At 40.6% G+C, this 132517-nt stretch overlaps 5 protein-coding genes and 1 pseudogene across 11 annotated transcripts in view; 3 read left to right on the top strand and 3 right to left on the bottom strand.

Moving 5' to 3' along the window:
* The first annotated feature begins 21820 nt into the window (after nt 1-21820).
* On the top strand, nt 21821-23759 carry LOC132430316 (macrophage-expressed gene 1 protein-like). Its single transcript, XM_060019706.1, has 3 exons — nt 21821-22414; nt 22525-22731; nt 22824-23759. The coding sequence occupies exons 1-3, from the start codon at nt 21821-21823 to the stop codon at nt 23757-23759; spliced, it is 1737 nt and encodes a 578-aa protein (XP_059875689.1).
* A 13178-nt stretch (nt 23760-36937) lies between these two features.
* CNTF (ciliary neurotrophic factor) lies at nt 36938-42747 on the bottom strand. The gene is made up of 2 exons (XM_060018955.1): nt 41456-42747; nt 36938-40202 (listed from the first exon to the last, which is right to left on the bottom strand). The coding sequence occupies exons 1-2, from the start codon at nt 41567-41569 to the stop codon at nt 39714-39716; spliced, it is 603 nt and encodes a 200-aa protein (XP_059874938.1). The 5' UTR covers nt 41570-42747; the 3' UTR covers nt 36938-39713.
* A 278-nt stretch (nt 42748-43025) lies between these two features.
* ZFP91 (ZFP91 zinc finger protein, atypical E3 ubiquitin ligase) lies at nt 43026-74435 on the bottom strand. 2 transcript variants are annotated; one of them, XM_060018947.1, is made up of 11 exons: nt 74000-74435; nt 68935-68963; nt 55109-55318; nt 54817-54853; nt 54343-54444; nt 53302-53436; nt 52469-52519; nt 51966-52044; nt 50520-50634; nt 48245-48344; nt 43026-47661 (listed from the first exon to the last, which is right to left on the bottom strand). In XM_060018947.1, the coding sequence occupies exons 1-11, from the start codon at nt 74341-74343 to the stop codon at nt 47151-47153; spliced, it is 1713 nt and encodes a 570-aa protein (XP_059874930.1). In that variant the 5' UTR covers nt 74344-74435; the 3' UTR covers nt 43026-47150. The 2 variants fall into 2 exon arrangements, with proteins under 2 accessions (XP_059874930.1, XP_059874929.1); XM_060018946.1 differs by having other exon boundaries at nt 43027-47661; nt 54343-54447; nt 74000-74434.
* Nucleotides 73465-116501, top strand: LPXN (leupaxin). 6 transcript variants are annotated; one of them, XM_060018949.1, is made up of 10 exons: nt 73717-73733; nt 75258-75324; nt 82885-83042; nt 88512-88558; nt 95674-95773; nt 99296-99463; nt 100388-100561; nt 100677-100758; nt 114791-114939; nt 115264-116501. In XM_060018949.1, the coding sequence occupies exons 2-10, from the start codon at nt 75309-75311 to the stop codon at nt 115531-115533; spliced, it is 1164 nt and encodes a 387-aa protein (XP_059874932.1). In that variant the 5' UTR covers nt 73717-73733; nt 75258-75308; the 3' UTR covers nt 115534-116501. The 6 variants fall into 6 exon arrangements, with proteins under 6 accessions (XP_059874931.1, XP_059874936.1, XP_059874932.1 ...); XM_060018948.1 differs by lacking the exon at nt 75258-75324 and having other exon boundaries at nt 73465-73733; XM_060018952.1 differs by lacking the exon at nt 88512-88558.
* Nucleotides 116502-123231: 6730 nt separating this feature from the next.
* LOC132430315 (mitochondrial calcium uniporter regulator 1 pseudogene) lies at nt 123232-123789 on the bottom strand (annotated as a pseudogene).
* A 2056-nt stretch (nt 123790-125845) lies between these two features.
* Nucleotides 125846-132517, top strand: part of LOC132430314 (olfactory receptor 5B21-like) — a 17031-nt gene continuing 10359 nt past the window's right edge. The window contains 1 exon segment of the mRNA XM_060019703.1: nt 125846-125872. Within this exon segment, the coding sequence (XP_059875686.1) occupies nt 125846-125872 (27 nt within the window).

Below are 132517 nucleotides of genomic sequence, written 5' to 3'. Positions count from 1 at the left end.
AGCAATCTACAGACTCAGTGCAATCCCTATCAAACTATCAATGGTATTCTTCACAGAATTAGAACAAAAAATCTTATAATTCGTATGGAAACACAAAAGACCCCGAATAGCCAAAGCAATCTTGAGAAAGAAAAACGGAGTTGGAGAAATCAGGCTCCCTGACTTCAGACTATACCACAAAGCTACAGTAATCAAGACAATATGGTACTGGCACAAAAACAGAAATACAGGCCAATGGTACAGGATAGAATGCCAAGAGATAAACCCATGCACATATGGGCACCTAATTTATGACAAAGGAGGCAAGAACATACAATGGAGAAAAAACAGCCTCTTCAATACGTGGTGCTGGGAAAACCAGACAGCTACATGTAAAAGAATGAAATTAGAACACTCCCTAACATCATACACAAAAATAAACTCAGAATGGATTAAAGACTTAAATTTAAGATCAGACACTATAAAACTTTTAAAGGAAAACATAGGAAAAACAAACACTCTTTGACATAAACCACAGCAAGAGCTTTTTTGACCCACCTCCTAGAGTAACAGAAATAAAAACAAAAATAAACAAGTGGAACTTAATTAAACTTAAAAGCTTTTGCACAGCAAAGGAAACCATAAACAAGACAAAAAGACAACCCTCAGAATGGGAGAAAATATTTGCAAATGAAACAACAAAGGATTAATCTCCAAAGTATACAAACAGCTCATGGAGCTCAATATCAAAAAAACGAACAATCCAGTTAAAAAATGGGCAGAAGACCTAAACAGATATTTCTCCAAAGAAGAGATACAGATGGCCAACACGCCCATGAAAAGATGCTCAACATCACTAATTATGAGATAAATGCAAATCAAAACAACAATGAGGTATCACCTCACACTGGTTAGAATGGGCATCATCAGAAAATTCATAAACAGCAAATGCTGGAGATGGTGTGGAGAAAAGGGAACCCTCTTGCACTGCTGGTGGGAATGTAAATTGATACAGCCACTAGGGAGAACAGTATGGAGGTTTCTTAAAAAACTAAAAATAGAATTACCATATGACCCAGCAATGCCACTACTGGTCATATACCCAGAAAAAACCATAATTCAAAAAGACACATGCACCCCAATGTTCACTGCAGCACTATTTACAATAGGCAGGTCATGGAAGCAACCTAAATGTCCATCAACAGAGGAATGGATAAAGATGTGGTACATATATACAGTGGAATATTATTCAGCCATAAAAAGGAATGAAATTGGGTCATTTGTAGAGATGTGGATGGACCTAGAGTCTGTTATACAGAGTGAAGTAAGTCAGAAAGAGAAAAACAAATATCATATAGTAATGCATATATGTAGAACCTAGAAAAATTGTACAGATGAACCTGTTTGCAAGGCAGAAATAGAGACACAGACGTAGAGAACAAATGTATGGACACGAAGGGGGGAAAGCAAGGGTAGGGGGGATGAATTGGGAGATTGGGATTGACATATATACACTAATATGTATAAAATAGATACTAATAAGAATCTGCTGTATGAAAAAAATAATAAAATTCAAAAAAAAAATTTTAAAAAGAAAATGAGGTAGTATACCCCCTACACACCCAACACACACCATCAACTACTGGATTATTTCTAAACAAATTCCATATATCCTAATATTTTACCTGGAAATATTTCATTATGTATCTCTAAAAGATGACTTTAAAAAAATATACTCAGTGCAATTAACATAGATAAAATAATTAACAATTTCTTTCTGTTGTAGAACATCTAGACAGCATTCAATTTCCCTACAAGCATCTCTTTATTGTTGATTTGTTTGAATAAAGATTCAAACAAGATCTGCCACTTTTTTTTTTTCTTTTTATCTCTGTTCAATATATGTGTTGAAAAAATGTTGGGTTGTGGGCTTCCCTGGTGGCACAGTGGTTGAGAGTCCGCCTGCCGATGCAGGGGACACGGGTTCGTGCCCCAGTCCGGGAAGATCCCACATGCCGCAGAGCGGCTGGGCCCGTGAGCCATGGCCGCTGAGCCTCCGTGTCCGGAGCCTGTGCTCTGCAACGGGAGAGGCCACAACAGTGAGAGGCCCGCGTACCGCAAAAAAAACCAAAACAAAACCCTGAGCTCCCTGAAAAGTTTCGGCAAAGCATTTTTAAAAGCCAGGTGAGGGGGGATCTCCCTGGTGGTCCAGTGGTTAGAATTCTGCACTTTCAGTGTTGAGGGCCTGGGTTCAATCCCTGATCAGGGAACTAAGATCCCACAAGCTGCCTGGTGTAGCCAAAAAGGAAAGGAAAAAAAAAAAAAAAAGCCAGGTGCAGTGGGCAGGGTGTGGTCACAGGGTGTGTGATCAGCTTGTGCACAGTTCCCTGACTGGCTGATAGTGAGGGAACAGGATGGTGTCCCAGGGGTTAACATTATCGGCCTTTAGGCCCCAGGAGGCCTGGACCTAGGTGTTCATGGTCATCACGTAGTTAACATCTTCCATTTGGAGGGGGGTTTTCACACCTGTAAAACAACTCAGGAAATGTGCATCAAATACTGTTATCTAGGTACTTCAGAGAGGAGCTAAAGCAGAGGATATGGGGGAAGGCCCCGTAGGGTCCTGCTCGGTTACACCATGACCACGAGAGCTACTAAAATAGTGTCATAACTTCCAGTACTTAGGTACACAATAGGCCTTCAATAAATACTTGAAGGCAGCTATAGGAATCAACTACATTTACATAGTTTAAATAACCTCTCTAACAACTAAATCAAGTGCTTTAACAGTCTGATTTTTCTTCACCAGTGGGCATTTCAAACAGCAAAGCCAACACCAGCAGTTTTGATATCAAAGGGAAAATTCCCTTATAATCAATTACACCTGAATATTAAATTTTTGCCAGTTAACAATCTAAATCGTCACCTCAAAATAATTTGCTCATGAAAAACATGATTCGTTTACAATTCTCAGGCCTCATAAGAGACCTCTGAGTTATAACCCTTGAAAACAGTAAGTTCTTTGTCAATATCAAATTGGCCATTTATTGGGGATTTTTCAGTGGGACCCCTTGGCAATCCCAATTCCCATTATCCTCCTCCTGCAATTCCACAAAACAATGCCCAAAATAGAATTCAGTGTCTGTAGCTACTGTATCTTGTCTTAATAATAATAATATGTATCTAATTCCACATGGGATGAGAGGAAATTTCAGGGAGCTCTCACGGCATAAGTGGCCTCATAGGCAAGTAGGTTTTGCAGACGTGCTGAGATGTGTGAAGAGAGGGCCAGACAGGATAGTAGCAGGAGCACAGAATCAGGAACTTAAGTGTAGGGCAGGCAGAAGGGACAGTGAGTGGCTGATTTCAGTGGAAGAATGGAGCTGAAGCGGCAGGAGAAGTTAGAGATAACATTGGATGGGTAAGACAGGCCCTTTAAACCCTCTCTTCAGATGTCTGAAATTTAGTATGCAGAGGATTGACGAATGTTAAGCAGAGGATGGAATTAACAGAACTTGCTTCAAGGCAATTGATTTCAGTGGCAAGGAGAAGGAAGCAAGGTAGACAAAGTCTAAAAAGGAGAATGACAGTGAGGTGCTTCTCATAGTATTTAAAGTCAGAGCTTCTCAAATGATGCCTTGATTGGGCTATAGGTAGATTTTTCACGCCACTGTGCAGAACAAATATAAATTTTCTGTGTCCATGATTTGAAAAACATTAGGAGTGACTGGATCTTAGCTCTTCCTGATGAGGATTTCACAGGGTGGGCCCTGGAGTCTGAACATTTTATGTTTCAGACTTAAAGTTGTGGGTAAGGGAATGAGTGAAACGTAAAATGAAAATGAACTTGTTTTTTAAAAGGAAGAAGCAATTATAAACATGATGTGCGAGGGATTGTTGAAAGAAAGAAAGTAAAAAAGGGAGAGAGAGAGGGAGAGAGGAAGGGAGGGGGAGGGAGGGAGGGAGGAAGAAAGAAAGAGGGAAAAGGAAAAAGAAAGAAAGAAAGAAAGAAAAGGAAAGAGAGGGAGAGAGGAAGGGAGGGGGAGGGAGGGAGGGAGGAAGAAAGAAAGGGAAAAGGAAAAAGAAAGAAAGAAAAGAAAGAAAGAAAGAAAGAAAGAAAAGGAAAGAAAGAAAGGAAAGAAAGAAAGAAAGAAAGAAAGAAAGAAAGAAAGAAAGAGAAAGAAAGAAAGAAAGAAGGAAGGGAAGGGAGGTGGGGGGAGGGAGGAAGAGAGGAAGAAAGACAGAAAGGGAAAAAAGGAAGAAAAAGGAGAAATGGGACAAGAAAATATCTGTTCCAATAACTAGAAAGTCTCACTGGCAACACTGAGGGGCCAGGGACTCAGGAGGGAAAGACAGAAATTCTCAGAAGTCTAAGCACTCCAAACACCTGAGAGAGTCAGACATGGACAAGTAAATCAGATTATACGAACTGAGAATTTATTATCTGTTTCTGCCTCTAAATTCCTGTGTGATTTTGGGCAACTTATCTACCTAACTGTTGCTCAGCTTCCAACTATGTAACATGGGGATCATAATAATCCCTCCCTCATATGGTTATTTTTCAGATTAAATTAAATAATCCACGTAAAGCACCTGGAACAGGCCTTGAGCATAATTTTTACGTAATAAATGTTGACCAGTATTATTTTCATTTTCTTGATCATTATTGTCCTGTAGAAACAAAATCACAGAGAGATAAATGTCCTGTGTCCAAACCTGCTTATCCATCTCTAGGAACGGTACAGCCTGAAAAGCCATTGGATGTAAATTCCCATTTCTCTTCCAGCTCTGCTTCCCGCTTCCCTGAATTAGTCCAGATGATACATTTTCTCACTATCCTACCATAGTCTCCCTGTCCTGCACCACTTCTTGGGAACTCAGTCCCTTTGCTTGATTTTCATACATTAAAAATTAAGGACACAAGAGCTTTTGGTGTATAGCAGACTTCCTGATATCTGAGGTAGCAAAGCAAACATCAAGTGGTTGACCAAGAGCCATCCCTTATCTAAATTTTTTTTTTAAGAAGTTGTTGGCAGTAGGAGTTTAGTAAATTAATTTATTTATTTTTGCTGTGTTGGGTCTTCGTTTCTGTGCGAGGGCTTTCTCTAGTTGTGGCAAGCGGGGGCCACTCTTTACCGCGGTGTGCGGGCCTCTCGCTATCGTGGCCTCTCTTGTTGCGGGGCACAGGCTCCAGACACACAGGTTCAGTAGTTGTGGCTCATGGGTCTAGTTGCTCCGCGGCATGTGGGATCCTCCCACACCAGGGCTCGAACCCGTGTCCCCTGCATTAGCAGGCAGATTCTCAACCACTGTGCCACCAGGGAAGCCCCCTTACCTAAGTTTTTAACAACCTGAGTACCTGTACATTTCACCCATCGGGATTCCTCTTTCCCATCTCATCTCTCTTCCACACTTTAACCCTTCTGGATCACCTAATAGAAATCCAAGTCCTTCTCTCTCTATTGTGCAGAGGAAGTTGGCTCTTGTGTGTCACTAACTCAAGTTAAGTCCCATCATTTTGCCTTTCCAGCAGCTATTAGGATACACAGCTTAAAAAAAAAAAGGATTTGCAGAGACATTGCAATTTCTCCTAAAAATTTCTCCTCTTTAGATAGCGATTGTAGTTTAAGAGGGAAATTTTTCCATCAGTTACACTTTTTTTTAATGTTCACATTTATTTCAAATGAAAAAAAAATTATTGCAGTACAGTTGATCTACAATATTGTATTAGTTTCAGGTGTACAACATAGCGATCCAAACTTTTTACAGATTATACTCCATTTAAAGTTGTTACAAAAGAAGAGCTACATTCCCTTGGCTGTACGGTACATCCTCGCAGCTTATTTATTTTATACACGGTAGTTTGTACCTCTTCATCCCCTACCTCTATTTTGCCCCTTCCCCCTTTCCCTCTCCCCACTGGTAACCACCAGTCTGTTCTCTATATCTGGGAGTCTGCTTCCGTTTTGTAATATCAGTTCCTTTGCTTTATTTTTCAGGTTCCACATGTAAGTGATATCATACAGTATTTGTCTTTCTCTATCTGACTTACTTCACGAAGCATAATACACTCCAGGTCCATCCATGTTGCTGTAAATGGCAAAATTTCATTCTTTTTATGGCTGAATATTATTCTACACCTGTTACACTTTTATTAAAGTTGTTGCCCTTATCTTATGTCACTACTACGCCATGAGCTCCTTGAGGTCAGCAAGCTGTGTCCCGTCCCTGTGGGTCTTGCTTCCTTTCCTGCAGCCCCACACCACCCGTAACCTAGCACACCCAGCAGAAACGTGCAAAGAGAAGGTGCTTAGCAACAAGTGACGGGGTGGTGGAGAGGAAAGAGCCTCATCCTCCAAAGCTCTCTGATACGTCTGCTGATTGAGGCACATATGGCGATTCAAGAAATAATTGGGGCCTTCCCTGGTGGCGCAGTGGTTGAGAGTCCACCTGCCGATGCAGGGGACACAGGTTCGTGCCCCGGTCCGGGAAGATCCCACATGCCACAGAGCGACTGGGCCTGTGAGCCATGGCCGCTGAGCTTGCGTGTCCGGAGCCTGTGCTCCGCAACGGGAGAGGCCACAGCAGTGAGAGGCCTGCGTACTGCAAAAATAAATAAATAAATAAAATAAAATAAAAAAAGAAATAATTGGTTCAGATGCTAACATTAAAAAAAAAAAAAAAGGTCATTTTGATAATCACATTCACAGTTCTCTTGAAATCTCAGATCTGGCCAAACGAGACCTTCTGCCCACAAGGCAACAATCAGAGCTCAATACGTTGCTGTCCCCTTGAGTGTGTCACATACTCTCCCGAATGCCATTGAGTGAAAGCCAGCCCGCCATACCCGCATCACTATTTACATCAGCTGCTTGTCACCAGGAGGAATGTGAATTGCCTCCACTCCTGCCCTGGAGGAAAATCTGACATGAGTCCAGTTGAAGTCTTCTAAATTTACCTGCCTTTTTTTTTTTTTTTTTTTTTAGTTTTCTGCCCCTGTCAGGTTTTCTCCTGGTCATGACATTTTTGCAATACATTATGCATTATTTTTTTATTATTTGCTCACTAGACAAGGTCAGTTTGCCCTTTCAGTTGCTCTTCTTTTGGAAATATCAGCCTAAAACAGAGCAAAGGGCAATTTTAGGTAAGCAAAAAAAAAAAGAGTTTATTTGGGAATAGCAGAGGAATTGCATTTCAGGACAAGCAACTATGGTTAAAACATAGACAAGTCCAGGGGCTTCCCTGGTGGCACAGTGGTTGAGAGTCCACCTGCGATGCAGGGGACACGGGTTCGTGACCCTGTCCAGGAGGATCCCACATGCCGCAGAGCGGCTGGGCCCGTGAGCCGTGGCCGATGAGCCTGCGCGTCCAGAGCCTGTGCTCCGCAACGGGAGAGGCCGCAGCAGTGAGAGGCCCGCGTACCGCAAAAACAAACAAACAAAAAACATAGACAAGTCCAGAGAATAAAAGAGGAGAGCATTCTTTTATAGAGGAAAGGAGAAAGTTGGGAGGGGTTGTTCTAAACAAAAATTCATTGGAGGACAATGAGAGTTCGAAGTGGCGGAGGATCTTATTGGTTGCAGACCAGGGGAGTCTGCGTTGCTGGGTAAGAGGAAATCTTCCTTCTTCCTGCTGAACTATGCAAGCTGTAATGAGTAGCATGTGCATGAAAGCCCTCCCTTCATGGCTTCCCAACTCCAATTTTGAGTTCCCCTTAACATATTCTCACACTAATGACATGCCAGGTCAACTACAGTGACAGCATAATGACTGCATTTCCTACCTGGAGCAATTAGCCCTAACCCAGACCTACTGAGTTTGTGGTTCAATTTTCAATGCACATTTTTCCAAGAGAACAGGTTGCAAAAATCAGGTCTTGGCAGTAAAGCATCATTTATTTATTCTGCATCAGTGTTAAACAAGGCTCAGCTCACCAGATTCTGCAGACTAAATGTGCACCAACGAAATGCCTTTTACCTGGAAAATAACTACAAAGGCTGGAAAGCTGGACGCATAGGCCTTATGCAGGTTACCCAAATCATACTTGGCCAAAAGAAAAGGGAGTCTTCATGTGTGGTAACCTGAGATTTTCAGGAGAAGTGGAGCGCGGGAGGTGCGGATGCAATCTCTACAGAGGCTGTGATGCTGTGAATCTTTGCATAGGTCAGACTCATGGTGTTGCAGTCATAATTTAGAAACGTGCAAATTTATGCTTAGTCCCTCATCTCCTCCTCCTCTCTTTATGCTTCTCCCTCAAGGATCTCAGGATCCTTATGTTGCCCAATCTGCTAAGCGTGTGCAAAGTTACAAATTCTTCCCCAAAACAGTCACATTCCCTCGGAATAGCTTATTTGGGGACTATGAAGGGGAACACGGTAAAAAGAAGATTCTCTCCTTTCAAATGCATGAGTAGTTAGTGGAAATAAGAGTAGTGAAATTACCAACAGAAGTGGAAAACTTCACCAGTAGAATCCTCCTTATCAATTTGGAGACCATCTTAATGGTCCCAGAGAACTCAGTGATGTTGCTGGAGCCCTGGACCATTACACGGGATGATTTTGAGTCTCCCTTCTCCCAGCTCTTCTCATTTCCTTAATGTTTCTTGGTCCTTTCTCTAGATTAATGTTTCAGCCAAAATGCTTGCCTTAGATGGTATCCAGATGCTGAGAACATTGGAGAAATCCCTGAGGGGAAAAAAACCCCTGAGTCCATGAAGGTAAAGATGGGAGCTTCTATGGGCAAGTATGAAGCTCAATCTCTATTGTGATACAGTCTGTGGGGGCCAGCATCCCCTGACTCATGCATGCCCTTTCACCTTAACCTCATAATATTCCTGGAAGGAGACACCAATATTCAAAGATTATGAATAGGGGGGCTGAGGCCTGGGAAGGATGAGCAAAGACTAGCAAATAGTAGAGCTGAGGTTGGCCTGACTCACATTTATCTGACCCTGAAACACTCCAGTCTTTCCCAGATAAGATTTCATGGCAGAGGTGATTTTTACAGGTTATCTCCTCAAATCAAACAAGCGTGCAAACTTACGTCCAAAGTTAGCTTTGATTATTCTCTCAGACATTAGGGAGGATATGCTGAGATGGTATTTGTTTGAATAGTGTGACAAATCATATCCCGGAATTTTCCAAACAACATACATATGGACATCAGCTACAGTCAGTATTCTGTGGACTAAGGGGGTCACTGGTGGAGACTTCAGAACCATTGGTTCTCATTTGCTCCTCATTCAATGCCTACTAATAGCCAGGTTCTGTGCCAAGCACTAAGGAGGTAGGCGGAGATAAGACACAGATAGGCTGTACCCTCCAGAGTCCTCTAGTCAGAGGGGACAGGGAGGGGCTTCCCTGGTGGTGGTGGTTAAGAAGCCGCCTGCCAATGCAGGGGGCACGGGTTCGAGCCCTGATCCAGGAAGATCCGACATGCCGCGGAGCATCTAAGCCTGTGCGCCACAACTACTGAGCCCACGCGCCTAGAGCCCATGCTCCACAACAAGAGAAGCCCGTGCACCGCATCGAAGAGTAGCCCCCGCTCACTGCAACTAGAGAAAGCCCGCGTGCAGCAACAAAGGCCCAACACAGCCAAAAATAAATAAATAAATTAATTAATTAAAAAGAAAAGAAGGGGACAGGGATAATAAGGAAGTAACAACACTTGTCCATCAACAGATGCATGAATAAAGAAAATGTGGGATGTATATACAATAAAATACTACTCAGCCATAAGAAAGAATGAAATATTGCCATTTGCAATGGACAGACTTGGAGGGCATTATGCTAAGTGAAATAAGTTAGACAGAGAAAGACAAATACTGTATGATATCACTTATATGTGAAATCTACAAATACAACAAACTAGTGGATACAACAAAAAGGAAACATACTCACAGATATGGAGAACAAACTAGTGGTTACCTACCACTGGGGAAAGGAAGTGCAGAGGGGCAAAACAGGGGAAAGGAATTAAGAGGTACAAACTATTATGTATAAAATAAGCTACAAGGATATATTGTACAATGCAGGGAATATAGCCAATGTATTATAACTACTCTAAATGGCATATAACCTTTAAAAACTGTGAATCACTATGTTATACACCAGTAGCTTATATAATATTGTACATCAACTATATCTCAGTATAAAAAGAAAAAGGAAATAACTATACAAATAACTATATAATTGTAACAAGAGCATGGGAGTATACATACAGGCGGCTAGGAGAACGTACAAGTGGCTCCTAATCTCCTCCAGCAGCTGGAGATCAGCACATCCTTTCCTGGGAAAGTTATTTTAAGCTGCCACCTGCAAGAGAAGTAGGGATTGCCTTTTAATTGGAGTGTTTAATATATTTACATATATTATAAGTTAATAATTATATATTAATTTAATAATTAATATATATTTAACTTGTATATATTATATATAATCCAATAATTAGATTAATCATTAAATTAATTTAATATATTAATATTAATACATTAAATATTTTAATATTTAATATAGTTACATGTCAGCATTCAAAATAAACAGAAATCAATGAAGGTATCAAACTTGAAGTCCCAGTGAGGTAGATTATTAAAGAATGCTAGAATTCACAAATTTATAGTAGATGAGAAGGACATTCCAAGGAATGTGAAGTTTTCAGGTAAAATTATACCTGTATCTATACCCATTTATCTATTTATCTGATTTATGATTTCTTTTAGACTTGTGCCCAAGATTCCTGAGGGAGCAAGGTGGGGAGACGGGGTGAGAGTGAAAAGTAAGGGAGCTGGCAGCAGAGACTCTCATGCTGCTATTAGTTTTCAAAATATCTGATCCTCACAAAATCCATGTGAGGTAGACAGGTGAGGTGATATTGTCCATCCCTACTGTACATATGTGGAAACTGAGAATCAGGGAAGTGAGGCAGCTCCTCCAATATCACACAGCTACTGGGTGAACTAAGACTTAAAGAATTAAGACTTTAAGTCAGCCTTTGGGGATCCAAAGTTCACTGCTCTTTCAACACAGTGGCTTATCCTGAGAATCTTGCTTCTCTTTCCTTCTCCTGTAGGTTTACAGTCCAACTTGGATGAGGTTATAAAAAATGTTGCCTTCACCAAATCAGTTAAGGGCAAGCATGCAGACCATCTTATTTTTGTGAATGCTGAGCTACTGCAGGAACTGTCTTCCTCTCTGCTATATTTAAAGAATTCACCTCCCAGCACTTCCAAACCCAAGGACTCATGAGTTGGATAATGAGCATACGCGGCCATTTCTTTACAGTTTAGGTGACTGTCCAATCTGGTTAGGAAAATAGAACATTTCTGTAAAGTACCTTCTGGTTTCCTACGGATTTGTACTTTAAAAAAATGAAAAATTTCCTAGGGGACATGCAGTCCCAATATTTATTGGGTGTTATATTCCTGGAAGAGCTTTGATACTTTAAAATTTCACAGGCATTATTTTTCAGATGATGAAAGCAAAGATTCTGAAGGAGATGGTATCTAAGCTGAGAAAAGAGGGGACATTTAAGAGTTGACCAGATCAAAAGGGGATGAAGAGTATTCCAAAAGAAGGAATCATATTTTTCACTTATTCATCCATTCAAGCAGCATTTATTGAGCACTTACTATGTGCTCAGGTGCTGGGGAAACAGTACTGAACAAGACAGGCAAAGGCTGTGTCACAATAATGCAGCTGCATTACAGGGAGGAGAGCTGTATACCACTGTGGTCCCTAAGTCTAAGTGGTGTTAGGAAAGACTTGAAGGATGAGTGGAAGCAAGCCAAGCAGAGAAAGATGGGGGAGAGAATGCTCTGAGCAAAGGTAATAGCAAGCAGTGTTCTAGGCCTGAAGCAAAACAGAGCTTAACATATGCACTGAACAGCAAGTACAGGATAACCTGGAGCACAGGTAGGAAGAAGGACATGGTGAGACATGAGGCTGACTAGCTAAGGAAGGAAAAAATTATATAAAGTCTTGTAAGTCATATCAAGGATGTCAGACTATGCTAAAGCTAATGGTTAATGAGAGGCTGTGGAAAGTTACTATGGAAGGTATATTAATCAAGATAGTCTGAATTATATTGCAGTGACAACTCCAAAATCTCAGTCCCTTAAAAAGACAAAGATGAGGGACTTCCCTGATGGTCCAGTGGTTAAGACTCCACGCTCCCAATGCAGGGGCCCAGGTTCGATCCCTGGTCAGCGAACTAGATCCCACATGCATGCCGCAGCTAAGAGTTCACATGCCGCAACTAAAAAATCCTGCATCCTGCAACTAAGACCCGGCACAGCCAAATAAATATATATTTAAAAAAAAAAAACAGACAAAGATGATTTCTCTCTTACTCTTGATCACTTTTGCAATTCAGATGGAGGCTCTATCCCACGTATCCCCATTCTGAAACCATTTCAAATGTAGCTGCCCACCATGGCAGAAGGGAAAATCAAAAGGATGGTATATTGTGCATTGATTCTTAGGGCTTTCTACCCAGAAGTGACACACATAATTTCTGCACTATTTATAACAGCCAAGACATGGAAGCAACCTAAATGTCCATGAACAGATGAACGGATAAAGAAGATGTGAGAGATATATATATATATATATATATATACACACACACACACACACACACACACATATACATGCCACTGTATTATACATGTATTCAATGGAATATTACTCAGCCATAAAAAAGAATGAAATAATGCCATTTGCAGCAACACGGATAGACCTAGAGATTATCATACTAAGTGAAGTATGTCAGACAAAGACAAATATTATATGATATCTCTTATATGTGAATTTATATAAGAGAATTTATATAAGAGATGTTTAAACGTTCATCCCTGGATGTTACTCGCTGCCTTGGTGAATGAATTTTGGCATTTTTGTGGGAATGAGAGGAGCCTAAGATTTATGAAGCACAGTATCCAGACCCTCCCCAACTTCTGTCTGCTGGGACCTGATGGGAATCCTGAGACCTGGACCCTGAAGGACCAAACTGAGAGCTGTGATGGAGATGCCATGCCTGAGTACCAAGAACCTTGTCCCGTATCTTCTACTCTCAGATCTAGGCTCTGAATAAACTGAGTTTTCCTATGTATGCCCGTGTGGACCACGACTTCCCAGTTATACAAAAGGTCAGCCAAAGCCTGAAATAGATGGCCATGCCCTGTACATGGCACCTGTGGAAGTGTGTGCCCTTGGAAATTTCTCCAGGAAAAGAAATGATGTCAAATAAAGACGTGGGGGGAGTTCCATGGTGGTCCAGTGGTTAGGACTTGGTGCTTTCACTGCTGTGGCTTGGGTTCGGTCACTGGTCGGGGAACTAAGATCCTGCAAGCCGCACGCCACAGCCAAAAAAATATAAAAAAGACCTGGGACTGTAGTTTAATGAATGGGTAAATAATGAAGACACTAAAGCTTCTTGCTTGCTTGTGTTTCTGGAGTGCCCAGTAGAGTGTTTTTCACATAGCTGTTGTTCAGTAAATGTTCTTTAATAAAAAAGGAAAAACGTATTTGATTAAAAGAAATATTTGCTTAATGTAATTTAAGAACCCTCTGAGCAGTTTGGATTCATGTAAAAGCAGTTTACGCAGAGTACACCGATTTCGTTGAACAAATAATATCTTGGGAACAAGACAGTGTGTGCACTGTACTTAAGCCAAGATGAGATTAAAACATCCCTGCAGGTGTAACCTGGACCCTGAGATTGAAATGTGAGATCATCAAGGAGACCAATTTCTACCATGCTTTCATGTACCACTCTAAATATTTTGAATGTGAATACTCTTTTCCTCCTTGAACCATTTCTTCTAAATGAATTCCCAGAATTCAGTGGAGATACTGAATCAAAGGCGGAGTATGAACAACGTCCTGGTTCTTATACGGATGGCCAGAATGCCCTCTGCGGGGATGGCCCGGTGAAACGTATCAGTTTTCCCGCTCCATCCTTCCGTGAACGCCACGTAGGTAGCACCAGGCTGTACAGTAAACACGTGTATGTGGGCGGCACAGGAAAGAATTGAAGGGAGACAGTGATGCCCCCGTTTACAAATACATGACATACCCTGACGTGTTGAATCAAGGAGAGGAGACGTGCAAAAATAGTTGCTCTGAAAAGTGGAAGGAAATTCTGACACATGTTACAGCGCGAATAAACCTTGAAGACATGAAGCTAAGTGAAATAAGCCAGTCACAAAAAGACAAACACTGTACGGTTCCACTTCTCTGAGGTATCTAGAGTAATCAAATTCATCCAGACAGAAAGTAGAAAGGTGTTGCCAGCGACTGGAGGGGAGGGGTGGGGGCGGGGGAATGGTGAGCTGTTTAATGAGTGCAGAGTTTCAGTTTTGCAAGAGGAAACATTCTGGAGATTGGTTACACAACACTGTGAATATAGTTAACACTACTGAACTATACAATTAGAAAAGGTAAGGTGGTAAATTTTATGTTACGTGTTTTTAACCGTAATTGAAGGAAAATAAAATTCATTATAGCTCATAAAAGAGCCTGCCAACCGATGTCTCTTGCTGTCTGCACTGCCCTCTGCTGGTCAACGATGCCCACGACGCAGGGAGGAACACTCCCGGCTTCCAGAATAAAATCAACTGCTCACCACTAGGGGGAGCCTTTTATTTTATTGCTACTTGGCTTTTAAAACTGGCAGAAGTATGCTCAGAGGGTAAAACCTCGATCGAAAGCCTGCACCATAAACCAAGAGGGTTGAAAGCCACCGCCATCCTTCACGTTTTTTCCCCTTACGCTTGCCCCTGTGGTTGTATGCCCACATCCTCTCAAAAGTTATTCCAGCCTCTATCAGATAAACCATAACCCGGTGACTTGAAAGATTAAAAGCTACGATTCCAGGAGAAGGGGGATGGGGAATAAATTAGGAGTTTGGGATTAAAATATACACAGTACTATATATAAAATAGATAACCAACAAGGACATACTGTATAGCACAGGGAACTATATTTAATATCTGTAACGACCTATAATGGAAAAGAATCTAAAAAAGAATATATATATAAAATGGAATCACTTTGCTGTACACCTGAAACTAACAAAAGATTGTAAACCAACTATATTTCAATGCAAAAAAAATTTTAATAATGAAAGTAATAAGATTAAAAAAAAATGTAAACGCTCTCAGGGGAATTTGCTGGTGGTCCAGTGGTTAGGGCTCCGCATCTTCACTGCAGGGGAACTAAGATCCCGCATGCCATGCGGCAGGGCAAAAAAAAAACCCCCAAAAACAAAAACCTCTCAGGATATCAGGATGTATCAGGATAGTGATTTTATCAGCGTAACGCACATTTGATCTACTGGCTTGCAGTGCACATCACAGATTGTTCTGACCCTTGGTGGAGTTTTCCCTAAATTGCTAGTCTCACCTAAAAAGGCCCATTGGCCGCAAAACAGGTTGAATTCATGGAATACTCTTCAGGAGGAGACCAGAAAAAAATCAAAGTTTCCACTCAGGAAGCTGAATGTGTTCCTTTCGACTCCAGCAGGGAACTAGGTGATTTCTGCTTCCCACTGTGGAAATGGGAAGGCAGTTGAGTGAGACAATGCAAAAAGCCCATAAAGGAGTGGTTTTTGAGATAAGGCTTGAAAGTTCATATTTGGTTGACTACTGCTGTGTAACTAGCCACCACAAAATTTACTGGCTTCAAACAATAATTCTTTATCATTCACTCTTCTGTGCTTTGACTGGGTTCAACCGGGCACTTTTTCCTTCCATGGGAGGTTGGCTGGGAGCTCCTACATAGCCTCCATGGAGACGGCACGAAGGCTGAGCTAAACCAGGACACTGGCAGAGCAGGCCGTGCATCTCTCCAAATAGTCACATGGTCTCTCCCTCTCTGTATGGCCTCTCCAGGAGAATAGCTGGATGGTTCAGGGCTCTCAGGAGTGCAGGTTTCCGGGTCTTACATTTAGGCCCTAGTGAGGACACAGCTAACTGTCTGCCACATTGAATTAGTTAAAATGAGTCACAGGGCCAGCCCAGATTCACTGTGGGATAGGACCTCACAGGGGCATGAATCCTGGGAGGGGTGGTTAATTGGGGACCATCACTGGAGACTGGTTACAATAACGGTGAGAAAAAGATGCTGAGATATAGAAGGATGAGCAGAGAGAAGAGCCTGGATAAAAGCACAAAGTATCTAAAGACACAAAAGAATGGGCTAAAGTGTATGGTTTGTAAAAAAGAGTCAGTGGACAATTGGTTTGTAAGTGAGGCAACAGTCAGACTACTGGGGACCTTGTACGTTAGGCTCAGCAATTTGGACTTCATTTTGTCCAGTAGTTCTCAAATCCAACTGTGCCATAGAATCTCCTGGGGTCCAGGGAATGCCAGCTCCCCAAATACCATCAAAAAATAATCAGCTGATGAGACAGGGAGGACTCCATCTCAGCAGAGGTTTGGCAGTGTCTCAGAGAGGGAAAGGCAAGGCTAGAATTAGTGAGAACTGGAAGTTTGGTTTACGGCAGGTCCCTCAATGGAGAGGGAGGGTTGTCTTGACTAGGACTGGGTAGAGATCACAACACAACAGTCTAAGGCAGGCAGCAAAAGCAAGACAAGGCAAAGGAGTTGTGCTTTCCTTGAGGCGTTGATGGATATTCTGAAAAGAATAATTAGGCCACTTGTCTAGGCAAGAATCACCTGGTATAGTAAAATTATGCTAATGAACAGATTGGAATACTAGGTTAACATGAAGAGTAAGCTCTGTGGAGTACAGGTAGTTTGTGTCTCAGAACTTTGTCAAAATACAGATTCTCAGAACTCATCTTCAGAAGTTCCTGTTCAGTGGAACCCAAGAACCTTTATGTTTAACAGGCTTCGTTGGGAATCAATGCTATAAGCTGACGGGTAGCAGGGCGGACTGTCCCCAAATATGCTGCTTTGGTATATTGCTTATTTCAAGCTAAAGGCATTTGGAAAACAGCAAATGCAGGAAGAGGCTTTCTCTGAACTTTCCTTATCTGTCTAAAGAGAAATCTTCCAAAAGGAACTCAATTGTCATAAACCCCCCTCCCCAGGAGCTCAGCATCCAGGGAAGATGTACTACTCAGCACAGGAGAGGAGACTACAGGTCAACACCAGAACCAGATGAACTTTATCACAATCACACCTCCCATCTGTCTTCTAAGGACCCATTCATCTTTCCTAAAAATCACTTGTTCTCCCTCAAGAGGCCTTTGTGGCCACCTCTTCTTTTCCTATTAAAAGGATATTTAAGCCTAAATTCTAAAGCCAACCTCTCTGAGCTATTCATTTCCCCCTGGGTGTCTCCCATGTATACATGAGGTAGACATATTATAAACCTGGTTTTCTCTGGTTAATCTGTCTTTTATTACAGGGGGTCTCAGTCAAGAACTCAGAGAGGTGGAGGGACATTATTTTTCCTGCTCTACAAAGCCGTGAAGCACTGTAGGTTAAGATACAACGACGGCATAAACAGGTTAATTCAGTGACGCTGGTCAGGGTTTTCTAGAGTCTGTATCCACTGCCAGCTTTCCTCATCTCTTCGATGATTCTGGATCTTCTCCAAGCTAAGCTGCAGAGAATACGTGTATCCATCACCAGGTGAGGCAGACCCGGGAAAAATCCACGAGGAAAAGTATCACAGGAAAGGCAGGGGTTGTGCAGGAAGCAAGGATTCCCAGGTGTCTTTGGAAGGAGGGGAGGAGTGGGGACTGGAAGTTTCTTTATCCTACAAGTCCCTTGGTCAGATGACTCTTAGGCGTCGATGGCAGAGTGAGGGTGGGTTTCCACACAGAGGCGACAGGAGTCACTTAGAAGTTTAACCCAGAGTCCCCATCAGCTTGAATTCAGGATGATTGAGTCCTTAAGACTGCAATTTAGGACCCCTGGGCTGCCCCTGACATTGAACACACCAGACTAAAAGTCCCCCAGACTTTTCAGCCTCTCTCGCCCTTAATCGGCATAATCTTGGTTAAATCACTGCGTTCCTCTCCTCCCCCTCACATTCACAGATGTTTACAGAAAAGAAGTTCAAGGAGATTAAGTCACTCATTGAAGATCCCAGAGCCACTAAGTGCCACGCTCTATCCCAAATCCAGTTCTGCCAATCTCCAGCTAACTTCCCCCTCTGCTTCTTTATCATTATTGCCTCTTTCCCTTTGACAGGCAGCATGATTTTTTTCAAGCAGCATGATTACTTGGTCCTTGTCCTTATTTGAAAAATATATACGCAGATAATGCTGCAGTTAATAATGTTGTGATTCTGTTGAAAGGAGTTTCTTCCTCTGTGTTGTTATTTAGGACCACTTTGCATCCTCCTTCATCCATTCATTCATTCATGTATTCCCTTCTCAAATAAGCGTCTAGAAACAAGTAGGGTGTGGAATGAGACTGAAATCAAACAGGACTCTGGAGCTCTCCTGGGTACAAAAGCCCCTCAATGTCTCCTGATTCTTGTTTGTAGGAAAAAAAATAAAAACAAGTTTTGAGTCTTCTAGGCCTTCCCCAAGTTCCAAAGAGCAGGCTCAGCAGTTAATAGGCTAATATAGTCACAAGACTCCTAGTTCCTCCTGAAAGGCTATAGATAACAATCTGATACACACCTCTCAGTTCTTCTACAGAAACTAAGATTCACCCACCCAGGTGGATGATAGTGACCACCTGCTGACCACAAGCATGTAGACCCCAGACTAGCTGGAACCAGAAGGTTGAGACTCCGGAGACATCACCCTGTTACTTCACCACCAACCAATCAGAAGAAAGTCACACAACGTGAAGCCCTCATTCCAAATTCCGCCTTTAATTCTTCCCCCAAGACTATTGGGGAGTTCAGGTCTTTTGAGCAGCTCGCTGCCCATTCTCCTTGTTTGGCATCCTGCAATAAACCTTCCTGCACTCCAAATTCCTCACTGGTGTCGGGCACACAAACTTGGTTTCGACCATAAGACCCCTACATGCAGGGGCCAATATTTAGCCAGTAACCCCAGGAAGGCCACTTGCAGCTAGTGTCCGTTCTGACTGGCTTCACCGGCAACTTGCAGGGTGTTAAATATTTGGACTGTTTTCTCTGCCTATCTGCCAGGGTAATTGCATGTGTGTCCCCTAGGACTCTCAACTGGAATTGGCACTGCCTCGGGCTGTGAAGCAGGGTGGGGCCTGGACCGAGCCTGGTTGTCAGGACACAGGGACTCAGATCTGGCCCTGCTACAGTCCTGGCGCACCACACGTTCCCTGGGAATCCATTTCTCCACAGTAAAATCAACATACGGCCTGGTACCACTTTCGCAGAAGAAAACAGTATGTGTCCATGAGCCTGGGTTCACACAAGGAGACATGTCTGGAAGGATATATGCCCACCTGATCACAGTGGTTATTTGTGGGGAATAGAACTGGGTGAAGGAGGACCTTTTCACTTTATCTAATCTCTTGACTCTTCATTTTCCATAACAATCATTTGTTGTGATTTTTAAAAGTGAATAGCTAGAAAAGTCCTAGTTGTTCCTGTTTTGCAGGAAGTCACACTTTTTATCCCTGGTCCCACGGGGGCCTTGACGTCTGACTCAAGGCTGTCCTGCCTGTGTGTTCCTTACGCTGCCTCTGAACAACCGGGGGATGTGAGGGCTGAGCACCGTTTGACCCTCTTAGTCCCCGTGTCTCGGCCAAGGCTGCCCAGGGCTGGTAACAAAACATCGTCACGATTTTCCTCGCCCTCCTCTTGCTGGCATCTGATCCACGTCAGCAAAGGCTTAGCCACCATTCAACCAAAGCATGCTTATCTTCTCTTGTATCCACTGCCATAAAACACCCACAAACCTGCCCAAGGTCCTGGGAAAGAGCTATCACCCAACGTGATACATTTCCAGTTGCTTTGAATTTATGACTTGAGGTGTTTGTTCCTAAGTCACAAGCGCGGAATGTGGGAAAGCAGTGTGATTACTTGTCCCTGTCATAGGAAGATACACTGGGGGGGGGGGGGAAGCTTTACTGCTTTCCCAGAGAACGGGAATTTGCTTCTCTAGCAAATTCTCCATCCTAAACTACCTTAGGATAAATAAATGACACTTTTTGATCAAAGAATTGCAAACATAGAGATCAGAGGGAACCACACGGTGGTAGAAAGAGCACTAGACTTTGGATTCAGACCAACTTGGGTGCGAATTCAGACCTTAAACAAGTCACTTAACCCATTTCACTGAATGAACACCCTATTTTGTGCCAGGCAACTTGCTGGGCATCTTACATCCAATAGCTCAAGCCTGAAGAGCTTTGTATTGCTTTCATCATGTAACAGAGGAGGGAAGTGGGACTCAGAGAAGAAAGCCACGCTAGTGGGAGGGCTCAGCTGCTGCGATGACGGAGCCCAGACTCCAGTTCAGATCTTGAGATGTCAAGGCCAGTACCTATTCTTCCAGAAATTACTGTCTCTCCCATACACGATGGGGAGAAAAGACCTCTGCCCCAACCACACCACTGCAAACAGGTGTAACCAGGAGTGATACCACAGGGTTCAGTGATCCCACATGCCCTTTCCAGGAGCCTTCTTTTTTTTTTTTTTTTTTTTTTTTTTTTGCGGTAAGCGGTCCTCTCACTGTTGTGGCCTCTCCCGTTGCGGAGCACAGGCTCCGGACGCGCAGGCTCAGCGGCCATGGCTCACGGGCCCAGCCACTTCGCGGCATGTGGGATCTTCCCGGACTGGGGCACGAACCCGTGTCCCCTGCAACGGCAGGCAGGCTCTCAACCAGTGCGCCACCAGGGAAACCCCCAGGAGCCTTCTTGAACCCCAAAAGCCCTAGGAGAGACAAAAATCAAGAAGACCCTGACACTGAATAGGAAGAAGAAGCCCTGAGCCCAGATCAGTGGATGGAAACTGTGCTTTGGCATCAGATGAACCTGGATTCGAATGCTGCCTCCCCTGGGTACCTAACTGTGACACTGGGTACTTTCCCTGACTTCTCTGGGCCTGTTTCCTAATGTGTAAAAAGAGACTGGTGAGATCTTAGAATGGGATTATAAAGCACCAGCTCAGGGTGTCATTTAGAGCAGCTGCTGATCGCGGGGGGACAGGGGCCCTAGAGAGCTCCAAGCAGATGGAAGAGGAGGAAAATTCTTGGGCCCTGGACTGTTTGTGAAGTGTGCTAAGCCCCCTTGAGAAGCTCTGTCCTACGCATATGTCAGGGCTGTGGAACACTGGCACAGCCATACTTGATTTTTTTTTTTTTTAGAGCTGCCCTGAACCTGCTCTAGTCCAGAAAGGGGCTCTTTTCTGTAATATCTGCTGAAGGCCCACAAAGAAATCAGCCTGGAGTGAATGTGACCTCCTAGACACAGTGCCCACAGGTCAACTGGGGAAAGGCCCCGTTTTCCTGGGCTACTTCCTCACCGAGGCTGAACTTGACACTTGGAATAATAGGACCCTAACTGCGTCCAGTGGCCAAGAGAGAGGTGGAGACTGAAATACCAGGTATTCAACAGATGAGGTTGGATTTCCTTCGCAGAGATGAATTCAAGAGGGCCTTCGGGCAATTCGCCACTCTAATTTACTCTTACCGGACCCAAAGCCTGGAATTAGCTTCACTCCCCTTGGTGCTTCTGATAGGAGACCTGCCTGCCATTCTTTCCTCTGAAGACTTCAGGAGAGGAACCTGGGAGGGGCTTGAGGTGGGCTGAGTCACTGCCTTGAGGCTTAATTAGCATCAGCTCCCAGGCTGAGAATTCCCCCTCTGCGACCCCAACCCTGGAGGAGCTAAGGCGCAGCAGGCTGCCCAGGCGAAGCTCTCCTCCAGCCATGGCCCTGTGCCTTACCTTGCGCCCTTGCTGGTCCTCCTCTTGGCCAGGTGCGGTGTGATGGGGGAACAGAGGGCGCCGGGCTTCCAAGGCTGCAGGCAGACCCTGAATGTGTCCGTGCTGGGGGCGCTGCCAGGAGGCGGCTGGGACAACCTGCGCAACGTCGAGCTGGGGCAGGTGCTCAGGAGAGACTATTTGCAGTGCCTCACCACCGAGGACGGCGAGTACCTCATCCCAGACCGCGTGCAGGTGGTCCCGCGGCGGGAGAGTATCGTGGAGACCCGCACGGAGCTCATCGACCACCGGGTCAACGACACTGACACCTGGGCCGCCTCCATCAACGCTGAGCTCTCCTTCCTCCCCGACCTCAATGGTAAGCTCTCCGTGGACTGCCGGAACGTCAGGAAGTACAGCCTGGAGTACCAGACGGTCACAATCAGGGTGCAGATCCGCCATGTTATCTACTCTGTGAAGGCCCCGGAGAACCCCGACTTCCAGCCCGACTTCCTGCGACATCTGCTGACCCTCAGCGACCATCTGGAGAACAACCAGACCCGGGAGGCCAAATACCTGGCGGAGATGCTTGTGCTTAGGTACGGCACGCACGTTCTCACCGACGTGGAGGCCGGGGCTGCCTTGGTGCAGGAATACCAGGTGAGGCGGGAGCTGGTGGACAGCGAAGCCCGAGACAAGATCAACATCACGTTCGCCGCCTCGGCCTTGTTCTTCCACGCGGTCAACGCTGGGGATGGGGTTTCCTGCAGGTGCAGAGCCGGCTTCTCCAGAACCTCGGGCGGAACCCGGTGGCCTCCAAGATGCACAGCCACGGTGGCGTGCCCTTCTACCCGGGCATCACCCTACCGAAGTGGCAGGAGGGCATCGGCAACCGGCTGGCGGCCATCGGTAGGTCGGGCCCGCCCCTGCCGGTGCTGCTCCAGCTGGAGACGCTGCCCGAGCTCCCAGAGGCCCGGGTGGCGGCCGCGCGTGCGCTGGGGGGCGGCCGCGCGTGCGCTGGGCCATCCACCGCTACTACGCGGTCAACACGCGTCCCGGATGCTTGAAGCTTGGGGCTCCCGTCTTCGACCCCCAGGCCAATGTGGACGATGGTTCTCGCGGAGGCCGCTGCCGCGCCAACTTCAGCTTCGGCGGTGTCTTCCAGGAATGCGAGGCCGTGTCCGGGCGGCGTGCCGATCACCTCTGCCGGGCCTATCACATCCCGAACCCGCTCACCGGCAAAGCCTCTTGCCCGGCCAACTACACGGCCTGCGCCCGGAGCGGCGGGCTGAAGACGTGGAGCGAGGCCGGTCCTGAGTGCCGGCAGCACTGCCGAAGGTGCCGGCTCTTCTTCCGATGCTGCTCGACGGTGTGCGCTATCCATGAGCATCGGAATGCCGTGCGCCTGGCTGCCTCCTGGTGCGCGCCCTCGGGGGCCTCCCTGCCCACCACTGCGGGCCTCCTCTTTGGAGGCCTGTATAGCCCAGGCAACCCAAACCCGCTCACTGGGTCCCAGGCTTGCCCCTCCCACTTCTACCCACTGACACTCTTTGGCGACCACAAGGTCTGTGTCAGTAGCGACTCAGAGCTGGGTACAGCCCAGGCAGTCCCCTTTGGGGGTTTCTTCAGCTGCCAGGCGGGCAACCCCTTGGCTGGCCTTGTGAAGGGCCAGAGCCCTGGGCTCATGAAGGAGGTGTTCTACCAGGACAGCCCCACGGATTTCCCCATGAAATGCCCAGCAGGGTACAGCCAACACCAGGCTTACCTCAGCCATGGCTGCCAAATCCTCTGCTGCCTCAGGGCTGGGGTCCTCTTGGACCAGCAGCAGGCAGCTGTTCGGATGCCCCCATTTATTCCCCATCCCCCGTTGCTCGACAGAAGCAGCACCCCCAGGCTGTCTGTCCTGGTTGACTCCAGTGGTCAGCGGGGCTGGGCGAGGCTGCAAGGCTCTGACCGCTGGCAGCGGCCAATATTAATGACCCATGCCTGTCTGCCAAGCTCTTGAGCCAGGCTGGCTGGGGACCCAGCGTGGGGGCCATTGTTGGCTTCTGGGTGGATGCCACGGTGGCCTTGGTGGCTCTTGCTCTGGGGGTAAGCTGTGGCTTCGGGTTCTATAAGAAAGGGGCTTACAGGAGACTGCAGGAAGCCATCCTGACAGAGGAACAGAGGGCCTATGGGGCCACAGAAACCACTGAGAGCCCAGCTCAGTCTGAATGCATACAGAACGACAAGAATTCTGTCTCGACTTTAACAAAACAGGACTGCTGCATCATTGCTAGTCAGAGCTCTAGCCCCTTCTGTTTCTTCTACTGCCTAGGTAAAAAGATGTAAGATACCTAATCATAGAACTGGCCCCACTTCCTGAAGTTACCAGGACTAAACTGTACTTCCTCAAGCCTGCCTTCAAATCACCTAGCCCAAGCTCAAGTCCTGTAGCAACCTCTCCCTAATGCCCTCTTGCTGAGAGGCGCCCCATTCTCCTTGGTGTGCTCCCATGTTGGGCGCCTCCCTTGTTGCAAGGAGCCAATAAACCCAACTTTGTTCAAATACAGCTCTATTCCTGGTGTTCTCTGCTGGAGGGGTGGGCGAACAGGGGAGACAGTATCAGCATTGACCCCAGGACATATTATGTAGCTTTGAAGTTAGAATTTTTTTTTTTTGTAACTGTTATAAAATTCATTCTGTCCATTTGTTTTCCCAGAATCATTGCCTTGAACCCAAAAAGTTTCCTCTTGGGCTTGGTTTAACTCAGAGGGTCTTTTTGTTTTTTGTTTTCCAAATAGGACCTGACCTACTTGTGGATGATGAAATGAATTAAGTTGTAATCAGCAAAATTTTTTTAATGACAGCAAAAAGTACATTGCATGAAACAGCTATAATAATTATTTTGTGAAATAGGTTAATCACATAAAATTGCCCATATCCAATATTTTTTTTTTTTTTTTGGCCACGCCACGCAGCTTGCGGGATCTTAGTTCCCCAACCAGGGATTGAACCCTCAGCAGTGAAAGCACGGAGTTGTAACCACTAACCACTGGACTGCCAGGGAATTCCCTCCAATCATTTTTGATTCACCAAAAAATGTCAGTTTTGTATGGTTTATATGGGATCACAATGTAAGATGTGATACAAACTATCAAGATATGATCACAGTCAAAACACTGGAAAGTCAAGGGAAAACTCTTCCACTCTTCCATTTCATTCTATGTTCCATGAAACTTAGCTTTGGAAAACTAGAGTCGTCACCCCCAATGGAAGAGTTTTCCCTTTGGAGATCCTGTTTCTCTCAAGTACACCAGAGTACATTTTCATTCTTTAACCCAAGACTGCAGTCTCTTGGGACCAGTGTTCAGTTTTGCAACGTTCCTAGAACACAAGCCTCATCGCAATTTAAGCCCAGAGTGTGGGTCAGTAGTTGTCACAAGGACAAACAGGGTGTCACATTAAACCCTAACCTTGGAACCACAGGGCATGCAGGACCTAACCCAAATGGGCCCCTCATGTGTGAATTTTAGAGCCAATTCCAAAGGTACCTGGAGAGACCCTAGGGAGCCGGCAAGTGTGGCCTCACGGGGTTGACAAGACCCATTTCCATGACCTGAGTGACCTAAGTGAGTCATTTTTCTTCTTGGTGTTTCATCTACTCTGGCTACAAATTGGAATATATCACGATCTTGATGAGATAGTGCAAACTCTGAGTCCTGAGAGGAAGAGGCAGTTGAAATCCAAATAACTCTAGATGTTTGAGATCATTTCTCCTACTGGTCTGATACGGGCACATTGGAGCCGACTGTGAGCTAAGAACTGACCGACTAGTGGCTCTCCTGAGCCTTCTCCGGACTCGTGGTCACTACCATTGGTAGAGACTTTTTCTGTTTTCCACAGAACTTAAGGTAGGTAAGTAGTTCTTATGCTATGGATGAGGAAACTGAGGCTCACAGAGGTTGACTTGCCCACAGTCATGTGACAAATAATAAGAATAATAATGGCTAGTGCCTACTACAGACTTAGAATTCATTCTGTGCAAAGATTACTTCATTTATTTCTTTGCTGAGCACAGTAGTAAAGCTATGGGCTTGGTCTGGGTCAAATATGGGCCTCTGGAAATCCCTTGTGCCTCAGTTTGGTCCTCTATAAAATGGGGTTAGCATGTTAAATTCCTAGGTCACTTGAGAAGATTAAATGAGCTAATGGATGCAAAGCACCTTGGAACAGCCTGGCCTTTCTAAATTTGAAATTGGTGACACTAACCCTTTGGGATCTTATTTGCCACTGCTTTAAGAGTGGGATACCAGAATCAAATCTGACAAACTGGGCTCAACTCCCAGCACAGCTGCTAACTAGCTCTGTGATTACGAGAAAATTGTCTCACCCCTCTGAGAACCAATCTCATCTATAAAGTGGGGATAATCATAAGACTGATGTCATACATTGTTGCAAGGATTAAATGAGACAATGCAAAGAAATACCTTGGTACAGTGCCTCACAGCTGGCATGTCACAGTGCGCTATCACAGTGTGCGGGCTGGGTACACAAAGTTGTATGACTGGGGCTCACAGTTGAGTGGGTAAGACACCCACAAAACATAAATTACCCATTGTAAAAATGTCATAGAGCTTCAAAGAAAGCATTATGGGAAAATGCATGAGGGTCGCAAATGCTAACTGGGAGGGCGCTAATAATGTTTCTAGCATGGGACGGGACTCTTGTCTCAGCCAGGTCCCTTTTCAGATTTGCTCAGTTCTGCTGGCCCAGGAGAATCCTTTCAACAGAAACCGAATGCCCATTTCTGATGGTCTCAGTTCATTTCCTGGAATAGCCCTCCAGGCTCTAAAAACTGAGCTCTCCGACTGATACGAGCAAGATGGAGATCAAGGCATAATAAAAGATTTTGATGTGGAATAAAGAAGAAAAGGGGCAAAATGAACCATCCTGTAAGTAGGGTGGCTATGCAAGTGCTCATCGAAATCTGGACCCTGTTGAGACAAAAAGAGGCACTATAAATAATTATATAGGACATGTCAATCAAAAGATACGTCGCTCCACTTTTATAGGTGACTGTTTGCCATTGGGCCCAGGCCCACTTTATCACCCTGATCTCCAGCTAGTCTCTCCCCATGATACACATTCCCTGTGCTGATTCCCACATCATGTCAATTCCTGGCTGATGAAATATATATATATATATATATATATATATATATATATATATATAATTTTTTTTTTTTTTTTTTTTTTTGCGGTACGCGGGCCTCTCACTGTTGTGGCCTCTCCCGTTGCGGAGCACAGGCTCCGGACGCGCAGGCCCAGTGGCCATGGCTCACGGGCCCAGCCGCTCCGTGGCATATGGGATCCTCCCGGAACGGGGCACGAACCCGTGTCCCCTGCATCAGCAGGCGGACTCTCAACCACTGCGCCACCAGGGAAGCCCCTGGCTGATGAAATCTTGCTCATCAATCAAGACTGGGTTCAAAGGTCACCTCCCTGAGAATACACAAGAATACATTTCTGTTCGCCCCCTCTCCCCCTACCCTCACATACTCCTTCAATTTCCGAGGAAGAATTTGTCTCTTACTCCTCCTAACCTCTTTAGCAGCATGTAACTACGATCCTGTCACTTTGCACGAGTTCTCCTTCCAACCCGCTCATGAGCTCTTTGAGTGGGAGAAAAGGAAGGTGTTGTGTTCATTGCAGTTATTTCCAGAGCTCAGCATCAGGCAGAACACCTGGTAGCTGCTCTACAAGTTTGCTGAATGAAAGAAAACCAGAAGAGATCTTGGGAGGCCCCAAGTGATTAGACCCAGCTATCAAATCCTTTTAGTTTATCTGCCCTTCTGGGATTCTTAACTGTATTATTTCATGATTGAACAAGTTTTTTTTGTTGTTTTTCGTCTTGAGTTTCTTTGGGTTTTGGTTTTTTTGGTTGCACCGCACAGCTTATGGGATTTTAGTTGCCCTGGGATCGAACCCGAGCCCTCGGCAATGAGATCGCAGAGTTCTAACCACTGGACCGCCAGGGAATTCTCATGAATGAACCAGTTTTAAGCCTCATTTTGCCCAGTCTAAGTGCTTGAATAAATACAAAGATAAATAAAACTCAGTTTTCACTGTCTCAAAATATTCTAGGCAAGTAGACAAAAAGTAAAAATAAAAAGGATGGGAGAGGGAGAGGTGGTGGCATGGGGTAACCACCACATCTCCAAGTTCCTTTTAGAGCTCTGAGTAACAGGGTGGACAGCCTGCTGAAATTCCATCCCAGCTGATGATAAAATGGGGGCTGATGGACAACTTGCTGTCACGGAGCTGCTCCTTGGATATCACACAATGTCCCCTCCTGGAACAGGCTTCTCTTGAGCAACTGGGTTGTTGCGATCTTACAGACACTGTAAGTCATATAAAACAAAGAGACCTTTCTCCTTATTTTGACTTCCAGAGAGCCTAGAGCCAAATTTTGGCCCCTTCTTCAACATTCTTGTTGCTAAACTCAACCTTAGTCCCAATTTTTCTGTACTTATATTCCCTCTTGATTAACTCATTTTTCAAAATTTTGTAAGATAGGCATTTACATAAAACACCGTGTATTATTTTTAAAAACTAAAGAAATGGATAACAGAACTGAGCAGTTGTGGAGGAAGATTCACGAGGGTGAACCTGGGAAACCTCTGAGCCCCAGCTTCCAAGCCCTCTCCTTATCCCAGTCGCAGTTTCACTACCTATAGCTTTAGCCTTGGTCCAAATCGTCCTGTGGTGTTTGTTCTCTGTACTTCATAGAGAGGGACTGTTGTAAAGCAGATAGTCTCTGGTTATCTCAAGGAGTTCCTGAAAATTTGACAATGAAAGCGAATTTTAAATTTAATTTTAAAACTATGGTGTTGTTTTTAAAACAGGTTGGAAGGGGACTTCCTAGGGGTCCAGTGGTTAAGACTCTGTGCTTCCACTGCAGGGGTCACGGGTTTGATCCCTGGTCAGGGAACTAAGATCCTGCATGCCATGAGGCAGCCAATAAATAAATAAATAAAATAAAACAGGTTGGAGGTGCAAATAAAAGTGGCTGTGTGTTTGTTGTAAAAAGAATGTTGCAGCATTGAAAGGCTGGGAATCACTAAGTTATAGGCAAAAAAATCAGCAAGGTTGGGGGCTCAAAAATCAGACTGGGGTTCAAGGAACCTCTGCTGAGCTTCATGGTTTGGAGAGTCCAGGATGGGGAGAGCTCAGGAGGTAAGGAAGAAAGAAGGGTTTTCTGTTCTTTCATTTAAATCATTCATTTATTCATTCTTAAGGGGCTCCTAAGAAGGATGACCCTTTACTAAGTGGGGAAGATAAAAAACACTGGAGGAAAAAATATAGGGGAAAAATCTCTGTGACTTGAGTTAGGCAAAGATTTTTAGATATGATACCAAAAGCACCATTCATAAAAGAACAAATTAATAAATTGGACTTTGAAGGAAACCAGAAAGTCATCCCAAAATATGCTCTTTGACATAAAAATGATTTTGAACTAAAGGCAATTAAGAAGCAGCAAATGCAGAAAAATCTCCCCCTTTTCTGCCTAAAAGCGGAATATAAATTCTATTTTTACTAAGACAGACTCTTATCAGCCCAGAGAAGGCACCAGGGGAACCTGCAAACAAACTTTACTCCATTAATTTTCCTCCCATATATTTATCTTCCCATAGTTCCCCCCCCCGCCCCCAGAAGCCTAAGCTTTCCTGTGTCGCGTCATTTCTCTACAAATTTATTATTCTTGTTGACGATGCTACATAAATTGGAATTCTGAGCCGCCATTTTGAGTTACTTCTGGTTCAGTTTTCTCCTGAGTGATGTACACTGTATGCTTTTTTAAAAAAAAAATTTATTTATTTAATTTATTTGGTTGTGCTGGGTCTTAGTTGCAGCAGGCGGGCTCCTTAGTTGTGGCATGCAAACTCTTAGTGGTGGCATGCGAAATCTTAGTTGCAGCATGCATGTGGGATCTAGTTCCCTGGTCGAACCCAGGCCTCCTGCACTGGGAGCGGGGAGTCTTAACCACTGTGCCAGCAGGGAAGTCCCCACTGCATACTTTAATAAACTGTTGTTTTTCCCTTTTTGTGAAGGGTCTCAGCTGAAAATCTAAGGTGGGTAGCGGTAAAGTTTTGCCTCCCTTGCAACTTCCTCAAAGTTAAAAACTGGGCTGAGAGGAGAAGGACCCAAAGCTCTGAAGCATAAAATTCATACAGATCTGGCGTCAGCAAACATGGCCAAAGCCTGGGACCTGTTTTTGTAAATAAAGTTTTATTGGAACACAGCCACACTCATTTGTTTACGTGTTTTCTATAACTGTTTCCATGCTGCAGTGGCAGAGTTGAATAGTTGCAACAGAGACCTCATAACACAAAAGTATAAAATACTTACTATCTGGTCCTTAAGAAATAGTTTGTTAACCCTTCATATAAAGCACAGACTGTCCAATGGATGCCAAGATGTACTGATCCCTTCAACACTACAGTAACTAATTGGGGACTGAGGTTGCCAGATTTACAGTCCTTATCATGGTCCACTTTCCTCCATCCTAGAGCACCCTTCTCCTAGAACCCAGATCCTCTCCAAGTTAGCAACATTATCATTTCTGTCAAAAAGGTTGGGAAACATCAATATAAACAGTGATCATTCTACTACACACCACCTTCCATTCCCTTCATCACTATATCTACCTGCCTCCCTCCTCTCATTCAGGTAACCTTTGATGAGCATTTACATGATGCCAGGGAAAACACAGCCCCTGGCTTCAAGGAGCCCACACTCCAGCAGAAGAGAGACATAGACATAAATAACCAATATGCAGGGTACTAAGTCGTATAATAGCTATGTAAAGAAAAAATGTATATTTTTTGTATATTCAAATACCTCAATTTGAATCCCAGCTCTGCCAATTCCCAGCTCTGCAACTTTGGGTGAGTCACTTAACCTTTCTGAACTTGAGTTCTCTTATCTGTAAAGTAGAAATGATTATGACCTTGAGTGTGATGGGCTGTTGTGAGGATTAAGTGAGCTGCTTTGTGCAGAGCACCTAGTTCAGTGTCAGAGCTCCATATTATTATTAGCAGCAGCAGTGGTCGTCATAGTAATCAGTAGTAGAAGCAACGGTGATAGTAGATGGCATACCAGGTGCAAGTCGCAGCAAAGACGAGAGGGCAGTGATACAGGTGTATAGATCAGGGATGTTTTCACAAAGCAAGTGATATGTGATCTGGATCCTGAAGCAAGAACAGGAGTTAGTCATGTGGAAAGGGAGGTAGGTGCACAGATAGAATAAAATGAATAAAATGAAACACTTTAGAGATGCAAATTTTCCCAAGACAGGAGATGTAGAATGGGGTGATTTCCTGATGTGCCTTAAGTCTAGTAAAGCTGTAGTGACCATCAGAATCAGATCTGCACTTGGATTTGGACAAGAGAACACTTTCAGTTCCCATTACGACTAAGGCAGAAGAACTGACCTGACCTTTGGTAATTTTTATTTTTCCTTTCCTTCCTTCTTGTCAAGGTTTCTTTTATGCTGACTTTTAAGAGGGTCATTGATCTAAAACCTTGAATGGTTCCTCACTGCCTATAGAATGAATCAAGATTCTTTAGCATGGGGTTCAAGACCCTTATTGTTGAGTCCCAACATTCCCAACCAGCTTCAATCTCAGTCACTCACCTCCCAACCCCTTCCTCCATGCTACCTGTGCTCCACATTCAACTCAACATATGTGAAAACCAGGCTTGCAACCTCCTGTTACCCCCAGTATCTGTTCCGCCTTCTGTGTGTCCTGCCTAATTTATTCACTCTCCTCCTAGTTGGGAGGGGGTGTTTTTGGGTTCCTCCCTCTTTCTAGGACTCACTATCCTTCTCCCCATCTTCCCATTCCAAACCTCTGTCATGATCTTCAGAGATTTTTCTCTTTCGTCCACTCCCACTGTCAGTTTTAATTCAGGTTTTCCATCATCTAGATAATATTTTGCTTCTAGTCTCGCCCCCATAAACCTATCTGTGCATAGTGGCTTGAGCGCTCATTTTAAAGATGTCAACCCTAACATGTCACTTTACAGCTTAAAAATTGTCAATGGTTTCCCTTTGCAGTGTTGATCCCTTTAGCCAAAGACCTCCAGGACAATACCTATAGTCAAACAAAGTTGAGTTTATTGGCTGGTTGCAATGGGCACCTCAAAGAAGAAGGGCTAGGAGGGATTTGAAGCTATAAGCTTTGGAGTTGGGTTAGTTAGTTTTGGGAAGGATTCAATGAGGCATAGTTTTGTTCTGGAGTTGGGTGCTGTCAGAAAGCAGGGCCGGTTCTATGACTGGTGTCTTGGTCATTTTTATCTAGGAGGAGCTGTTCTTTGTTATCTACGTGGAAATACTCTTCACACATTGACTTCTGTCAGAGTTGGCTGTAAACCTGTTGCCTGTGTTCAGCAGTTAGAAGAAAATCCTGTTCCCTTTCCTCACAGAATCTTATTAGTAGTGAGGGAGAAAAAAGGTAGCCTCTGATGTCCAGAATTGAAATGACGATCACAGCTGGTCTGCCATAGTGTTAGAAGTCAGCCTGGGGCTCACAGCCAGTGATCCTAAACACGTTAAACAACCCCATAGAATAGCGACCTCACACAGCTCCCTGAGACCATGATAAATGCAGCAAAACAAGGTCACTTTATAGTTTTATCTAATCACACACAAAAGCAAGGTCACTGGGCCACCGACAAAATACCCAGTCATGGACTAGAGCAAATTCCTTAGGCCCTCCCCCAAATCACCAGCCAAAGACTAAATCCTATATAAGTTCTTTCTAGAACTCTCTTGCTGAGAGAGAGTCTCCCACAGTGTGCGTGCTTCCTCACTGCAACAGGTGATAAACCCACCTGTTTAATTACAGGTGTGTTTCTCCTGGTCTTTGGCTGAGGGCCTTGGCACAGGCATGGTTCCCCTGCTCACCTGGTTTCAGCCATGTTAGCCGTCTTTCAGGCTAATGTGGCTTTGAGGGCAGAAAGCTCATTCCTGCCTCAGGGTTTGCACTTAACCGTTCTCTGGGACTTCCCTGGTGGCGCACTGGTTACGAATCCGCCTGCCACTGCAGGGGACACAGGTTCAAGCCCCAGTCCAGGAAGATCTCGCACACTGCGGAGCAACTAAGCCCGTGCGCCACAACTACTGACCTGCGTTCCAGAGACTGTGAGCCACAACTACTGAGCCCGTGCGCCACGACTACTGAAGCCCGTGCGCCTAGAGCCTGTGCTCCGCAACAAGAGAAGCCACTGCAATGAGAAGCCTGTGCACTGCAACAAAGAGTAGCCCCCGCTCACTGCAACTAGAGGAAGCCCACGCGCAGCAATGAAGACCCAGCCCAGCCAAAAATAAATAAATTAAAAACAAAAAACAGTCCCCTGTGATTGAAATACCTTCAGGTCTACTGGTGGCTGCCTCCTTGTCATCATTCAGATCTCAGCAGGAAATAACCACTTGAGAAAGGCCTTCATGGCTCCTACTCCCAGTAATTCTGTATCACTTTTTCGAGTTCCTATATCATTTTTAACACTTGGTTATATTATTGTGTGTTTCTGTCTTCCCCCACCAAAATACAGATTCTAAGAGATCAGGGACTGTGTCGTGTTCACCTCTATCTCCTAGTGCTTCTAACATTTCCACAAATAGCTGAAACATATCTTACCTTGAGCAAAAGAGCATCTTCTTAATGGGTCTCTCTGCTTCCAGTAGCTTTCACCTCTAATACAGCTCTGACTTAGCTGTCTGAATTCCTTTTCTGAAACAAAGGGTAGATGCTGGCATTATCCCTCTTCAAAAACCTTTCATAGATTCTTTCTTCAAGGCATCATCCCCTCACTCCTTGCACCTCATCTTCCACTGGGGCTCTTGGGGGAACATTCTGGAACATGCCACATGCCTTCCAGCAGCCAAATTTTGACAAGTGCTTCTGCTTCTACCTGAGATGTTCTTGCCCATCCCTCACCCCCCCCCCCTTATTTTTTCCTGAGGGCAAAATCCTAGTCATTTTTCAAAGCCTAGCTCCCAAAATGCCTCTTTTTTTTTTTTTTTTTTTTTTTTTTTTTTGCGGTACACGGGCGTCTCACTGTTGTGGCCTCTCCCGTTGCGGAGCACAGGCTCCAGACACGCAGGCTCAGCGGCCATGGCTTACGGGCCCAGCCGCTCCGTGGCATGTGGGATCTTCCCGGACCGGGGCACGAACCCGTGTCCCCTGCATCGGCAGGAGGACTCTCAACCACTGCGCCACCAGGAAAGCCCCCAAAGTGCCTCTTTTGAGAGGCTTCCTCCAATCCTTCCTTCCTCTGGGCTCCCCCAGCCCCTGTTTAGACTCTGGTATGACTAACCACACCCCGATTTCTGTCACAGTTGAGTGTGTACCTGTTGTCTTTCTCAGGAGACCATGAATGTTTCCAGGGCAGGGAAGCATCAGCTCTCTCTGTGCCCCTGTTTCTTCAGTTGTAACATAAAAATCTTTGTACCTACCTCATTGGGTTCTTGTGGGGAGTAAGTGAATGAATGCACATACAGCCATTAGATCGATGAATGGCTGAGTAAACACCATATAAATGTCTGCTACTATCATTAATATTCATTTCCGTATTCTTAGTGCTGGTCCAAAGTAGGTGTCATTATGCATTGTTCTTGAATTTGGTTGGAGTCTGGTAGAAGGCTTCTGAAAGATTTAGAGCTTTATTGCTTAGAACCAGGTTGGGAACTTTTATTGGTCTATTTAAGTTATTTATGTAACTCCCAACCCTCCTTCCACCCCAAGCTTTGGGGATAGGAACTAGGGATTGCTAAGTAAGAAAAGAGAAAATAGTCCTAAACCTTTCCTAGTGGTGTCGCCCAACGGTTGGTCTGACCTAAAGATGAGAAACCTGCCTCAGAAATTTATTTTTAAAATATTTCCCTGGGCCCTTTGTTCAAATGCTACCCACCTGGAAGAAATAACATATTTAACCGTTACCTACGAATGTGTCCCATTTTCCCCATAATATTAGGGGAGGGATGGGATACGGGACCACCAAATTATAGTAGAGATGGGGTCTGGGGAGGCAAAAGAAGTCTGGGTTATGAGCTGCTGTTCCCAGAGCTTTCAAAGGCTTGTTAGAAGGAAGGGTGCCAGAGAGCACTGGATGCAGAAGAGTGAAAGGATGCAAACAAAGAGAACTGAGGCTTCCTAAGATGATATTGGTCTAATGGAGAAGCAGGGAGGCCCAGTGGGGAATGCGCTGGACCAAATTATACTTGTAATTCTACTTTGCAGCCGGGACACCAGGGCACCTCTCTGGCTTCCTTGTGCAATGTGTTTAACGGTGAGATTGAACTAAATGAAGTTTGAGTTCCTTCTTGTGTTGAGGAGGGTGCTGGCCAATGGCGGGGTGACTCCGAGTCTGAATGCGTGCTTTAACACATCCTGGGCGGTGCCTTGGCTTGCGTGTTTCCTTGGTTCTTTACAGAGCCAGCCAGGCTTCACAAGTCTGATGCTTGTGAAAACCATCTTAGTGGATGTGGTGAACAGCCTGGTCTCACCGCTCCAGAGAGGTGGATGATTCCTGGAGGCTGTGCGTGAAACTGGGTCGGCCTCTAATGGCCAAAGGTCCATGGGCACAACAAACAGGGTGAAGTCTAGGCTGTGACCAGATGGATCCTGGGAAGCAACTGGTATTTCTAAGATAGTCTCTCCTCAGTCGAAAGTCTTCTGTTAATCCAAGCTATTTGAGGTATTAAGTATACTTGATGTTTGTATGTCATTTACAAGTATTTTCAGATTCTCAGATTTGTCTAAACCATGTAACAACCTGTGAAGTCATTTCCATTTCATAAATGAGGGAGCTCAGAAAAAGTGACTTGCCCCAAAGTTTGGAAACATAATAGGGTTTGTGACAGAGAGTGATTTTGTACAAGTCTGTGGCTGGCTTTATCCAAGAGTAGTGAATTACAGAGATGGAGAATGGATTTCAGTCTAAGATGCTAGCAGTCTCGACTGCTAGCTGTACCGTGGCAGCTGGCTATAGTGGAATGAGTCTTGGAGCCAGAACTCTCCAAATCTGTCATACACTAGAGGAGGGACCGTGGACAAGTTAACACTCATTCTCATTTCCCTTGTTTGTGAAAGAGGAGCAAATGACATAAGACAGGGTAGAGCTGTCTGACATAGTAAGTAAATGCAGTATTCCCTTTCATACGAGTTTGAACATGTGGATAAAAATACTCTTAGCCATGCTGTATATTTTCTCCTGTGTATTTTCCTCAACTTAGTTTCTGCCTTCAAACTGACTAGAAACAGGCTAGTAAGGATCCTTCTGTTTCAAAGGCTTGATTAGGGTTCAAATACTCGAAATTAAACTATATAAAAGGAAATATTTCTCATCTACAGGCTAGCTGATAAATGTAGGGGGAATCTCCGTTTCTGAGGCTGACTGGCCTTGGGAGTTGATGCCCGTGGCCTGGCACCATAGAGATTTACCTAGCACGCTTGAGTGAGCCTGGCCCTGGCTGGGAGGATTACATTTCAGCCAGTGTTGAAATCACTTGAAATTCCCCTTATTCATCCAGATACAGAAATAAAAGGAGCAACTCGTGGTCTTGCTGAGGCAAAATCTTTATTGTTAGCCATTACTGAATCCTTTATTCTTTCATTCTTGCATCTATCTGCCAAAAACAGACCCATCAAAGTAATCTATTATATAAAGAATCACATGCACATGGATTTTCTTATCTCACACCCCACAATCTCATCAAAAGATCAAATTATATGTTTACTCCATCTTTATCTGTAGACCTTAGAGCTCCATAGAAGCTTTTGAATGAAACAATGACATTTTTATCATTTTCACTTTTTAAATGTACCAACATTCAGAAGGTTCATTCTTGGGTCTGATGCTTGAAGCTGAGGTAGGATGAGGCAGGAGGACAAACTACCCTTTTAAAATGTCCTGGCCTAAACATTTTTGGTAACACACACACACACTCACACACAGATAAATCAATTCAAGTGATATCCAAAAACTTTTTTTTTTTCCTTTTCCTCTTCACCAATCCCTTTCTCATTCTGCTGGAGGCCCCTCTGCGTCCTGCATTTCTATTTTACTCAATAGGAGAAGTTGCTCAGCTACTTCATGAGGAGTTGAGGATTCACAAACAGAAGTCATTCTAAACAATTTGTCAGGTATGTCTCCCACAAATATTTACTTGTCCTCTCCCTCTCTGACCAGCGGTCACAACAGTGAGTCATCCATTGGGCTTTAATCCACAGCAGCATGAAATAACAGCAATTCCAGGACTATGACCTGACACTTTCCATTTTTATTAAAATTCTCACTTCCCTCAAAACCTGATTGTCTTAAAGTCAATTTTATTCCATGCTTGGACTTTCAGTTTGTGCTAATTTGCAAGTCTTTCCCAAATTATCCTTGTAAATCAATGCGTGAAGTATTTATCAATTCTCATACATACAATTCCTTGACAGATTCAGGAGAACTGAATCTCTCCCCATAGAGGAGACTTTTCTGGAGGGAGTGGGATAGAAGGAATCCCCTTTATGAAATAAGAGTTAGGGGATGGGAACTAAATTTATGCCTTTTAAGACCTTATTAATATATAGAGTTATATGTATATGGCCTATTGTCAGTCCCTTATTCAGTTTGCTTCATCCATTTTAGATGAGCGTGATGCAAAGTCTACAAACTCAGAGCCACACGTTTATGTCTTTGTTATTATGGCTAAGATCCCACATGCTGCAGAGCAACTAAGCCCGTGTGCCACAACCACTGAATCCCGCGCACCTAGAGCCCGTGCTCCGCGACAAGAGAAGCCACCGCAATGAGAAGCCCGCGCACCGCAACGAAGACACAACACAGCCAAAAATAAAATAAATATAATAAATTTATTAAAAAAAAAAGAAATTTGAGTCGCGCCTTTCTTCATTAAATAAAAAAGCCTAAAAGTACTATACAGATAAATCTAAGCGCTTCACATTAATAAGCAAGTATTTTACCAATCAAAATACTGCTCTTAAGCACAAGTAACAACTCAAACAAGGAAAAGCTCGAATGAACTAAGCCTCTATGCATTCACTGCAAAATTTTATACTATTACCAAAATTACAAACAAAACAAAACGATAAACTTCTAGTGGTAGTGGACCCAAATGTTTATTATTGTCTCATTTTCTTCTAACCAGGCAACTCTTCTCTATTTCTCCCCTCATGACTTTTCTCTTTGTTTGGTACTCAGCCAACCTCTGAGACACAACTGAACTCCTCCCTCCTCCAGGAAGCGATTTCTGGCCCTCACTGATCTCCTTCAGCTCCATACCGCTTAAACCCATCCTACGATTCAGGTCTACCAATAGTATTGATCTCCTGTATGCCTACCATTTCCACAGATGCATCCTGGGGAACAGGGCCGGACCTCCCCTGTATTGCCACCTTGCCTCACCCAGAGCCCTCTTAGAATATTGACTTCATGGAGTTTTGGACATAAACCCATGTAGGAAAGGACACAAGCTATGGCAGCTAGCCCCCTCTGACTCATGGTCCTTTTAAGAATATAGAAGCCTCAAATACGTGAACCAAATTGATTTGGGCCCCCCACCCAAGACCTTGAGTTTGAATTGATTGGTAGCGTGAAATAAATGATACACCTGAGAACTTCTGGATTCCCATTTGCACCACGAGTTCATAGGCCTGACTGTAAATGACCTTTTACATTAATGCCCACATTTACTAGTTGGTGCTTTTCATACTGTTTCTCTCAAGAACGTTAAATGCAGAACTGTGCCCTTTGTTCTGAAGCATGGAGGCTTTGCTCTGTATTGTTTCAGAATCACTGGCATTCCCACTGGGAACAGAGTGGGCCTCATCCTCTGCTCATGACTAAGTCCAGAGACTCTGTCTGGTGAAGGAGTTCTGTGACTTTTTAACCTGAGCAGTATTCTACCCATTGCCCATGAATGCCCGGGTTACAGTGCCTGTATCACTGCACTGCTGATTACAATAAATGTGAGGTAACCTGGTAAGCTGTCCCCAACCCCAAACTCAAGAACATTAGTGGATACTTGAAAGCAAGCTGTATGACTGCACACTCCCAGCTTCCAAAGTTCAAAAGTCTGGTGGACTAATCTTAAGATCTCCACTGCTCTCTTCTTTGCCAAATATGGGCAACAAATACTGCCTTTAACATTATCAGGACACAGCTGGGGGTTGCTTTTTCAGTGCTGGGGATAGATTACATGGATACATTTTCCAACTCTCTGCAGCAAAGAGGTGCAGTGATAGACGTTCATAATCAGGCCCTTAAAGTGAAGGGCACTAGGCTTTGGAATGAGAAAGATCTGGGTTCAAACTCAGGGTGCCATTGGCTAGATGGGTAACCTTGAACGAGTTATAAATTTCTGTGAGCCTGTTTTCTCATCTGCCAAATGGAAATAACACCACCTCCCTCAGCAGGGTTGTGAAAATTATGATATACATAAAACTCCTGACATATTGCTTCAATATAGTAGATACTCAATAAATGTTAGTTACTGTTTTTATTATCCAAGAGTTTGAATTGACTAGAGTCCATGACTTTTAATTCACTATTTCAGTCTTCTCAGAAGAGTCATCCGGGACTAAAGTTAAAAGTATATGGGAGGCTGTTAAATGCCTGTAAAGGTTATTTAGTGGGTAGGAAAGATCACAGCACTGAGGTGGAAGGATGTTGTCCCTGCCCCCACTCCCTTATGGCCCCAACACACACACACACACACACTCACACATCCCTCCCCCCCAGACTAAACCTGTAGGCCCTTTTGTCCATGTCTCCAACCCTAGCTGATGAAAATGCCTGTGGTTTTAAAGGTTTTCAAAACTAAGAATGGGAAAGTGAGGCCTCAGAAAACTATATATATTCCACTAGAGGAGAAAGCAAGTAAGAGAGAGAGAGAGGGGTAACGCTACATTTTCTTGTCCTTAGCAGTATAATGGCCCCCACGTCCTGGGATCCCAGTTTGACAAGATGAAAGGACTCGAAGGTCATGGACGGACCTCACTGTCCACTGTGAAAGCTCTTGCAGCACCTTTAGGCCCCACAGCTTCTTCTCAAAGAGACCACCATCTCCAACAATAAGGGGCATCCCATCAGCCTCACTGGAAGGGATCTTGTGTTCCAGGAGCACCATTAATTCTTCCAGCTGGTAAGCAAAGGCAGCGACTTGGAGGAGAATGGTATGTATTGCTTGATGGAAGTCATCTTCAGCTGGAGTAAAATGCACCCGTTGGTCTTCTAACATTCTGGCCAACATAACATGGAAGGTACGGTAAGCTTGGAGGTTCTCTTGGAGTCGCTCTGCCTCACTAAGCTCGCTCCACCGATCAGTGCTTGCCACTGGCACACCACGCACAGAGTCCAGATTCACGTTCTCGTTCAGACCTTGGTGCTTCACCTGGTCAAGGATACAGAAAAACTTCACATCTTCTGTAATCACTCCACCAGTCTCACTTAATCTCTAAATCTCATATAAAATCTTATTCACTTCCCTGGTCAAGGATCCAAATTGTAAAGAAAATAGAGAGTCTAGATGAGGAACTCTTCATCTGGGAACCTTGACGGACTTTAGGAAGAAGCTATCCTCCCAGAAACTATCCATACTGCTTTGACTACCTGTTCATTTCTCTTGGGAGAATGTACAGCTTCCACTAGGTTCCAAAGGTTGAAAACCACCCACTGACTGGTCTAGAATAATTTTTCCTTCCCACTTGACACTCCCTCCTGGCAACTGGAGTATTATAATCATACTGGAGTTTAAGTATTTTAAATATACCTGAAGACGATGGCCACACCTAAGCTCTAAAACATAGGCATCATAGAATTTTTCTAACAGCCTCTCCATTGCTCACTGTCGATGGTGAGGACAACCCTTTATTACAGGAGTCAATTGCAATTATTTTTCTAAAAATTGGTATTTCAAAGAATCTGATTTCTGACTGCTGGAGTTTTATGAAGATAAACCAATTCTCAGAGAACCTAAATTCCGAACTCTCCACGGGGGCCTGGAGTGTTTCCACGGCAGGCCTTAGATGAAGACCGAGGGGGATCTTCCTCTATCAGAAAACCTGAGATCCATGGTTAGCTCCCTAAGAATCGGACACTTCCCCAGGTCCCCAGTGATTCTTCTACGAGACTTTTTTGATAGTGTAGGTGACCTTTCTATTTAGACACAGGAACACTTTTGATTGTATAGGGTGGCTAATAATGTAATAGGAGAAACTGGTTGGTTTATACTGTTCTTCTCCCAATCCTATAAACCTAACTCCATCTTTCGTTTCTAAGCTCAAAAAATCAGAACAATGTACATGAAGAACCCAAGCTTAGAGGCCTCATGGTTAAGCTATTCTGGCAGAATTCAGACAGGTAATGAAATTAGGAACAGCCTCCAGGACATAAAGCCAATTCTACATAGAACCCCATGTATATTTTCTTATTCAAGGAACAACACGTCTCCTGAATAGCCTACAGAAAGTAAGGTTGTATGACTTTCCTTAAGGGAAGGGGCCATGTCAAACGACAGGTGCCCAATATATAAATGACTATATGATTAGGGCTTTTGTAACTGATAACGGGGCTGGAACATGATGGTAAAGGGCTGGATCAGAAGAGATGAAGTGAAAATAGACGACAGCAAAATAGGCAACTTACATAAGATTCCATAAGAGCAGTCAGGTCTGAACGGATCTTCCTTGCTAGCCAGACAGAGCGGCTACAGAGGTCCCGGCGGCGAGGGGTCAGCGGTGAATGCTCTGTGAAAGCCATCCCCTAACTCAACTGTCCCGGGAAACAAGTGAGCTGGGTTTGTTTCTGTCTATACTGGTCCAAATAAGAAATGTGACTCTCGGGCTAAATCCACTGGGCATTTCCCTACTAATGGAATTCGGCACCCACGCCCCCTGCCTGACTCAGAGGTGGCAGCAAATTCCTGGCTGTGGATTTCTGTGCCTGTGGAATCAAAGGCCCCTTTTCACTCAGCTTTCTGTCCTGCAGCGTCTGCCTCCAACTCTCTCCTCCACTCAGGGCCTAGTGTACTTGTTTTCATGTCATTGTTTTGCTTTTGCACTTGACAAGGTCATTATCACGCTGATCCTCATGACACCCCTGCCTGATGGAATCTATTTATATACACTTATAATCAGTTCATTTTACTATCACCCTCTCTGTGCTCCCCATGTCCTTTTCTTTCTTGGCCTGGTAAATTATTCAATAATATTAAGTTATTATTATTGATATAGCTGCCATTCATTAAGCATCTACCCTAGGCCAGACACTGCTAACAGCTTTAAAGCCTTTATTTGATCTTTAGAATAATTCTACAAGATAGTTTCCTCATTTTACATAAGAAATGGAGGCTTAAAGAAATTAAATAATGTGCACAAAATCTAATAACTAGGTTCAAAATTTAAATATAGGTCTTTGATTCTATAACTGTTCCTCCCACTGAGTTTCCAATATCATTCTCTAGGTAGTTCATATTTTGTTCCAAGACACAAAGTTTACATGAAATAGATCCTGTAAAACTACAGCATTTTTTCATTCCCATCCTTTTGCTGAGTATTTAAATTTACACTTGATTAAAAATCAGTTAAGGAAGCATCTGTAATCTCAATCATGGTGCCTTCCTTGTAGCTATAGGATGAGGAAGGTACTATTTTAGGCCTGTTCTCTTCCAAAGGACAGGAAACACCCAACCCTGACTTGGTAACATTTCTGAGGCAGTCTCACTTAAGTGACAACATGCTTTTCTTTTTCTTCCTTATCCCAGTCATACCACATTGCTTCTTAACAAAATAAGAGAATGAGCTGGACTGTGAAATGAAGGCAGAGTTTAAAAGCACTTGGAGAGTTGTTGTTCTATTGCATTTAACTCTGTAGGTTAGAGGATGACGCCAATTGGGTAAGAGTTACAAGCTTCATCCCCAAATGAATCAGTTTTCACTATTTTGTATCATGGACATTACCTCTAAATTGAAACACATGCCTTCTCAGGAGGAAATTTCCATACATAAACAATAATCGAGGGGGCTTCCCTGGTGGCACAGTGGTTGAGAGTCCGCCTGCTGATGCAGGGGACACGGGGTCGTGCCCTGGTCCGCGAAGATCCCACATGCCGCGGAGCGGCTGGGCCCGTGAGCCATTGCTGCTGAGCCTGCACGTCCGGAGCCTGTGCTCCGCAACGCGAGAGGCCACAGCAGTGAGAGGCCCGCGTACCACAAAAAAAAAAGAAAAAAAAAAAAAAAAAGCAATAATCGAGGGACATAGGGGAGAAAGAAATGAGGCTGGGGTGGTTGTCACAGTAGGCTTTTTAAGAAGGTAGGAGGATTCTACTTTTTTTTTTTTTTTAACTTTGTATGGACATTGAGTTTTGTGAAGAAGCACTGATATTAAATGCTATCAGGGTTTTGTCATTATCAGAGCAAAATTAACCCCACAGCTTCCTTAACGTTCTCTTTACTAGATTAAGAATCCACCTTTCCTAAGGTTGAAACATGGAAAGGATTTCCAACTTTGTCAAATGATCATAGGATCATATGGCATCTCAGCATTAGAAATCAAGAACTGAACTAAGTCAAAAGTTAACTACCTGATTCTCAACAAGAGCAAACAACAGTATCCGCATATTAAAACCTGCTCTGAGGGCACTTGTTTTTCTTATTTGGCAGCATCAATTATTTCACCCCAGGATAACTGCAACTCAGTACAACCAAGGAAGACCAGTTGCTTCCATGAAGACAACTTTTATTTTTCTTCTTTACATATTTATTTTGGATATGCCTTACCTAGATTAAGAGAAAACAAGGATTTGAAAAGCAGAGTATCCCTTTTATTATAATTTCTTTTTACATAACCTTTTCAACCTAGATTCAGGTAACTACCTGTCTCTCCCACCAAAGGAGAAGGGTCCTGCATATTACAACAGGCAAAAAAGGCTTCTAGGAAATAAAATATTTTAAATTGATTCATTACAATTTTTCAGTTTTCTTGAGTACACTGGAAAGTGGGAAAAAGACAGGAGGGAAAAATGGTGCTTCGAACAGCCGGACTGTAATAACTTTAGTTAGGTTTAGTACACTCTTTATATTTTTTTCTCCAAACAGGTTCTAAGGAAGTTCAAGTGCTCTATGTGAATGCTTTTCCATACCTCAATGTATCTATTTTTACTCCCAGTAATCTTGGCCAGTGTTTATCTAAATTCTCTGAAGCATATTAAGTCTCAATTTTACAAAATAACCCTGGGCAACCACAAACAAGGGGAAAGATGTATTTCTACAAGATGTATTTCTATATCTTGTAGAAATAATATTTGTATTAAGTACATTTTCAGAATTTAGAATTGCTAATTCAAGATGGAGAATATGCTGTGGGAAGAGTTATTAAAAAGGTAGCAGAATTTGATTAACAGTAGGAAATGTTGGGCTTCCCTGGTGGCTCAGTGGTTGAGGGTCCGTCTGCCGATGCAGGGGACACGGGTTCGTGCCCCGGTCCGGGAAGATCCCACGTGCCGCGGAGCGGCTGGGCCCATGAGCCATGGCCGCTGAGCCTGCGCGTCCGGAGCCTGTGCTCCGCAACGGGAGAGGCCACAACAGTGAGAGGGTCGCGTATCGCAAAAAAAAAAAAAAAAAAGAGTAGGAAATGTAGAATTTTAAGATTAAGAGTTCCTTAGAAGGACAATGAAGTAAACGTATGAGGAGCAGAATGGAAAAGGGAAAAGAATCTAGTATAAGATAGTTTACTTTAACCAACTCTTTACTTTGCTAGCACCCCTTTTCTCAAAAGGAAAAAATCTTAAGTCTGTGAAAAATATTTTAAAATTTATCGCAAACTGCTGTAATAATTTATTGAAACAAATTACAGGCAAATGAAGATGAGTAAAAAACAGAGAAAGGAGAAAGTTTCTGAGAACTAGCTAGCTGCTTTTGGTGGGGAGGAGTGTGATACAGGGAAGAATATATTTTCCCTCTATCTCATAAAGTTGTTTTTTTTTTTAAATGCAGTTTGCTTTTGTGTAGGTGGCTAAAACATCTGATGACTAACAACTGCAAATGTAATTTATGGAGACAAAGGATAAGATAAATGTGACGAAGACAAAAAGTAAAGTGGGGTATAGATGCTAGCTAGTGAAACAGTACAAAATGGACTTAATACGGGAGTGGAACAACTTTGTTTTAGACCCATCCAGTCAATCTTATAATATTTTCAAATTTACTCAACATACCAAAGTCATCTCCAAATCCTTACTGTGGGCAGCAAAGCATACTCTATATCCCTTCTAACCTTATTCCATTTGCTACCCTCACACTGAAGGGGATGGCAAATCTGCAACACTGAAAAGAAACAACAGTACATTTAAGACTGTTCACTGTAGGTGTTTCACTCCCTATTCCCTGGCATCCCAACCACTGACACTAGGTGGGTGTAAAGTAAGCCTCTTTCAGAGATGACGTTTTGTTACCCTTCTTCTTGGGGAAAAAAAAAAAATCAAAAGAGAAAACTGATAAACTTTGTAGTTTTAGTGTTTGTGAAAAACAAGCTGTTCCTTATTTTGTTCTCAGCAAAACTTCATTCTTTCCAACAGCCATCATACATTTCTGACAAACAATGAATAGGGCAAGCCTTTAATTCCAGTTTCTGAGGTACGTAGGAGAGACTGCCCTTCTAATTCTCTAAAAATGGGCCAAAATATGCTTTTGGTCTTCTGGAAGTTATGAAGTTGTACAAAACTGTCTTTCCCATGGACAGTAAGTAATCCACCCCATGAAAATCCCTACCTCGAGGGAAATGATAATTCCTACAACTTCAGGTGAAAACCAAAGCATTATACAGATTATTAACTTTGTTGAAGGTTTTCTTCTTCTGAAGTGTTATTAAAAGGGAAACAAAACAGAGCAATTTTCTTTTACTTACAACTGTATGACTCAGACTATTCCTTCACTGATGGCAGTGTCCTTCACTAATTGGGAGCTGGAATCAACCAATGATAAAGCAAAGCAAAGCCAAAGCCAAAGCCAAAGCCAAAGCAAGCAAGGGGCCAGAGCTGGGGTAACAGGGAGGTCTGTACAAAGAAATGATGGGGACAAAAAAGAAAATCAACAAATTCACAAGAGAAAACCTTTTATCTATAATTCAGACCCTGAACAACCTTCCTGACCCCCTCAAAATTCCTAAATCTCGATGCTCTAAAAACTCAGACCACTAATTACCACAAACCTAACATCCTTCCCTAAAGAGGTTTCCGGAAAAGCACTAGGCTACTGTAGTGATTTTGTTAGTGCTGAGGACCAGCTTTCCTTAAAGGCCACTAGAGAGCTATGATTTTAGAGGCTGGCTGTGCTTCTTCAACCCTATATCTTGCCTTCTACAAGTACCTCTTATGCAAAGGACCCCATGTCAGAATAATCTAATCTCTCCCAGCCCCACAAAATATAGCAACAAAGACAAAAAAAAAAAAGAGAAATCAGACTTTGTTAATAAATAAGGAATCTCAGGTTCCACAACACAAAAACACACATGTTCAAAGTGCAAATTTCTGCCACTAGTCTGGGACTTTTCTCACTGATATAGAACCCTGTCTTATGGTCAGAGAGACCATGTAGACAGTAGTTCCCTCCCTGTTGGGAGCCTGCTTGCAAAGCAAGTGAGCACCACTGAGAACCTTATGGAGGTGTTGGGAGGGGGACTGAGGAAGGTGGTGAGGTGAAGAGGCAGGAGGTGGTCCCCATGTATCCTTCCTTTCCTAAACCCAGGGGGAATAGAGGGAAAGGGGGTGAGAGATGTGTGCTGTTTTAACAGCTCACCCTGCTAAGGGGCCCTAAAGTGCCAAGTCAAGCTGCCAGCCTCCAGAGATTAGAAGTATATGATACTTTGAAGATAAATGTGCTGCAGGGGATAGAAGCCAGAACCATAGGGAAGCAGTAAAAGAGGAGAAGGGGTTTAGAGAATATTAATATATTATTAAGAGTTAAAAGCTGATCCAGAGCACATCAGAGTTACAGGCTGAAAAGGGGGATCTGCTGATGAGCAGGAAGTCTGCCTGGCTGGAACTGAGTATAAGAATAACCGTTACTTTAAGAGCTGCTGCTGCTTTTTCTTTGTCTAGCTTTCTGGTAAAGGCAACATCAATTTTATAAAGGGGACAACAGAGGGAGAAGAGGGGGTGTGTGTGTGTGCGCGTGTGTGTGTGCGCGTGTGTGTGCGCACGTGTGCTGTGATCCACAATGGAAAAAGCAGGCCCTTCAGTTATTTTACTAGATTTTAAATGCTTTAAATTTTTTTTTTTTTTTGTCCTTTTTGTCTTTTAAATACAAAGTCTTAGCTGTCCCAGTGCCCAAAGTCTTCCCTTCCTCTAAGGTCCAGTAGAGTCTGAATCTTCAATCAGAACCTCTGTGGTAGCACCGAGTATATCCGAGTTCATGACCAGCCCTTCAGTGCCCCCACTGCTGCCACTTCCCACAAAGATCTTCCCATCAGCCATCAGGCTCACCCGTTCTGTCCCACTACAATATGACTTTGACATCCCTTCAGCTTCTAGCAGAAGGCACTCTCCAGACGTGGAGTTTCCCAAGGGCTCAGGAAGAAGAGGAAGACCCTGACCGTCTGCAGGTTGTGTCAGGGACTCTGGATTAGTGCCCAAGATATCTGTGCTGGTGATGAGGGCGCCCGCATTGGCAGCCAGAGCTTCGGCAATCAGCACCTCAGGGTGGCTTTTTGCTTTGTGAGCCACTACGCTGTCCTTCTTCTCAAATTTTTTGCCACAGATATTGCAAGAAAACTGGTAGAAGGAGTCTGCATCATGCTTCTTCATGTGCCAATTAAGGGATGCCTTTTGCCGGCAAGTGAATCCACAGATCTCGCATCTAAGGAGAGTGAAAAACGAAATAGCTGATCAAATAGAGAAATAAAGAGACTCTAATTTAGCGTCAGGGTGAGAATTGAGAGGTTACGTTTATAAGCAACAGTCAGTAATATATACTTCTTGTGAAAGATTAGGAAAAGTTAATAGATAGAAAACTAATCTGATTTTTTCCCCTTTCTGTTTGTTTGAAAAAGAGGAAAACAAAAGAAAACATGACTAAGTAGCTCCCCTAATCAATACCCACTCTTTTTTTTTTTTTTTTTTTGCGGTACGCGGGCCTCTCACTGTTGTGGCCTCTCCCGTTGCGGAGCACAGGCTCCGGACGCACAGGCTCAGCGGCCATGGCTCACGGGCCCAGCCGCTCCGCGGCACGTGGGATCTTCCCAGACTGGGACACAAATCCGTGTCCCCCGCATCGGCAGGCGGCCTCTCAACCACTGCGCCACCAGGGAAGCCCAATACCCACTCTTTAATTTGGTAGAAGTAAAATAGCAGTGCCGGCTGAAATGTCTGTAAAGGGTCTAACCCTCAAGTGGGGTATATGCACTGAGACCCCAGATGTTCACCAGTAAACAAGTACTCACTGTAATGGCTTCTCGCCAGTGTGAATCATCCGGTGCACTGCCAGATTGTGGGAACTCTTGAAGGCTCGAGCACAGTATTCACAGATATAATCTCGTTGATCTGAGAAGAAAAATAATGTGGTTATTTAGTGTTCCATTTAGAATCCCTCTTAAGTATTTTTTCCTAGCTTACAACAAGCAGATGATCAGGCAGGTGAATTTAGAGGACAAGCAATACTGTTTTTAATATATAAGCACTTTGGATAAACAAAACTTATAATAATATCATTTTTATCTCTTCTTAGTCCATTCTTTCAGTAGCATACGAACCTATTTTAAAAAACAAAAATAAAAAACACAGCTAGACAGAAATATGAGAACTGGAATCCTAATCTCAATTTTACCAGTAATCCAGACCTTGGATAAATTGGTTAGCAAGTAAACAACTACATTTTACATAACTTTTATTCTTAAAACAGCTTTTTTCACAGACTGTGAAAGCTGAATGCTTACATATAAAGAATCTAGCGTTCAACAACAACAAAAGAAGTTGGCATTCCCTAAAGAAAAGTGACCCAAATATAAAGTGCTACTCATATCTTCTATTTCAGATTTTTTAAAAAGTTACCCAAGATAAACAATTTAAACTTCTCTCAAAAATTCTATGGGGCAAAGGAACACTGGACTTAATTTCTTATCAACTGGTTGGGGAGAAAGTGGACAAACAGATGCTCAACATACATTTGTTGAATAAATGGCCACTACCCATTTTCTATGCCTTTCACTTAAAAATTACTAGAAATAGTCGCAGTAAAAACACAAGGCTAAGTCAAAAGGCAAACAGCATCCAATTTAATCTTACATTCTATCCCAAACAGTTCTAAAACCAAGTGTGGGAGAAGAGTCAAGTTTTCCTCAAACTTGAATGTACTGAGGACTCACCTGGGGATCTTATTAGATGCAGACGCTGATTCAGTTGGTCTAAGGCAAGGCCTGAGATTCTCCATCTCTTAATGGAGCTAAAGTCTGGTCTATGTTCTACATAATGAGTGGTAGGGTCTAAAAATGCATACTTCTAACTCAGGGACAATTTCTTAGTATCTCTGAGGTCTTGTCCACTTTTCCAGCTCCACAGTCGCATGACAAACCCATGTGGGGCATTCTACTTGCTTAAATAAATTGTATTTTCAAAGGGAGCCAGTAAACACTAATTTGGAAAAGGAAACCTCTCTAACACTGACATCATAAAACTGTATCAACCAAATATAAATATCTAGAATGGACTGAATTTCTAAAACACTGTTTGTCATAGTAGGCTTGTAATATTTAACTAAAACAGTCTAAACTGGTTGTCACAAATTACTTTTCTATAGGATAAAACAGTGTAGCAGGGAGAAGGAGTGGAGAAATGGCAGCTTCTATCAAGAAACAGTGGAGACAGCATACTCTCTGAAGAAACATAGTGTAATGCAAAGACAGTAGACTTTGGAGTGACTAAGACCTGAGTTTAAATTGCGGTGCTATCAGGTGCCCGGCCCTGTGCAGTAAACAGCACTTTATAGGTTATCTCATTTCATCCTTGTAATAACTCAGTGTTACTGGTAACATTATTAGCTTTATTTTACAAATGAGGAAAAGTGAGAAGAAATTAAGTAACGTTCCTAAGTCACACATTTAGTAAATGATGGAAAGGGTATATATATGACACTGACCATATAACCTTGTGCAAGAGACATGAAATCTCTGCTACTGGAATTCCTAGTCTTACCCTCCAAGGATTATTAAGAATATCAAGTGTCTGGCATATGCTCAATTACCACTAATACCCAGCCTAATTTGTTCCTATTAGCTACACTGCACTGAGACTGTCAAGTGGATAAAAATGAATGACGTCTGAATCCATTCTATAACATGAATTACAAAGACATTGTTTCTCTTTTTGAGTCAATAGCTCCTCCTCCAACAGGAGGTTACATGTGAATTTAGTAGCTAGCCTTTACGATTCCAATAGGAGCAGAAGTCGAGAGCTCCTCAGTAGGTAACATGAACGATGAGCAGCCCTCCTTCCCGTTTCAGCTTTCTCCACATACTCCTCATTTTCAGTCCAGGTAGTTACTACGAGTATCTATTTACCTGAGACAGAATTAGAAAACCCCGGTTCTGCTAAAACTAGCTGTGTGACCACAGGCAAGTTACCTAATGTTGCTCAGCCTCTGGTTTCTTAGCTGTAAAACAAACTTGGTGATGTTGAATCAGTGAATTTAGCTACTTGATAAACATTTTATTTAAAAAATACCTGTATGATGTTTGGCATGTCGTAGAAGTTGCTTCTGGAGCCTGAAGAGTCGCCCACAGGAGGGATGGGGACATACGTATTTCTTCTTCAGCAAATGCTGATATTTAATGTGGTGCTAAAACAGTAAAAGAAAGTGAAGGGGGATAAAAAATAAGGATTCCAGAAAGCTTAGCTTAGCTCATTCCTTTGCTAAGTCAAAAGTGCTGAAGGAAAACCAAATACTCTGTATATGAACAGGAAGCAGTATAATAAAATGATTACGAACATAGGCTACAGAAACAGATAGACGGTGATTCCAGACTAGGTCTGTCATTCACTAGTGGCATGATCTTAGAATATAATACTTCCAGATGGAAGTATTATATGGAGGTAATGATAACTGTGTTGTAGTGTTGTTGTGGGAATACAGAGATCATATATTGTACGGTGCTTAGTGCAGCAAATAGTACATGACAAAAGAAGTGTAGCTATCATTATTATAGTAGAACCAGAATCAGAAAGTAAGGCCTTAGTCTATGTTATACTTGCTGCTAAATAAAGATCAAACACTTCTTAAGCTTTAGTAATTATTATTTCACCTTCATGTTTTCTGCCAGACCTAAATACAAGCTGTATCTTTACTCATTAAAAAAAATCTGGGACTTCCCTGGTGACGCGGTGGTTAAGAATCCGCCTGCCAATGCAGGGGACACGGGTTCGAGTTCTGGTCCGAGAAGATCCCACATGCCGCGGAGCAACTAAGCCCATGCACCACAACTACTGAGCCTGTGCTCTAGAGCCCGCGAGCCACAACTACTGAAGCCCACACGCCTAGAGCCCGTGCTCCGCAACAAGAGAAGCCACCGCCATGAGAAGCCCACGCACCGCAACAAAGAGTAGCCCCTGCTCACCACAACTAGAGAAAACTCACACGCAGCAACGAAGACCCAAAGCAGCCAAAAATAAATAAAATAAAAAATAAATTTTTAAAAACATGCAGAACGCACAGCAATTTATAAAATTATTTTAAAAAACCCTGCTCACTTAAAAAAAAACACCTAAAAACTAAAAATTTTAGAATTTATTCTAAATAGGATTCAAAAAGTCATTGGTTTTAGTTGCTAATTTTATTCTTTAAAAATACACATTAAAATAAAATCTGTTCCACTGTGTCTTGGTGTGTTGTTATGCAATCATTTCTTGTATCAGGAGTATTTACACCATGAACACTGGAATATTCCAAGATCCCAAGGAAATATTTAAGCTCAGGTTCTAAATCACTTAAAAACAACAACAACAACAGAAACTCAACTGAAGTAATTTGATGTTTACAAAAAGATTTTCCTTGACATTACACATTTAATGATAAAGCCTACACAAGTCCACAAATTGTAAACTCTCATGAAGTATGAGAACTAGAAATGGAACGTAACCTGCAAGGCTACCTTATTTAACAACTTCACTGACCTGCAAATAGCGAGGGTGAGCAAGAACAGTTCCACATCCTTCCATCTCACAACGGACATACTGGATTGGAGGCTTTTTTCTATTAGCAATATGTAGGAGAAAAGTTAGCAACAGAAAAGAGGCATTCTGCACAGTGGCCAAACTGCACTATAGGGAATAGGTATTTTACAGTATGAAGAATTAAAATCTCTAAGTTTATAGCTTGCACAGAATTTATGTTAGAAGTAACCAGAAATTGCCAAATGTTTAGAGTTTTTAGAAAAGAGCACAAAACAAACTAGTAACTCCCCAAAAGGCAAAGAAGTGTTAAAATTTTTAGAAACTTTAAGATCCTGCAATGGAAATAAAAACATAGTAACTCTGCATCAAGGACACTAATGAAGTTGCTTTTGTGAAATTTTTAACTAGCCATTCCCACAGGATAATTATGAGGGCTGAACATGTGAGTGAAGTGCCCACCACCAGAAAGAAGGCACAACACAGCAGGAGTATAAATTACTCACCTCCTTTTGGGTAATCGTGGACTTTTGTCATCTTTTCGCCTTCTTCCTCTCCTATAATTAAAGAGCAGAGTAACTGTCCACATATTCCAGATTGAAGCTTATATAGTAAAGGAGAGCTGAGGACATACCCTCAAGACCAAAGGGCAGGTGGCAGAAACAAAGGATAACCCAGAATACATAAAGCCAAAGACATATCTGGCAAACCAAACAAAGATTTCACTCTGAAGCAATTTCACTTACAAATAAGTCTGCACCACAAGTTAAAATATATACCTTTCATAAACTACACATTTCTATGGAAGATTTGGATAAACCTCAAGGTTACTACTTGAAGACTTGTTTCAGTGAGAAGTCTATCACTTATATTTAATCAATTTAAAAAGTAGAATAAACAAGTCTATTATCTAAAAACCCTACGAACATAAACTAGACTCTCCTTGCAATAGAGACAAAAGCCTAGACACTTAAAAAAGCTATTTCTGCAACAGGAAATAATTGCTAGCTAAAAGTTTTCACCTGATCAAGGTTATTACATCATTTGCTTTATTTGCCCCTCTTCTGAGGATCCATATTTGCCATACTCTTCTTGCTGCCTCTACCTCCTCGGCATCCCTAGAGCTATTATTGTCCTACCCACTCAACTGAATGTCTCTTAAGTATTGCTTTGAATTAAACTTTTGAAGCTTTTGAGCAGAGTCTTTCCAATGAAATTGTCAGCTGCTTGAGACAGCAATATGCATATGTCAATATCATTCCTCACACTCCTACCCTTTTTCCACTAGTGGCTTGAAAATCTGTTAAATTTCCATTTTTAGTAGGAATTGCCTACTCACTTCCTAGGAGGCTCCTCATCTTCTCTAATTTCATTCTCTTCTTCTTTCACCTCTACCTCTACTTCCACTTTTATTTCTTTCTTCTCTTTCTCTTCTTTCACCTTCCCTGATTTTCTCCGTGGCTTTGGGGTTTCCCTGAAAATACAAATACATTTCAATACTGGTATCCAGCAAAGGACCCTTTCAAGGACAACTGTGACAAAAGGGTAAAGCCAGGAGTTATCAATGATTTATTATAAAATTATGCTCCTCAGGCTTCCCTGGTGGCACAGTGGTTAAGAATCGCCTGCGAATTCTGGTCCGGGAAGATCCCACATGCTGCGGAGCAACTAAGCCCGCGCGCCGCAACTACTGAAGCCCACACGCCTACAGCCCATGCTCCGCAACAAGAGAAGCCACCGCAATGAGAAGCCTGTGCACCGTAACGAAGCGTAGCCCCTGCTTGCCACAACTAGAGAAAGCCCGCTCGCCACAACTAGAGAAAGCCCACACACAGCAATGAAGACCCAAGGCAACCAAAAATAAATAAATAAAATAAATTTAAAAAAGAGAATATGTTCATAATATATAAAATGAATAAATGCAAAATTTTAAAAATTAAAATAAAATAAAATTATGCTCCTCAGTCCATGAAATGTGGTTTCCAGCCAGCTATTCCTCATATGTACATCATACATATATTTAGAGCCTATGAGACAACCCGCCCCCTCCGCAAGCTAACAATGCCTTAGAATCAAATCTCACTATAGCTGTAAAGAGAAACAAAAGTAAAAAATTCTAAGTATTCAGGCAATTCATGATACCTTAAGATAAAACAGGCAGACATCATAATAATCTGAATATGATCAAAACAAAGTTCTATAAATGGAAGAGAGGGCTATATGAGGGAGTAATAAGATAATGTTAGATTCGCAAAACAAGTGCATAATTAATTACTCATTTAAAATTACGTCCATATCCATTCGTTTGGCAACAAGGTGAAATAAAAGCATGCAACGATGCTTTCCTAACTTATTTTTCACTGACAAATCTGAGACATACCTTTCTAAGTGGGGTTTGTAGGTCTCATCCCTTGGATCATCTTTGAACGGTATTTCTTCTTCACTGATCAACATCTCGTCTTCCTCCTCTTCCTCCTCATCACTGCTAAAAAGAAGCAAACAGAGGTTAGAAATTCCAGCTGTATGAATTATATCTGACTTGATTTTATTCAGTAATTTATTTAGAGGTAGCTGAAGATTTACAGTAACTTATCTAGGATTTTCATGCTTATGGTGTAGTTGGACTGCAATCTAGCTGCTTATCCTAAAGAATAATAATTGAAACAAAAAATACATAAATCCTAGACATGCTATCACTCCATTAAAGGCAAGGCAATGATGGCTCAGTGACACTAAGAGTTAAAAAACAATTGACAATTATTTCAAGTAGAAAACAACTTCTGAGTCATGTGATATGACTGACTGTGTTCTACATCCCCAAGGGCTTAAATACGAAATATGAAAAGTTTCTTACCTAATGCCACCTGGAGACTGATGCTCTTCTGCAACATCTAGAAAAAGTCCAAAACAAAACTTTATCTATGTAGGAATAGATATTTTCTCTCTGCAGCCAAGAGACTCAAACCAAATTACTGCCTAGGGTAATTACACAAAAGGAGAATTATCTGCAAAATGTCAAAAAGGAATCCTTCCTATAACACCACACTTACCCCTGAAAGTTAAGCTGTTCTGGTAAATGTTCAACATTACGTTTAAAATCAACAGGCAACTGGTTAATAAATAACCATACTCTATATTCACTGTACCATAATCAAGCTGATCTGTATTTGGTTCTGACTTGCAGATGAGTTGCAATGAACCAGTCTTGGACCTAGAGCTTCGGGTGTTCTCTGTGTCACGATGCCGAGAGGCAGATGTCCTGCTACTGCTACGCCAGCCCCGGCTAGGCTTAGTTGCAGCAACGGAAACTTCCTGAGGGACGGTAGAACCTTCTTCCTCTTTCTCTTCCTTGGGATCTAAATGAAAACATACATCATTCTTTTAAAGTTTATAGTTAACCAATAACAATCTCTGTATATCTACTCTTACAAATATAGTCAATGGAAAGATGATAAATGGTTTTTTTCCTCCCCCCACCCCGGGGGGGAACCTCAGAATTTTACTGATATAATAGAAACAACAAGACGAGAGTAAAATTTGATAAAACTTATCCTTATTGTCATCAGTCTAAAGAAAAAACTTTGTATGTTGCAAAGTAGTTATTTTACATTTATAGTATATTTTATATATATACTAAAAAATAATGCTAAGAGAAATATACCTAAGATCTAACCTTTTGTTCTATATTTTAACCTTTAGATCTAAGACAGAAGAAACTAAATTGAGTGAGTGGTCCCAAAAAGACCAGATCTACTATAAGAAAGAAGCACACGTCTAGACGATTTAATAATCAAACAATGCTTCAAGTAAGTACTGAAGAGGAATTCCATAAAGAGGAATTCCATGGTAGGAATGCCTTCCCTTGATTCTATTCAATAATTTTACTTAGTATATTAAAAGTGAGCCTATATTGACCATAGAAGATCCTTTTAATAATCTCAGAATGGTAGTCCTTTCTAAGAATAGCACAGAATTTAGGTCTTAAGACTGATACATCTGACTATATAAACATAAAGTTTTCTGCATGGCAAATTCCTCTATAAGCAAAGTCTAACAGCCCAACAGAAAAACGGCAACTCAGTAAAAACATATGGTTTTCAGATATATGAACAAACAAAAACAATGACAACAAAGCTCAATCCACTCGTAACAAGAGAAACTCAAATGAAAATCATATTGCTGTAGCATATTGGCAATGATCCAAATGTTTGTATTGGCAAGGCTGTAGGAAAATAGGAACTCTTAATAGAGATAACAGTGTGAACACCAGCAAAACCTTTCTATAAAGGACAATCTGGCAACATCTATCAAAATTATAAGTACATATACCTTTTCACGTTCATTTCAACTACTAGGAATTTATCCTACAAAACTATAATCACACTTATAAAACCCACATCCATAAAGTGTCCAAATATTATATATATGTGTGTATACCCATGGTATAAATAAATAAATCTATGTATTTATATCTATATATCACAACAACACTTCTGGACAAATTTCAAGAAATTGAGATAAATACTGGTCACCTTCCAGGGGAAGGTCCAAAAATACTTCCAGTAATTCCACCTCAAAGTATCTACCCTAGGAAAATGAACTGGCACATGGAGGAGGTTCACTATAACATGTTTATAATAGCCAAAATATGGAAACAACCTAACTCTCTACATTAAGGAGCCACTGTTTATTAAATAAACCATGATATATCACCAAGATAGAATAAAACATATGGAGGTATCTGTAAAGAATGACATGGAATTACTGGCAAAAATGTTGTTAAATGGAAAAAATAAAACTTCATACACACACACACACATATAGTATGGTAATATTTTTTGCTTAACCTTTAAAAAAATGATCTGAAAAACTATAGTTTCCTCCACTATGGAACAAGGTGGTGACTGGGGGATATTTCAGCTTTAACTACACTGTTTGAAAGTTTTATGAGAACATATTAAGGTAATGAAATAACATTCATTTGAAATGCAGATATGAATAGCAGTGGGAACTTTAAAAAAAACAGACATAATTGTTAAATCAGATATACGTTTCCTCTGATTCCCCTTTCACCATTAAAATGTCTTTCTTACCTTTCTACTATCTGAGCTACTTCAAGTATCAAAATAATAATAATAAAAAGTTTACAGTTGAAAATATCTTAAAGATTAACTAGTCTAAGTACAATCCAATGAATTTTCCCCTTAAAGTAACTGGAATGCCAATGAAGACAACTTGTTCAAGATCACAAAGTTATCTAAGCAGACTTGGATTTTAAAATCCTGTCTTGAGACTAGTAATCAAGGACTTCTACATGTAGGTCATGGCTGCTTTTAAGAAAATTTCTTCAAAGGGAGCAATTCAATACCCTCCATAAAGTACTGAACATTAAATAATGAGGAGAAAATTATTTCTTTTACTCAACCCAGCTATGCTAATTTGGACTTTAAACCTATTCCATAACTTCCTATACTCAATAAAGCTCTTTTATACTTCACGATGAAAGGACTGTATGCCTACATCTTCTCATACTGTGGATATTATCCACTGGACAAATAACAGCAATTTGATGAGAACTGCTTATCCTTATAAAGCATAATAGCCTATTTTATTGAATAACATACCCATTCCGTAAAACTCTATAGTTTAAAAACAAAGCATTGTCAGAGAGTGACATCAGCAAAAATGTCCCTTTTCAGAAACACACACACACACCACACACCTGCCAGAATCAACTTTGTAAGAACTCTGGGATATAGTCATAGGTTTACAGCAACCAAGTAAACACTGAAGCAAGAAAAAAGTTAAAAACAAGCCACGTAAGGAAATCTCTGTCAAATCACACGTTGGGCACAAGCTTAACCAAGCAGAGCCTTTAGAGAGACCACACAAGACAAAGAATATGATTTTTTAAAATATGGTCAAACAGCTAAAGGAAATCACTGACAAAGAACTAAAGGAAATCAGGAGAATGATGTCTCAACAAATAGAAAAGTGCCAACAAAAAGACAGTAATTATAAAAAGGAACGAGACAGAAATTCTAGGGCTGAAAAGTATAATATCTGCAATCATTAAACAGCAGATCTGAGAAAGGAGACAAATCAGCAAACTTTAAGACAGGTCACAACTGAGAGCATCTAGTCCGAAGAATAGAAAGAAAAGAATGAAGAAAAATTAACAGAGACGAAGAGACCTGTGGCGGACCATTAAGCAAATCAACATACAGAGTCCCAGAAGGAGAGCAGAGAATGGAGCAGAAAGAATACTTGGAGAAATAAAGGATAAAAATGCCCCCAAATCTAAAAAAAACCACAATTCTACACAGACAAGAAACTCCACATCCTCCTTCCAAGTAATGTTACATTCACAGGTACTCAGCATCTTTTGGGGGGAAACAAACTGATAGCAAGTGGCTCCATCAATATCAGACAAAACAGACTGCAAGCCAAAACACTGTTCTAAGAGTCAAAGAGGGACGCTGTATATTAATAAAAGGGTCAATCAATCAAGAAGATACAAGAATTATAAACCTATACATACCTAATATATGAAGCAAAAAATGACAGAATTGAAGGGAGAAATAGGTATTACTAAGATAATTTGGAAACTTCAATATCTTACTTTCAGTAATGAATAAAATGACTACTCAGAAATTCAAATAGGAAATGAGGACCTGAGCAACACTATTAAAACAAAATTAAACCTAACAGATATATAATACTTCACCCCAAAACAACAGAATACACCATTTTCCCAAGTACACACAGAAGGTTCTCCAGAGTAGACCATATACTAAGCCACTCAAGTAATTTAAAAAGATTGAGGGACTTCCCTGACACCACGCTTCCACTGCAGGGGGCAAGGGTTCAATCTCTGGTCGGGGAACTAAGATGCTGCCTGCCATGGGGTGTGGCCAACCACCACCACCACAACCACAAAACAAAAGAACAACATATCATAAAACATGGGCTGCAGAAAGAGCAGTGTTCTGAGGGAAATTTATAGACATCAATGGCTACATTAAAATAGGAAAAAAAATCACATGTCTAATCAATAACCTAACTTCACACCTTAAAGAAAAAGGGGGCAGAAAGGAGCAAACCAACCCAAAGCTAGCAAAATGAAGGAAATAAAGAGTAGAGCAGAGATATCTAAGAAAATAGTAGACCAACAAAGAAAAATCAATGAAACCAAAAGTTAGTTCCTTGAAAAGATCAACAAAATTGACAAACCTTTAGCTAGACGGAGGGGAAAAAAAGAGGAGGCTCAAATTACCAAAAATCTGAACACACTTCTAAGAAGTGAAGACACTGAATTAGTAGTCAGAAACCTCCCAGTGAAAGAAAAGGCCAGGAGGAACCACTTCCCAACTCATTCTGTAAGGCCAGCATAACTCTGATACCAAAGCCAGACAAAGACATCACAAGAAAACTACAGACCAGTATTCCTGCAAACCAAATCCAGCACATATTAAGACTATGCAGCACATTAAAACTATGATCAAGTGGGATGCATCCCAGGATTATGAGAGCAGTTCAACACACAAAAATCAACTGATGTAATATACCACATTAATAGAATGAAGGAAAAAAGAACCCACACGATCATCTCAATTGATTCAGAAAAAGCATTTAACAAAATCAACAAACTTTCAAGATAAGAATGCACAATAAACTAGGAATAGACTAGAACTTCCTCAACCTGATAAAAGGCATTTATCAAACCCCTAGAGCTAATAAACTCACTGGCAAAAGACTGAAAACTCTTTCCCTAAGATCAGAAACAAAATAAGGATGCCCTTTCCCTCCACTTCTATTTAACACTGTACTGGAAGTTCCAGTCAGAGCATTAGACAAGAGAGAAAAAAGGCACATATATAGGAGGAGGAAGTAAAACTCCTCTATTTGCAAATGAAATGACCTTATTTCTAACGAATCTGCAAAAAACCCCCAAACTATTAAAGGTAATACACAAATTTAGCAAAGTTGCAGAATACAAGATAAACAGACAAAAATTACTTTAACTATACCAGCAATGAGCAATCCAAAAAGGGAGTTAAGAAAATTATTCCATTTACAATTCAATCAAAAAGAAAAAAACTACTTAAATATTGCTGAAATGGCAATATTCCCCAAATAGATCTACAGATTGAATATAGTCCCTATCAAAATCTCAGCTTCCTTTTTTGCAGAAATTGAAAATGTGATCCTAAAATTCATATGAAAATGCAAGGCGCCTAGACTAGCCGAAACAATCTTAAAAGTGAATTGGAGGACTCACTTTGTCCAATCTCAAAAGTTACTACAAAGCTACAGTAATCAATCAGTACTACAGTGTGGGACTGGCATAAGGATGGACATAAAGACCAATGGAACTGTACTGAGAGTCCAGATATAAACCCATACGTCTATGGTCAAATAATTTTCGACGTGGTTGCCAAGACCATTAACGGGGAAAGAATAGCTTCTTCAACAAATGGATATCCACATGCAAAGAATGAAGCTGGACCCTTACCTTATACTATACACAAAAATTAACTCAAAATGGATCAAAGACCTAATTGTAAGAGCTAACACTAAGTAACTCTTAGAAATGAAGAAAATCTACGGAATGGAAAAAAATATTTGCAGGTCATATATCTAGAGTCTAATATCCAGAATATAAAAAACTCTCAATTTAACAACAAAAGACAAACCATCCAATTAAAAAATGGGCAAAGGAATTGAACAGTTATTTCCCCGAAGAAGATACACAAATGGCCAAAAGTCACACAAAAAGATGCTCAATATAAGTCATTAGTGAAATGCAAATCAAAACCACAATGAGATTACCACTTCATACACACTAGGATGGCTACAATAATAATTTTAAAAATGAGAAATAACAAGTGTAGGAGAGAATGTGGAGAAATTGGAACTCTTGTACATTGCTGGTGGGAATGTAAAATGGTGCAGCCACTGTGGAAAATATCTGGCAGTTCCTCAAAAAAAATAAACATAGAATTACCATACTACCTGGCAATTCCACTCCTGGGTGTATACCCCTAAAGGTGAAAACAGGTATTCAAACAAATACTTGTGCATGGATGTTCCTAACAGTACAATCCACAAATGTGGAAACAAGTGAGATGTCTGTCAAACAATGAATGGATAAACAAAATGCAGTATATCCACACAATGGAATGTTACTCATAAAAAAAGGAATGCAGTACCTTTGGGACTCACATATACACACTGCTATATTTAAAACAGATAACCAACAAGGACCTACTGTATAGCACAGGGAACTCTGCTCAACATTCTGTAATAACCTAAATGGGAAAAGAATTTGAAAAAGAATAGATACATGTATATGTATAACTGAATCACTTTGCTGTATGCCTGAAATTTAACACAACATTGTTAATAAACTATACTCCAATATACAAAAATAAAAAATAAAAGATTGTTTTTAAAATTCATAAAAAAAAGGAATGAAGTACCAATAGGTACTACTACATGCCACAACACAGATGAACCTTGAAAATATTATGCTATAGGACAAAAATCAGACACAAAAATCACGTATCGTACAATTACATGTACATGAAATATTCAGAATAGAGGTAAATTCAGAGTAATGTTTTAAGGTAACTAAGGTAAAAGCAAATTAATGTTCGTTAGAAGCTAGAAATGGGGGTGGGGTGGGAAATGACTACCTTTAATGGGTATAGGGTCTTCTTTGGTGGGGACAGAGGTGATGGTGGCACAATACTATAAATGTACTAAATGTCACTGAATTCTATGCTTTAAAATGGTTAATTTTGTTACATGGATTTCACCTTAAAAAGAAAATACAAAGGGAAAAAAAGGAGCACTCCAGGTTCTCAGAGTAGAAACTGACAACAGAGGATAACCCACACATTAGGATAATCATGACAAGATGGAAAAGAACCAAGTTCTGTCTGTGTGATGCTTCAAAGACAATTTGTAGTTGTTTCTCATAACAGTAGGTGACTTTGAAGAGGCTCCTTGATACATAAGTGATAAGAAGAGAAAAGAGCCACAGTAGCCCAGGTGAAGGAAGACACCAGGCAAGCCACTGCAGGCACAGTGAATACAACCACGTTCTGGAAAGAGAAAGAAGGGACAAATCAAGAGTGGCTGATGCTATGAATTGAGATAAAAAGATACTGGTACTACTGGCAGGAATGTTTCTCCCAATTCTTCTAGGTACCAAAAGATGAAACAAAGTAAATTTTCTCAATCCTAGAGCAACCAATAATCCTTTCAAAACAACCTAACATCAAATTCCAAAAGGTGACAGCCATTTTCATCATGACAAAATACTTCAAGTCTTAAGGTTTATCCTAACATGACCTGGTCCTCCTTCAGATTGCCTCATTTTCCTAACTGAGGCTTAGAGAAATTAAATGACTTACCCAAGATTATAGAGCTAACATTGATTTGGGGTAAATAGGGAATAGTTGGTTGATAGGCTGGAAGAAACCAGAGTAAAAGTCTCATCTCTATTTAAATATTTACGTTTCTTTTGGGAAACTAACAAACCTTAAATACTTGTTAAGTGCCTAATATTTTTTCCCTTTTTCTAAACTTAGTCCTCATAATCCTGCCAAGTAATTATTATTTTTATAGATGAGGAAAGCAAGTAACTGACTTTCCCAAGCTCACATATTAAATCGTGGAGCTGAGATTTGAACTCAGGTATATCTACGTCCAAAGTCTATATTCTTTCTACTATACCACATCTAATCATTAAAAGAGGAATGGGAACGTGCCAGTCCAAGAGCTTAATTCAGATTTGGTTCATTTCCACCCAGCCTTAGGTTCAGAGCCAAAAGAGAAGCTCATTTATGTAAGATACTGACCTAAAAGACCACAAGAAGAATTACTTCAAGGAAGTGAATTCTTAATCTAAAACTGCATGTTTAGAACATTCACAGTATCACTACTCACAGTAGCTAGCTAAAAAGTGGATCAACTGATGAACAGATAGATCAAATGGAGTATTTCCATGCAAAGGAATGAAAATATTTATACATGCTACAACATGGATTAACCTCAAAAATCTTATGCGAAGTGAAAGAAGCCAGACTCAAAACAAACCTCACATATTGTATGTACAAGTTTATATATAAGAATGTCAGAAAAGGCAAATCTATATAGACTGAATTACACACTTAAAAATGTGTGAATTTTAAGGTGTGTAAATTATGCCTCAATAAATATTAATAAAATATGCACTGCAGCACTAGTCATAAAGGCCAGTAACTGAAAACTACCCAAATGCCCATCAGTAGTAAAATGGGTAAATTGTGATACATTCCCCCACAATGGAACACTACGTAGCAATGAAAATAAACAATCTATAACAAATACAACATAGAGGAATGTCACATACAGTGAGCAAAAGAGGCCCTACAAAAAGAGAACATAATGTATTATTCCATTTATATAAAATTCAAAAACCTGCACAACTAGTTTGTGCTGTTCAAAGTCAGAATGGTGGTTATACATAGGAGTGGTTGATCATGTTCTGTTTCTTGAGCTGGGTAATGGTTACATGACTGGACTTGCCTTGTGAATATTCATGAAGCAGTACACTTCCAGTAAGTGTACCTTTGTATACGTATGGTATGTCTTGAGCAGCCAATCAATCAGTAAATAAAATCACCTGTAATTGGGGGGACACCTGAGAAATATCAAATGTCCTTCAATCAAGTAATAGTTAAATAAACACAGAACATACATATGTAGTCGTCATGGTTGGATGCCCACCAAGTATCTAATTCATCTCTTCCTCTCTCCTTAAAGAATCAAATCCACTATTAAAAAGAGGGTAAGCTAATAGTTTTGAAACTGTAGTTTGCAACCTCCTTTGGGTCCCCAATACCCTTTCAAGAAGTTTTCAAGGTCAAAATTCTTCACAAAAAAACCTGTTGGGATTTTGTTTTTGTTTTTTTTTTTTGGCGGTACATGGGCCTCTCACTGTCGCGGCCTCCCTCATCGCGGAGCACAGGCTCCAGACGCGCAGGCTCGTCGGCCACCGCTCACAGGCCCAGCCGCTCCGCGGCATGCGGGACCCTCCTGGACCAGGGCACGAACCTGCGTCCCCTGCATCGGCAGGCGGACCCCCAACCACTGCGCCACCAGGGAAGCCCAAACCTGTTGGGATTTTGACTTGGATTATACTGCATTTATAGATCGATATGAGGAGAAATAACATCTTAACAATATTGAATCTTCAAATTCATGAACAAGGCACATCACTCCATTTATTTAGGTTTTTAATTTCACTCAGCAATGTTTTATACTTTTCAGTGTATAGGCATACTTCACATCTTTTATCAGATTTATCCCTAAGTGTTTTGTATTTTTGATACTATTGTAAAAGATATTTTAAAAATTTTATAATTTCAATGTTTTGCTGCTAATACACAGAAATACAATTGATTTTTGTATGTTGATCTTATATCCTGTGGGGTGACTTCAAGAGGCCTTGCAGCTTTTGGACCATTTACCTGAGCCTACCATGACATGAAAATGTGAACTGAAAGGCCACTGAGGAGAGGGACAACTGAGAAATAACAAATTTTTGTATCTTAAACCACTAAGTTTTTGAATGGTTTGTTATACAACAATGCATAAGAGTTGAGAGAGTCACAGTACAGAAAATGGGGTTTAGAAATTTTCAAAGAGGTAAAGTTACAGAATCAGTCAATAAGAAGGTAGGATGTAAGTTGGGAGTTCAGGATCAAAGAAGCAAGCCACACGCAAGGAAGCAGGCAGGCAAAAGACAACCTCAGTTACCTCTAAGGGAATTAACTGCACTGAAGCTAAAGGGGTATCTGCCTGGATGTAGTTAGATCAACCTGCCTAGTTTTAATTCAGAGGAGCTTGATCCTTCTTGGACTTAAAAGGTCAGGGGTCATTAAATCAGAGAACTTCTTTTTGTCAGAGGTTCTCATCCACCCATGATCTCAGTGTGAGGATAATGTTATGCTTGCACGTAGAGACGGGTGTCTCTTCAGGGGTTTCAGATTCTTATATGCTGAGTGTCGGCTTGCCCACTCAGGACCTTAGGCTTCTTCTGCTTCAGTTTTCTTCTACCAGGGCATTCTGTTGCAACTCTCAATTGGTTCTGGCAGGGAAAGGAATCTCAATATAAAATCACTATTATATATAACAGAATAAACTGTGTTGAGATGGTTCGGATATGCTGAATCATAATCAGCAAATCATTATAAAGTTATTTTTTTATATGTAAGGGACAGAAAGACTCATTTACCTGAGTGATGAAACATCCCATAACTGAAAGGAGCTGATAATCAAGGCTTTCTAAGCCTATGTCACAATCCACACTAACCATAAATGAGGTATGTCTGCACTTCAGGAAGAACCACAGGAGGTCTGGATGTTTGAATTAGAAAAATGGTTTAAAGGTTATGGGGCATTGCCAACATGGAACAAGATGTTGAGCTGATCATTCTCATACTGAGAGCAATAATATGGTTCCTGTTACCTTAAGATAAAGGGCTAGGAAGGAAATAGGATAGATAAAATGCCTATCTAAACTACTGTCAGCCTCTTGAGACGTAAGCATTATAATAGTCAGAACTTGAGTTTCGGAAACCAGATCGTACTACTCTGTGTATTTCGATAATTATCTCTACTTTGTTTTCCATAAATAATTAGTAAAGCCCATTTTGAAATATTAGCCAATCTCAGCAATATTAAAAGAAGTCAGGGAAAGCGAGTCCTTTTAATGTTTCAAGGAAGAATTGTGAAGACAATGTTCTGTACATCCTTTGCACAGAAACTCAAATGGTAAAAATTAAGTTAGATTTTTCTCGTTAGAGTGGGAAAAAAAGGTGGGAATTCCTGTTCTATATATTAAAGGATGACACAAATATTGTTTAAAAATACTGGAAATGAGAGGATAAGAAATAATCAAAGGTATTCCAACTCAGGAAAACAGAAACACTCTGATGAAATTAAAGCTATGAAAGTTATTAACTAGATAAGGCAAATAGTCAAAACTTTAAACAATCTAAGTAACTTCATAGATCTGTTATGAACTCATTTGGTGATTCTGTCTAGGCAATCTTTTCCAAACATCACTACTCCGTAACAGGAAGAGTAACTAAAAACAGTAAAATGATTTTGAATAAAAGATGAGACCCAAACTTTTATACAATCAAATTTTCAAGCACCCAGGATTCCAAACTGTTTCCCATAAGCTCTAATTTCATGAGCTATTCTTTAAATGGAGGAAAAAAAAGAAAAAAAGGAGGGGGTGTCTTATAGGTAATTCTGCATATTTTGGTATTTACATTGCATAGTACCTGAAATCAAAGTCTCTGAGAAGTCCTGCAATAAATAACTTTGATGACTCAAACACTGCCCACATTTATTTGACTCTGTAATATTTGTTATTATCCCATGAAACTCTTGAAACATTTAATAAAAATTAAGATACTACTGTCTCCTTTTTTACGATTTATCTTGGGCAGTTCTGGTTGGAGGTTTGAAAAGTGAAAGAAATTAAAATTAGCAGACAAAGTAATGCTGGGATTATTAATAATTACATTTAGTCAAACCATTCCTTTACTTCATTACCTTAAGTATAACATTGGTTCAAAACAAAGACCGGAATGAAAACATAAAGCCAAGTTAAAAAGGCATTAGCCAGGCCCCATCCCTCAGAATTTCTGCTAACATTCTTGGAAGCTCCACAATGATGGTGATAATCTCTGGCAGTGGTAAACCAAGCTTTCATGTTTTAAGCGATCACTTGTTGAATGAATTAATAAACACTATTCGCAAAGCAACTTTCCATTCTTTTACATATACCCATCAGGGTTAAAGAAATGTAGTAGGAACAGGGACCTACACTAATATGTTTCCTTACTATTATTTCAGCTTGAAAAATGAACATGGCATTTTGCAATTTAATAATTTAGAAACAACGGCAAGCTGTTTTTTTGTGTGTGCCAAGTCATTTATTCTAACACGTCCAAAGTTCTTATCTTTAGTTGAAGGGCAGCACATAATTTCAAGTTGTTTGGAGTAAATAAGAGTAAAAACAATCCTGAAAACATCTTTTCAATGTAAGAAAACAAAAAGATAGCTGTACCTTTAGAAAACCAACCTCCATTTCTTTATTCACTATCTAGTTGTATAAGATAAGATATACTTCTGTACCTATATATAGTGTTCATAGAGTTGAACAGCTACTGTACAAGTAAACTAATGCAGAGACTGAGATGGGGGTTGGAGAGTATTTCTTGGAAATTTTACAAACTTAACAACAGCTACCTTTTATTGAGTCCTTACTGGATTCAGTGTATTGGATTATTTGCAATAAAAGGAAGAACTTGAATTCAAACCCTGAGCTCTAACTCTAGATCCAGAGTATTTAACTAGTGGATTAAAGTGGGATTGATTTAGACTGAATTAACCACAATGCAGTTTTAATCTCTCCTCAACTGCAAATCTGTACATAACATGCCAACCTCTGGTTTAACAAACTGACACAAACAGTGATTAATTTATCTCCAGCAGGGTTCAAAATTTCCACCGTATTCTGTGACCTCGCCTCAAGACAACCCAAAATAATTTCTTTAGACGTAGTCTTTAGACACAGGAGGTACTTTTAGCTCTGATAAAGGCAGGTTGCGGTTTTTGCTTTTTGTCTTAATAGAAACTGCTCTGGTACCTGACTGCCACCTGTCTACATTTCCCCCTCATCCTAAAATTTCTAAAATGATCTCTGAGTAAGGAACACAAGACTTTCCATTCTTAGCAGACATATTCTAATTTCTAAGTATCAACAGCAACAAAATCCAAAACTTGCTAAACAAAATAGTCATGCAAAACTTTCTACACAAAAAACTTGCCTAGTACAAAATACTTACGCCTGGTATACTATGAAATATTAGCCTTAGATTCTAAAATTCAGAGAAAAAAGAAACCTGGTCACTGACGTCTAATTATTTACAAAGCAGCCACCAATTCAAGTTACTGGTTCCTAACCACACTGTCATTCTTCTCAATGGCATCAATTCAGGTTTTACACTTGCCTTATACATATTTGCAAAGCATTCTTTGTAAAAGAAAAGTCTACGTAAGAAAAGTAAGTATTTATGTTATATATATACATAATGAATTAACTGATCAATCCTTTAGGACTGGACCAAGACCAGACACTGTAAATGAAATATGCTTAAAAGTATCTCTGTTCCAGTTTTAAGAAGGACGCTGTGTATCTGAATGCAGCATCAAGGAACACAGCCAATAATTAGGGGAAAAAAATTTAATAAATGAGCAACTGGCCCAACATGACAGGGGCAATTTTAATAACCCCATCTGCAAAGCCAGAATAGTCTTTTTAAAAAAGCATTTAAAACGATAAAGTGAACATCAGCTTCCCTTCATAATCCAGATAAGCAGAAGAGTACATTTAATACATGTATTTGGTTTGCTTTTTGAAAGACCTAATGACCCGATTTAATTATTCACCAGGCTAAAATCTCAGAAAACTCTTCTCTCCACATTCTTCAAACTGCATTTATAACATGAGTCTCTACAAGCATCAAGAGTTTGTCTATACTCTACTCTACTCTCTATACTCTGTATATATAGTCTACATATACTCTGTCGATATATGCTGTCTATATCATTCCTCTCTGTTACTTTACCGAAAAACCAAATAGTTTTAAAAATTGCAATAAAGTGACATCAAATAATCTGATTTCCCATTATTAGGTTTCTAAATAATGCCAAAATGTTCCACTTGCCCAAACCTTCTGCTAACTTAAATAGGTTCTATCTACTCCAGTAATTCTTTACTAAATAAAAGTCACTTTTAAATAGGAACAATTTGAATTATTAGGCTGAAGCTCATTCTAATTTCTATCAGATTATAAAGCAGTCATATAATGTACATGAGGTAAGAATGACTCAGTCTTACCTTTGTCAGATGATACTTTTTCTGTGCATCTGAAAGAAAAGAGAATCAAATATTAAATGAATAATCTTGCACACTTTCTTAAAACACAAATATTTACCTCTTTCAGGTTCATCTCCAGAGTGATGCAGAAAACATCTAGAGTAGTACTGTCCAACAGAACTTTCTGGAGTGATGAAAATATTCTACATCTGCACTGTCCAATACGGTAGTTGCCATGTGGCTACTGAGTGCCTAAAACAGCTATGTAACTGAGGAACTGAATTTTCAGTTCCGATTAACGTAAATTTAAATAGCCACATGTAGCTATCATATTTGACAGCACACAGCTAGAGTATCATTCAAAAGTTGTTTTTAACTGTAAAAAGATATTAATACAAAGAAAATATTGCTAATTTTGTTGTATTAAATGGTCATAAGAGAAAAATGTCCTTATTCTACACAAATGCAGTAACTTGGGGTGAAATGAAATAATGTTTGAGATTTCCTCTAAAACACTTCTACCGAAAGAAAACGAGGGGGAAGGGGGATAAAGGTAGCAAGCATGGCAAAATCTCAATTGTTAAATTTAGGTGATAAATACTGGGGTTTCAATATACTATTTCTCTACTTTGTGTTTATTTGACAATTTTCATAATAAAAATTTAATGAACCTAAAAGAAAACCCTAAAATTATTCATTTGTTAAACCCAAGTCAAAATCTATTTCTAAAAAGGCAACAGACTGGACGTCAGAAATAAGTGTAACTTGCACTTTACAAATTGGAGAGGAACAGTAAAGAGGCTAATGTGTAATAAAATACTGGCTAAAAAAAATGTCATCCCCATGTTTTTAATTCAGGAAAATTTCTATCACACATAACTGTCGAGTAAGGTATAATGAATCCCCTCACAGCCATTACCCACATTCAAAGTTGACATGTCTTGGATCTTTACCATAAAGATGCCACACAGCATCTCTGAGCAGTACAGTTTTCTCTTTTTCTCTGAAAGCAAACCTAACACAAATGAAGACTCTTATGTTACAAAAGAATATCTAAACAAATACAGAAGCCACCGCATAATATAAATATTCTGTTCTCTTTAGAAAGACTAGATATCATTTTCTCATCCCATTTTTTAAATAAAGCTTGGTATAACTTTAAATTATGTTATTAATGTCCCAATTAACAACTAACACAAGAATACTGCTAACCATGTTAACTCTAAATGAAAAGTACAGAAACAATTGTTAGGTCTTGAAACACTATACAATTAACTTTCTGAAAACCTTCTGGAATGGTTCAATGTTTCTTTTACCACACTGATCACTGTTAAGAGGAAAACTCAGGATTTCAGGCTTAAATACAATTGAAGCCTTCTCCAAAGAGTCAAGAAAAGTTTTTCCAATTCAGAATGTTACTGCCTCTTCATTCTCACTATTATGACCATTGCCTTTTCCTTACAAAAGCAGCAAGAAGGTATCATGCTAAGGTTTACTATCATTTTACTTTCAGCAAGAAAATAAACCCAAAATGGAACTCCATATACCAGAAAACAGAGCAGTATTTGTTTCCTTCATTTGTAACCCATCTGAGTCTGTAGGTTTACCTCTAGTAATATTCGGTTTTAGCCTGTATTCCCTGTGGTGAGGAAAGAACACCTTTCCTCAACAGCTAAATGAGAAATTAAAAAAAAAAAGTATTTAAGTGTTAAATTCTGAAATGCATCAGATAACTAAAGGACTTATTATCACATGGGAGAAAGAAAATAAGCCTTTTACATTTAAAGTAGTCTTATTTTAACAATATATTGTTTCCATATTAGCAGAAAGCAAGAATGTTTTAACTTATGAATCAGAAATAAGCTGGAGTCTGTGGGTGTGTGTGTATATATATAAATTCCCATATACATATACACACACACATATACATTTTTAAGTTAGATGAGTATATAAACATCTGTATTTGAAACACATATACATTTTTAAGTTAGATGAGTATATAAACATCTGTATTTGAAACATAAGAATGTTAACTCCAGAGTTTATTGGTTAAAATACAGCAAATGAAAAGCCTAATTCTTAGTACGGATATATAATCTTTCTTCAAATTTGGTTTATCTTTCCTTAATATTAGCCTTTAAGTTTTAATTTATAATGATTATAGATTTAACTTCATGCCTTTATCTTGAGCACATTCACTGAAAAATTCTTTATTTCCCTTCACAAAGAGTTCCTACTCTTTTCATTAATTTCTGAGCATTTCAATGCAAATAGAAAAGTTGTTATAAGCTTAGGAAAGTTTCTAAAAATGATAATTATCATCTAACTATAAAGCTCATTTCACAAATCATAAATTATCAACTAAAGATGAAGCATATTTAAGGAGATTAAGTGACTTGCCCAAGGTCACTTAGTAAGCAGTAGAAAGCAATGTTTTTTCCTCTGTTATTTTGCCTTGTAAGAGGAAAAGAGGTTACAATCAATCCAAGTCTCTGTATTTACTGACATTATTAAGCTACTGTACACTCTGCTGTCTCTTCTATCAAGAGAAACAAATGTAGGTTTAACAGCTGATGACTGGGAATTTATTGGGGGAAATGTTATTTGGAAAGTAGGGCTGAATCAAGGTGAGAAGGCACTAGACCAGGGTTCAGTAAACTGAAATGTCTTAAAGGACTGTTTCTCACTTAATTAGTTTCAAAATTTATTTTATCATTCTGAAAACCTGTAAACCATGTACACATTTGACAAATCTCCACTAATCAATGCATCTTCCTCCTTTACTGCAAAGTCCTTGAGGATAAAGTCCATGTCTCATTTTCCTTTATAAACCCTGGGTCAACACAGTACCAGGACCAGTTACTGCTCAATCAAGGTTGGAGCTGAAATGCTTTAGTTCTTTGATTTCCAGGGCATGCAGTAAATTGAAAATGTGTAACAAAAAAATTATTACAATGAAAATGTATTGTAACAATCCAATCAAAACTGGATTTTATATATATATATATATATATATATATATATATATATATATATAAAATCAAGAGAGAGTTCTGAGGCTAAGTGAAGGTAAAAGAACACTACTCTCTTTTATGATATTGGATGACAGAGAAAGGGACTTTAAGAATTAAGACTATTCTTCCCTCCCCACAAGGAATATTGTGAGGAAAAAAACTGAAGGGGTTTAATTAAGTCATCTTCATCCAAGTTCAACTACAGTAACATTTATAATGTGGAAATAAAAAAAGACTCATTAGTACTTTTTTGCCAAGAGTTAGGGAACGTAATAAACCATGACAGCCGGTAAAACTACCACTCTATGTATAATCTTAAGAGATCATTTCTATAAGTAAAGCTGGTGGATCAGTAGGAGGGAAACGTGGCAAGGAGATATAGGTATGGGTAGATGAAGATAAAAGGGAATTAAAAAAAATATATTAAGATATTAACCTTCCTGTGTATGGTAACAGAAAAAGAATTAAAAATCCAATTTCACAGAATTTACATGAAAAAGACCACTACACACTAGTTTTACCTCTACCAAAGACATCACTGCTCAAAACAGTAACTTTTAGTAAATATTTCCTACATATCATGCTTTGTGTTAAGTGTTTCACAGGGTGTACTTAAGTCTCACAAACGCAGCTCATAGAGATTAACGTTATCGCCTATAGATAATAAAGTTGAGGCACGAGCAGTTTAATTTGTCCAAGGAATTTATATCCAAATAAGGCTAATGATATATCTCTTCAAATTTATGAGAATACAGAAGCTTAAATTTTCTGTGACCACGAAATTAATTTACAGCAATTAGAATCCTAATTGCAGCTGAACCATTTGTAAGTACATATTTTTGTTGTCCACAGAAATTTAGTTTACACAACTCTCTAAATTATGTTAATTTAAATAACATCTAATAATTTGAAAGCACATATAATACACAATAAACCTTTGAATTTTATTTCTCTTTCTGAGAGTCTTCTAAGACAAGCATGCCAAGGTCACAGACTTCACTCTTAATTTCATAACAGGAGTGTTCTAAATCTATCGGGTCTGTACAAGCAAAATATTGCCATGCTCTCTGCTGGGGAGGTAGGGTGGTGGTGGAGGTGGGGGGGCATTTAAAACTGATTTCTCCCCCCACCTTCAACTTTCCCTGCTTTTACTAATTTTTTTCACTTGAAAGTCAAAAGACACAAATGCCTTCAGTAACGAATTCAATGGCTAATGTGATTGATTTCTAGAATTTACAAACACGTGTGCCTCAGTATTTTCAGCATAGAAACATTTTAATAAACAATTTAAAACATTTATATTTCTGATCATCTTAGTTTCTCTATGATCTCTAGGTAATAAAGAAATTACTTTCAGATTTTTCTAATTTTTAAGGACGAAGTTCCTACATTAAAACATATGCAAAAACAAACACATAAGCTACTTGTCAAAAAAAATGAAAGAAAACGCCACTCATCTTGTTACATGAAAGACTCTATACTTAAAAATGGCAAGCCACGTTTTACCCGACTACTAAGTCCCAGGTTTTTAAAACGAGTGAAAAGTGATGTGAAAATTCAGTAGAGTGAAAAAAGCTACATAACGATACTAGTACAACTGGCTCTTGAGCTAATTAATGGGACGGGGGGGGGGGGGGGTGAGGGGAACGACACAATTTTGAAGGCTAAGATCTAAGCTCACGCTGTAGATTTCCTAATGGGGATGTGATGTAATACTGGAGAGCCGCCCTAAGCGGGAAAGGGATAGGCTGACAAAGGGAGCGCAGATGCCAGAGTGCGGGAGAAGCCTGAGGCGGCAGGGAAGAGGTGGGTCACTAAGGAGCAGAAGAAGTGTATCCTACAAAGGACGCCTTCAGGGAGTGGGGAAGTGGCCGGACAGACAGGCAAGGGGGGCGGAGGAAGCCAGAGAGAAGTGATAAGACCGCTAGGGAAGCGGCGTGACATCTGCCATGCGAGCCGGCAGGGGGCAGAGCAAGCAGTATGTCACGTGGAGTGATCGCTACGGGAGCCGAGAGGGTTGCGTGCGGGTAGAGGGGGGTCTTTCCCACCGCCTGAAAGACTGCGTTACTCACAGGAGTCGCGGACTCTTCTTGCCCTGAGCTGGAGACGGGGGCTTCGCGGCCTGGGACTGCTGCCCTGGGGCGTCGGGAGGCCTGGCGCTGGGGCTGCTCCTCCGCCGGCGGGGATACTCGGCCTTCCTCCGGCGGGACACAGCGGCGGCGGCGGCCGCAGCGGCCCGGCCCCGGTCCCGACCTCCCCTCAGCACGCGGCTGCTAGTGGTCCCCCCAGGGGCCGCCGCCACCGCTTCAGGGGGCTGTTGCTGGGGCTCCTCCGGAGCCGCCTTGGCCGCCGCCGCCTCTCCCCCTTCCTGGTCCTGCTGCTCCGGGGGTCTCGGCTCTTCCGTCTCCCCCGGCATCGGGACTCGTCCGCCCCCCACCCCCTAGTCCCAGGCGGCGGAGGCGGAGGCGGCGGCGGCCGCGGCGCTGCTCCCCCCGCCCCCCGGAGCGACCGGCTCACTCTCACTCGGCGCTCCTCGTTCCCCCCCTCCCCTCCGCCCGGCTCCGAGGGCGCCCCCCCCACCCCCTGCCACTCAAGGCCTTCTACCGCAGGCGGCGCGCGCGCGCCCGCCACAGACGCGCAGCGGACCAATCGGAGAGGAGGAACGGCTTCTTCGCCCCGCCCCCCAAGGTCTCTCACGCAGCGGCGTACCGGTTCCCTCCCCCACCCCTCCCTTCAACCAATCAGGAAACGGCTCCAAGGGAGCGCGCGAGGTTTTCTTCCCCGCGCACCCGTTCTCACCGTTAAACGGCTGTGTCTCGCGACAATGCCAAAATGACCTTTCTCCCCCACCTCCGGAGCTCAATGCGCGCTAAGGGCACTGGGAGGGGCAGGTCTCGCGAGGAGGTTGGTGGGAAAAAAACGCACCTCTTTCCCCGCCTCGCGCGCACCCTGGAATGGCTGCGCGCGCACCTGCCTCCCTAAGGAGCCGCTAATGCCACAAGGGCTCTTTCTATCCTTCTTCCTTAAGCCGCGGAAGTAGCCTCGGCGTTCTTCTGCCCCCACCCCGATCCCACTTTCCTGTCTGTAGCCTTTCTGTCCCCAGCGCCGCCAGGTCTTGCGGGGAGAAGGGGGAAATTTTTTTGAGCTGTCGCTTCTCCTTTAAGAAAAAAAGCCCCGTCGGCTGCCGGATGAAAGTCTCTGAAAAAATGGCGGCGGTAGGACAGAGGCGGGGTCGTGAGGGCAAGGAGGACCCGCCTTTTGGCGCATGAGCATGGTTAACTTGCCCAGGGGCATCCTGGGAAATGAAGTTCAACTTATTCTACGCCTTAGGAAAAAAGATACGGAGCCAGAGGCGGAGAGGATTCTGGGAGTGTTTGACTGATGCGCGATGGGAAAGGTAGTTTACTCTTTTCGAATTTACTCTTCCGGGGAGGCAGTGTTTCCGGGTTAGGCCTCAACGCCTGCGTAGATCTGACCACAATTGTGGGCCCAGTGGCTGGTGGGGTTTGCCTGGCAGGGTTTTCCGTAGTTTCGTACTTGGTGTTGGCGAACCATTTGTAGGGTGGACACGTAATAGCCCTCATCTTTGTCTGGTTAGGTGGCACCTCATCTGGGACCGCTTAGCGTTTATATCTGCAATATTCGTCTTTTGTGTCTGACCCACTAACCTGTGAGCGTCTGGAGGTCAGGGATTGAATCTGGTTCCGTTGGATCCTAGGGGGGCTAGCACAATTCCTACCACTCATTTGATACTTAATAAAAGTTTGTAGAAGTAATTGTAGAATTGCTTTTTTACTAGATGTTGTCGGGGCCGAGGAACTGGTATCGGCTGCTTAACTTGGCTGTGGTCCCTGGGCTGGAAGGAAGGGAGGTGAAGGGTTGTTAGCGTGACCTACCCGGAAAACTGAAGGCCTCCCTCACACTCCCCACCCTGAAACCATCTGCTTCTGCGGTTTTTAAATGTTTCTGCTGCACAGGAAGCATGGTCAGAATAGCAGCTTTGTCAGAAATTACTTTTCTCTCCGCTAGCATGTGAAACTAAATTGCCCTAACGCATCAAACGGGAGTTTCCGTTTGCTTGTCTCCAAGTTGCATTTGGTGATGGCTGTGAGCTTTTTGCGTTGCTTCCTTTTTTCCTTTCATCCATTATAATCGAGGAGCGATTTGCAGGAACAGTTCTTACTCCTGGAAACTAAAGCATCCGGGGTTAAAAATCTCCAACGTAAGTGAATGGAAACAAGATCTCGGAATCCAGTTCTAAATTTCACATTAATCATTTAGTTAAACTGCAGATGGAGTCCAATATCTGCAAGACAAATGCTGAAGAGCATTTTTCCTTCCAGGATTTTGGCTCAGTTACCACTTCAGATTGGGCAAATGTTCGTATTCTCTGTTGAGTGTTTTGCGCTTTCATGCGGGTAACGGCATTTCAGTTGTCAAAACTGTTGAGCATAGTGTGGATGGGAATTTTTCAAACCTATGTTTGCAGTGAGCAGACTATTAGAATGGCACTGACATCCAATGGCTGCTCAAAGTAATGCAGAGATGGGATCTCCTTTACATTAAAAACATTTTTTTAAAGTCTTAGAGTCACAATGGAATGGAGAATGAATGATTCCTTTAGATTAACCTTAAAAAGACCACTGTGTTGGAGAGGAAAGATTACAGGCTTTGAAGTTAAATCTGTTATAGTAAGTAACAAAGCCACTTACTAATTATATCATCTTTAGCAAGTTTCTATTCTTTGTATCTATTTCACCACTGGTAAAAATGGGGATAATATCTATTTCACAGGACCGTAATTTTAGTTCTTTATGTACTGCCTTCTCATAGTAGGCCTTTTGTAATTGTTTTGTTTTATTCAAGGTGAATAAAATCACAGTGGTTAAAAAAAAAAGTGAAAGTTAACCTCAGTGTCACTTTTTAGAGAAACTAAGACAATATAACTAGGCAGGAATTGTGCTTAATCGAGAATGTCTGCAGCTTAGAACCTGGTGTCTTAAATCTTCCAGTTTCATTCTTCATGACCCCTATAGTTGTTTGCATTTTGAACCACTGAAATAAACTTGGCCCTGAGAATCCAAATATGAACCTGGTCCTGAGAATCCTGTTCTGCCTTTTTTTTTTTTAATCTTTTTATTTTTTATTGGAGTATAGTTGATTAACAATGTTGTATTAGTTTCAGGTATATACCAAAGTGATTCAGTTATACATATACATGTATCTATTCTTTTTCAAATTCTTTTCCCAATTAGGTTGTTACAGAATATTGAGCAGAGTTCCCTGTGCTGTACAGTAGGTCCTTGTTGGTTATCCATTTTAAATATAGCAGTGTGTCCATCCCACACTCCCTAACTATCCCTACCCACCACTACCCCTCTGGTAACCATAAATTCAGTTCTCTAAGTCTGTGAGTCTGCTTCTATTTTATAAATAAGTTCATTTGTATCTCTTTTTTTTTTTTCTGCCTTTAATGGGTTGATGATCTATTCAGAAAACCAGGTAAGCACAATTTCTGGATAATTAAGCAAAATGAATTGGGTGCTAGTTAACTCTGATGGAAATTTTATGAAGGAGATTGTGCTTCCGTGGTCCCTCAGGGGAAAAAAAAATCAGATTCCATCATGCACAGTTACAGCAGGATACCCACACTGGGCAAAAACACAAGTGCAAATCTGCCATTCCCATGAATTCAAAATGAATCCAGGCACATAGTAGGTTCTCAAATTTTTCAAAACTAGTTTTGATTCTTATCACCCTGGCCAATGCACAGCCAGAACTCAAATCCAATTACTCACCTTTTATGTCAGGCTCATTTTTTAAAACTCTGACCTACAAAAAAGAAAAAAAAAAAAAAGAAAGAAACTCACCAAATCAAATCAAAAGAGAGGAAGTGCTAAGCAAATACAGGAACCAAAAAGGGTTATAGAGGCTGCTTCACGCTGGCTCATTCAGTTCCTTTGCGGTCCTCTTCTTCAACACATGCCAAAACAGTTCTTCACAACCTGTGGTACCAGAGCATCTTGGGTGTGTGACGATGGAAGAGTTGGGTGAGTGAGGAGCTTCTTGGAGGAGAAACTCTGAGGGAATGAAGACTTGGCTGCCATCTCCATGTGTGGTGGGGTATACTTCTAGCCAGATGGAGGATAGTGTTGGAAAATTTTATTTTCACTTCTTTCCTGACCTCAGGCCAACCAAGAGTGAAGCATGAGGAACTATGTTATTTTGGGGAACTATGGGTTTGCTGTTTGCAGAGGCACAATAGGCAGAGAATTTGGTGCTAACCACAGAGTAAACGCTGTACAAATACTTTGGGGCTGAATTGTGATTGAAATTGTCATTTTATTATGAGCATTTTGCCTCTTGGGGGCTGCTGGAGATCATAGGGTGATCACAGAGTTGGCAAGTTCAGAGATGTGATTTGGGGGGAAAAAGAAAGAAAAAGGAGGGGGGTTAAAGGGTGTTCTGAGAAGAAATAGAATAGAAGTACAAGAATGAGGGATTCGCAAAGGTTGGAGAAAGGCCAGAGCAGTTTCATTTGTTCCATGGTTTAGTATTAAATAAGATACAGCACTATTACTCCAGTGCTTTCACTGCTAAGATGTTTATTGAGAGCAATTCTGAAGGAACAGATTACCATGGCCTGCAAATATGATACCTCCTTCCACTCCAAAGCAATTGAAACCAGCAGTGAAGCCATTGACTACACTGCTCAGAGAGATCCCTGATTTCAAACCTTTGGAGTAATGTAAGGTCTGTCATTCTTGGGACTCATTCCATATCTTTTGCCAACTTTTGTTGCTGTCATCCTTACTAACACTGAGTCACCTTTACCCAATGTTCACGCTGCATAATTACACGGTGTCCTGGGTTTTTGTATGTTTGGGGTATGTCAAAAGTGCCAATGACAACAATAAAAAACATCTTGCATGTTGTCTTTATAAAAAAAATGTATTTTGAGGGCTTCCCTGGTGGCGCAGTGGTTGAGAGTCCGCCTGCCGATGCGGGGGACACGGGGTCGTGCCCCAGTCCGGGAGGATCCCACCTGCCGCGGAGCAGCTGGGCGCGTGAGCCATGGCCGCTGAGCCTGCGCGTCCGGAGCCTGTGCTCCGCAGCGGGAGAGGCCACAACAGTGAGAGGCCCGCGTACCACAAAAAAAAAAAAAAAAAAAAAAAAAAGTATTTTGAGAGCTGGAGGAGTAGAGGAAGGAAGGAAGGCAAATTACAGGAGGGAAGAGATGTTAATGAGAAGGAGAAGGGTATTTAATGTTTAATAAATATTGAACTGTTTTGGAGATAAAGTCTGTTTTGATAGTTGGAGTAGAATATATTTTGGATTTGGGGTAGACTCCCAGTTCTTATCCTGTGTGAAGGTTGGAGAAGTTCACATTTCTGTACAAGTTCCTCCAGAGTCCAGTTCTGCTTTTTTATTTTAGGGCTACCTCATGGCTTTAATGTAGGTAATCGGCAAGGGGAGTAATGCTTATTCAGTGTAGCTTATTAAGCTACATTTGTACATATGTTAATCATTTTAGTGTTCCAAGCAACCTTCTGAGATAGGTTTTATCCACTGTTTTTTTTCAAATGAAAAAACTAAGAAAAACAAAATAACTTGTTCAGTGTCACTCTTAGGAGCATCTGACACCAAAACCGATTAAGTGACAAGGTGTTCTCCCATTTTAGCAGTTTGTTGGCTCTGGTGTTCCAGCCAATAGGATAACCCAGATAATTTAATATTTTTTTAAAAAGTAGATTTGTGCAGTTTTGCATTTCCTCAGCAGGATGAATGGTAGAGAAATTTGGTCCAGGAATGTGGAAAGTACCAAGTGGCCTGGAAGGTAACATTCATGTATGTTATCCAGGTGGCTAAACATCATTAGGCTGTTAATAGCTACGCCTCAATCGCTTCTTCAAATTGTCATCGGCTCAATAACCACCCAAAAGACTTAGGGTGGGTGTTTCCTCTCCAATGTGGAGAAATAGCATGGAGGACAAGTCAGCCCAGGCGGGCCAATATTTCCTCTCTGCAGTACTGCCCCCAAGGTTAGTAGTTTATATCCACCCAGAAAGTCTTACTTAAACCCTCATTACATGGGGATGCTAGATAAAGGGGAAGCGGGAGCAGACTCTGGCTCTGAGTGAAGTCGTTACAGTCTAGTGAGACCTTCAAGACACCTCACTTACTTCCCTTCCTGTGAATGTTGACACTGTTTGACTTCCACAGATGAGGCGCTATGAAAATGGACTGCAGCGTGTTCAGTCTGATACCCCCTACCCTGCACCAGTAATCCCATATTTGTCATGCTGAAATTAGGCATCTTCAAATCACAGCATCTGGCCAAAAGGGAGATAATCTCGGGGTGTTGGTGATATGTACACTCATAGGAAACAGGAAGAGAAAGGCCTGTTAACTCATGACCCAGAAAGGAGTTTTAGTAACTCTGGTTAGCTGGCGCTTCTAAGGGTAACCTTCTACTCCTAATGGTATTGTTTGCTTCTCTTGCAGAGGGTCTTCCCTCTCCCCTCATCTTTATTGTAAATGCCTTTTTTTTTTTTTAAGATTAAATTTTATTCATTTTTGGCTGCGTTGGGTCTTCGTTGCTGTGCTCAGGCTTTCTCTGGTTGTGGCTAGAGGGGGCTACTCTTAGTTGCGGTGCGTGGGCTCTAGGCACGCAGGCTCAGTAGTTGTGGTGCACAGGCTTAGTTGCTCCGCGGCATGTGGGATCTTCCTGGACTAGGGATCGAACCCGTGTCTCCTGCATTGGCAGGCAGATTCTTATCTGCTGCGCCACCAGGGAAGTCCCAATTTTTTATTTTGAATCCAAGAGGAACCATGACTTCTGTTTGGAGCAAAGCTTAAGAAATAGAAAAGAAAGAAGCTATATCTTAATAAAGGGCTATAGAATAAAAATTTGGAATTCAGAGATTTGGCATTCAGTTTGGCTAGTAAAGTCCTGAGAGAAAAAGTTTTACTTTCTATTTCTACCTTACTTTTTCTTTTCTTTTCTCTTCTTTTTAAAAACCTTTTATTATAGAGAATTTTAAAATTTACAGAAGGAAAGAAAATAGTTAAAGAGATCTGATGTACCCATCAATCACCTTAAACAATTATCAACTCTTGGTTAATCTTATTTCATGTATACATCCACCCATGCCTTCCATTCCTAGATTATTTTAAAGTGATTTCACACATTGTATCATTTCATATGTAAATATTTCAGCATAAATATATATATATACATTTATACAAATAACCATAATCCCATTATCATATCCATAATATCCTTAATAGTAATTTCTTAATGTCATGAAATACCATTATCACACCCAAAATATTAACAGAAATTACTTAATATTATCAAATATCCTATCACAACTAAAATAAGTTAACAGTACTTACTACTTATTGAATTTTCAGTCACTGTTCAGTATTACTAATTGTTTCTTTCTTTGTTTGGATTTTGCTTGTTTATTTAAGAATCATACATTGAAATCGGTTGTAAGTCTCTTATGTCTCTTTTAACCTATTGGTTCCCCCTCTATCTCTTCTTTTCCATTACAGTTTATTTGTTGAAGGATCATTTGCCCTGAAGAGTTTAGCTCAGTTTGCTTATCTCTAAAATGGTGCATAAAATTCATTATATTTGTGAGCTAGATTCTTGAGAAAGATCTGTAGAGGATTTCATTTGTAAGAAATGTTTAGATCTTTTCTTATGCCATTAAGAAATACCCATCCCCGAATATCTGAAGTAAAATCTTTTTTTTAATGACCTGTAAAGTTCATTTTCCTCAGCTGAAGACTTTAGAGCTAGGCAGATTCTTAGAAATAATATAATCCAGTGTTTTGCAAAGTTGAAAAACTGCAATCTGTGGTAAGATATCCACTGGAGATCTACTAGTGGGTCTCGATCCGCAATTTAAAAAAATACTGTTGTGATACAACTGCTTTATTATGTAGACGAGGAGACAGCTTCAGAAAGGAAAGTGTCGTGCCAAGATGATCCAGAGAATCCACATGGGAATGGGGTCTGGAAGTTTTGACTTGCAGGGGCCAGGGATCAGGTAGCCCAGGATAAGCCGGGTTCTGCACTCAGTAGCAGTGTGGCCTTAAACAAGGTATTTGTCTCTTTCTTAATCTACAAAATAAGGACAATGCTATCACTTGCCTCAAAGCATGAGGATGACTAAATATATAAATATATAATTAAATATATAAGAAGTATATACAGTCCTGAGCACAATGCCTGTCCTGTGTTAATTTTATTATTAATATTAATTTCCTCAAAACAGAAAGGTAACAGTGTAATACTCATACAATAAAGTCCATTGGTTTTTCCCAAGAAAACTACGAGAGAAACAAATCTCAGCTGTTTGGATTGCAGCATCTTGCTTGACTTTGCAACATCTGTTTCCCCTCTAATCCCTTTTTTTCCCCACACCTTAAATGACAGAATACTTATACTTTGCTTGGAGAATTTTGTTATGTGCTGGGATATAAGAAAAAAAATTATCAGGATTAAGAATAAGTTTTACTGTACAGGTATGTTTTGGAAAACTGTAATGTAATTGCATATATTTTTCAATTGGGAAAAAATATGTAGCATTTACATTTTTCTAATTGGAGATCTTCATGGGTGATCCACTCTAAATAAATGATAAAAATGAATATGCTGCAATATAAAAAGTCAAATTGTACAATAAGACTATGAAATTGAATGCAACCATAGGAAATAAGAAGCAGGCTACAGTATGCAGAGGGCATTAAACATCTCCTGGTAGAATAGACCATATTCTTGAAGTCAAATAAGGAGTAAGGGAGGATGTTTGAATTTAGCCTTCTCTTAAGACCCAAGAGAAGAGGGAGATGAATGGAGGCACAGTGGGGCTATTTAAGAGGATAATTTTTCCAGAAAACGTACATATTCTATGTCATGATTCCCTTGTATCTTTTGATATAGATGCCTTGTTGGAGGAACTGGAATACTCCACCCTCCAGGAGAGTGATGAATACTCCAACACAGCTTCTCCTCCCCTGGATCAGCATTCCAGAAAGGAGAGTAACCATGCTGAGACCTCAAGTGCCCCTTCCATTCCGGATGACTCAAGTCCCTTTCCGGTAACTTTTCATTTATTGGAGTACCTTGAATATAGATATTTGAGTGCATTTCTGGAAATTAACTGTATCTTACATAAAATGATGCAAAAGGAAAATCATATATCCAAGAAAGAGAGAAGAATTACTCAATGATAAGTTAAAGGTGGTTGTTTTCAGAAAGAAGAGGAGAATGGAGAAAAATCATCATAAAAGAATAAACCTTTGAGAACTTTTTTTTTTTTCCTGAGGGCCTGGTAACAGGCAGAGTATTTCTTAATTCACTTGGGATATTCTGATATCACCATCTGGGTATCAGAGATGCATGTTGCAGTTTGACTGGACTGGCACTCAGTAAGGCCAGAGGTCACCTGGGCAAGGCCAGGCAGCAGCTCAGCCAGATCTTCTCAGGATTTTTTAGGATAGCCACTTTCCAGCTCTTATTTTCTGCTGAATATATTAAGAAATTCAAGTAGTATATCTAGAGATGACGAAGCTCTAGGGAACCATCACAAACAAACTAAACTTATAAAAGATTATGTATAAAACCCCCCCAGAAATCCAATTTATTAATTTCTGGTTAGAGTTTAAACTATCAAGTAGAACAGATACTAGTATTTGCTGATATATGTATTCCCTTCCTATGGATAAGTCTACATGCATCTACTTTATGATTAGAAGGTTACTTGATGAGAATGGATTAGTGTAAGAGGAATTAAGTAGGTGCTCTTCATAGCTGGTGTTTCTCAACTATGATATTCTGATTCATCCTTGTACACTAAAGGAAATCACTAGTAGCACAGACTTGAAATTTGAGCCTATGGGTAGGTTTCCATTTTAACTGTTCTTCCTTCCAGCTACATACATACAGTTTTAAGGACACACATTTATCTCTCTACTAGGGAGCTATTGTCTTCGTTCTCACCGTGAGATTATAGCCATAGATCCCTAACTGATCCCCTATCCTGACCGCCCCCCTGCAATTTATTCTCCAAAAAGCAGCCAGGATAATCCTGTAAAACTTAAATCAGATCATCTTATTCTTCTACTCAGAACCCCAAGATGAATTCTCATCTCATTTGGAATAAAAGCCACAGTCTTTACACTGACTTTATGGGGTGACCTACGTCTTGGTTCCCTTGGAGGAGCCTGGGTTTATGCTTATTTTCTTGACATCCTGTTACTGACTTTACCTTTTACCCCAGATTTTCCATTTTTTGTGTGTGTGAAATCTTTAAAATTAGTATTTGCATTAAAGTAAACCAGCGTGGATTACTAGACCTCCATTTGGTTCTTCTGGCTTCTCTCACAGTCTCCTGTAGTAGCATATAAAACACACGGGCAGTGAACAGAGTTCTTATTTTATTGTAGCTGGATCTAAAAGACTAATGACCACTTGTCTCTCATTTCCTGATCTTGAGAAGACAAAATCTAACTGACAGCTCCCTTTGAAGGATAATACGCAAGGTGCTGGCCGTTAGTTCAAGCACAGCCGTCAGGGGCAGCTAACTCCTCTGGTCTCAGGTGGTGGCAGGAAAAACCTTGAGGTTTTTTTTTTTCCCCTGATGGCCACTTGGTATAGCACCACTCATGCTGTGCTGTGGTCCATGTGGTGGTCTGTGAGATGCAGGGAGCCTCTTCAGGGTCAGAAAGAAATATGGGAAATTGTGACTTAAGGTCATAGAAGTTGTGTCTAGGAAATAGAGGCTGAGCATTCTTGCCATAGAGTACAGTATAATCTAAATGTTCTTGTTAAATCAGTTTTGTCACTAATTGTATATTAAAGCTATAACTGTTAGTTTTATTATTTGGTAATGCTTTTAAATTTTGCAACAAACCAAACCAAAAACCAAACCAAACCAAAACCAAAACTGCACGTTTAATTGTCTCAAGAAACTTGGCTCAAACCAAAACCAAAACTGCACGTTTAATTGTCTCAAGAAACTTGATGATGGGACTTCCCTGGTGGTACAGTAGTTTAGACTCTGCACTCCCAATGCAGGGGGCCTGGGTTCGACCCCTGGTCAGGGAACTAGATCCCACATGCATGCCGCAACTAAGAGCTCGCGTGCTGCAACTCAGGAGCCCATCTGCCGCAACTAAGACCCAGAGCAACCAAATTAAAAAAATAATAAAATAAAATAAAGTTGACAATGGATGTGTAATCTAAGTATTTGTTAACGTTTACCATCCACTGTGGGGGGAATAGAATTATCACTGTCCATTTGAAAACCACAGACACAACTATGGGGAAGAAGCATCAGGATCTACTTCAAAAATTAATGTCTAATTTAAGAAGAATGGGCCAGCAGATGATAATTCAATATGTGAAGCTGCAGGAGGTATGTTTACATGTCATTGAAAAGCACACCTTTCCATTTGGATTAAATTACTCTTCTAAATTAAATTTGCTCATTTTCAATTCCAAGTTTTCTTGTGCTTGTAAGTAAAGTGAATTAGTGATGATTAATTAATTGATTCCCTTTGCAAGCCATCAAATAATACCAGATTAAAAATAATAATAATAATACCAGATTAAATCAATTAGAGACCTCAATTAGAAAATTTAATTTCAAAATGGTTTAATTTTTACATCCAATTCAAAGAATCAAAGCAAAATATTTAGAAGTTCATTCTTTTGTCTAAAATGAGATTGTTAATGCCATTGTAAATTTAGTTGAAAAGTTCAAGAATGGAGATAAAATGTTGTTTTGGGCGGGTGATAATACTAATACAGATTTTGGTGGAGCAGAGCATAGTGGTAAAATCAATGTTCTTACATACTTAAAAGCCTATGGAGCAGATATGTACTTGGAATTGGTTGTGATATGCACAAAATTCATGACTGCATCCAAATAAGCTTTAGTATCCCACCAATCAAAATAGAAACTGCAATTGTTAAAATTTACAAATTATATATGTATGTATATTTGTACACAATCAGAGTATATATATAGCTCATCTACAAAACTTTTGTGACAGAAGCTCTTGTTGAATGTAAAAATATATTAGTGTGGTTGTATGTATTTTCTCTCTTCATTGCCTGTGAGCCTGAGCCTTTGAAAAACCACTTTGTAAAGCAGCCTAAATTTAGGCCACATTATGTGCAAAATCAGTTGGAAATATTTAATCAAATTATTCAATGAATGTAGCATGAAAAGTCAGCTTTTGAAGTTTTTAACAAGTTGCAATTATGTGAAACAAAGCTTACAGAAAGGAAGAAGCTCACATTTCTCCCTACAAAAGCCTGGGAGGAATTCACCAAATCAAAAGATGAGAGTTCAAATGGTTTAATTACCTAACTTGAAAATCGTGCTTTGGAAACATCTTGACTTTGATGGACCTCCTGATCTTAATTGGATAAATTTATATTCCCACCAGAATGGGATGAAATTGTAAAGGCCTGTGATTTTGCGGTATCTACATTTGATGAAGTGTTAAAAGGCATCACAAATAGAGACAAGTTAAGAGCTCTGTCCTGTAAAAATATTATTGAAGAAAGGTGGGCCGAATGGAGGCAGAAATACAGCACATGTGAAAATATTGGAGCTGAAATAATTACACATTTTAATATAAAAAATAGAATTCAGAGTATCTTCCATTTAGCAGAATCTGCTCTGAACTTATAGGTTCATCAGCATCTGGAAAGAGAGTATTTTCTCAGTTGAAACTATTATGGGCTATGGAGAAGCAGTGTTAACAATTTCAAATATACTAACCATAAAATGAAGCTTTGTAGAGGATTGCAATTTTATAAAAAATATAAAAATAAATAAGATCATATTGAAAAGAAAGACATTTTTCAGAAAAATTTTCACATCACAATGTTAAAGGCAACAATGGCTAAGTAGCCAATTAAGGTATATATAAATATATCTATATCTCAAGAATAATTATTTACTTATGCTATTTTTAAATGTTTCAATAATCAATATGAAAGGTTTAAAATTTTTTGGCTTTCATGTTCATAGCTGTGTGTCATTTAAAAATATTCTAGAAAATTTTATTTTGAATAGAATTAGTTTATTGGTTCACCAATATAATAAAATAAAATTTTTGGTCCATAAATACATATTTAAAAAAATTAATGTAATATTAATTATTTTTTAGTCCCCTCTTTCACTCTCACAGGTGTCCCAGTTTGAATAATGAATTATATGGTCACCCTACTTGCATGACTTGGCCCCTTATACTCTTTGCCCCTATCTCACTGGTTCACTCGCCTCCTATCTGTTCCATAGATGCTGCAGGGTGCTGTCTATCTGGATCATGTTACCCTTGATATCTGCATGCTTCCCTCACCCCCTATAAGCCCTTGTCCAAGTGCCCCTTTCTCAGTGAGTCCTTCCCCAACCAATATATTTATAAATGCCATCCCTCCCCCATTTCTTATCTCCTACCCTTCATTAATTTTTATTATTTTTTATATTAATTTATTATGTTTCTCACCACCATAATGTAAGGCTCAGGAACCATTTCTGTTCCTTTGTTTTGTTTTGTTTGTTGACTCCTGCATCCCCAGCCCTGGCACATGACAGGCACTCAATAAATATTTGTTCGTGAAATAAACTACTGGCCAACTACCCTTTAGAGTCACTCATTATTTCTTCTGGTATGTTAAACTTAACTGTGTTATAGTCTTCCCCTAGACACCATCCTGTCTAGTTAAAGGGGCTTTGCTCTGACTCATTTTGTTTGTTTTATGGTTCTTTTCTAAGTACCATGACTTCTCTATGTCAGTGCTTTTAGGGCAGGGAGGGGGACACCGTATTTGTTCACATGCCAGCTACTGTGCTTAGAATTTGACCTTTCTCTGTGGGATGACTGGTACTCCTCTGCCTTGTGAAAGGAGATTTCAGAGATAGGCTAGTTATCGTCCCCTTTAGAAGCTAAAAACATCTTCTAACTCTGGGTGTAGATAAGTACCAACATTTTTTTTTTATTTAAAGAATTATTTTATTGAGGTATAGTTGATTTACAATGTTGTGTTAATTTCTGCTGTACAGCAAAGTGATTCAGTTATACATATATATACGTATTCTTTTTTGTATTCTTTTCCATTATGGTTTATCACAGTATATATATATATATATATATATATATATATATATATATTTTTTTTTTTTTTTTTTTTTTTTTTTTTGCGGTACACGGGCCTCTCACTGTTGTGGCCTCTCCCGTTGCTCCGGACGCACAGACCTAGCGGCCATGGCTCACGGGCCTAGCTGCTCCACGACATGTGGGATCTTCCCGGACCGGGGCACGAACCCATGTCCCCTGCATCGGCAGGCAGACTCTCAACCACTGCGCCACCAGGGAAGCCCCACAGTATATTTTTTTTAACATCTTTATTGGAGTATAATTGCTTTACAGTGGTGTGTTAGTATCACAGGGTATTGAATATAGTTCTCTGTGCTATACAGTAGGACCTTGTTGTTTATCCAGCATCCAACAGAAATTCATTCTTTCTTCTCTTTCACTTATATGTCTTAGGTGCAGCTCGTGTATACTACCAAAATCCAGGAGCCCCATGTCCACAGGTATTTTTTAAATTAAATATTTAAAAAAATTAAATTTATTAGATAATTGTTATCACCTGTGTTTGGACCATAATTTGCTTTGTAGGTGTTTATTATTAGAATTCCTACTACCCTCCCCCTCTTTCCATGATCTGTGAGCGGAGGTGGATTTCTGCCCAGCTGACCTGGCACTTTCTCAAGGAGCCTGGCTTTTAGATGGGTTGTCCAGGCTGGTGGGCTCTGCTATTTCCTTTACCACCTGAAAAAGTGTAAATAGTCCAAGTCACCACAGACGTTTTGGCCCAGCCATTTCAGATATCATGCTTCAGTTCACAAAAGAGAAAACACCTAAAGAAATTTCAGCAGGATGCCGACAAAATCAGACCTAGGATCAGGGCTGCACTAAAACAGTGTGTCTCCATGGAAGATTAATGAATATATACTTCTTTCCATATTTGCTCAAAATGTATTTAGTGATGGAGGGATTTCCTTTTAATAAAAGTTACATATTGAAACAGATCCACTTACTAAATTATCTCTTCTGGCCAAGGCAGAATTGACAGTCTAAAAAAATTAAAAGGCCACTTTTCCTGTCTCTCTTCAGTTATAGCTTGCAATTTTTTAACAAAAGTGAGACAGCATTCTGGGAAACAAAGGGTTGAAAATGTAGATAGTAAAGGTCCATGCTTGGTGAAGAGTACTACACCACATATTACTTGGTTTCAGAATTGCAACCAATAGTGCACACACGGTGTAAAAATAAGGGAAGGACCTGTGCTATCTTTTGAAGTCTTTTTACAACTCCTCACTTTAAGTCACTTTCTACTTTGATGGGAGTGAAGCCAGTTTACTAATACGTATGCCAGCTTATTCCAGTTCTAGGAAGCTGCCTGGTGGGCCTGTCTCATAGGCCTTCCTGTCTCTCCCCCTTGTAAAAAAATGAAAACAAAGCAAAACAACAACAACAACAAAACAGTACCTGGTACAAAATAGGCTCTCAGTTAATATTGATTTTTTTTTAATTGAGAAAACCAAGACTTTAATGGAAATACTAATAAACACAGGAACGTATACGATGAGAACCAGCCCAACCAACAGCCATTTTCCTGTGTATCTGGCATTGTGATCAGTTGATGGCATGCCAATGGTAACTTATTGACACCCCCTCCTCTGTGGTACAAATCTGTGATCTATTTCCCATCAGACCCCTTTCTCCCTCTTCTCTTGCTCTGCTCTGTACTCCAGGGGAGCTGAACCCTGCAGGTTGGGTTTTCCAGGCTCCAGGGTCTGTAGGCTTTTACTGGTTTCAACCAATGGGAGGCACTGTGGAGAGACTGGAGGGTGAAAGGCAGGGAAATTTAGGGCCTTTGCTCCCCCAATCTCTCTCCACAGTGTCTCTGTCAGCAGTTATATCTACTTTTATGGCTTCAGCTGGAGAAAAACAGGCCTGCTGTGGTTCCAGTTTATGTCTGTTAACCTGGACTCCTGGGCTCTGGTAACTTTGCCTCTTTGCTTTGTCCCTTTGGCCTCATGGCTTCCTGCTGTAGCTAATCTCTGGGTTCCCTCAATTTTTCTGTTTGCTTCTTAGCTCTCCCATCACCTGTGTAATCAAATTTCTGGATTAACTTCCTTCTTCTTACTCCTAGTGTTTGTATTTTCCTGAGTGGACCTTGATCGATGTACTTAACCATTACTGAGTGATACTTATTGTGTAGATCTGAGTGGGAGAGTGATATGAAATCCAGGTGGCCTAGTAAATATGTAATGGACTGATGCAAACCCGAGGCTGGTATAATTCAGAGCCAGCAAGGCTCACGTGTACAGATGAAGCATGAGCCGCAGAAACAAGATTCCTGCATTGTTTCCAGCATTTCCTCTGGCTTGCTTAAATTAACCAAACATTAGTTTCAACTTTAAAAGTACCAATACCTTGAAATACTAGTCATGAATATAACAATATGATAGTATTTAGAAATGTATCTTTTATATGAACAGAAAGAATTTTGGTAAGAATAGGGAGGGAGACTTCATAAAAATATTGCAGAGGAATGAATGGGGAAAAAAATTGAAGCCCCTCACTTGAGAAGTCTGGATTTTTTTAAATGCATCTCTTGTATTTGTATTATTAAAACCTCTGAGTAATGAAGTTGTTGCTGATGGCATGCTAAGCGTGCTAAGTTTGGTGGGTTGTTAGCTAAGCTTCTTGGTTAATGTTGATTGCAAACATTATTCCAGAGTCAGTTACCTATATAACCCAGTGATTCCACTTCTCAGAGCGTACTCTATGGAAATAAATATCAAATATTTATGTAGCAGTGTTGATTATAACAGTGCAAATCAGAAGCAATCTAGGTGTCTAACAATAAGTGATTGATTTAATAAATTATGACACATTATGCATTTGGAAACTATATAGCCTTTATATATCATTTAAAAAGATAATTTAGTGATAGAAAACACAAGCTTCACAGTCTGCAGGCCCAAACTCTGTTATTTGCCATCTGTATTGGGTAGAGCAAAGTTTTTAACTTCTCTAGGCCCCAGTTTTTTCATCTGGGAGTGATAAAACTTACCTTTAAGGTTTTTATGAGGATTTAAAGAGAACATGTGTAAAACCCTTTACAGAGTGCCTGGTGTAGTATACACACTCAATAAATGTTAACTATTACGTTTGCAAAGATAAGAATGTGCATAAGGATATGGAAAAATGTTAACTTTAAAACATGAAAAAAACAGTAATATTCAAATTTTCTAAAATCATACACAATCACAGAAGAGTGTAAAAGTATAAGCCAGTATGGGGAGGGGGAAGGGTAAACTGTGACAAAGCGAGAGAGAGGCATGGACATATATACACTACCAAATGTAAGGTAGATAGCTAGTGGGAAGCAGCCGCATAGCACAGGGAGATCAGCTTGGTGCTTTGTGACCGCCTGGAGGGGTGGGATAGGGAGGGTGGGAGGGAGGGAGACGCAAGCGGGAAGAGATATGGGAACATATGTATATATATAACTGATTCATTTTGTTGTGAAGCTGAAACTAACATACCATTGTAAAGCAATTATACTCCAATAAAGATGTTAAAATGAAATAAATAAATAAATAAAATAAAATAAAAAAGTATAAGCCAGCATGTCTAGAGAATTAACTGCCTCTCAAAAGGAAGATTATGTGTGGTTTAGTTTTTTCTTTGTATTCCTCTGCAGTTTTAAAATGTTCTACATTTAACATATTAATTTTATATTTAAAAATAATTTTAGTAGGACTCACAACAGTGTAACTGTATTAATGTAGTATATGGAAGGTTGTTTATGGAATCGTTATTTATGAATGTGTGCATGTGTGTATAACTAAGATACACGTGAGAATTGTACTGCTGATGCCCCATCTGCCACCCCTACCGCCTCACCTGTTTTCATCATTGTTTCTTTTCTAGTATAGAGGACCTTTGTTTTGAAAATACAACTTCATGTACACAATTATTTTATAAACTCACATATATAAAAAGTCAGAGAGGTATCTTCTGCTTAATATTGCTGTAAACCTAAAACTGCCCTAAAAAATAGTCTTTAAAAAAAGTCAAAGACGGGACTTCCCTGGTGGTCCAGTGATTAGGACTCTGTGCTTTCGCTGCTGGGCCCGCGTTCAATCCCTGGTTGGGGAACTAAGATCCCGCAAGCCACACTGGCACCACCAAAAAAAAAATAGTCAAAGAAATGTGAGATATACAGGGTAAGATGTGAGACCACCTCCAGTAGAGTCTTTCCTCCCACCACCTAATTACCAGCTCCTTAGGTAACTGTGCCGGTAGGTATGTCTTCTTACAGACCTTTGTGTATGCATATTCATACTTATGTATCTGTGCTTTTAAAATTACATAAATGGAAGGATATTTTTCATACTGTTCCGGGCCTTGCTTTTTTAAGTTAACAATATAAATTAGAAGTCTTCCTTAGTTCATAAAATTCTATGTCGGCATTCTTTTTAGCACCTGCAGGGTTATTCTATAGCATGGGTGGACCATAATTTATTTGACTGTATTTTCATTTAGTTTAGTTTCAATTTGCTCATAAAAACTATTCTGTTTTTGTGTTTTAAGGAATGTTCTCGTACTTATATCTTTATAGATATGTCCAATTTTTCTGTAGGATAGAGTCTTAGAAGTGAAATTGCTGCATCCAAGGGTATATGCATTTGAAATATTGATAGATGCTGCCTTGCAAAGGGTTTTATAATTTATGTAGCTACCTATAATATATGTAAATATATCTGTGTAGATATAACCCTGACTTTTGCCAACACTGCATATTGTCAATCTTTCAAAACTTTGATTCATGGGGAAAAAATGGTATCTCACCATTTAATTTCCATATTAAAGATTGAGATTGAGTATATTTTTATGTAGTAAACATTCAAATTTCTTTTTCTGAAACTTACTTTTTAAAAAATCCTTAGCTCAGGTTTCTCTTGGGTTATATTTTTACTATTGATTAATCAACTTTTAAATATTTGAATATTGTTTATGTTTTAAATATTTATTCATGTTAAATTTTTTAATACTATCTTTATCAATATGTTTTCTTTTTTGACATCACTTCAGTTTTATGCCTTTCTTAGGAAAGTCTTTATCACTCCAAATTATTAAAAAATCCTCCATTTTCTTCTAGTATTTTTGTTTAAACATTTATATCTTGAATTCATTAAAAACACATTTGTGTGTACAGTGTGTTAGGGATCTAAATTTATTGTGTTCCAAATAGGTTATCATGTACCTTGATTCTAATAGTCTGTTTCTGATTATTTGAAATGCCATGTTTACCATATGCAAAGTGCTCATAGGTACCAGAGTCTGTTTCTGGGTTTTCTAGTCTACCCTACTTTTGATCTACTTGTCTGTTTCTTTACCAACATCACACAAATTAAATTATTATCACTCTATAGGATACCGCATCTACTGGGACAAGTTATCCCTGTTTGTTTGGTTTTTTTTTCCTTCAAAATTGCCTTGAGTGTTCTCGCTTGTATTGAATTTTAGCATCAGCCTATGAACTTGAATAATTTGGTTATAATTTTTGTATGGATTACATTGAATTTATAGTTTAATTGGGAGAAACTGACATCATATTATGCATCTTTATTTAGGTAGGTCTTCTTTTTAGTGATTTTTCTTCATAGAAATCTTACACATTTCTTGTTAGATTTATTCTTTAATACTTGATATATTTTTTTCTTAGTATTGTGAACACATTTTTCTCCTCATTGGATTTTCAAATCAGTTACCCCTGGTCTATAGGAAAGACACTAATTATTTCATTTTATTCTTGTATCTTGTAGCCATCCTGATTTTTAAAAATTCATTATAATAGTTGTTATATCATTTATCTCTCATTTTCTAGGAATATTATTATATATTTAAAAAGAGTGAGAGTGCTTTACATTTTTCTTTAAAATATATAAAACTCTTATTTTTACTTTTAAATGCATTTGCTAATGCACTCTGGAATAATATTGGAGACTAGCAATGACAGTAGGAGCCTTGTCCTCCTCTTCCCTTAATTAGAAATGTGTTTAGTATTTGACTATTAAATATGAGGCTTGTTATAGATTTTTATAGACATATTTTGTCAGGTTATGGAATTTTTCTTCTCCTCGATCTTCAGCAACAGGAATGGTGGTTAAATTTGTTTTCAATTGCTTTTCAGTACGTCTCAATGTGTTTATAAAGATTTTCTCTTTCTCTGTTAGTATAGTGAATTATAATAATCCTTTTTGTAATGTTGAACCATTCTTGGATGACTGGTGTGCACACTACCACACACACACACGTACACCATTCTGTCTTTGGTTTTAGTACCAAGTTTCTGAGATATTCATTGAACCTATTGGGTGATTTTTCCATATTTTATTATGTACTTGGTAATTTATACAACGCTCCCAAAAAGCTGTTAGTTTTTTTGGCTTGTTTTCTGTTTAATTGATTTATGCTTTTATTCTTTCTGTTTAATTATTATTTTATTTTTTATTTTTTGCGAGTCTTGGGTTGGATGTTTCATTTGCTTCTGGTCTTTTTTATTTTTCAATATTGCACCTAAGTCTATTTATATTTTTCCTTTCAATAACATTTTGCTTTCAACTCTGAAGAGCATGTGTGATTTTATAGCTATTTCTAAATAGTTTGAAAATTGTTAATTTTTTATTTCTCCCAAGAATTACTTAGAATTACTTTATTTTTACTTAAGTAGATAGAATATGGTCTGTATGATTTACTTCTTAGAATTTATTAGACTCTATTTTGTGTCCTCACATGTGGTTCATTTTACTAATGATTATGCAGGTATTTGAATAAAAATCTGTTTACTGTTTCTGGGGCCCATGGACCAATGTCTTCTCTGTATTTATTTATTTTTATGTATTTTATATATTACATAAATGTTATTATATGTTATATAAATATATATTAAACATATAAATATATAGTATGTATATTATATATTTATTTTTTGTCTTTCACTTGACAGTAACTGAAAGAAGATATACTTTATAATTTTATTTTATTTTATTTTATTATTATTTTTTGCAGTACACGGGCCTCTCACTGTTGTGGCCTCTCCTGCTGCAGAGCACAGGCTCCAGACACGCAGGCTCAGCGGCCATGGCTCACGGGCCCAGCCGCTCCGCGGCATGTGGGATCTTCCCGGACCAGGGCACGAACCCACGTCCCCTGCATCGGCAGGTGGACTCTCAACCATTGTGCCACCAGGGAAGCCCTATAATTTTAAAAAGAATGCTGTTAAAATAAAATATACACATTGGACCGTGGTCTTCAAACTCTTTTCAGAGGCTGCTTTTTTCCTGGTCGTTGGGGGAGAATGGCCACCCAGCTATAGGTCCGGCACTTTTCTTCATGCACTTGAGAACAATAGACAGTTTTTGAGGCCAGAGGGAGACATGGAGACAAAGGCAGGGAGACCTTGTTCAGATGTTTAGTACCTAGTTTTGAAAAATAGTCTCTGTCTCTAGTTTTAGTCATATCTAAGGGGTTAATAGTTAAAACTGCATTTTCTGGTATTTTATACATGGCCTAACATTTATTTGAGTTTGATGTGTTGGTATGATTTTTTGTTTTCTCCCTATAGTGAGGTCCAGGAGCCAAAGGAATCACCACCACCTCCTAAAACCTCAGCAGCTGTGCAGTTGGAGGAGCTGATGGCCCACCTGTGTGAAATGCAGACCCAGGTGAGCACAGTCCCTGCGATACAGCCTTCAGGGTCTTATCTCTGTGAACTCAGCTCTGCATTCCCCCTTGAGAAACTCTCCTAAGTCATTATTTATTTTGCCATACTAAATTTAATTCAATGGATGAACTCAAATTTGTACTATGTATTTTTTTTAAACTGAAGTATACTTGATTTACAATATGTTGTATTAGTTTCAGGGGTACAGCAAAGTGATTCAGTTGTGTGTGTGTGTGTGTGTGTGTGTGTGTGTGTGTGTGTGTATATAACTGATTCTTTTCCCTTATAGGTTATTACAAAATATTGAGTAGAGTTCCCTGTGCTATCCAGCAGGTCCTTGTTGGTTATCTGTTTTATATATAGTAGTGTGTATATGTTAATCCCAAACTCCTAATTTACCCCCCTTTACCCCTTTACCCCTTTGGTACCCATAAGTTTGCTTTTTATGTCTGTGGGTCCATTTCTGTTTTGTATATAAGTTCATTTGTATCCGTTTTTTTTTTTTTTTTTGCGGTACGCGGGCCTCTCACTGTTGTGGCCTCTCCCGTTGCGGAGCACAGGCTCCGGACGCGCAGGCTCAGCGGCCATGGCTCACGGGCCCAGCCGCTGCGCGGCATGTGGGGTCTTCCCGGACCGGGGCACGAACCCGTGTCCCCTGCATCGGCAGGCGGACTCTCAACCTCTGCACCACCAGGGCAGCCCTGGATCAGTTTTTTTAAGGTGTATTATCTGGACAAAAGATACTGTGATATGGGTTCTGATCTCAAGGGGCTTGGAGTGTGCTTGATAAAATGAGGCATAAGACTCTGTGACACCTATAGAATAAAAGAAAGATCGTTTGCCACTATAGCTGGATAAAGTGTGGCAGGGCTGTTAAAGAGAACCCCCTGAGTGGGATGGAGGAGACCCGTGGGAAAGCTGGGTCAGGGCAAGGGAGAGCAAAGTGTGGCTTTGACAGTAGGAAGGATGAGTCCTAAACTCATACTGAGGTAAAATCTGCCCCCTTGTTCTAGTCTCCAGAGCATGGGTGGCAAGCTCACTGACCTGGCAGGGAATGGAACTGACATAAATGGACCTAAGAATTTATTAAGGGAATTATCATCTAGAATTCATTCTTTTTTAAAACTATTTTATGTTGGAGTATAGTTGATTAACAGTGTTGTGTTAGTTTCAGGTGTACAACAAAGTGATTCACTTATACATATACAGGTATATATTCCTTTTCAAATTCTTTTCCCATTTAGGTTATTACAAAATATTGAGCTAGAATTCTTAAGGTAGAGAATCCATCCATTCTGAATTGGTTGGGGGATATGATATGCACCCATGAAATGACTATGAAATAATTTCAGGGCAGTGTATAAAAATGTGTGTGATTGGAAGGGCAGGAAGCTTATCTCTGTGGCTCACCTTTGGACTTCCAATGCCCAGCACTGTTCCTGATACATTATGAATAATGCATACTTATTAGAGGGACAAATGAATGAATATCAGAAACAAGGTTTCTTTAATGTCTGCAGTAAAGCTGGGTGCATTCCTCATTGCACTGTATATCTGAAAATACTAGAAAAAAAATCTTTCTACTTTTTACATACCCTTTCAAAAGTATTCTGGAATATACCAGCAAATAGCTATAGATGTAAATGTACGATGTGTAGCTATAGATACATTATTGTGTTTTTACTTAGGTACTTTCAGGCCTTTTCCATGTTAACCTTTTGAACACTACTCTCTTCAGCATTAACTAACATTATATAAGAGAGGAGGAAGGAAATGTGTCATATGATAAGATTCTTGAAGGGAAATGAGCATTTTGGATTAGTGAGATAATGTGAGGTTATTCCAGGCAGTAAAAAGTGGATAAGTAGAGGCGTGAAGGCAGACAGTAACAGATCACATTCAGGAGACTGCAGGGAACCTGGCTGACTTTAAACAATGGAGGCTTTTTACTGAGGAATAAAAGATGAGATTGGAAAGGTAAAGCGAGGGCAGTGGATGGGAGACTTTGAATGTCCATCCGATGCTGCAAATTCCATGCTGGAGGGGCTTCCCTGGTGGCACGGTGGTTGAGAGTCCGCTTGCCGATACGGGGGATGCGGGTTCGTGCCCCGGTCCGGGAAGACCCCACGTGCCGGGGAGCGGCTGGGCCCGTGAGCCATGGCTGCTGAGCCTGCGCATCCGGAGCCTGTGCTCCGCAACGGGAGAGGCCACAACAGTGAGAGGCCCGCATACCGCAAAAAAAAAAAAAAAAAAAAAAAAAAAAAATTCCATGCTGGAAGCAATGGAGAATCATTGTAGTTCTCTGATCAGTAAGTATTAGATAGATGGTTGCAGTAGCCCAGTTGGAAAGGAGTTGAGAGAGATGGAATCTCAGGACAAGAGTTGACGAAGGATAAGTTGGGCAATTTGTAATTTGTTCTGTTTTGTAATTTTAGGTTTTTCCTTTGAACGTTTTATAATAACTGTTCTGGAGTTTTGCTTTAATAAATCCAATCCATCAGCAAGTCTTATCTGACAACTTCTCACTGCCTTCTCCACTGACACTGGTCCAAGTCGTTTCTAGTTTGAGCTGTTATAATGGTCTCCTGCCTAACTAGTGCGTCTAATTCCACTCTGGCTTGCCCACACCTAATTCCTCACTCGGCTACCACAAGGATCTTGTAAATCAGATTCTTTCACTCTCATGCTTGAAACAAAATGGTTCCATCACCCTTGGAATAAAACTGCAGCTTTTATCCTGAGGGCCCTATGTGATCTTTGCCTCTTTTTCCATCATTTTTTCCTGACTCACTCCCTCTAGCCCTACTAGGTCAGCCCTACTGACGTTTTTTTACTTTTCTTTTTATGTGTCAGACTGTCTCCTTCCTCTGGGCCTTCCTTCCCTCTGGAATGCTTTTCCCACAAATATCAATATTTCTAGATGTCAGTGCATCGCTCAAATATCTGCTCAAATATCACCTCCTTAGAGAGCCTTCTCTGATCACCCTCATCTAAATCAGTTTTTCCTCTCCATTCCACCCTCTCTCATTTGTCTCAATATATAACTTATATCTTATCTCCACCTGAGATATACATCATATATTTATTTCTTTAATTGCTTATTGTCTATTACCCAGAGAATGTAAACTGCATGACGGCAGACACTTGGTTGGTCTTGTACATTGTTCTATACCAAGAGCCTAGAGCAGTGACTGGCACAAACCAGGTGCCCAATAAATATTGCAAAATAAATGAATAAAAAGAAGATAAGGTTAATTGTTGACTTGTAGTCATCATGAGAGATAAAGTATCATCTTCATATATTCAATATCCTATTGCCAGAAAAGATTTGCAAACAGAGGAAGATTAGTCAGATTTCATTTGCCCTGAGGAACTTAGAATGAAAAGGAAATGAAAGCATTTTTATTGGTGTTACAATGTTAGATTCTCCCAGTGCCTTGGAGGAAGGTTAGCGAAAGACTAAGGGATCATGCAGAAGATGCCAGTGAGGATGATTCTCTTTATGGTTCTCTTCGTGATACAGGTTACAGTGAAAGCAGATACAAGCAAGAAACAGTTACCAGACAAGCAGGATCACAAGGCCTCCCTGGACTCAATGCTGGGGGGCTTGGAGCAGGAACTGCAGGACCTTGGAATTGCGACAGTGCCCAAGGGCCATTGTGTTTCCTGCTGGAAACCGATTGCTGGAAAGGTGGGATAGGCCAAGACGTTGATCCTACAGCCGTCTATGTCAGTGTGTATGTCTGTCTCCATCCCACTAAGGATTGCTCTTTCTCCGTATGTTCTAAGACAGTTTAGTAATAGTTACTGATCCCTTACAGTGCTCCGGGCACTGAACAAAGCACTTTACAAGTATTCCTTTATTTAATGGTCACATTAGCCCTTCAGGGGTCACAAGCCCTTTATAAAGATGAGGAACCCGAGGACTCAGGGTCATTAACTGACATGTCCAAGGTCTAGTAGGAGGTAGAGGTAAGATCCAAACCCAGGAGAGTCTGGCTCCCGAGTTTGAGCTCTTAACCATTTTCTTGTACTGCCTTCACCCAGAGGAACTTTCTCACTGCTCCCTCTGTTCAGACATTCTGGGTGTAAATCAATTGATTTCGATTTTTAGCTGCACTCGGCTCCGTATCATGGCCACAAACTCCTGCTCGGGCATCATCCTTCACCAAAACCATTATAAAGGGCTTTGAGACCTGATTTTGCGTGGGATGTGAGATGAGGTGTTCAGATCAGAGGAATAAAAACTGTCATTGGCCTTCTCCTCTTCCAGGGATCCCTTCCATGCCAAGATATAGTTAGTTATCTCTTGTCCATCCCTACTATGCTCCATTTTGTTTCTCCCATCCTCTGGGGCAGTATAGTGGAAATGATCGTTTATAGGCTTTTCTCAGTGTGATCACTCAGGGAAGTTGGGCACTGTTTTACTATGCATAAAGTACGGACAAGAGACCACATGGGTAGAACCTAGGTCTAGGCCTCAGTGTTGTGTAACTCCAGGGGGAGTCGTTTACATGGAATACTGTTGGAAGAGCGCCCTCCAGAGTCGTGCCCCCTGTGGACCCTAGAGCCCCGAACTGGGCCCCCGCTTGCCAGGCTTTGTTTTGTTCTTCAGGTGATCCATGCTCTAGGGCAAGCATGGCATCCGGAGCACTTCGTCTGCGCTCACTGCAAAAAGGAGATTGGCTCCAGTCCCTTCTTTGAGCGGAATGGCTTGGCCTACTGCCCCAAGGACTACCACCACCTTTTTTCTCCACGCTGTGCTTACTGTGCTGCTCCCATCCTGGATGTAAGTAAATCGCCCTTCCCCCTGCTTTCATGTATCCTTTACTCCTCACTTAGAGCTGGGGTCATGTTTTACAGCTCCGTAGCATTTTAATCTGTCCGGTGTGTTTCTTTTCCAGAAAGTGCTGACGGCCATGAACCAAACCTGGCACCCAGAGCACTTCTTCTGCACTCACTGTGGAGAGGTGTTTGGTGAAGAAGGTATGACCCAGGGTGGTTACAAGAAGACCAGCAGAGCTTTTCCCTGATCTGCTTTGTCGGTCCTGGTTCTTGCCTCTACCATCCAAGTGCCCATTTCAGTACCAAATGCCATCCCTCCCTACCTTTTTCCAACATTGATGAATTTTGTTTAAATTGACTTTTTAAATCAAAGAAATACAAATGCATAGTTTAAAAATGCAAATCTTACTTCAAGAGTAATATTAAAAAGAACAGTCCCTTGCTTTTCCTTTTTCCACTGCCAAATCCAGTTCTCCTCTGTAAATTTTTTAGCTTCTTCTATTATTTATTTGTATGTTTTAAATAATATATTACTATATACTGATTTTTTCCCCCCAGTTTTAACCATTATGTATTAACTTTCTACCAGGAGAGATGAGGATTTAGAAATTTTATTACTACCCCACCTACCCCCAACATAATTCCTCCCCCATTCTCTCAGTTATAATTAGGTCATAATTATAGGTCAGATCAGTATTCAGTGTGTATATGTTGACAGTCACATAAATATTGCTCACAGCTGAGCCACGTAACAAACTGATATAGTAGAGCATGGATTTTGGGGTTAGACTGTCTGGTTCAAATCTGGGCTGTGGTATTTATCAGCTATGTGATGTTGTTCAAGTCGTTTAACCTCTTTGTACCTCACTTTCCTCATGAGTAAAATGGGCCTAATAATAATGCTTACCTTCTAGGGTCATTGTGAAAATTTTAAGAGACAGTATCAGTATAGCGTTTACAGCAATGCCTGGCACGTGGAGGCTGGTAACGATGATGATTATCATTATCATGGTGTCCTTTTCATATACACTTGTTTTTTTCCTGAAGTTAATATTTGGATCCCTTTTTCATTAGCTTAATTTTCATTGTACTTATCACTAATTTATCTGACAGAGCTGTGAAACCCTTCTCAAAAGGGCCAGCCACATCTGGTAATATGTCAGTTCCATGAAGATGTCTCTTCTTGGAGACATCTGTCCAGGAGGCTTTGACCCTTCTGCTCCTGCCTAAAACGGTTTCTCCTCAGGCCTGTTGAGAAGCCGTTATTCTGGGCCGCTATCTTGGGAATTATTTTTACTATTTCCCTCTATCTTTCAATACATGTTATTGCCTTTATTTTGGTGGAGCACACCTCCAGTAGCTTCTGAGAAAGAATGAATAGGAGGTAAAAGTTTTGAAATAACTTGAATATCTGAGAATATTTTGTCTACCTTAAGTTGCCCTGACATAGAATTCTAGGTGGAAACTATTGCCCTTCATCATTCTGAAGACATTGCTTCACTGTCTTCCAGCTTCCATGGTTGAGAAGTTTTTTCTTAAAATTTTGTTCTTGTTCCTGATCCTTTCTGTGTGACCTGTTTTTCCCCTTTTGCAAGCTTTTTTTCCTTCTGTTTTCTGAATTTTCTTGATTTTTTTCTGACTTCTTTTCATGTTTCTTTTGAACAAATATGATTCATGCATGGAATCAGAAAGCTTCTTTATTTTTTCTGTTCCTGTCCTTTTAGAATTAACTCACTGGGAAAAGTTTTCTTCTAAATAAAGATTTGGGCAGTCCCATGTCTTTTTTTATTGTTCTTAATAAACTCTTCTAAATAGAAAATCAATTTAAGACACAAAACACAAATCTAGGTCCTTAGGTAATTCAGTCTGTGTGAGAGCTAAAGCTTTCCAACTTTAAAGTGACAGCTACTCTCTCCCCTGGTCGGGCCTTTAAGCTGCAGGAGGCCAGGGAAGGGGGTTGTGGCCTTTCATTGGTCCTTTCTTGCTTCCACTCTCGTACCCATTGCTAATCTTGATAGCTGACCCCTCCAGGGTTGAAACAGGGGTGGAAGAGGTGAGACTGGAGGGCAGGAAAGTTCTAACTTGTCTAATTTGCTTTGTGCTCTCCAGGCCTGGCAGATATTTAACTCTGACTTTCTCTTTTTACTTGGATGTTTTTGTGGATTCAGTCCGGATCCAATTACAAATTCTTGGTGGCCCTTTACATGTCTTGGCTGGCCGTTCTCCCCTTAGTACGTGGATCTTTGAGGATCCATTCCACAGAGACTCTTTTCTGCAGGATTTTCATTGTTCCCTCGAGGTGATCACTTAGAAATGATTATGATGGTTCCAGATGAACTCTTTCACTCATAGTTTCACATATGGACCATGGGAAACTTGCATATTTCTCTTGCAGTCAGTGGGGACGGCAGGTAATTTCAGGCGCGTCACTCTACTCAGCGGCCATAGGCCCCTTCAGCCAGATGCTCACCTGGGATGAACCAAGTACCGTCAGCTGTATCCCGCTAACGGCAGGGGACACATACCCAGCCCTCTGAGTGATCCCACGGAGTTCCGTCTCTTGACATGAGGGTAGCCGGAACATACCGCATGCTTCTTGGTGGTGGTGGTGGAGCACACATAGCACAGTTTTCTCCAAGGAAATCCCTCTCTCAACTTCCCCTTCTGTTTACCTGTTTTGCATCCTAGGTGTGAGTGAGGAGTCTTGTTACAGTGGTCTTTGGCAAATGCTGCTGACCTTTGGTTGCCCATTTTTTATTTAAGAATGAGTGAGACGCTAAAATGCTAACTCGCAGCTCTGTGGGTGAGGCGGAGCATGTTGGCTGGTGGACTCAACTGTATGGCACTCAGGTAGGGTGCTCTGGCCGTTGTGCTGCGGGACCCCTGGCTAGTAATATTTTAGGTCTTTCATCTTGAATAGATTTCACCAAAGAGATATTCTCCTTTGCTGACATTACAAAAGTTAGTGAAAGAGATTGGGGGATGGGGTTTTCACCATTCGGCATGCCAACTTTTATTTAATTCTCAATTTTTAGTAGAAAGCTTGACTTCTTTTCTTATGATGTCCAGTATCCCTGATCAATGAGACCCTCTGGTTTGAAATTTATAGAAATAATCACTGCATCTTATGGTAAGATGAGAGATCTGATTTTCTGACAGCTCTTCAGACTTTAAACCAATCCTGTTTTCAGCCTTGAAGACTATTTTATGCATTCAGTTCCTGAGCTCCTTTGCTGTTTTGGAGCTCAGGATGGCTTGAGTTTTATTGGCACCTCCCCTCTTCAGAGATTTAGGTTTCAGCTTGTTTTTTCTTTCTGCCAAGCTACATGCCACTCTAATACCTACTTTAAATTTTGGAGAATTTTATTGCTATCTCATCTGTGGCATGTCCTTTCCTTTTCTCTTTTTTCCTATGAGCCTTTCTGTTTTAAATAATTCTTTAACTATTGTGGTGATGTTTCAAGAAGGCGTGAAGATCAACCTGTGTGTTGTGTCATTCTCCTGGAGGCCGGGTCCTAGATATCAGGCAGGTTATTTTGTATATTCCTAACTATTATTCATTTAATCCCCACCACAACTTGGAGAGAATAATTTTATCCCACATTTTACCAAGTTATAGATGGAAACACTGAGCATCAGGGAGGTAAAGTGATTTTTTTAAAGTCATGCAACTCGAAAATCAAAGAATTAGAATTTAAATTCAGTCTCATTTCAGCAAGTTCCGTGTTTTGTTCTGCACCATCATAACTGCCCCTTGACAGAGACTCAATCCCTCTTCTGCTGTTGTTGTGTCTTTACTTTCTTGGCACCGACATGGTATACTTTATTTGAAGACAGACCTGGATAGAGTAGCACTGATAAAATCCATTGTCAGAGTGCTTTGTAGTAATGTGCTTGCTCACTGAAGCTTGTTCAGTGCTTTTCACAAATCATTAGGCCTTTCATTTTTAGATTGAACTTTGGTTAAGCAGCATTTTTCATTGAGATTTAATCTAAGTCATGGTCAGTTTATATTGCACTGGTAGCCTTAGAAGTCTGAGGGTTTGTTGAGTAGAACAGTCAGCAAGTGAATACTGCTCACAGATGATTATGATGTGGAAGTTGCCTGAGAGCAGAATAACAGGATGCAGACATATTTCAAGAAGAGACGTAAGTTAGGTACAAAAGAAAAATACCCTATTCATAGATGATCAGAAAGTACCATGAAGGTAGCTAGTTCTTACTGTTTTTGACTGGGACCCCTTCTAACCAGACAAGGCTGATCTGGTCATTTATGACTTTACATGACAATATGAAGCCACACTTAAAACATACTTATTGAGACAAGTGACAAAAAAGGCCATTTACTAATCAGAAGCTCCTCTTGGGTTGTATTTTTGTTTTCATCCTTTGTTTTCTGTAAATGGGTCTCCTGCCATATGGTTAGTCCATTAATTAGTGCAAGGCATCCTGCCTTGCCCCAAGTCACATAGTCACACACAAAGTTTCTGTAATGACAGCTGAACTACTGAGCCTCCTGGGAAATTCAATTCGTCTGCATTTTTGTTTCGGTTCAGAGAATTCCTCTTTAAGGTTCAGGTTTCTAAGCACATCGGGCCTTAGCATCCTCAGTGCCGATGTCTTTCCCTTTCATTGTTCATTATCCAGGCCATGCAGGTGCTCCCTAATTTCCCCTGTGGCTAAGAGCCTCACCAGAGTATCAACACCCTTCTTCTCTCTAAGGCACTTTTAATTGTTAGTGTTTCTCATCCGTCCTCCAGAGGTAATGGGCCCCAGAGAGAGCCTCCAGGAAAGTTAGTGCTGAAACTTCCTCAACTTATTGGATTACTAAATGCAGGGGTATCACAGCAAGTTTGGCTGATTGCTTTTGATTTGTCGCCTGAGACTCACCTGAGTTGAAACGGAGGCTGTTACTTCTCTGCTGTCTCGTTCTTGAGACCAGATACCCTGTAAAGGCCTAGGTGAGAGTCATTCCTAGGCCAGTCGGAATGTCTTCTAATTTTCTCAAGTAACGCCTACTTATAGGCAAGCACAGTTTTACGCCATTTGCTTTATGAAGCATCAGCGTCACCTTGGGGACTTGTCAAGAATACAAATTTTCGAGCCCCGTCCCAAACCTACTGAATCAGAAACTCTGGGTGGGGTGGGGCCCAGCAGTCAGCATACTGACAGACTCTCCAGGGATGGATGCACATTAGAGTTTGTGTGCCACGCAAAAGCAAGAAAGATGGTTGTGGGTGTTTGTTTGTTTTTCTTAAATAGCAGGACTGCCTGCTTTCAGTTTATTTATCTATTTACTTATGTATGTATGTATGTATGGCTGCGTTGGGTCTTCGTTACTGCGCGCGGGCTTTCTCTAGTTGCGGTGAGCGGGGGCTACTCTTGCTGCGGAACACGGGCTCTAGGCATGTGGGCTTCAGTAGTTGTGGCACACGGGCTCCGTAGTTGTGGCTCATGGGCTCTAGAGTGCAGGCTCCATAGTTGTGGCACAGGGGCTTAGTTGCTCTGTGGCATGTGGGATCTTCCTGGACCAGGGATTGAACCTGCATCCCCTGCCCTGGCAGGCAGATTCTTATCCACTGTGCCACCAGGGAGCCCCCATGCCTGCTTTCAGTTTTGTATTTGATCAGACTTTAGACATTCTTCGATAAAGTGAAAAAGCGAAGTGAGCTCTTCTGTGTGTCAGGGGTAGAAAAGAATACAGGACAGCTTATAAAATGATTAGTTTACATTCTTAGATATAGAGACCTCAGAAGTCTATTAAATTGTCTGCTTTTCAAAGAAAGCGTAGTTGAACAAGGTAAGGCATATCAAGAAGTGACCGCAGATGACAGACCACTGCAGCTACATGATTTGGGCCCCAACCCTGGCTATGCCTATTGCCTGTTTGGGGTCTGGCTGCTACTGTCAAAGCGTATTTCTAGAAATAATGTTTCTTGGATGGGCTGCTTTCGAATCCACAGTGCATGTTTTGCTTACACGCTACTTTGGTGGGGCACAGTTAGAGAGCTCTCATATTTACAAAGGTATTGGGTTATGATATTTGGGCTCAGCTAATACTCTCAGTTCCCACAGAGAGGTCAAGGTCAGAATGCATTTAAGCTAGGGGTGTGACATTCCAAGTTAGGCTTTGAAGTTAGGCCTAGATTTGAATTTCAGCTCTTCCACTGACATTGGTTATACGTAATTTCTTTGAGCTTCCCTTTTCTCACTTGTAAAATGGGAGGAATGCTGTGAAGAATCTAATTTTGATTTAATACTGTAGGGAGAGCCCTCAGTTGGAACCAGTACAAAGTACTTCCCTGCACAAATGGGATTGCTAATAGTCCTCTTCATTTTAGGTAGACTCTCCTTGTAAATGCTAAAGAGAGTTTCTTCCAGAAAAGTTCACCTGTTTATACATGTTCTAGTTAATCTTGAAGTGGGGCAACCCTCTTCTGAAGCTGATGGTCTCAATTTTGCTATTGTAATATTGTTCACATGTCTGCTCATTCGTTAAATATTTATTGAGCAGCTACTATGTGTGTGTCAGTTACTATTCTAGGTACTAGGGAGACAATAACAAAAAACAAAGTTCCTGCCTTCATGGTGCATGTATGCTAGTGAGAAAGACAGACAATAATCAAACTAGCCAACTAACTAACTAATTAACTAACTTGCTCTATGTGTCAGGAGAGGTTGTGGGGAGAGTGACAGGGTTCTGTTTGAAATAGGGTGATCTGATCAGTTGTTCTCTTAAGCAGACTCCTGAGTTAAGTGAAGAACCAAACCATCTGGGTATCTTGGGAAGTGATTTTTGAAGCAGAGGGAATATATCACTTGAATAAGTGCTTGAGGATGCATTAGTTTATTATATTTTTCTTTTTCTTAATGTAAAGACAATAAGAAGACTTTGCATAAAATTTCATTTATAATCTATTACCTTCTTAACCTAATGCAACAAAAAATTTGCCCTACCAATATTTTTCTACATTTATTAATATTTATGAATACAAAAGTTATAGTGTATCTGAAATTCCTTTTTTTTTAACTTAAGCATTTCTCCATGTTGTTTCATAATTTTATAATAATAACTTAAATAATATCAGTTATTCCCTTAGGGCTTTCTTTATGTAAACAAATTATAATGGATTATATGCCTGAAGATGTTCATTGAAGCATTATAGTTCCAAATACTGAAAACAACTGCAATAAATGTGCTTGTAATAGTATAGTTAGATTACTTCTGGTGTCTTAGTAGTGTTGTAATGACTATCTATTTTTTTTAATTAATTAATTAATTAATTTATTTGTGGCTGCGTTGGTTCTTCGTTGCTGCACACGGGCTTTCTCTACTTGTGGCGAGCAGGGGCTACTCTTGTGGCTACCACAACTCTACTGTTGTGGTGCGCTTGGCTTCTCGTGGCGGTGGCTTCTCTTGTTGCAGAGCATGGGCTTTAGGCACACGGGCTTCAGTAGATGTAGCACACAGCTCAGTAGTTGTGGCTCACGGGCACTAGAGTGCAGGCTCAGTAGTTGTGGCGCATGGGCTTAGTTGCTCCATGGCATGTGGGATCTTCCTGGACCAGGGCTCAAACCCATGTCCCCTGCATTGGCAGGTGGATTCTTAACTACTACACCACTAGGGAAGTCCTGTAATGACTATCTTTAAACGTAGAATCTTCTTCTCTTGAATTATTTGTACGGATTAATTTCCAGGATTGAGATATTTATATATTTAAAAGAAATCTTTTTTTTTTCTTAATCTTTATTGGAGTATAATTGCTTCACAATACTGTTAGTGTCTGTTGCACAACAAAGCAAATCAGCCATATGCATACACATGTCCCCATGTCCCCTCCCTCTTGAGCCTCCCTCCCACCCTCCCTATCCCACCCCTCTAGGTCATTGCAAAGCACTGAATTGATCTCCCTGTTCTATGCTGCTGCTTCCCAGCAACCAACTATTTTAAATGCGGTAGTGTATATATGTCGATGCTACTCTCACATCACCCCAGCTTCGCCCTCCCACCCCATGTCCTCAAGTCCATTATCTATGTCTACCTCTTTATTTCTGCCCTGCAACTAGGTTCATCAGTGCCATTTTTTTTTAGATTCCATATATATGTGTTAGCATACAGTATTTGTTTTTCCCTTTCTGGCTTACTTCACTCTGTATGACAGACTCTAGGTCCATCCACCTCACTACAAATAACTCAATTTCGTTTTTCATGGCTGAGTAATATTCCATTGTGTATATGTGCCATGTCTTCTTTATCCATTCATCTCTTGTTGGGCATTTAGGTCGGTTCCATGGCCTGGCTATTGTAAATAGCTGCAGTGAACATTGTGGTACATGTGTCTTTTTGAATTATGATCTTCTCAGGGTATATGCCCAGTAGTGGGATTGCTGGGTCATATGGTATTTCTATTTTTAGTTTTTTAAGGAACCTCCATACTGTTTTCCACAGTGGTTGTATCAATTTACATTCCCACCAACAGTGCAAGAGGGTTCCCTTTTTACCACACCCTTTCCAGCATTTATTGTTTCTAGATTTTTTGATAATGGCCATTCTGAATGGTGTGAGGTGATATCTCATTGTAGTTTTGATTTGCATTTCTCTAATAATTAGTGATGTTGAGCATCTTTTCATGTGCCTCTTGTCCATATGTATGTCTTCCTTGGTGAAATGTCTATTTAGATCTTCCACCCACTTTTTAACTGCATTGTTTGTTTTTTTTGCTATTGAGCTTCATGAGGTGTTTGTATATTTTAGAGATTAATCCTTTGTCTGTTGTTTCATTTGCAAATATTTTCTCCCATTCTGACGGTTGTCCTTTTGTCTTGTTTATGGTTTCCTTTGCTGTGCAAAAGTTTTTAAGTTTAGTTAAGTCCCATTTGTTTATTTTTGGTTTTATTTCCGTTACTCTAGGAGGTGGGTCATAAAAGATCTTGCTGTGGTTTATGTCAAAGAGTGTTTTTCCTATGTTTTCCTCTAAGAGTTTTATAGTGTCTGGTCTTACATTTAAGTCTTCAATCCATTTGGAGTTTGCTTTTGTGTATGGTACTAGGTAGTGTTCTACATTCATTCTTTTACATGTAGCTGTCCAGTTTTCCCAGCACCACCTATTGAAGAGTCTGTCTTTTCTCCATTTTATGTTCTTGCCTCCTTTGTCATAAATTAGGTGCCCATACGTGCGTGGGTTTATCACTGGGCATTCTATCCTGTACCATTGATCTATATTTCTATTTTTGTGCCAGTACCATTCTGTCTTGTTTACTGTAGCTTTGTGGTATAGCTTGAAGTCGGGGAGGCTGATTCCTCCAACTCCGTTTTTCTTTCTCAAGATTGCTTTGGCTATTTGGGGTCTTTTGTGTTTCCATACAAACTGTAAATTTTTTTGTTCTAATTCTGTGAAGAATGCCATTGGTAGTTTGATAGGGATTGCATTGAATCTGTAGATTGCTTTGGGTAGTATAGCCATTTTCACAATATTAATTCTTCCAATCCAAGCGCATGATGTATTTCTCCATCTATTTATGTCATCTTTGATTTCTTTCATCAGTGTTTTATAGTTTTCTGAGTACAAGTCTTTCACCTCCTTAGGCAGGTTTATTCCTAGGTATTTTATTCTTTTTGTTGCAATGGTAAATGGGAGTGTTTCCTTAATTTCTCATTCTGATTTTTTGTTGCTGGTGTATAGGAATGCCAGAGATTTCTGTGCATTAATTTTGTATCCTGCAACCTTACCAAATTCATTGATTAGTTCTAGTAGTTTTCTGGTGGCATCTTTAGGATTGTCTATGTATTATATTATGTCATCGGCAAGCAGTGACAGTTTTACTTCTTCTTTTCCAATTTGTATTCCTCTTATTGCTTTTTCTTCTCTGATTGCTGTGGCTAGGACTTCCAAAACTATGTTGAATTAAGAGTGGCTAGAATGGACATCCTTGTCTTGGGCCCGATCTTAGTGGAAATGCTTTCAGTTTTTCACCATTGAGAATGATGTTTGCTATGGGTTTGTTGTATATGGCCTTTATTATGTTGAAGCAGGTTCCCTCTATGCCCACTTTCTGGAGAGTTTTTATCATAAACGGGTGTTGAATTCTGTCAAAAGCTTTTTCTGCATCTATTGAGATGATCATATGGTTTTTATTCTTCAATTTGTTAATATGGTGTATCACATTGATTGATTTGCATATATTGAAGAATCCTCGCATCCCTGCGATAAATCCCACTTGATCGTGGTGTATGATCCTTTTAATGTGTTGTTGGATTCTGTTTGCTAGTATTTTGTTGAGGATTTTTGCATCTATATTGATCAGTGATATTGGTCTGTAATTTTCTTTTTTTGTAGTATCTTTGTCTGGTTTTGGTATCAGGGTGATGGTGGCCTCATAGAATGAGTTTGGGAGTGTTCCTTCCTCTGCAATTTTTTGGAAGAGTTTGAGAAGGATGGCTCTTCTCTAAATGTTTGATAGAATTCACCTGTGAAGCCATCTGGTCCTGGACTTTTGTTTGTTGGAAGGTTTTTAATCACAGTGTCAGTTTCATTACTTGTGATTAGTGTGTTCATATTTTCTATTTCTTCCTGGTTCAGTCTTGGAAGATTATACCTTTCTACGAATTTGTCCATTTCTTCCAAGTTGTACACTTTACTGGCATGGAGTTGCTTTTAGTAGTATCTTAGGATGCTTTGTACTTCTGCGTTGTCTGTTGTAATTTCTCCTTTTTCATTTCTAATTTTATTGATTTGAGTCCTCTCCCTCTTTTTCTTGATGAGTCTGGCTAATGGTTTATCAATTTTGTTTATCTTCTCAAAGAACCAGCTTTTAGTTTCATTGATCTTTGCTATTGTTTTCTTTGTTTCTATTTCATTTATTTCTGCTCTGATCTTTATGATTTCTTTCCTACTGCTAACTTTGGGCTTTGTTTGTTCTTCTTTCTCTAGTTCCTTTAGATGTAACATTAGATTGTTCATTTGACGTTTTTCTTGTTTCTTGAGGTAGGCTTGTATAGCTATAAACTTCCCTCTTAGAACTGCTTTTGCTGCATCCCATAGGTTTTGGATCGTCATGTTTTCATTGTCATTTGCCTCTGGGTATTTTTTGATTTCCTCTTTGATTTCTTCAGTGATCTCTTGGTTATTTAGTAACGTATTGTTTAGCCTCAATGTGTTTGTGTTTTTTACATTTTTTCCCTATAATTGATTTCTAATCTCATAGCATTGTAGTCAGAAAAGATGCTTGATATGATTTCAGTTTTCTTAAATTTACTGAGCCTTGATTTGTGACCCAAGATGTGATCTATCTTGGAGAATGTTCTGTGCGCCCTTGAGAAGAAAGTGTAACCTACTGTTTTTGGATGGAATGTCCTATAAATATCAATTAAATCTATCTGGTCTATTGTGTCATTTAAAGCTTTGTTTCCTTATTTTTCTATCTGGATGGTCTGTCCATTGGTGTAAGTGAGGTGTTAAAGTCCCCCACTATTATTGTGTTAACTGTCAGTTTCCTCTTTTATTGCTGTTAGCAGTTGCCTTATGTATTGAGGTGCTCCTATATTGGGTGCATATATATTTATAACTGATATGTCTTCTACTTTGATTGATCCCTTGATCAATATGTAGTGTCCTTGTCTCTTGTAGCAGTCTTCATTTTAAAGTCTATTTTATCTGATATGAGTATTGCTATGCCATCTTTCTTTTGATTTCCATTTGCATGGAATATCTTTTTCCATCTCATCACTTTAAGTCTGTATGTGTCCCTAGGTCTGAAGTGGGTCTCTTGTAGACAGCATATATATGGGTCTTGTTTTTGTATCCATTCAGTGAGCCTGTATCTTTTGGTTGGAGCATTTAATCCATTCACGTTTAAGGTAATTATCAATATGTATGTTCCTATTACCATTTTCTTAATTGTTTGGGTTTTGTTTTTGTATGTCCTTTTCTTCTCTTGTGTTTCCCACTTAGAGAAGTTCCTTTAGTATTTGTTGTAGAGCTGGTTTGGTGGTGCTGAATTCTCTTAGCTTTTGCTTGTCTGTAAAGCTTTTGAGTTCTCCATTGAATCTGAATGAGATCCTTGCCGGCTAGAGTAATCTTGGTTGTAGGTTCTTCCCTTTCATCACTTTAAGTATATCATACCACTCCCTTCTGGCTTGTAGAGTTTCTGCTGAGAAGTCAGCTGTTAACCTTATGGGAGTTCCCTTGTATGTTATTTGTCCTTTTTTCCCTTGCTGCTTTCAATAATTTTTCTTTGTCTTTAATTTTTGCCAATTTGATTACTATGTGTCTTGGCATGTTTCTCCTTGGGTTTATCCTATATGGGACTCGCTGTTCTTCCTGGACTTGGGTGGCTATTTCCTTTCTCATATTAGGGAAGTTTTCGACTATAGTCTCTTCAAATATTTTCTCGGATCCTTTCCCTCTTCTCCTTCTGGGACCCCTATAATGCGAATATTGTTGCGTTTAATGTTGTCCCAGAGGTCTCTTAGGCTGTTTTCATTTCTTTTCATTCTTTTTTCTGTTCCACAGCAGTGAATTCCACCATTCTGTTTTCCAGGTCACTTATCCGTTCTTCTGCCTCAGTTATTCTGCTATTGATTCCTTCTAGTGTATTTTTCATTTCAGTTATCGTATTGTTCATCTCTGTTTGTTTGTTCTTTAATTCTTCTAGATCTTTGTTAAACATTTCTTGCATCTTCTCGATCTTTGCCTCCATTCTTTTTCCGAGGTCCTGGATCATCTTCACTATCATTTTCTGAATTCTTTTTCTGGAAGATTGACTATCTCCATTTCATTTAGTTGTTTTTCTGGGGTTTTATCTTGTTCCTTCATCTGGTACATAGCCCTCTGCCTTTTCATCTTGTCTGTTTTTCTGTGAATGTGGTTTTTGTTCCACAGGCTCTAGGATTGTAGTTCTTCTTGCTTCCGCTGTCTGCCCTCTGGTGGATGAGACTATCTTCTATACTGATATTTCTAATATAAGATTACAGGTTTTTTCCTTTACTGAAATTGTTTTATATTATGCTTGTATCTTTTTTTCACACTGAAAACCTTGCCTAGCAAGGGTATTACCAAATTACTGTAACTGATTATTTGCTTTCTTATAAATCTACCCATATTATTTTAAAGAAATCAATATAAATGTTGCAAAAACAAGATTATTGAAAAAAGCTTAAAATTTCTTTGTAGCTCTTTTTGTCTTTAGGATAGATCCAGTGTGACTATACAGTCAAAATACTGTGTTTTAAAGCCACATGAATGAATCATTGCCTTTCTTTAGTCATATCATCAATTTGATATACAGTTAAGTTAATTTGCTTAAACTTGATTTAATTTTTAGGGATTGATTTTTTTCTATTTTATTTTATATTTTTTAAAAATTTTATAAAAAAAATACTTTAAATCATGAATCCAGTTAGGAACTCTTATATTAGCTATATTTTTCTGAGATATAATTATCAGATATTTTCCTCAGTTTGTCCTTTGTCTTTGTCTTTGCTTATGATATCTTTTCGTCATGCATAAGTCATTCATATGTATTTTTAATGTAGCTAAATTTATTAGTCTCTAACTTGCTTTTGAAATGTGAGCCGTTTTTATTACAATTTTCTCATTCCTCAATTAAAGAGGAACCTATCCATATTTAATTCAAGTATTTGTAGGGTTTTCATTATTATATTTAGATCTTGCATCGATTTGGAAATTATTACTTAATAGTACTTTATTTTTTAAATATTAAGCACTAGGATATAATGTGACCAGAGCAACAATATCTAGTTTCTTTCAGAGCAAATGTTCCATTGATGTACGACAGACCACAAAATTTCATATAATGGAAAATGTTATAAAGACAATAAAAAAGATGAAGTGTAGATACAGGCTAAAGAGATGCCTCTCTGATAAGATGATATTTGAGCTGATTTCTGAAACACAAGACGAAGCTAGCCATGTCAAGGCCTGGAGCAGAACTGTACAGGCTGAGGGAATACTCAGTACAAAGGCACTGAGGAGGAATAGACCTTAATGCTTATTAAATGCTTAGTATGAACCAGGCACAATACGGAAACACTTCACCTGCATTATCTCATATATTTCTTCTAAGAGCCCTTTTGGGTAGGTATCTATTAGCACCATTTTGAATATGAAGACCCTGAGTTTGGCAGAGTTTAAATTATTGGCCTCTTCTCAGTCTCTAACTTGGTTTAAGCTCCCACAGTGCAGTAGTGAACCCTTGATTTTTCTCTCTCCAGGCTTTCATGAGAAGGACAAGAAGCCGTATTGCAGGAAGGATTTCTTAGCCATGTTCTCACCCAAGTGTGGTGGCTGCAACCGCCCAGTGCTGGAAAACTACCTTTCAGCCATGGACACTGTCTGGCACCCAGAGTGCTTTGTCTGTGGGGTCTGTATACTCACTTACCTCTTGGATTTAGGGAAAGTCAGGGTTCTCCTTTCTGAGAGGCAGCTGGTAAGAGGGTTCACAGCTCGGGATGAGAACTTGACAGGGGCCTTCTTAAAAGGAACACAAAACACAGCCTCCATTGTGGGCATTTGCTTGTCTGTCTTGCCGATGGGCAATATTCTAGCCTCTATTTGTCAAGAACCCGAGTGAAGTCCTGCACTGGCAGGAAACTGGCAGGGATTTCAAGGCTGAAGTTTGGCTGATGCTTTTACTGCTTGACATCTGCCTCGCTTTTCTTTTTCTTCTCTCCACCACCCCACCCAGGACTGCTTTAGCAGTTTTTCTACTGGCTCCTTCTTTGAACTGGATGGACGTCCCTTCTGTGAACTCCACTACCATCACCGCCGAGGAACCCTTTGCCACGGGTGTGGGCAGCCCATCACTGGTCGCTGCATCAGTGCCATGGGCTACAAGTTCCATCCTGAGCACTTTGTATGTGCTTTCTGCCTGACGCAGCTGTCGAAGGGGATCTTCAGAGAGCAGAATGACAAGACCTACTGTCAACCCTGCTTCAATAAGCTCTTCCCACTGTAATCTCAGCTATACCTACACCCTCTTCTGATTTGCTATAAAATTTAAACCAAGAGAGGAAAGAGTACATTTGTACTTACTGACCTTCTGCTCAATAGGCTTACAGAGAAAGCAAAGATGATGAACAAATAAGGGAACGTCTAGATGTTACATGACTAGGCTTGTGGTATTAAGTTTTGATTTAAAGCCTTACTTTTTTTTTTTATCAGGTACTTGAATTTAGATCTGGGACCTGCTGTCTAGTGCCTCTGCAGATGTATTTTCCACATGCACACATTCATTCCACACTGGTTTACTCACATTTCTCCATTTTCACCCCTATGATGACTCTACTCAGATATTCTCTTTTCTGGCCCTCGTAACTGGGTCTTTTAAGCTGCCCGCATTTCCCTGTGACTCACTTTCTCACAGTCACTGCTGCAGACTTTATTCTTGCTATTGGGAATCATGATATCACTCTTAAGCTCCTTGCATTTCCTTTCAGTGTATTTCTTTTTCAAGAGAAAGTAGATTTTTAACTGGACAACTTTGAATACTGACATCATTGATAAATAAAGTAGCTTGTGGTTTTAATGACTCAATGTCATATTACTTTGGTAAATAAACTTTCTGCTTCCCATGTTATATACTAGGCACAATGTGCAATTACATTTGTATCATACCTCTTGTTTACTTCCATACAATGGACACTTCGTTTAAATCAAAAGAAATTAAAAGGGGGGACTCCTAGTCACTAACTTTTCTCTTAATTTGGGCTCATAACATTCACTTTATTTTATTTTTTGCACTTTGGTGATTGATTAAAAGATGGCAAAGCTTCTTAAAAGTTTTTCATCACTTTGTTTACCTATGGAAAAAGTGATTTCCACTAGGCAATTCCAAATTCATATTTGCATATGTATGCATATCTCCAAACTCATAAATTTGTATCTATTTGTCCAATTTTCTTGTATATCAATTATATCTCAATAAAGCTGTTTGAAAAAATGAAACATGCATCTTCCTTAATTCATATTTGTCTCATAAAGACAAACAAGATGGCTGTTCTTAGAGCATCTCTGAAGAAAGATGCTATAAAACCTCATTTCACCATTTTCCAGTTAGAATTAGGAAATCCCAGGCCCACCTAAAAAAAATCTCCACTTAATTATTTTTTCCTCTGAAAAATATTATAAGTAAAATTGTACAGGGCTTCCCTGGTGGCGCAGTGGTTGAGAGTCCGCCTGCCGATGCAGGGGACACGGGTTCGAGCCCTGGTCCAGGAAGATCCCACATGCTGCAGAGCAACTAAGCCTGTGTGCCACAGCTACTGAGCCTGCTCTCTAGAGCCCGCAATCCACAACTACCGAGCCCATGAGCCACAACTACTGAAGCGCCTAGAGCCTTGCTCTGCAACAAGAGAAGCCACCGCAGTGAGAAGCCTGTGCGCCACAACAGAGAGTTGCCACCACTAGCAGCAACTAGAGAGAGCCCGCGCAGCAACGAAGACAACAACGCAGCCAAAAATAAATATATTAAAAAAAATTTTTTTTAATTACTGAGGAAAACTCCTTCACTGGAGGTATTTTTAAAAATAGGGCTGAAGTTGGTGTCTTTAGATTATTAATGTGGGCCCAGAATTTCTTGGAGAACTGAAATGGATTAAATGATTCTTGCTAAGCTGTATCATTTTGGTCTCCTTTATTGGAACGGATGATAAGGGGCTTTTGAAAATTAAAAGGAAGTAGTAACAGTTAGGAACTCCAAAGGCATCCAAACTACGTGGGAGGTCACCCAGGTAGTGTGAGCCAGCAGCTGGGTTTTTGTCCTGTTGGGCTGGCTGAGAACCAGACTAAGCAAAGTATATGTTCGATCTCTAAACATCCTCTTTACTGCATGTGACTCTGTGATGTCATTTGCAGATGTTAATATGGTTGCTTTGGGAATTTGACAAAGGAAACTTGGGTTTTAACCCTTAAGAAAGAACATTCAGGGGCTGACTTTTTTTTTTTAAGGATTAGCTGTTTTGAGATTTCAGTAGAATCTATGTATTTAAAAGTTTCGAAGAAAAACCAGAGTTTACTAAGGTGAAATTAAGAAGTGAAAACTTTTTCTTTTCATGATGAAAGTAAGTGGTTATAGATTTGTTCAAAAGGAGATGCTGCCTTCAGAACCAGGGTTTTAGCAACAAGGAAACCACTCAAAATTTTAAAGTTCGCCTGTTTAAAAAAATACTATTATCACACTGATATATACCTGTTGACTCTTGTTTCTCAGTAAGTTATAGCTTTTAAAATATAAACACAGGGAACTCTACCTAATGCACTGTGGTAACCTAAATGGGAGGGAAGTCCAAAAGGGAGGGGATACCTGTATGTGTGTGGCTGATTTATTTTGTTGTGCAGTGGAGGCTAACACAACATTGTAAAGCAACTATACTCCAATAAAAATTAATTTAAAGAAAAATGTAAAACCTACCCTCAAAAGACAGGTTTTTCCCACCTGTGAGGCTATATATTTTTATAAAATAATGTGCCATAGATTGGGGACTCTGTTCTCAAGGAGGAAATCCTCAGTTTGGCCAATGATTCTTTGGAATAAGTACAGAGTCCTCCAAGGTGGTACTTCGATAAAGATGGCCATCCTTTTTCTATACGAGTTCTAGCACGTAATCTTGTATGATGGCTGCTGGCTACAGGCTCCCTGTTTGTGACCAGCAGAGGGAGAGAGAGTACTTTTCTCTATCTTTGCAAGCAAAAGTCCTGGGATCATCCTAACTGTACTAGCTTAGGTCACGTACCCACCAGTGATTTTTGCTGGGGAATTGTACTACGCAGCTTGCCTTAAACCAGACTAGATCATTTCCAGAGTTAGGGGCAGGACTAAGTTTCTAAAAACACAGGGGCTCTGTGGAGGAGATGTGAATATTGAAAAATCTGGGTACTGGTAAAAAGAGGGCAATCTTGAATTTATATGACTGTATGTTCAAAAACAAAAATATTAAAGAGCTTCTGAGTTTCAAGATAATATGGAAGGTAAACTAGATCTTTCCAGTGCCCTGAGGGAACATGCCTGAGAACTTTACAGGATGTTAAAGCAGAGGAGAGCCAGGAACAGAATGTTAAAAGCAACATATGGCAGAGATACTGACCTTCCCTAGGCCCTGGGGGTGGGGCGGGGCACGGCATTAAGAAACATCAAAAAGCAGCTTCAGTGTGAGACTCTGAGAAGGGAGATCTTCTAGCTGAAATAAAGGTGAGAAGGAGTGACAACTCTCTCTAGGGGCAAGTGTCTCAGGTGTGAGCAGGTCCTTAATAAGGGCAGACGTGGCAGCCACTAAAATATGAAACTAAAAAGGTGACTACTTACCCTCAAAATATTGTGGAGGTTGTGTTATTAGATAAAACTCTCCATCAGGGCAGCATGTAAGTGCAACCCAGAGGTCAAAGGGGAAATGGAAACCTACTGGGATCCCCTGGAGGAGGAAGAAGGAATTCTCAGATCAGTGCTGGTGCTTGCGTTGTGCTGGTTACAAATGTATAATTTTGCCCAGAGGCAGCAATGTCTCAATCTATTCGGTAAAATACTGTTAACGTAGGAGGTTCCTCCTCCCCAGTTACGGTAAATGCATAGTGTTTAAATCAACTTCCTGTGAAAAGACATCTCGTGACTGTATTTAGGTTGACAGGCCATGGATTCTGATACTTGCATAGACATGCTGGCATCCTGGTGAGAGCAATCCATCTTGCCTCCCTATTTTAGGTATCACCAAATCTCAACAAATACTGCATTCTAGGAATAACATTTCTGCCTGGGAAAACTATCCCAATTCCAGTGAGAGATATCTCAGATCACGGGTGTAAATGATACAACTCCTATAGCTGAGAATGACCAAATCAAGAAATCAGACAGGACTTTACTTCCTGTAAACTTTAACTCAGAGTTGGTGAGACAATTTGATTTTGGATTTTATTGCCCTTGGACTTTGATATGCTATGTTGCATTATATGACGGGGCTAACTTGGGATATGAAACAGAATGGAAGTACATTTCTCAGCACCATTTTTGTTCAGTCTAGTTTCTCCACAAGGAACTGCACGGCTCCCATGTTTCAGTCCAGGTGCTTAGGTGGGGCTGACTTTACGCTCAGCTCCAAGTCTCAGGCCTGACCAGTAAACGTTCTTTGTTCTTCTGGATCAAGGTGATTGGATCAGGGGTAGATATGTGACCCTAGCAAAGCCAATCAGATTGCTCCCCAGGACCTTCCCTGGACTTATTGGGAAAGAGGCCCCTGATTTGTTTAGGATTCTGGCTCGGAGGATATTAAAAGCCCTTTGCTGCTGCGAAGTAGTATCTTTAGCATCACCTGGGGAGCCTGAGAACGAAGCCTACACAGAAGAAAGTAGAGATAAATAATGGAGAGGCAATGTCTTCTTTTTTTTGAGCCACTCAGTCTTAGCATATCAGCATCTTAGCGTCAGACTGGGAAGCTGTAACTTTTCTTTTTTTGCTTCAGCTGATTTGAGTTGGAATTGTGTCACCAATTAATTGAGTAAGCAGGACAGACATATTCTTTCTTTTGTAAACTTAAAGTATTGTGAAAAAATGAACGAGTAAACTCTATAGTGGTACAGAATGTACACTGCATGTCACCATGAAAAACAAATAGACCAAAAAACTATCTGCTCACTGCCCAGTACTTTTTACATTAGAGCACAGTGAAATGCTGTATTTTAAGTCTGAGGCATCCTGTGCATAGCTCATATATTTAGAAAACAAACTTCTTGTTCCTGTCCAATTTGTTAGTAAAGTTGAGTAATGTGTATCAATATCACTAAGGGGGCAGAAAAGAGGGAAGGGTGCTGCCATCCTCTGAGATGCAGAAATGTGTTGAAAGTCGTGTTATATGCGCTCCTTTGTCTAGTGCCCCTGCATAGAAAATGAGCAGATCTTTAATGTTACCGTAATGCTGTGTATTTGTAGTGAAAAATAGTTTAAAGAACTTGATGCCTTACTTGCAAACAAAAAAGGAAAAACATTGGAAAATTATAAGAGAATTATATTTACCTTTACCCGAAAGTTGGTACTTGAAGAAAATTGGGTTTATAAGAGCTTGAGGAAGACAAAGAAGACATTTATAGAGATGCTGAGAGGAGATTGTAGGGATGCTTTTTAGTGTTCTGGAGGTTGAGGGTGATGGTTTTCATTATGTCCAATGACACTGGGAAAATGTGACTTTCCCTGTCTGGTGCCCTTGCATTTTCAGATATGAGTTAGGAAATATCGGAGGCTCAAAAATAAGGTGGGGGAGCTTAGAGAGAGAGACGTTTTCCTAAAATAATCTGAACATTTTGAGAGAGAGGGAAAGAAGGAGGGGAGAAAGTTATGGGATATACAAGAGAACTTGTGAGTTGGACAAGGTGAAATTTCCAGAGCTTCCAGTAAAGAAGGAAACATGGAGAAACAAGAAGGGTGACGTACAACACACTCTGTGGGGAACAGTGGTTGTAATGGGGATCCCGTCACTCAGTTAATTCCCTTATGCAAATTGCCTGGGGACACTACCTTTCATCCTGGAGTGTCTTTTAGTTTGGGCTTTCCTAGAAGTGGACCCTGAGACTAGAATTCGTGTGCAATAATCTATTTAGGAGGGTGTTGCTGGATGTACCGGTGGTGGGGGGCGAGGGCATGAGACAGCAAAGGACCAATTCAGCGTTCGTTAATGAACACGTTGCTGCTGGGGAAGTTGGAGCTCAACACTCTTCGTGACCTCTGAGGTTTATTGTAGACCACATGGGATACCAGCTAGTCCCCCCCACCCCACCTCTGCCTCCCTCTATGCAAGCTGGACATGCTTCTGACCAAAGAAAGCCTTTAGTCTGAGTCACAGGTGCTTGCAGTAAGAAGCATCAGCGTGCCCCTGGCCATGAGTACCACCAGATACGGAAACTTAGAGCATCTGTTGGGGAAAGTTATAAGGAGGTAAGCATGTAAGAAAAAATTCACTGGAAAGGTCTTCGAGTCACTGATGATCACATTTGGAATGGGTCGTAAGCCATTTGTTTGCAGAATTTGAAAATGTTCCCAGTTCTAGAAAGCTTAATGCATTACACTAGCTTACAGCTAGTGTAGTAATGGCGGAGGGGACTTAGGGAAGAAGAGAGTGGGCAATGGGATTATTATTTCCGTTTTACCTATGGAAAAATGATCAATCACATGAATAGGCCAAGATCACTCAATTTTAGTGATAGCACTAGAACCAGGCCAATGTCTGTTTAGTATCCCTTGCCTGGGACACTTTCTCTTAGGCTTTACTTCAACAGTGTAAAATACATCTCAGAAATATGTCCCATGAGGTGAATTTTCAAGGGATGAGTGAGGGCACCAGGGCAGGAAGGGTGATCCAGTGGTGCAACCTATGTTGTTTAGGGGTACAGTGGCAAGAACTGTAGCCTTGGTGTCAGACAGACCCAAGTTCACAGGCCAATTGTACCGCTTACAAATTATGTAAACATTAGTTAAGCTATTTATCTTCTCCGAACTTCAGTTTCATAATATGCTCAATGTGGGTAATAATACCTCCCACGTGGGTTTGCTGTGAGGATTAACCAAGATAATAAGTGCGAAAGAGCTTTGTAAACCTCCAAGAACCTACATAAAAGGCATTAACAAAATAGTCCAAGAGATATGCAAGGAAGTCAGTATAGCTTCCCTCTGCAGAATTTCCATGGAGACTGTGAAACCATGGCAGGCTTTTAGTTGTTTTTGGATGATTTTAGAAATCTTTTTTAGGGATAAGGATGAAAGCTGATGGAATTGAAAATGCTGGGAGATTAGGAGAAGAGCTTCAGTGTGAGCTAATAATCTTCCTTTGCAGCAACATATTGACAAAGTAATGCTCAAGACAGAATGATTTCCATGGCACAGGAAATCCATCCAGTTAGCTGCTTCCCCTAGATAGAAAACAGCGAACCCAGGTTAAGGAATCAGAAAGAACCAAGGGAAAAGAGTTCAGGAACCTTCCAAGGCCATGATGTTCACTGCCTGTCAATGGCTTAACCATAATTCAAGCGAAATTCTCAGGCATCATTATTACTTGTATTAGTTTTGCCAGAGGTGCTATACCAAAACACCACAGATTGGATGACTGAAACAGCAGAAATTTATTTTCTTATAGTTCTAGAGGCTGGAAGTCCAAGATCCAGGTGTCGACAGGTTTGGTGTCTCCTAAGTTCTCGTTCCTTGTCTCGCTGATGGCCACCTTCTCCTCACAGTTGTCCTCACATGTCCTTTCCTCTGTACATGTGTCTCCCTGGTGTCTCCGCCTCTTCTTATAAGAACAACAGCCCTATTGGATTAGGGTCCCACCCTTATGGCCTCATTTAATCTAAATTACCTCTTTGAAGGCCCTATCTCCAAACACAGACACATTGGGAATTAGGGTTTCAACACATAGATTATTTTTTCTTTCAACTGAAGTATAGTTGACTTACAATGTCGCATTAGTTTCAGACAGACAGCAAAGCAACACATGGACTTTGGTGGGACACAATTCAGTTCATAATATTACTTAAAAGGATACAGTGGCAAAGATATAATTCCACATGCTTTCTGGTCATAAGCTTGGTGGCTTCACTCTGTTATCTAATTCCAAACTCATCAACAGGCAAATTTTGATCCTTTTTTTTTTCTTGATCTTTTTTTTTTTAAATAGGCACCTTATTATAAACACAGGTCATAAAGTCCCAGACTTACCATTAGCCACATAAATATAGACCCTGCTCACTGTTTAATATTATTAAGCTTGTACAACTTTAGCATGGTTTTGAGGTCAGCAACCTCAGTGTCTATCTAAGTGGGGGTCTGATCTTGCTGAGATGTAATATCACTATTTCTGTTCTCATTACCAGCAGCTTTCTTTTGTTCAATGAATACAGTTCTTTGATTCTGCTCTTTTCTACACTGAAATCTAATTTTGTATCTGTTCTGATTTTTATTACTTCATCCATAACTTGTTTTAATTGATATAGTTCAAGTTTCATTTTCTCATTTTCTGCTTTGAAGGATGGAAATTTGCTCCTCTTCATAATAATCGTATCCTTTTTCACATTAGCAACCTGAGACATTATCTGCTGAAGAATGATGTCCTGCTACATCTTGGTGACATATCTTTGTAGATGAGATCCATGTTGGCCTCCATGATCTTGACCAATGCAGATGCATAATTTCTGCTTGTCGAGTAGTAAACCCATTTCCTTCAAGTAAACACACTAAGGCATGGGTTTATGGCTCATTTGGGACTGATGTATTTGAACTTTAGTTAAAATATGGTGACAGCTTTTTTTTTACAATTTTTTATTTTATTTATTTATTTGTTTATTTTATTTTTTGGCTGTATTAGGTCTTCGTTGCTGTGCATGGGCTTTTCTTTATAGTTGTGGCAAGCAGGGGCCACTCCTCGCTGGGGTGCATGGGCTTCTCATTGAGGTGGCTTCTACTGTCGCAGAGCACAGGCTCTAGGCACGTGGGCTTCAGCAGTTGCAGCTCACGGGCTCAGTAGTTGCGGCATGTGGGCCCTAGAGGGTGCGGGCTTCAGTAGTTGTGGCTCGCGGGCTCTAGTAGTTGTGGCTCGTGGGCTCTAGAGCACAGGCTCAGTAGGTATGGCACACGGCTTTGTTGCTCTGCAGCATGTGGGATCTTACCAGACCGGGGCACGAACCCGTGTCCCCTGCATCGGCAGGCGGACTCTCAACCACTGCGCCACCAGGGAAGCCCTTGGGACAGCTTTATGATGTGGGTCTTGACTTCAGGTGTAGGCTTCTGTCCAGCTCTACTGCTTACTAGTTCTGTTACCTTGTGCAATATCATTTGACTTTTTATCATCTCTTTGTTCATTCACTCAGTGGACATGAACATCTCTTTTGAGATATATTGTGGAAACTAAAGCTGCGTTAGAAGGGTAGCTCTAAGGATGATCAGAGTTGAGAAGTATTTTTTGGATGTGTGTGTGCTGAGAGGACGAAGGTCACAGAGATGGAGATATTGGAGGCTTAAGATGAATAAGGTAATCAAACTAGATACAACAGGGGACAGATGAGATGGAGGCTGAGATGAGGTGTTATCCTCAGGAATAAGGATGGTCCATCTTCTATGAGTTTACATATGCAAATGTGCTGTGATACAGCCGATGGCTGTTGGTTTCCTCTTTAAAGGCAAGGGGGAGATATATTTCAAAGCACCAGTTTAAACTGTTTCTTTTTTATTTTTCACTAACAAAGAAGCCCTCAGGGTTTGCAAACCTACAAATAGTAATTTTCCTTTTTTATTCTTAATGAGAAGCATACAGTGCTTTTTAACATTACCACGTCTGGTGATCTGAATGTTAGTTTGGTGAGTTAAAGACAAATAAATTTGCCCTAAGTGAGCTCCTCAAATGACATCCCTGTTCCTAGTCCAATTTCTTAAATAGAAAATCAGGTAGGATTTGCATAATTTGGTAGGCAATTACTGTTTACAGGACTGTTCTAGGTTCCAGGGGAAAACCTAAGATAGTAAGACTTAGTCTCTGTCTTCAAGGAGCTTACAGTCTAGGCAGAGTCACACATTCAGCCCTAATATGAGCTTGTCCGTACAGGAGGGTTTCTTCCTTGGCAGCAGAGGTCAGGGCAGTGAAAGACGAAGGACCTACAGGTGGGAAACGTGGAAGTATTTGGTTCTGGGAAAGGAAACAAAAGGAGGAAATTTGGAAAAGTGATATAAAGAGAAGGAGGCACACATGTTTCTCAGAACCTCAGAGAAAAACTTCATGGTAGAGAAGGCTCTAATTTGAATCTTCACGTGGAAGCAGGAAAAGAAAACTGGGGCATTCCAACCTGGGGCAGGGCGGAGAAGCATGAAGTAAGGCAAAGGGGAAAATGTGCCTGATATGGTAGGTGGAGAAAAGAGCTCCTTTATTGAGGATCTAAGGTGTGCCTTTCCGGGTGTGCATGGATAAAGTAGGATACTTGGTAGTAATAAAGAGAATGAACATAATCACACTACTCTATATAAAATAGACAATCAACAAGGACCTACTGTATAGCACAGGGTACTCTCCTCAATATTCTGTAATAACCTATACGGGAAAAGAACCTGAAAAAGAATGAATATATGTATATGTATAACTGAATCACTGCTGTACACTGGAAACTAACACAATATTGTAAATCAGCTCTACTCCAATATAAAATAAAAATTAAACTAAAAAAAGGAAGAGAAATAAAACTGCAAAGGTTGGTTGGGGCTAGTTTGCTTTGAATGTCAGGCTGGAGAGGCTGCACATTAATCTGTAGGCAACATGCAAGTCATCGAAGTTGTGAACTTGGTGGGTTGAAGGGAGAATGCAAGGCAGAGGGAGGTGTGACCACGCATGAGGTGAGGTTCCAAGCTTCTCAGGCACGCTCCGTTGTCCCACCAGATTTTATCTACAAAATACATATTTGAAGATAAAATTATTAATAATTTGAAGATGACAACTGCAGAGCATTAAACCCCAAGGATGGGGCCCTTCTGAGCATGGGTCCCCATGTGACTACACTAGATGCATGTCTGTGAAGCAGGGTCTGGAGTGGCCTTTAAGAATATTGTTTCAGGGGCTTCCGGGAAGATGGCGGAAGAGTAAGACGCGGAGATCACCTTCTTCCCCACAGATACACCAGAAATACATCTACACGTGGAACAACTCCTACAGAACACCTACTGAACGCTGGCAGAAGACCTCAGACCTCCCAAAAGGCAAGAAACCCCCCACGTACCTGGGTAGGGCAAAAGAAAAAAGAATAAACAGAGACAAAAGGATAGGGACGGGACCTGCACCAGCAGGAGGGAGCTGTGAAGGAGGAAAGGTTTCCACACACTAGGAAGCCCCTTCGCGGGCAGAGACTGCAGGTGGCGGAGGGGGGAAGCTTCGGAGCCTCGGAGGAGAGCGCAGCAACAGGGGTGCGGAGGGCACAGCGGGGAGATTCCCGCACAGAGGATCAGGACCGACCGGCACTCACCAGACCGAGAGGCTTGTCTGCTCCCCGCCGGGGTGGGTGGGGCTGGGAGCTGAGGCTCGGGCTTCGGTTGGAGCGCAGGGAGAGGACTGGGGTGGGCGGCGTGAACACAGCCTGCAGGGGGTTAGTGCGCCACGGCTAGCCGGTGGGGGAGTCCAGGAAAAAGTCTGGACCTGCCGAAGAGGCAAGAGACTTTTTCTTCCCTCTTTGTTTCCTGGTGCGCGAGGAGAGGGGATTAAGAACGCTGATTAAAGGAGCTCCAGAGACGGGCGCGAGCCACGGCTATCAGCATGGACCCCAGAGACGGGCATGAGACGCTAAGGCTGCTGCTGCCGCCACCAAGAAGCCTGTGTGCGAGCACAGGTCACTATCCACAGCCCCCTTCCGGGGAGCCTGTGCAGCCCACCACTGCCAGGGTCCTGGGATCCAGGGACAACTTCCCCGGGAGAACGCACGGCGTGCCTCAGGCTGGTGCAACGTCACACGGGCCTCTGCCGCCGCAGGCTCGGCCCGCACTCCGTGCCCCTCCCTCCCCCCCGGCCTGAGTGAGCCAGAGCCCCCAATCAGCGACTCCTTTAACCCCGTCCTGTCTGAGCGAAGCACAGACGCCCTCCAGCGACCTACACGCAGAGGCGGGTCCAAATCCAAAGCTGAGCCCCTGGGAGCTGTGAGAACAAAGAAGAGAAAGGGAAATCTCTCCCAGCAGCCTCAGAAGCAGCGGATTAAAGCTCCACAATCAACTTCATGTACCCTGCATCTGTGGAATACATGAATAGACAACGAATCATCCTAAATTGAGGAGCCGTGTGGATGAAAGGCTCTTGGTGCTGCAGTCAGGAGTCAGCGCTGTGCCTCTGAGGTGGGAGAGCCAACTTCAGGACACTGGTCCACAAGAGACCTCCCAGCTCCACATAATATCAAATGGTGAAATCTCCCAGAGATCTCCATCTCAACACCAGCACCCAGCTTCACTCAACGACCAGCAAGCTACAGTGCTGGACACCCTATGCCAAATGATTAGCAAAACAGGAACACAACCCCGCCGATTCGCAGAGAGGCTGCCTAAAATATAATAAGTCCACAGACACCCCAAAACATACCACCAAAAGTGGACCTGCCCACCAGAAAGACAAGATCCAGCCTCATCCACCACAACACAGGCACTAGTCCCCTCCACCAGGAAGCCTACACAGCCCACTGAACCAACCTTAGCCACTGGGGACAGACACCAAAAACAACGGGAACTACGAACCTGCAGCCTGCAAAAAGGAGACCCCAAACACAGTAAGATAAGCAAAATGAGAAGACAGAAAAACACACAGCAGATGAAGGAGCAAGATAAAAACCCACCAGACCTAACAAATGAAGAGGAAATAGGCAGTCTACCTGAAAAAGAATTCAGAATAATGATAATAAAGATGATCCAAAATCTTGGAAATAGAATGGACAAAATGCAAGAAACATTTAACAAGGACCTAGAAGAACTAAAGATGAAACAAACAACGATGAACAACACAATAAATGAAATTAAAAATACTCTAGATGGGATCAATAGCAGAATAACTGAGGCAGAAGAACGGATAAGTGACCTGGAAGACAAAATAGTGGAAATAACTACTGCAGAGCAGAATAAAGAGAAAAGAATGAAAAGAACTGAGGACAGTCTCGGAGACCTCTGGGACAACATTAAACGCACCAACATTCGAATTATAGGGGTTCCAGAAGAAGAAGAGAAAAAGAAAGGGACTGAGAAAATATTTGAAGAGATTATAGTTGAAAACTTCCCTAATATGGGAAAGGAAATAGTGAATCAAGTCCAGGAAGCACAGAGAGTCCCATACAGGATAAATCCAAGGAGAAATATGCCAAGACACATATTAATCAAACTGTCAAAAATTAAATACAAAGAAAACATATTAAAAGCAGCAAGGGAAAAACAACAAATAACACACAAGGGAATCCCCATAAGGTTAACAGCTGATCTTTCAGCAGAAACTCTGCAAGCCAGAAGGGACTGGCAGGGCATATTTAGAGTGATGAAGGAGAAAAACCTGCAAGCAAGCTTACTCTACCCAGCAAGGATCTCATTCAGATTTGATGAGGAAATTAAAACCTTTACAGACAAGCAAAAGCTGAGACTTCAGCACCACCAAACCAGCTCTACAACAACTGCTAAAGGAACTTCTCTAGGGAAGAAACACAAGAGAAGGAAAAGACCTACAATAACGAACCCAAAACAATTAAGAAAATGGGAATAGGAACATACATATCAATAATTACCTTAAATGTAAATGGACTAAATGCTCCCACCAAAAGAAACAGATTGGCTGAATGGATACAAAAACAAGATCCATATATTTGCTGTCTACAAGAGACCCACTTCAGACGTAGAGACACGTACAGACTGAAAGTAAGGGGATGGAAAAAGATATTTCATGCAAATGGAAACCAAAAGAAAGATGGAGTAGCAGTTCTCATATCAGACAAAATAGACTTTAAAATAGAGACTATTAGAAGAGACAAAGAAGGACACTACATAATGATCAAGGTATCTTTCCAAGAAGAAGATATAACAATTGTAAATATTTATGCACCCAACATAGGAGCACCTCAATACATAAGGCAAATACTAACAGCCATAAAAGGGGAAATTGACAGTAACACATTCATAGTAGGGGACTTTAACATCCCAAATTATTTCAGATCAGAAATAAATGAAAAAGAAACAAAGGAAATGATAGCAAAGATCAATAAAACTAAAAGCTGGTTCTTTGAGAAGATAAACAAAATTGATAAACCATTAGCCAGACACATCAAGAAAAAAAGGGAGAAGACTCAAATCAATAGGATTAGAAATGAAAAAGGAGAAGTAACCACTGACACTGCAGAAATAAAAAGATCTTGAGAGATTACTACAAGCAACTCTATGCCAATAAAATGGACAACCTGGAAGAAATGGACAAATTCTTAGAAATGCACAACCTGCCAAGACTGAATCAGGAAGAAATAGAAAATATGGACAGACCAATCACAAGTAGTGAAATTGAAACTGTGATTAAAAATCTTCCCACAAACAAAAGTCCAGGACTAGATGGCTTCACAGGTGAATTCTATCAAATATTTAGAGAAGAGCTAACACCCATCCTTTTCAAACTCTTCCAAAATATAGCAGAGGAAGGAACACTCCCAAACTCATTCTACGAGGCCACCATCACCTTGATACCAAAACCAGACAAGGATGTCACAAAGAAAGAAAACTACAGGCCAATATCACTGATGAACATAGATGCAAAAATCCTCAACAAAATACTAGCAAACAGAATCCAACAGCACATTAAAAGGATCATACACCCTGATCAAGTGGGGTTTATTCCAGGAATGCAAGGATTCTTCAATATACGCAAAACAATTAATGTGATAAACCATATTAACAAATTGAAGGAGAAAAACCATATGATCATCTCAATAGATGCAGAGAAAGCTTTCAACAAAATTCAACACCCATTTATGATAAAAACCCTGCAGAAAGTAGGCATAGAGGGAACTTTCCTCAACATAATAAAGGCCATATATGACAAACCCACAGCCAACATCATCCTCAATGGTGAAAAACTGAAAGCATTTCCCCTAAGATCAGGAACAAGACAAGGTTGCCCACTCTCACCACTCTTATTCAACATAGTTTTGGAAGTTTTAGCCACAGCAATCAGAGAAGAAAAGGAAATAAAAGGAATCCAAATCGGAAAAGAAGAAGTAAAGCTGTCACTGTTTGCAGATGACATACTATACATAGAGAATACTAAAGATGCTACCAGAAAACTACTAGAGCTAATAAATGAATTTGGTAAAGTAGCAGGATATAAAATTAATGCACAGAAATCTCTGGCATTCCTATACACTAATGATGAAAAATCTGAAAGTGAAATCAAGAAAACACTCCCATTTACCATTGCAACAAAAAGAATAAAATATCTAGGAATAAACCTACCTAAGGAGACAAAAGACCTGTATGCAGAAAATTATAAGACATTGATGAAAAAATTAAAGATGATACAAATAGATGGAGAGATATACCATGTTCTTGGATTGGAAGAATCAACATTGTGAAAATGACTCTACTACCCAAAGCAATCTACAGATTCAATGCAATCCCTATCAAACTACCACTGGCATTTTTCACAGAACTAGAACAAAAAATTTCACAATTTGTATGGAAACACAAAAGACCGGAATAACCAAAGCAATCTTGAGAACAAAAAACGGAGCTGGAGGGATCAGGCTCCCTGACTTCAGACTATACTACAAAGCTACAGTAATCAAGACAGTATGGTACTGGCACAAAAACAGAAAGTTAGATCAGTGGAACAGGATAGAAAGCCCAGAGATAAACCCACGCACATACAGTCACCTTATCTTTGATAAGGGAGGCAGGAATGTACAGTGGAGAAAGGACAGCCTCTTCAATAAGTGGTGCTGGGAAAACTGGACAGGTACATGTAAAAGTTTGAGATTAGATCACTCCCTAACACCATACATAAAAATAAGCTCAAAATGGATTAAAGACCTAAATGTAAGGCCAGAAACTATCAAACTCTTAGAGGAAAACATAGGCAGAACACTCTATGACATAAATCACAGCAAGATTCTTTCTGACCCACCTCCCAGAGAAATGGAAATAAAAACAAAAATAAACAAATGGGACCTAATGAAACTTCAAAGCTTTTGCACAGCAAAGGAAACCATAAAGAAGACCAAAAGGCAACCCTCAGAATGGGAGAAAATATTTGCAAATGAAGCAACTGACAAAGGATTAATCTCCAAAATTTATAAGCAGCTCATGCAGCTCAATAAGAAAAAAACAAACAACCCAATCCAAAAATGGGCAGAAGACCTAAATAGACATTTCTCCAAAGAAGATATACAGACTGCCAACAAACACATAAAAGAATGCTCAACTTCATTAATCATTAATGCAAATCAAAACTACAATGAGATATCAGCTTACACCAGTCAGAATGGCCATCATCAAAAAATCTAGAAACAATAAATGCTGGAGAGGGTATGGAGAAAAGGGAACCCTCTTGCACTGTTGGTGGGAATGTAAGTTGATACAGCCACTGTGGAGAACAGTATGGAGGTTCCTTAAAAAACTACAAATAGAACTACCATATGACCCAGCAATCCCACTACTGGGCATATACCCTGAGAAAAGCATAATTCAAAGAGTCATGTACCAAAATGTTCATTGCAGCTCTATTTACAATAGCCCAAAGATGGAAACAACCTAAGTGTCCATCATCGGATGAATGAGTAAAGAAGATGTGGCACATATATACGATGGAATATTACTCAACCATAAAAAGAAACGAAATTGAGCTATTTGTAATGAGGTGGATAGACCTAGAGTCTGTCATACAGAGTGAAGTAAGTCAGAAAGAGAAAGACAAATACCGTATGCTAACACATATATATGGAATTTAAGGGAAAAAATGTCATGAAGAACTTAGGGGTAAGACAGGAATAAAGACACAGACCTACTAGAGAATGGACTTGAAGATATGGGGAGGGGGAAGGGTAAGCTGTGACAAAGCGAGAGAGAGGCATGGACATATATACACTACCAAACGTAAAATAGATAGCTAGTGGGAAGCAGCCACATAGCACAGGGAGATCAGCTCGGTGCTTTGTGACCACCTGGAGGGGTGGGATAGGGAGGGTGGGAGAGAGGGAGACGTAAGATGGAAGAGATATGGGAACATATGTATATGTATAACTGATTCACTTTGTTATAAATCAGAAACTAAAACACCATTGTAAAGCAATTATACTCCAATAAAGATGTTAAAAAATATTGTTTCATTAGAATGGAGGTGGAAATAGTTGAGGCTATGGTGCAGTAGACTGAGGATAGGATGGGAGTTGATGTAGATGATAACTGTAAGGGTAGAAGGAGGGATATTCATAGAGCATAAGGG

Source organism: Delphinus delphis, chromosome 8 (genome assembly GCF_949987515.2).
Source record: "Delphinus delphis chromosome 8, mDelDel1.2, whole genome shotgun sequence".
Lineage (NCBI taxonomy): Eukaryota > Metazoa > Chordata > Mammalia > Artiodactyla > Delphinidae > Delphinus > Delphinus delphis.
The sequence above is the reverse complement of the archived record's forward strand: the minus strand, read 5'-3'. Positions and strand labels throughout refer to the sequence as shown.

Excerpts from the sequence above, each read along its gene's own strand:
- LOC132430316 (XM_060019706.1), top strand. The coding sequence starts at position 21,821 with ATGGGGGAACAGAGGGCGCCGGGCTTCCAAGGCTGCAGGCAGACCCTG. Across the intron at positions 22,415-22,524 it reads CCTTGGTGCAGGAATACCAG|GTGCAGAGCCGGCTTCTCCA; the intron begins GTGAGGCGGGAG and ends GGTTTCCTGCAG. Across the intron at positions 22,732-22,823 it reads CCGAGCTCCCAGAGGCCCGG|CTTGGGGCTCCCGTCTTCGA; the intron begins GTGGCGGCCGCG and ends GGATGCTTGAAG.
- CNTF (XM_060018955.1), bottom strand. The coding sequence starts at position 41,569 with ATGGCTTTCACAGAGCATTCACCGCTGACCCCTCGCCGCCGGGACCTC. Across the intron at positions 40,203-41,455 it reads CTGCTCTTATGGAATCTTAT|GTGAAGCACCAAGGTCTGAA; the intron begins GTAAGTTGCCTA and ends ATCCTTGACCAG.
- LPXN (XM_060018948.1), top strand. The coding sequence starts at position 73,694 with ATGCCAGAGTGCGGGAGAAGCCTGAGGCGGCAGGGAAGAG. Across the intron at positions 88,559-95,673 it reads CAGGAGCCCCATGTCCACAG|TGAGGTCCAGGAGCCAAAGG; the intron begins GTATTTTTTAAA and ends TTCTCCCTATAG. Across the intron at positions 100,562-100,676 it reads GTGCTGCTCCCATCCTGGAT|AAAGTGCTGACGGCCATGAA; the intron begins GTAAGTAAATCG and ends TTTCTTTTCCAG.
- ZFP91 (XM_060018946.1), bottom strand. The coding sequence starts at position 74,343 with ATGCCGGGGGAGACGGAAGAGCCGAGACCCCCGGAGCAGCAGGACCAG. Across the intron at positions 52,520-53,301 it reads GATGAGGAGCCTCCTAGGAA|GAGAGGAAGAAGGCGAAAAG; the intron begins GTGAGTAGGCAA and ends CTTTAATTATAG. Across the intron at positions 47,662-48,244 it reads ACTGGCGAGAAGCCATTACA|ATGCGAGATCTGTGGATTCA; the intron begins GTGAGTACTTGT and ends CACTCTCCTTAG.